This window comes from Ranitomeya imitator, chromosome 1, assembly GCF_032444005.1.
Source record: "Ranitomeya imitator isolate aRanImi1 chromosome 1, aRanImi1.pri, whole genome shotgun sequence".
NCBI classification, from domain to species: Eukaryota; Metazoa; Chordata; class Amphibia; order Anura; family Dendrobatidae; genus Ranitomeya; species Ranitomeya imitator.
The window spans coordinates 572,518,654-572,662,832 of record NC_091282.1 but is presented as its reverse complement, the minus strand read 5'-3'; the positions used below and the strand labels follow the sequence as shown (position 1 = coordinate 572,662,832).

At 45.2% G+C, this 144,179-nt stretch overlaps 1 protein-coding gene across 1 annotated transcript; it reads left to right on the top strand.

Annotated features, from left to right (window-relative positions):
* The first annotated feature begins 44,499 nt into the window (after nucleotides 1–44,499).
* Nucleotides 44,500–128,406, top strand: C2CD4C (C2 calcium dependent domain containing 4C). The gene is made up of 2 exons (XM_069767818.1): nucleotides 44,500–44,598; nucleotides 121,724–128,406. Exon 2 carries the CDS (start codon nucleotides 121,779–121,781, stop codon nucleotides 123,084–123,086), a length of 1,308 nt encoding a protein of 435 aa, XP_069623919.1. The 5' UTR covers nucleotides 44,500–44,598; nucleotides 121,724–121,778; the 3' UTR covers nucleotides 123,087–128,406.
* Nucleotides 128,407–144,179: the final 15,773 nt, after the last annotated feature.

Below are 144,179 nucleotides of genomic sequence, written 5' to 3'. Positions count from 1 at the left end.
ATTTGGAAATCACTGAGTTAACCATGAAGGATCACTTTAGATCCTCCCTCAACAAAGCTATAATGTAATTAAGCTTTGTCAACACCACTAGTGAAGAATAGCCATTCTTCCTCACAGCAGGTGGCTAGTCATATGTTGGCGCCCGAAAACGTGGGGCCCCAAACAGGAACACCTCTGCCCCCCGGAGGACAACAAGACAAAGGACCCTCAGACTGGACACAGGTACTGGAAAATTGGGACTGATCATCCCCCACAACAACCACGGTAAGTTGGCAGTTATACTGTCCAGACTGACCGTTTGGTGTGGTTTTCCTGTGTTTGTGCTGCAAAGAGGATCTGAGGTTTGTCCCCAATGGTGGGGAGATTTTTGGGTGGAATCATATAGAGGTGTAGTTCCGTTGGGAGCCCAGTGCTCGAACCGTACCTCATAAGGGACGGACACCCCGGATTGACCAGTGATGTAATTCTCTTTATAGTCAAAATATCCTGAATTCCTGATCACTGTTACGCTGGGTTCCCATTGCGTTATGGGACCGCGTTTAACGGACAGCGTTGCACGGCGAAATTAACGCCGTGCAACGCGTCCGTTAACGCGCCCATTGAAGGCAATGGGAGCGCGCTTCACTAGCGCGTGCCATGTTCGGCACGCGCTAGCGACGCGCCGGTGATTCCTGGCGCGCCGCGGACGCTGCTTGCAGCGTCCGAGGCGCGCCCGCGGTCCGTTCCCCGCTCTCGCAGATCGGGGATCTGCGAGAGCGGGGACGTTACCGCGACCCCGACCGCAGCCCCATAGAAAACATTGCGTTAGCGCAATCCGCTAGCGCTAGCGCTAAACGGATTGCACTAACGCAATGTGACCCTAGCCTTAGAATCAGGCGCGGTGAGGTGATCGAAGATGGGTAGGATGCGTAACTCAGGAATATATAGATATATATGTGTATTTCTAGAGGTATCCGGAGGGAAAGTTTGAAACGTCCTCCTCCTTTCGCTGAGTACCGCGTTTTTGGGTTGTCCCAGAGGGGGACAGGTAAACCTAGTGAGACAAACTAAAACGGCCGCTCTGGTATTGTGCACGACAAAGTAAGGATATTTAGCTCTAAAGTAGAATCAGTTTCTGTGGTAGAAAAAGAAGACTTTGAAGTTGTGTAATGAATCTGATATTGTTAGCCCAAAGACGGGGAAAGAACTCTGTCAGGAATGCAGGAAAATATTGAAAATATTCTCAATCATTGGTTTTTCTAAGGTGTTCTGGCATGTGAATTGTGTGATGAAGGTTTTGTAGAAATCAATTAAGTCTGAGAACTGCTGTATTCTGTTTCTGTGTAGATTTCCAAAATATCCGGTGGGAGGGGTAGGTCAAACAGCTGCGCTGTGTCTTTTTCTTTCTGTGTTGAGGAATGCTGTAAATTCTTATCTCTGTGTTTCTGGTATGGAGGGGGCACCTTGCTGCATTCTCTCTGAATTTTATGTCCTTGTTGTAGAACGCGCTGGGAGATCCGTGTTTAGTTTAAAACAACAATATTGTATTGAATTACAAAGAATTATTGTAAATTTAAAGTAAAATATGGTGTCTTATTTTAGAAGGAACTTGTATGATAGTTTGGTTATCAGTGTAATTGAAAGATTGGTAAAAGATTTATCTGCTTCAAGTTGAGTGGTTGATATATAGCAAATTAAGGATTAACAGAGAAAGTGAATTCGGATTTGTTTTTGTTACGTTGAAAAAGGAAAGTTGTCTATTACTATGACAAAAACTGGATGTTTGTGGTATAAGAAGGAACTGAGAAAGTGACTGAGATTAATGTGTTGGGAAAGCAAACAATTAAAAAATTGGGACAGGGGGGCTCCCTGCTAGATAATATGGTCCCTACCCAGGAAATTAAGCCTCTACTCCCGACTGTAAGCCCTATGCCCCTTAACCCCAAGGCACCAATATATCCTGGACTGCCGAGAAGTTCTATGGGCGTCTTATGGTAGTGTTTAAAGATCTGGGGTTTTCACTGTATAATAAAGTCCATTCACACCTTTTTGCAGTAGCTTTGACGTCCGAGCCTTAAATCTGAATTGAAAGAGGCAATAGTGTCAGTCAGACCCGATATTGAGACTTCCACTCCGGATGATGCATTAAAAGTAGAACAGGAAAAAAAAAAAAAAAAAGGTTTTCAGAACTTAACCCACTCTGCATCAACAGGGAAGGCAAAGGTTAAACCAGTAGCCACAGAGATTTCTGCTCCAATCTCAGCCCTCCCCCTCCCCAGTTACAAGGACGCAGCTGGTTCCTTATCAGTGGCCCAGACTTTAGCTCCTGCCCTCCCACCTTACACAAATCCAGTCCCATCCTCCAATATCCATTTTAACCCTATGTCTGGGAATCTCCCTCCCAAGCCTAGCCATGTTAATTCTCAGATCAAGAGCTTGTTTTAATTAGAGTAGATGGCAGACCCAATAAACATACTCTCACAAAACCCTTCCCTGTGGGACCTTTCCCTGAAGTTACTGCTCAGTTCGTAATCTCTCCCTCATGTCCGGTAAATTTACTGGGGGCAGATTTATTATCACAGTTCCGCTCCAGAATATAATTCCAAGATGATGGTCAGATGGTATTTACGTTATATAACCCCTAAGCAGATGAACATAATGAGATGTGTATCCTACACGCCCTTTCCCAATCAGTTTGCAATAAATATGGGCGAGTGTCTTTTACCCTGGCAGTTAGAATATCCTTATGTCACGCTGCTTCATTATGTGGATGATCTTTTGTTGTGTGCACGGACAGAGCGGGAAGCCATTGTTGCCACTGTTAGTCTCCTCAAGTATCTGGCAGATCTGAACTGTCGGGTTTCGGCCTCGAAACTTCGGTTCTGCCTTGGTCAAGTGATATTTTTGGGTCACTGTCTCCTTCAGGGTGCCAGACACCTCACAGAAGAAAAAAAAAAAAAATAGCCGTCAGCTCCCTTCCATTCCTAAAAGATGAGACTGAACTCCAGCGTTTTCTTGGACTATGTACTTATTGTGTCAGTGGATACCGGACGCATCCCGTATAATGCAGCCTCTCTACAAAGCCCTGAAAGACGGTTCAAGGTATGATGAGTTTGGCAGATTCCACACAGGATACGCTGTTACTACGGAAGACACTGTAGTGCACGGAGCTGCACTCCCTCCCTCCCTGTCAGGACAAGAAGCAGAACTTCAGGATCTGTCTACTGCATGTGTTCTGGCCAAAGACAGGCGGGCTAATATATACACGGACTCACAGTATGCATTTGGTATTGCTCATGATTTCGGAGCTCTATGGGCCAATCGAGGGTTTATTACTACCGCCGGGACTCCAGTGAAGAATGCTGAAGCTGTTAAAACCCTCATGGACTCAATCAAATTACCTACCCAGGTGGCTATTATCAAAGTTAAGGAGCACGGTCCTAGGAACAGTCCACAGACTGTTGGTAACACCTTTGCGGATATGCAAGCCAAAGCTGCTGCTCTCCTACCCGTTGAACAGACCATACCAGCTATGGTGACCACACGCTCTCAGCGTAAACAGTTACAAGAAACACTGACTCTACAGGAACCTGATGATCTATGCCAGACTGAGGTTTTCTGTCGGACCCCGCGAGACCGTTTAATCACGATGCAGAGAATGTCCCCAAAGGAAGAAGTGACGCAGTGGAAGGCTGATGGAGCATGTATGGACATGGTCTCTGGAAAAAGGACCAACTTGTGTGTCTCCCTAAGCGGATGTACCCTGCTATTGCCATGTGGGCACATGGGCCCACACATCGAGGAAAAAACAGGCCCTAGCCCTGGTACAAAAATTCTACTTTACTCCAGGTATTTCTACAGTCCTGACAGCACTCAACCGTGCATGTAATATCTGTCTGCAATCCCGGTCAACTTCAACGTGTACGCCCGAAGCACCTTGCTAAGCCCGACTATCCTTTCCAAAGGCTCCAGGTGGACCATATCACGTTGCCTAAGTCTGGAAGGTATGAATATTGTCTGGTGGTTGTCGACATGTTCTCCAATTGGCCGGAAGCATTCCCCGTTACCAATATGACTGCAAAAGACCACAGCAAAGAAACTGGTGATGGAAGTTATATGCAGATATGGTGTTCCAGAAGTTGTTGAAAGTGACCAAGGCCCGGCCTTTTCTTTTCATGTGTATCAGGAGGTTCTGACAATGCTTGGATCCACTGTAGCCCTCCATACTCCGTACCATACACAATCTAGTGGGAAAATTGAGAGGCTGAACGGCACACTGAAGGGACAATTGACCAAAATGATGCAGGAGACTACGGCTCCATGGCCAGAGCTCCTACCCATTGTACTGTACCATATTCGTACTACCCCTAAGGCAAAACATGGCCTGTCCCCTAATGAGATATTGTTTGGTGCTAGGTCCTCAGTTGCAAATTTCCAGTCTCAGTAGTTGTCAGGAGAAACTGACCGTGCTGTTCAATATGTTATTCAGCTTCGTAAAAATCTTGCTAACACCCATGTTTTAGTTTTTTTCTTCCCTCCCAGATTAAGCAGAAACCGACACTTGTCACAACTTGAAGCCTGGTGATTTTGTGGTCGTGAAAAGGCTATGTCAGAAAACACGGACTAGAACCCTTGTATGATGGTCCCTACCAAGTCCTCCTCATTACTCCTATGTCAGTAAAGCTGGAAGGCCGACGTGGATCCATGCATCCTGGTCAAGCAGACTAGTAGCAAACAAGGGGACATAATGTTTTGGTTTTTCGTATTTCCATATGATAATATTGATAACCGAATGGGACAGCCTAAATTCCCCAACATCCTTGAATAATAAGTTTGTACAATATCATGAAAGATTAGTAGTACAGATGGGTATAGCCAATAAAATTGTCAGTTCTATTTTCATTTACCCTATGATTACACAAATATGGGATAAATTGCTTAGGGCCACAGATTATCTAGCTTATCAAATTTGGGGATATATTGGATATACTTAATACTACTGTCGCTGTCCAAAACCAACTTATCATAGTCACTAATCAACATACTGTAGTACTGGACTACTTAACAGCAGCACAGGGTGGTATGTGTCAGATTATTGGACCCGCTTGCTGTCATTATATAGATCCCAATAGTACAATAAAGTTAAAGTTAGAGGACATTCAATGACTTAGAGATCAATATGATAAAGACAAAGACCATAATAAGGACAGTTGGTGGGCAGATATCTTCTCCTTTTTAATCCAGCCAATTGGTTTGAGGGACTTTGGGGGCTGGATAGCTAGAATCTTGCAAAGTTTGTTACACATCGCTGCCTTTATCCTTGTTATGTATGTAATACTAAAACTTGTTCTTTGGTGTATTTCTGTATTAGGAAATTCTGCACTAAGACAACTAATGATGAAACCAAAAGCGTTGCCACCCCTGCTCTTCTCTACACCGATTTCATAAAGTTACCTGATGAAGATGTTGAAGCCAAGCGCATGGCTATCTTCAAAAGATCCCAACCACTGTTATCAATAATTGTTATTCGTAAATTCTAGTATACAGGGGGGACGGGTACGCCGCAACAGCCATGGCTGGTAACATGGCACCAGTTATGTGAAGACCAGTACCCCTCGAGCTTATAGCTTGGGATAGTACCTCTGATGCTGGACATTAGTTAACAAAATTTATCTAGGGGGGAATGTGAAGGAACATATTAAGGATTCTCCATTTTGTGCTTTTCGACTCCATTTTGTTGTTTTGAATATAAATTTTGTTAGTAGGCTAAAATTTACAGCTGTTATGAGACCTTGATGAGACCTTGATTGTTGCAACCTGGGCAGAACATGAGACTGAGGGTGTATTGTTCTACGAGACTTTGACGTACAGACTGTTCCTGCATTCTTATAGGTTAAGAACCGTGAACGTGTTCTTATACTGATTGGTTGAAGTATAATTTCTAAGACTATGAAAAGTCAGACAATAAACGGGGGGGCCCAGAGATCTGCTTGATCCTCCCCAAACAGAGATATTCATCTCCCTCTGGTCATTTTCAGTTGCCGGCAACACCCTGTAGATTAATTTGGAAATCACTGAGTTAACCGTGAAGGATCACTTTAGATCCTCCCTCAACAAAGCTATAATGTAATTAAGCTTTGTCAACACCACTAGTGAAGAATAGCCATTCTTCCTCACAGCAGGTGGCTAGTCATATGTACATACTAGATAGACTAAGCGGAGCCGACCAGTCTAGAATCTTCTGGTGGACCCAACCATTGAATAGAAGGTGTGACCCCTACCCCCCTTCATGGGCGGATCCCAGGAGCTCAGTCAATCCATTCTTATTTTTGAGATCAGATGTGAGTTGATCCTTAAAGGAGAAGGAGTGGGGATTCTTAGCTGAGGCAAGACCCCTTAGCTGAGGCAAGACCCCACGCCCATCTGTGACTGCGGAAGCGAACGGGGCGAGACTTGAGCTGAGGACATATCTCGTCGTTCGTAAGATTGTTTTGGGATCCCATGTGTTATGACCCCAATGGCGAGGGTCTCAGAGGAACGTGGAAGTCTGCAAGATACAAAAATCCAGCTCATAGGGCAGTGGTAACTGGGTTGACCATATATCTACTCCTAACGCCAACACTAGAAGTAGCCGGGGGTCATACCTACGTTGATCCTAGATGACTCGCGCCAGCCGGAGAATCTAAATACCCCTAGTAGAGGAAAACAAAGACCTCTCTTGCCTCCAGAGAAAGGGACCCCAAAGCAGGATAGAAGCCCCCCACAAATAATAACGGTGAGGTAAGAGGAAATGACAAACACAGAAATGAACCAGGTTTAGCACAGAGAGGCCCGCTAACTAATAGCAGAATATAGAAAGGTAACTTATATGGTCAACAAAAAACCCTATCAAAAATCCACACTGGAAATTCAAGAACCCCCGAACCGTCTAACGGTCCGGGGGGAGAACACCAGCGCCCTAGAGCTTCCAGCAAAAGTCAGGATACAGATTAGGAACAAGCTGGACAAAAATACAAAACCAAAAACAAATAGCAAAAAGCAAAGTAAATGACTTAGCTGAATAACCGGACCAGGATCAGTAGACAAGAGCACAGCAGATTAGCTCTGATAACTACGTTGCCAGGCATAGAACTGAGTGTCCAGGGAGCTTATAAAGCAACGCCCCTAACTAACGACCCAGGTGCGGATAAAAGGAAAGACAGAAAAACCAGAGTCAAAAAACTAGTAACCACTAGAGGGAGCCAAAAAGCAAATTCACAACAGTACCCCCCCCTTAGTGAGGGGTCACCGAACCCTCACCACGACCACCAGGGCGATCAGGATGAGCGGCATGAAAGGCACGAACTAAATCGGCCGCATGAACATCAGAGGCGACCACCCAGGAATTATCCTCCTGACCATAGCCCTTCCACTTGACCAGGTACTGAAGTCTTCGCCTGGAGAGGCGAGAATCCAAGATCTTCTCCACCACGTACTCCAACTCGCCCTCAACCAACACCGGAGCAGGAGGCTCAGCAGAAGGAACTACAGGCACAACGTACCGCCGCAACAAGGACCTATGAAATACATTGTGAATAGCAAACGACACAGGAAGATCCAGACGAAAAGATACAGGATTAAGGATTTCCAATATCTTGTAAGGACCAATAAAACGAGGTTTAAATTTGGGAGAGGAGACCTTCATAGGAACAAAGCGGGAAGAAAGCCACACCAAATCCCCAACGCGTAGTCGGGGACCCACACCGCGGCGGCGGTTGGCAAAGCGCTGAGCCCTCTCCTGTGACAACTTCAAGTTGTCCACCACATGATTCCAGATCCGCTGCAACCTATCCACCACAGAATCCACCCCAGGACAGTCAGAAGACTCCACATGACCTGAAGAAAAGCGAGGATGGAAACCAGAGTTGCAGAAAAAAGGCGAAACCAAGGTGGCGGAACTAGCCCGATTATTAAGGGCAAACTCAGCCAACGGCAAGAATGTCACCCAATCGTCCTGATCAGCAGAGACAAAACACCTCAAATAAGCCTCCAAAGTCTGATTGGTTCGCTCCGTCTGTCCATTAGTCTGAGGATGGAAAGCAGAGGAAAACGACAAATCAATGCCCATCCTACTACAAAAGGATCGCCAGAACCTGGAAACGAACTGGGATCCTCTATCTGACACAATATTCTCAGGGATGCCGTGCAAACGAACCACGTTCTGGAAAAACACAGGAACCAGATCGGAAGAGGAAGGCAGCTTAGGCAAAGGAACCAAATGGACCATCTTGGAGAAGCGATCACATATCACCCAGATAACAGACATGCCCTGAGATAGCGGAAGATCAGAAATGAAATCCATGGAGATATGTGTCCAAGGTCTCTTCGGGACAGGCAAGGGCAAGAGCAACCCGCTGGCACGAGAACAGCAAGGCTTAGCTCTAGCACAAGTCCCACAGGACTGCACAAATGACCGCACATCCCTTGACAAAGAAGGCCACCAAAAGGACCTGGCCACCAGATCTCTGGTGCCAAAAATTCCCGGGTGACCTGCCAACACCGAGGAATGAACCTCGGAAATGACTCTGCTGGTCCACTTATCCGGAACAAACAGTCTGTCAGGTGGACAAGACTCAGGCCTATCAGCTTGAAATCTCTGCAACACACGTCGCAGATCCGGAGAAATAGCTGATAAGATAACTCCATCCTTAAGAATACCAACAGGATCAGCGACTCCAGGAGCATCAGGCACAAAGCTCCTAGAAAGAGCATCGGCCTTCACATTCTTTGAACCTGGTAAATACGAGACAACAAAATCAAAGCGGGAGAAAAACAATGACCAGCGGGCCTGTCTCGGATTAAGGCGTTTAGCAGACTCGAGATACATCAGATTTTTGTGATCAGTCAAGACCACCACACGATGCTTAGCACCCTCGAGCCAATGACGCCACTCCTCAAATGCCCACTTCATGGCCAACAACTCCCGATTGCCCACATCATAATTTCGCTCGGCAGGCGAAAACTTCCTAGAGAAAAAGGCACAAGGTTTCATAACAGAGCAACCAGGGCCTCTCTGTGACAAAACGGCCCCTGCTCCAATCTCCGAAGCATCCACCTCAACCTGAAAGGGAAGTGAGACATCGGGCTGGCACAAAACAGGCGCCGAAGTAAACCGGCGTTTCAACTCCTGGAAAGCCTCCACGGCAGCAGGAGCCCAGTTAGCTACATCGGAGCCCTTCTTGGTCATATCCGTCAAAGGTTTCACAACGCTAGAAAAATTAGCGATAAAACGACGGTAGAAGTTAGCGAAACCCAAGAACTTCTGAAGACTCTTAACTGACGAGGGCTGAGTCCAATCAAGAATAGCTCGGACCTTGACCGGGTCCATCTCCACAGCAGAAGGGGAAAAAATAAACCCCAAAAAGGGAACCTTCTGTACACCAAAGAGACACTTTGAGCCTTTGACAAACAAAGAATTTTCACGCAAAATTTTAAAGACCAACCTGACCTGCTCCACATGCGAGTCCCAATCATCAGAAAAAACCAAAATATCATCCAGATAAACGATCAAAAATTTATCCAGATACTTCCGGAAAATGTCATGCATAAAGGACTGAAAAACTGAAGGCGCATTGGAGAGCCCAAAAGGCATCACCAAGTACTCAAAATGACCTTCGGGCGTATTGAATGCGGTTTTCCATTCATCACCTTGCTTAATGCGCACAAGGTTGTACGCACCACGAAGGTCTATCTTGGTGAACCACTTGGCACCTTTAATTCGGGCAAACAAGTCAGACAACAGCGGCAGAGGATACTGAAATTTGACAGTGATCTTATTTAAAAGCCGATAATCAATACAAGGCCTCAAAGATCCGTCCTTTTTAGCCACAAAAAAGAATCCTGCACCAAGAGGGGAAGAAGACGGACGAATATGTCCTTTCTCCAAAGACTCCTTGATATACGAACGCATAGCGGTATGTTCAGGTACCGACAGATTAAAGAGTCTTCCCTTAGGAAATTTACTGCCTGGAATCAAATCTATAGCACAGTCACAGTCCCTATGAGGAGGCAATGCACTGGACCTGGACTCGCTAAAGACATCCTGATAATCAGACAAATACTCCGGAACTTCCGAAGGCGTAGAAGAAGCAATAGACACAGGCAGGATATCCCCATGAATACCACGACAGCCCCAACTAGAAACTGACATAGCCTTCCAGTCCAGGACGGGATTATGGGTCTGTAACCATGGCAGCCCTAAAACAACCAAATCATGCATTTTATGTAAAACAAGAAAACGTATCACCTCGCGGTGTTCAGGAGTCATGCACATGGTAACCTGTGTCCAATACTGCGGTTTATTTGCTGCCAATGGCGTAGCATCAATACCCCTAAGAGGAATAGGATTTTCTAATGGTTCAAGAGTAAAACCACAGCGCTTAGCAAATGACAGATCCATAAGACTCAGGGCAGCACCTGAATCTACAAACGCCATGACAGGATAAGACGACAGTGAGCAAATCAAAGTTACAGACAGAATAAATTTAGGTTGCAAATTACCAGCGGTGACCGGACCAACAACCTTAGCTATACGTTTAGAGCATGCTGAGATAACATGTGTAGAATCACCACAGTAGTAGCACAAGCCATTCCGGCGTCTATGAATTTTCCGCTCATTTCTGGTCAGGATTCTATCACATTGCATTAAATCAGGTGTCTGTTCAGACAACACCATGAGGGAATTTGCGGTCTTGCGCTCCCGCAATCGCCGGTCAATTTGAATAGCCAGTGCCATAGCATCATTCAGACCTGTGGGAATGGGAAAACCCACCATAACATCTTTAATGGCATCAGAAAGACCATTTCTAAAATTAGCGGCCAGTGCACACTCGTTCCAATGTGTCAGCACGGACCATTTCCGAAATTTTTGGCAATACACTTCAGCCTCGTCCTGCCCCTGAGACATAGCCAGCAGGGCCTTTTCTGCCTGAATCTCAAGATTGGGTTCCTCATAAAGTAAACCGAGCGCCAGAAAAAACGCATCAATATCAGCCAATGCCGGATCTCCTGGCGCCAGCGAAAAAGCCCAATCTTGAGGGTCACCCCGTAAGAACGAAATAACAATTTTTACTTGCTGAGCGGAGTCTCCAGATGAACAGGGTCTCAGGGACAAAAACAATTTACAATTATTCTTGAAATTCCTAAACTTAAACCTGTCTCCGGAAAACAGTTCAGGAATCGGTATCTTAGGTTCTGACCCAGGACTTCTGATAACATAATCTTGTATGCCCTGCACACGAGTAGCCAGCTGGTCCACACTTGTAATCAAGGTCTGGACATTCATGTCTGCAGCAAGCATAAGCCACTCTGAGGTAAAGGGGATGAAGAAAAAAAAAAAAAAAAAAAAAAAAAAAAAAAAATGAGAGAGGAGAAAAAAAAAAACTCAGAATCTTCTTTCTTATAATCCCTCTTTTGCAATGCATTAAACATTTAATATAGGCCTGGCAAACTGTTATGACCCCAATGGCGAGGGTCTCAGAGGAACGTGGAAGTCTGCAAGATACAAAAATCCAGCTCATAGGGCAGTGGTAACTGGGTTGACCATATATCTACTCCTAACGCCAACACTAGAAGTAGCCGGGGGTCATACCTACGTTGATCCTAGATGACTCGCGCCAGCCGGAGAATCTAAATACCCCTAGTAGAGGAAAACAAAGACCTCTCTTGCCTCCAGAGAAAGGGACCCCAAAGCAGGATAGAAGCCCCCCACAAATAATAACGGTGAGGTAAGAGGAAATGACAAACACAGAAATGAACCAGGTTTAGCACAGAGAGGCCCGCTAACTAATAGCAGAATATAGAAAGGTAACTTATATGGTCAACAAAAAACCCTATCAAAAATCCACACTGGAAATTCAAGAACCCCCGAACCGTCTAACGGTCCGGGGGGAGAACACCAGCGCCCTAGAGCTTCCAGCAAAAGTCAGGATACAGATTAGGAACAAGCTGGACAAAAATACAAAACCAAAAACAAATAGCAAAAAGCAAAGTAAATGACTTAGCTGAATAACCGGACCAGGATCAGTAGACAAGAGCACAGCAGATTAGCTCTGATAACTACGTTGCCAGGCATAGAACTGAGTGTCCAGGGAGCTTATAAAGCAACGCCCCTAACTAACGACCCAGGTGCGGATAAAAGGAAAGACAGAAAAACCAGAGTCAAAAAACTAGTAACCACTAGAGGGAGCCAAAAAGCAAATTCACAACACCCATGGACTCGTGTGGACTATTACTTTGTTAGCTGGCACAAGGATTATCGGGAGGTGCCCCCGAATCTGTTCCGTTGGACTAATTGTGGACTCTGTAGATCTACCTGCATGTGTTGTTCCAGCGTTCTTGATAATAAATCTGTTGAATCATCCCTCGGCCTGTTGTCTCTTCTTGCTCTGCCGTACACCCCGTCACACTGTGCTTCCAAAATCTCTCTCTGTAACTCAGAGGAGACTTCAGCCACAACCACTCCAGGTTGAAGAATGGAGGAAGGAGGTTCTGGAGGGGACACAGAATCAAAACTTCGGGATAAGGCATCCGCCTTTACATTTTTAGACCCTGGTCGGAACGTAATGGTAAAATGAAACATAAAAGTGGCCACCGAGCCTGCCTGGGGGTTAATCTCTTAGCAGACTCGATATAGGCCAATTTTTATGATCAGTGATGACCGTAACGGGATGAACAGCCCCCTCCAAAAAATGTCTCCATTGTTCGAAGACCAATTTAGGCTTCTTTCACACTAGCGTTGGAATCTCCCCGTCGCAATGCGTCGGGGAGAGATTCCGACGCTAGCGTTTGCTGCATTGCACAATGGGTGCAGCGGATGCATTTTTCCAGCGCATCGGGTGCCCCATTGTAAGGTGCGGGGAGGTGGGGGCGTAGTTCCGGCCGCGCATGCGCGGTCGGAAAAAGCGGTCCGTCAGGAGAGAAAAACGTTACATGTAGCGTTTTTTGCTCCCGACGGTCCACAAAAGCACAAAGCATCCGTCGCTCGACGGATGCGACGTGTGGCAATCCGTCGCAAATGCGTCGTCAATGCAAGTCTATGGGGAAAAAACGCATCCTGCAAGCACTTTTGCAGGATGCGTTTTTTTTTGCAAAATGACGCATTGTGATGGATTGCAGAAAAAGCTAGTGTGAAAGTAGCCTTAATTGCCAACAATTCCCTCTTGCCGACATCATAATTTCTCTCAGCCCAAGAGAATTTTTTAGAGAAAAAGGCACAGGGTTTAAGGTTAGTAAGGGTGGACGGGCCCTGAGACAACACTGCCCCCACCCCCACCTCCGATGCGTCAACCTCTACAATAAAAGGTCTCGACAGATCGGGTTGTATCAACACGGGGGCAGAAACAAAACATTTCTTCAGTGTCTGGAAGGAATTTTTTGCGGCCTCGGACCAATTTTTTACCTCTGCCCCTTTTAGTGTGAGGTCAGTTAAGGGTTTCACAACCTGCGAAAACCCTTTAATGAACTTCCTATAATAGTTAGCGAAGCCCACAAATCGCTGCAACCCCTTCAGGTCATGAGGTTCCACCCAATCAGAAATGACCTGAACCTTCCCCGGTTCCATGCAGAACCCATCCGCAGATACAATTAATCCCAGAAAAGATAGTTCTTGCATATAGAATGAACACTTCTCCAGTTTTGCGTAAAAATGGTTCTCCCTGAGTCTCACAAGAACTGTCTGGAGATGGTGTAAGTGAGACTGACTGTTCTCTGAGTATATCAAGATGTCATCAAGGTAAATGACAACATAGCGCCCAATCAGGTCAGAAAAAACAACATTAATAAAATTCTGGAACACAGCAGGGGCATTAGTGAGACCAAAAGGCATAACCAAATTTTCAAATAAGCCCTCGGTAGTCAGAAAAGCCGTTTTCCATTCATCTCCCTCTCGAATTCTTATCAGGTTATAAGCCCCTCGTATGTCAAGCTTAGAAAACCATTTGGCCCAGTGAGTTGATTACATAAATCAGGAATCAGAGAAAGAGGATACGTGCTTTTCACAGTGATCTTATTCAGTTCCCGAAAGTTGAGGCACGGTCGCAAACCACCATCTTTTTTCTTCACAAAGAAAAACCTGGCTGCGACGGATGAAACAGAAGGCTGAATATGCCCCTTACGGAGACTCTGAGTGATGTACTCTTTCATGGCTTGGCGCTCGGGCCCAGACAAATTGTATAAACGAGCCTTGGGTAATTTGGCTCCTGGGATTAAATTAATAGCACAATCACCGGGTCGATGTGGTGGAAGCGCCTCAGCCTCACTTTCGGAAAACACGTCTTCGAAGTCTTTCAGGTACTCCGGAATACCCTCCAGACCGACAGACGACACAGATACAGACTTTATAGGGTTAACAAAAAGTCCCCGGTTACAACACGGACCATTACCCTTACATCGCCATTGAGTAATCTCCCCTGCCGCCCAATCAATGGCAGGATTGTGGCGTTGCAGCCAGGGCATTCCCAGAACCAGTCCTGCAGGCAGATTATTCAATGCAAAACAACTTAATTGCTCCATGTGAGTGGAACCCACTTTCAGAGAAAAAACATCAGTTTTGAAACAAATTCCATCCCGGGAAGAGGGGACGAATCAACAACCACAATTTTAACAGGGTTTTTCAACCTAACTGTCTCTGTCTTATTATGAGTCACAACTTGGGCATCAATCAAATTAACGGAAGAACCGCAGTCAACAAAGGCGGTGGTTGTTGTGAATTCTGTTGTCGGGCTCCCTCCTGTGGTCATGAATGGTACTTCGGCTGGTTCTGTTCATGGACTTCCTCTGGTGGGTGTTTCTGAGTTTCCTTCCACAGGTGACGAGGTAAATTCGTTAGCTGGCTGCTCTATTTAACTCCACTTAGATCTTTGCTCCATGCCACCTGTCAATGTTCCAGTATTGGTCTAGTTCTCTCCTGGATCGTTCTTGTGACCTGTCTTCCCAGCAGAAGCTAAGTTCCAGCTTGTATTTCTTTGGTTTGCTATTTTTCTGTCCAGCTTGCTATTTTTATTGTTGTCTTGCTTGCTGGAAGCTCTGGGACGCAGAGTGTTGTGAATTCTGTGGTCAAGCTCCCTCCTGTGGTCATGAGTGGTACTTCGGCTGGTTCTGTCCTTGAGCTTCCTTTGGTGGATGTGAGTGGGGCTGCGGCTTCTGAGTTTCCTTCCTCAGGTGACGAGGTTAAGTCGTTAGGTGCCGCTCTATTTAACTCCACCTAGTTCTTTGTTCCTGGCCTCCAGTCAATGTTCCAGTATTGGTCTTGCTCTCTCCTGGATCGTTCTTGTGGCCTGTCTGCCCTGCATAAGCTCAGTTTTGCTGGTGTTACTTTTGTTTGCTATTTTTCCTGTCCAGCTTGCTATATTGATTTTTCTTGCTTGCTGGAAGCTCTGAGACGCAGAGGGAGCACCTCCGTACCGTTAGTCGGTGCGGAGGGTCTTTTTGCGCCCTCTGCGTGGTTGTTTGTAGGTTTTTGTGCTGACCGCAAAGCTATCTTTCCTATCCTCGGTCTGTTCAGTAAGTCGGGCCTCACTTTGCTAAAATCTATTTCATCTCTGTGTTTGTATTTTCATCTTTACTCACAGTCATTATGTGTGGGGGGCTGCCTTTTCCTTTGGGGAATTTCTCTGAGGCAAGGTAGGCTGATTTTTCTATCTTCAGGGCTAGCTAGTTTCTCAGGCTGTGCCCGAGGCGCCTAGGTCTGGTCAGGAGCGCTCCACGGCTACCTCTAGTGTGGTATGATAGGATTGCGGTCAGCAGAGTTCCCACGTCTCAGAGCTCGTCCTATGTTAATGGTAACTATCAGGTCACTTTGTGTGCTCTTAACCATTAGGTCCATTGTGGTTCTGAATCACCAGTTCATAACAGTACTGGAGGCCCAAAGTACTAATGCTTCTCAATAGAGGGGAAAGAGAAGTTCTGAGACCCTTTTTTTTTTCTTTGCACTGTGTTTTGTCTTTCTTTTCCCCTTTACATCAGGGTGGTTCAGAACACAGGTGTAGACATGGACATTCAAGGTCTGTCCTCTTTGATGGATAATCTCGCTATAAGTGTACAGAACATTCAAGATTTAGTGGTTCAGAATCCTATGTTAGAACCTAAAATTCCTATTCCTGAGTTATTTTCTGGAGATAGAGCTAAGTTTCTGAATTTTAAAAATAATTGTAAACTATTTCTGGCTTTGAAACCCCGCTCCTCTGGTGACCCAGTTCAAGTAAAGATCATTATTTCTTTATTACGTGGCGACCCTCAAGACTGGGCATTTTCCCTTGCGCCAGGAAATCCTGCATTATGTGATACTGATGCGTTTTTTCTGGCGCTCGGGTTGCTTTATGATGAACCTAATTCAGTGGATCAGGCAGAGAAAATCTTGCTGGCTCTGTGTCAGGGTCAGGATGAGGTAGAGATATATTGTCAGAAGTTTAGGAAGTGGTCTGTGCTCACTCAATGGAATGAATGTGCTCTGGCAGCAATTTTCAGAAAGGGTCTCTCTGAAGCCCTTAAGGATGTCATGGTGGGATTTCCTATGCCTGCTGGTCTGAATGAGTCTATGTCTTTGGCCATTCAGATCGATCGACGCTTACGTGAGCGTAAAACTCTGCACCATTTGGCGGTATTATCAGAGCATAAACCTGAGCCTATGCAATGTGATAGGACTTTGACCAGAGCTGAACGGCAAGAACACAGATGTCGGAATGGGCTGTGTTTTTACTGTGGTGATTCCACTCATGCTATCTCCGATTGTCCTAAGCGCACTAAGCGTTTCGCTAGGTCTGCCACCATTGGTACGGTACAGTCGAAATTTCTTTTGTCCGTTACTTTGATCTGCTCGTTGTCATCCTATTCTGTCATGGCATTTGTGGATTCAGGCGCTGCCCTGAATTTGATGGACTTGGAGTTTGCTAGGCGCTGTGGGTTTTTCTTGGAGCCCTTGCAGCATCCTATTCCATTGAGAGGAATTGATGCTACGCCTTTGGCCAAGAATAAGCCTCAGTATTGGACCCAAATGACCATGTGCATGGCTCCTGCGCATCAGGAGGATATTCGCTTTTTGGTGTTGCAGAATCTGCATGATGTGGTCGTGTTGGGGTTGCCATGGCTACAAGTCCATAACCCAGTATTGAATTGGAAATCTATGTCTGTGTCCAGCTGGGGTTGTCAGGGGGTACATGGTGATGTTCCATTTCAGTCTATTTCATCATCCACCCCTTCTGAGGTCCCAGAGTTCTTGTCAGATTACCGGGATGTATTTGATGAGCCCAAGTCCAGTGCCCTACCTCCGCATAGGGATTGCGATTGTGCTATCGATTTGATTCCTGGTAATAAGTTTCCTAAGGGTCGACTGTTTAATTTGTCTGTACCTGAGCACGCCGCTATGCGGAGTTACGTACAGGAATCCTTGGAGAAGGGTCATATTCGCCCGTCGTCGTCGCCATTGGGGGCAGGGTTCTTTTTTGTGGCCAAGAAGGATGGTTCGCTGAGACCTTGTATTGATTACCGCCTTCTAAATAAAATCACAGTCAAATTTCAGTACCCCTTGCCGCTGCTGTCTGATTTGTTTGCTCGGATTAAGGGGGCTAGTTGGTTCACCAAGATAGATCTTCGTGGTGCGTATAATCTTGTGCGTATTAAAAAGGGCGATGAATGGAAAACAGCATTTAATACGCCCGAGGGCGATTTTGAGTACCTGGTTATGCCATTCGGGCTTTCTAATGCTCCATCAGTATTTCAGTCCTTTATGCATGACATCTTCTGAGAGTACCTGGATAAATTCCTGATTGTATACTTGGATGATATTTTGGTCTTCTTGGATGATTGGGAGTCTCACGTGAAGCAGGTTAGAATGGTGTTTCAGGTCCTGCGTGCAAATTCTTTGTTTGTGAAGGGGTCAAAGTGTCTCTTTGGTGTTCAGAAGGTTTCATTTTTGGGTTTCATTTTTTCCCCTTCTACTATCGAGATGGACCCTGTTAAAGTTCAGGCCATTTATGATTGGACTCAGCCGACATCTCTGAAGAGTCTGCAAAAGTTCCTGGGCTTTGCTAATTTTTATCGTCGCTTCATCAATAAGTTTTCCAGTATTGCTAAACCGTTGACTGATTTAACCAAGGAGGGTGCTGATGTTGTCAATTGGTCTTCTGCTGCTGTGGAAGCTTTTCAAGAGTTGAAGCGTCGTTTTTCTTCGGCCCCTGTGTTGTGCCAGCCAGATGTTTCGCTCTCGTTCCAGGTCGAGGTTGATGCTTCTGAGATTGGAGCAGGGGCTGTTTTGTCGCAAAGAAGTTCTGATGGCTCGGTGATGAAACCATGTGCCTTCTTTTCCAGGAAGTTTTCGCCTGCTGAGCGTAATTATGATGTTGGCAATCGAGAGTTGCTGGCCATGAAGTGGGCATTTGAGGAGTGGCGTCATTGGCTTGAAGGAGCTAAGCATCGCGTGGTGGTCTTGACTGATCACAAGAACTTGACTTATCTCGAGTCTGCCAAACGGTTGAATCCTAGACAGGCTCGTTGGTCGCTGTTTTTCTCCCGTTTTGACTTTGTGGTTTCGTACCTTCCGGGCACTAAAAATGTGAAGGCGGATGCCCTGTCTAGGAGTTTTGTGCCCGACTCTACGGGTTTGCCTGAGCCGGCGGGTATTCTCAAGGAGGGGGTGATTTTGTCTGCCATCTCCCCTGATTTGCGGCGGGTGCTGCAAACATTTCAGGCTGATAGACCTGACCGTTGCCCAACGGAGAAACTGTTTGTCCCTGATAAATGGACGAGTAGAGTTATCTCTGAGGTTCATTGTTCGGTGTTCGCTGGTCATCCTGGAATCTTTGGTACCAGAGATTTGGTGGCTAGATCCTTTTGGTGGCCGTCTCTGTCGCGGGATGTGCGTTCGTTTGTGCAGTCCTGTGAGATTTGTGCTCGGGCTAAGCCCTGCTGTTCTCGTGCCAGTGGGTTGCTTTTGCCCTTGCCGGTCCCGAAGAGGCCCTGGACGCATATTTCTATGGATTTTATTTCGGATCTCCCCATCTCTCAAAAGATGTCGGTCATTTGGGTGGTTTGTGATCGCTTTTCTAAGATGGTCCATTTGGTACCTTTGTCTAAATTGCCTTCCTCCTCTGTTTTGGTACCATTATTTTTCCAGCATGTGGTTCGTTTACATGGTATCCCGGAGAACATCGTTTCTGACAGAGGTTCCCAGTTTGTTTCGAGGTTTTGGCGATCCTTTTGTGCAAGGATGGGCATTGATTTGTCTTTTTCCTCGGCTTTCCATCCTCAGACAAATGGCCAAACCGAACGAACTAATCAAACTTTGGAAACATATGCTTTGTTTCTGCTGATCAGGATGATTGGGTGTCCTTTTTGCCGTTGGCTGAGTTCGCCCTTAATAATCGGGCCAGCTCGGCTACTTTGGTTTCGCCGTTTTTCTGCAATTCTGGTTTCCATCCTCGTTTCTCTTCAGGGCAGGTTGAGTCTTCGGACTGTCCTGGTGTAGATACTGTGGTGGATAGGTTGCAGCAGATTTGGACTCATGTGGTGGACAATTTGACATTGTCCCAGGAGAAGGCTCAACGTTTCGCTAACCGCCGGCGCTGTGTGGGTCCCCGACTTCGTGTTGGGGATTTGGTTTGGTTGTCGTCTCGTTATGTTCCTATGAAGGTTTCCTCTCCTAAGTTTAAGCCTCGTTTCATTGGTCCATATAAGGTTTCTGAGGTTATCAATCCTGTGTCATTTCGTTTGGCCCTTCCTGCTTCTTTTGCCATCCATAATGTGTTCCATAGGTCGTTATTGCGGAGATACGTGGCGCCTGTGGTTCCATCCGTTGATCCTCCTGCCCCGGTGTTGGTTGAGGGGGAGTTGGAGTATGTGGTGGAGAAGATTTTGGATTCTCGTGTTTTGAGACGGAAACTCCAGTACCTGATCGAGTGGAAGGGTTATGTTCAGGAAGATAATTCCTGGGTTTTTGCCTCTGATGTTCATGCTGCCGATCTGGTTCGTGCCTTTCATTTGGCTCATCCTGGTCTGCCTGGGGGCTCTGGTGAGGGTTCGGTGACCCCTCCTCAAGGGGGGGGGGTACTGTTGTGAATTCTGTTGTCGGGCTCCCTCCTGTGGTCATGAATGGTACTTCGGCTGGTTCTGTTCATGGACTTCCTCTGGTGGGTGTTTCTGAGTTTCCTTCCACAGGTGACGAGGTAAATTCGTTAGCTGGCTGCTCTATTTAACTCCACTTAGATCTTTGCTCCATGCCACCTGTCAATGTTCCAGTATTGGTCTAGTTCTCTCCTGGATCGTTCTTGTGACCTGTCTTCCCAGCAGAAGCTAAGTTCCAGCTTGTATTTCTTTGGTTTGCTATTTTTCTGTCCAGCTTGCTATTTTTATTGTTGTCTTGCTTGCTGGAAGCTCTGGGACGCAGAGGGAGCGCCTCCGCACCGTGAGTCGGTGCGGAGAGTCTTTTTGCGCCCTCTGCGTGGTCTTTTTGTAGGTTTTTGTGCTGACCGCAAAGTAACCTTTCCTATCCTCGGTCTGTTCAGTAAGTCGGGCCTCACTTTGCTAAATCTATTTCATCTCTGTGTTTGTATTTTCATCTTTACTCACAGTCATTATATGTGGGGGGCTGCCTTTTCCTTTGGGGAATTTCTCTGAGGCAAGGTAGGCTTTATTTTTCTTTCTTCAGGGCTAGCTAGTTCCTTAGGCTGTGCCAAGTTGCATAGGGAGCGTTAGGCGCAATCCACGGCTATTTCTAGTGTGTTTGATAGGATTAGGGATTGCGGTCAGCAGAGTTCCCACGTCCCAGAGCTCGTCCTTTATTATCAGTAACTATCAGGTCATTCCGTGTGCTCTTAACCACCAGGTCCATTATTGTCCTGACCACCAGGTCATAACAGGTGGTCACCACAGGACCGTCAGCAAGCTCCAATTTCACCTGGAGCACAAGTTTTGTAAGTGAGAAAAAATGTACCTAGGAGTCTTGGCAACCTCCTAGATTGTTGCCCAGACTCAGTCATTTCTCAGATGGTTTCACAGAAGGGCAGGATGGACAGTTCCTTTTCCAATGTCCAGAGGCTCCACAGTAAAAACACAGTAAATTGTCTCTGCGGCGTCTTCTCTCACTTTCAGAGACCGAGACTGCCCCAATCTCCATGGGCTCAGATACAGGTGCAGAGTCACATAACTTAGAGAACAAGGATGTCTCCTGTTGCATCATTCCTCTAGCATGGAGTCTCCGGTCCATTTGAACTGCCTGCATCATAGCGTCCTCCAGAGTATCAGGAGGAGGATGAAGTGCTAGAGCGTCCTTCAGATGGTCAGACAGACCCATGCAGAACAACCACCTCAGGGCTGCATCGTTCCGAGAAACTTCAGCTGCCCAGCGCCTAAACTCAGAGCAGAACCATTCAGCGGAGTGCTTCCCATGTGTCACACTCATTACCATATCTTCTGCCAGACGCACTCTATCAGGCTCATCATAAATGTGCCCTAGAGACTCAAAAAACAGGTTCACAGACATGCGTTCAGTAGCAGAGGAAGAGAGTGAGAAGGCCGTGCCTGTGGGGACCCCCTTAATAAAGACATAACTACCCCCACCCTCTGCCTTTCATTTCCAGAGGCCCGGGGACGTAACTCAAAAAACAAATTACATCCCTCCTTAAAGACCCTGAGCAATTTTTTATCCCCAGAAAAAGTGTCGGGTAATTTTACCGGCGGTTCAGGGTCCGCTAAGGATACTTCAGAGGGACCCCCCTCCCGGGACCGAAATGGAGCAGACACCTGTACAGCACCTGCCACATCTCTCTGCACATGTTGGGGCGGGTGGACCAGGGCTTGCTGTTCCACAGACAGCTTCTGCAAAAGCTGAGAAAGCTCATTAACCTGTGCTGTGAGATCCTGTACCGGGTCCATGGCATACAAACACCACCCCCAAACCAGGGAGAAAACTATCAGGTCAGCTATAATGTCACGATATCCGGGTATAAATGCTGCAGGGGAAACTGCACCCAGCAGCAATGGAGCTGAACCAGAAACCGGGTAACTTACATGAATACCAACAGGACCTTTCACATGAGACAGGGTGACCAGGTAAAGCAGAAGGACCTACGATTATGTGACAGAGTGGGAGGCAGTCAGGGGGCGGAGCCAAACTCTGGGGAAACAGAGAAGGAACAAGCATAAAAGAATAGTGAAACAAGCCGAGATCAAAGCCAGGAGATTACAAGGTACCAACAGGGAGAGTCAGAGAATAGTCAGGAGCCAAGCCAGGGGTCAGTAATCCAGGAAAGCGAATAAAGCAGGTAACAGCAAGACAAAAGCAAGCCAGCACACACACCAGGGATTCAAGCTTGAGGAGGATAATTTGCATATTCCAGGTGCCTTCTGGGAAAAGCGAAGAGTCTCCCTCAGCTAGAAGATCGTTGGGTACAGCCGGGACCAGCTGCTCGGAAAGCATCACCAAACCAGGGATTCAAGCTCGAGGAGGATAATTTGCATTTTCCAGGTGCCTTCTGGGAAAAGCGAAGAGTCTCCCTCAGCTAGAAGATCGTTGGGTACAGCCGGGACCAGCTGCTTGGAAAGCATCACCAAACCAAATTTTTGCCTGTAGGACATTATTGCAAGAAAGCTTGGCTGAGTAGATTACACAAGAAGGAAAACACACAGCAAGTCAGCAGGATCTAGGAGCAACATGGCAGATGTGACAACCTACATGGTGAGCTGCAGCATGTGCTACATGTTCACAGATCGACCAGAAGAGGAAACGAATTTCACCTGTCAGAAGTGTAGACTAGTGGCCCTTTTAGAAGAAAATGTGCGGGGTCTGGAAGAAATAATAGCAACTTTGAAACTCATCAAAAAGAATGAAGACTTCCTAGACAGAACAGAAGCATCTCTACTGGTCACAGAAGGTGAAAAAAGTGTCAGAGAACCTCCAAAAGCAGATGAGTGGAAGCATGTGACCAAAAGAAGCAAGAAGACCATGGAGAAATCACCAACCACACAACTGAAGAACCGATATCAAATCTTTGTAGAGGATGAAGATGGCACACCTAAGGATGAAGCAATACCAGCAAGCAAAAAAGAAAAGGGCACACAGCAGCAAGTGACAGCAAAAAGTACAGCCAAGACAGCAAAAAGTACAGCCAAGAAGCAACGAAGAGTGGTGGCGGTGGGAGACTCACTACTGAGAGGCACAGAAGCAGCCATCTGCAGACCGGACATAACCGCAAGAGAAGTATGCTGCCTTCCAGGTGCGATGATCAAGGATGTGACCGATAGGATACCAAAGCTCTTCAGCTCCAAGGACGTCCACCCATTTCTTCTGATACATGTTGGCACCAATGACATGGCAAGGAAGGACCTACCGACAATCTGCAAGGACTTTGAAGAGTTGGGGAAGAAAGTAAAGGAACTGGATGCACAGGTAGTTTTTTCTTCTATCCTTCCAGTAGACGGGCATGGCACCAGGAGATGGAACAGGATCCTTGATGCGAACAACTGGCTAAGACAATGGTGCAGACAACAAGGATTCGGATTCCTGGACCACGGTGTGAATTACTTGTACGATGGACTCCTCGCCAGAGACGGACTACACCTCAACAAACCTGGGAAACACACATTCGCCAGAACACTCGCTACACTCATCAGGAGGGCGTTAAACTAGAAGAAGAGGGGACGGGAAGAAAAACATTAGACTCGAACAAAGAAGACCCAGGAAAACATACTCAGAAGGGAGGTAAGAACATTTCTAAAACAATCCACAGCGAGGAGATTGGAACAAAACAAAATCCTCTAAACTGCATGCTCGCAAACGCCAGAAGCCTGACAAACAAGATGGAAGAACTAGAAGCAGAAATATCTACAGGTAACTTTGACATAGTGGGAATAACCGAGACATGGTTAGATGAAAGCTATGACTGGGCAGTTAACTTACAGGGTTACAGTCTGTTTAGAAAGGATCGTAAAAAATCGGAGAGGAGGAGGGGTTTGTCTCTATGTAAAGTCTTGTCTAAAGTCCACTTTAAGGGAGGATATTAGCGAAGGGAATGAGGATGTCGAGTCCATATGGGTTGAAATTCATGGAGGGAAAAATGGTAACAAAATTCTCATTGGGGTCTGTTACAAACCCCCAAATAGAACAGAAACCATGGAAAGTCTACTTCTAAAGCAGTTAGATGAAGCTGCAACCCATAATGAGGTCCTGGTTATGGGGGACTTTAACTAACCGAATATTAACTGGGAAACAGAAACCTGTGAAACCCATAAAGGCAACAGGTTTCTGCTAATAACCAAGAAAAATTATCTTTCACAATTGGTGCAGAATCCAACTAGAGGGGCAGCACTTTTAGACCTAATACTCAGGACTGCCACTAGAAATTTCGGGGCCCCATACTGGCAAAATTTTCGGGGCCCCCTTGAAACTCCGCCCAGGCTCCACCCCAGCCCCGCCTCCAGGCTCCACCCCACGAACTGTCCACAGTCCCACCACTCTCTCTTGGAAAATCTCCACTTCTCACCTATCACACATTGACAGTTCCCATCACCAGATCACACATATAGCCGGCAGCTTTTGTTTTGGCCAAAAGATTTTTTAAGCCGCCACCACAACAAGGTAGACACTTTTGGCCGGGCCCTACTCTACTGTAACCTACTAAATATTTGTTAAAATATGCAATACAATTTAGGTATATTTTTATTTATTTTTCAATTTTTAAAATGACCTATAATACTACATACAAGGAACAAATACCACAGCACTATGACCAGATGACATATTACCACCACAGTGATCGAATAATATAAAATACAAGGAACAAATACCGCTACACCATGACCAGACCACATATTACCTCCACATCATGACCAGACCACATATTACCAACAATGACTGAATACTACAATACTGATCAGTAATACAAAAAAAACCCACAATACTATCACCATCAGTGCCATTATGCACAGGAGATCTGTAATTAGTAAGCAGTGTCTGTGTACAGGTAATACAGTGATCACTGGTGACATTACACACAGGAGCTCTGTATATAATGTATAGATAATACAGTGATCACTGGTGACATTGTACACAGGACCTCTGTATATAGTATACAGTGTATAGTGTAAGTGTATAGGTAACACTGACTCACCAGTGACGTCTCTAGGTGAAGTCCTTCATCTTTCATCCAGCACAGACCGCCATCACTTTATCCAGCCAGGACTCGTCTCTGCAGGAAATAAAACAGTTATCTCGAGTTCCGCTTGTAGAACACATTACTTAATTTTCCCAACTTCTACATTACACCACATGAAGAAGGCAACATAGTATCACTCTACACAGTAACAGGACCGCCCCCCCATTTAAAACAGTATACTCAAAAAATAAAATAAATACATCACTGCAATAATAATATCCCTTAATTAGCCCCTATGGTAATATTCGCCATCCTGGCCACCGTGTGTCTCATTTCAGGCACCAGCCATATGTTCTCTCATCCTGCCCTCATGAGTATCCATTCTACCCCATATGATCTCCCCATCCTGCCCCATCTGTCTCCATCGTATCCATCCTGCCCCATCTGTTTCCAATCCTGCACCATCTCTGTCCAGCACTCTGCCCCATCTCTGTCCAGCACTCTGCCCCATCTCTGTCCAGCACTCTGCCCCATCTCTGTCCAGCACTCTGCCCCATCTCTGTCCAGCACTCTGCCCCATCTCTGTCCAGCACTCTGCCCCATCTCTGTCCAGCACTCTGCCCCATCTCTGTCCAGCACTCTGCCCAGCACTCTGCCCCATCTCTGTCCAGCACTCTGCCCCATCTCTGTCCAGCACTCTGCCCCATCTCTGTCCAGCACTCTGCCCAGCACTCTGCCCCATCTCTGTCCAGCACTCTGCCCCATCTCTGTCCAGCACTCTGCCCCATCTCTGTCCAGCACTCTGCCCCATCTCTGTCCAGCACTCTGCCCCATCTCTGTCCAGCACTCTGCCCCATCTCTGTCCAGCACTCTGCCCCGTGTCCAGCTTTCTGCCCCCCATGTGTCCAGCTTTCTGCCCCCCATGTGTCCAGCTTTCTGCCCCCCCCCGTGTCCAGCTTTCTGCCCCCCCCCCGTGTCCAGCTTTCTGCCCCCCCGTGTCCAGCTTTCTGCCCCCCCCGTGTCCAGCTTTACTGCCCCCTCTGTGTCCAGCTTTACTGCCCCCTCTGTGTCCAGATTTACTGCCCCCTGTGTCCAGATTTACTGCCCCCTCTGTGTCCAGATTTACTGCCCCCTCTGTGTCCAGATTTACTGCCCCCTCTGTGTCCAGATTTACTGCCCCCTCTGTGTCCAGATTTACTGCCCCCTCTGTGTCCAGATTTACTGCCCCGTGTCCAGCTTTACTGCCCCCTGTGTCCAGCTTTACTGCCCCCTGTGTCCAGCTTTACTGCCCCCTCTGTGTCCAGCCTTCTGCCCCCCCTGTGTCCAGCTTTACTGCCCCCCTGTGTCCAGCCTTCTGCCCCCCGTGTCCAGCTTTACTGCCCTTCTGTGTCCAGCGGCCTTCTGCCCCCCCCCCCGTGTCCAGCTTTACTGCCCCCGTGTCCAGCGGCCTTCTGCCCCTTCTGTGTCCAGCTGCCTTCTGCCCCCTCTGTGTCCAGCTGCCTTCTGCCCCCGTGTCCAGCTGCCTTCTGCCCCCTCTGTGTCCAGCTGCCTTCTGCCCCCTCTGTGTCCAGCTGCCTTCTGCCCCCTCTGTGTCCAGCTGCCTTCTGCCCCCTCTGTGTCCAGCTGCCTTCTGCCCCCTGTGTCCAGCTGCCTTCTGCCCCCTGTGTCCAGCTGCCTTCTGCCCCCTGTGTCCAGCTGCCTTCTGCCCCCCTGTGTCCAGCTGCCTTCTGCCCCCCCTGTGTCCAGCTGCCTTCTGCCCCCCTGTGTCCAGCTGCCTTCTGCCCCCTCTGTGTCCAGCTGCCTTCTGCCCCCCTGTGTCCAGCTGCCTTCTGCCCCCTCTGTGTCCAGCTTTACTGCCCCCCCGTGTCCAGCGGCCTTCTGCCCCCGTGTCCAGCTGCCTTGTGCCCCCTCTGTGTCCAGCTGCCTTCTGCCCCCTCTGTGTCCAGCTTTACTGCCCCCCTGTGTCCAGCGGCCTTCTGCCCCCCTGTGTCCAGAGGCCTTCTGCCCCCGTGTCCAGCGACCTTCTGCCCCCTCTGTGTCCAGCTGCCTTCTGCCCCCTCTGTGTCCAGCTGCCTTCTGCCCCCTCTGTGTCCAGCTGCCTTCTGCCCCCCTGTGTCCAGCTGCCTTCTGCCCCCTCTGTGTCCAGCTGCCTTCTGCCCCCCTGTGTCCAGCTGCCTTCTGCCCCCTCTGTGTCCAGCTGCCTTCTGCCCCCCTGTGTCCAGCTTTACTTCCCCCCTGTGTCCAGCTGCCTTCTGCCCCCTCTGTGTCCAGCTGCCTTCTGCCCCCTCTGTGTCCAGCTGCCTTCTGCCCCCTCTGTGTCCAGCTGCCTTCTGCCCCCTCTGTGTCCAGCTGCCTTCTGCCCCCCTGTGTCCAGCTGCCTTCTGCCCCCTCTGTGTCCAGCTGCCTTCTGCCCCCCTGTGTCCAGCTGCCTTCTGCCCCCCTGTGTCCAGCTTTACTTCCCCCCTGTGTCCAGCTGCCTTCTGCCCCCTCTGTGTCCAGCTGCCTTCTGCCCCCCTGTGTCCAGCTGCCTTCTGCCCCCCTGTGTCCAGCTGCCTTCTGCCCCCTCTGTGTCCAGCTGCCTTCTGCCCCCTCTGTGTCCAGCTGCCTTCTGCCCCCTCTGTGTCCAGCTGCCTTCTGCCCCCGTGTCCAGCTGCCTTCTGCCCCCTCTGTGTCCAGCTGCCTTCTGCCCCCCTGTGTCCAGCTTTACTTCCCCCCTGTGTCCAGCTGCCTTCTGCCCCCTCTGTGTCCAGCTGCCTTCTGCCCCCTCTGTGTCCAGCTGCCTTCTGCCCCCTCTGTGTCCAGCTGCCTTCTGCCCCCTCTGTGTCCAGCTGCCTTCTGCCCCCCTGTGTCCAGCTGCCTTCTGCCCCCTCTGTGTCCAGCTGCCTTCTGCCCCCCTGTGTCCAGCTGCCTTCTGCCCCCCTGTGTCCAGCTTTACTTCCCCCCTGTGTCCAGCTGCCTTCTGCCCCCTCTGTGTCCAGCTGCCTTCTGCCCCCCTGTGTCCAGCTGCCTTCTGCCCCCCTGTGTCCAGCTGCCTTTTGCCCCCTCTGTGTCCAGCTGCCTTCTGCCCCCCTGTGTCCAGCTGCCTTCTGCCCCCTCTGTGTCCAGCTGCCTTCTGCCCCCCTGTGTCCAGCTGCCTTCTGCCCCCCTGTGTCCAGCTTTACTTCCCCCTGTGTCCAGCTGCCTTCTGCCCCCTCTGTGTCCAGCTGCCTTCTGCCCCCCTGTGTCCAGCTGCCTTCTGCCCCCCTGTGTCCAGCTGCCTTCTGCCCCCTCTGTGTCCAGCTGCCTTCTGCCCCCCCTGTGTCCAGCTGCCTTCTGCCCCCTCTGTGTCCAGCTGCCTTCTGCCCCCCTGTGTCCAGCTGCCTTCTGCCCCCTCTGTGTCCAGCTGCCTTCTGCCCCCTCTGTGTCCAGCTGCCTTCTGCCCCCTCTGTGTCCAGCTGCCTTCTGCCCCCGTGTCCAGCTGCCTTCTGCCCCCTCTGTGTCCAGCTGCCTTCTGCCCCCTGTGTCCAGCTTTACTGCCCCCCTGTGTCCAGCTGCCTTCTGCCCCCTCTGTGTCCAGCTGCCTTCTGCCCCCTCTGTGTCCAGCTGCCTTCTGCCCCCCTGTGTCCAGCTGCCTTCTGCCCCCTCTGTGTCCAGCTGCCTTCTGCCCCCTCTGTGTCCAGCTGCCTTCTGCCCCCCTGTGTCCAGCTGCCTTCTGCCCCCTCTGTGTCCAGCTGCCTTCTGCCCCCGTGTCCAGCTGCCTTCTGCCCCCCTGTGTCCAGCTGCCTTCTGCCCCCTCTGTGTCCAGCCTTCTGCCCAAACCCCCCCCCCGATCGCCGCTCTCCGCTCTCCGCTCTCCGCTCTTAATAGAAAAAAAAAAAAGTTCTACTTACCTGCCGCGCTCCTCTCTCCACGCAGCTGCACTGTGCACTCGCCGGCGACTGACAATGACGTCAGACGCCGGCGACCTGCACGCTGCGGCTGGCGGCTGTTAACTATTGACGTGCGGGCGCGGGCCCGCATGTCAATAGCGTACAGCTGCAGCGCCGGCCGCCGCTAAGGGCCCGGTTCAGCCTGCGGCTGCCGGTAGGGGCCCGGTGAGCAGGTAAGAGGGGGCCCGATGCGGGCCCCCTCTGCTCACCGGGCCCCTTACGCCAGTCACGGCTGTAATGCCCTGATGGCGGCCCTGCTAATACTATCTAATAGACCTGACAGAATAACAAATCTGCAGGTGGTCGGGCATCTAGGAAATAGCGACCACAATATTGTAGAGTTTCATCTGTCTTTCAATAGGGGGACTTGTCAGGGAGTCACAAAAACACTGAACTTTAGGAAGGCAAGGTTTGACCAGCTTAGAGATGCCCTTAATCTGGTAGACTGGGACAATATCCTCAGAAATAAGAATACAGATAATAAATGGAAAATTTTTAAGAACATCCTAAATAGGCACTGTAAGCGGTTTATACCTTGTGGGAATAAAAGGACTAGAAATAGGAAAAACCCAATGTGGCTAAACAAAGAAGTAAGACAGGCAATTAACAGTAAAAAGAAAGCATTTGCACTACTAAAGCAGGATGGCACCATTGACGCTCTAAAAATCTATAGGGAGAAAAATACTTTATCTAAAAAACTAATTAAAGCTGCCAAAAAGGAAACAGAGAAGCACATTGCTAAGGAGAGTAAAACTAATCCCAAACTGTTCTTCAACTATATCAATAGTAAAAGAATAAAAACTGAAAATGTAGGCCCCTTAAAAAATAGTGAGGAAAGAATGGTTGTAGATGACGAGGAAAAAGCTAACATATTAAACACCTTCTTCTCCACGGTATTCACGGTGGAAAATGAAATGCTAGGTGAAATCCCAAGAAACAATGAAAACCCTATATTGAGGGTCACCAATCTAACCCAAGAAGAGGTGCGAAACCGGCTAAATAAGATTAAAATAGATAAATCTCCGGGTCCGGATGGCATACACCCACGAGTACTAAGAGAACTAAGTAATGTAATAGATAAACCATTATTTCTTATTTTTAGGGACTCTATAGCGACAGGGTCTGTTCCGCAGGACTGGCGCATAGCAAATGTGGTGCCAATATTCAAAAAGGGCTCTAAAAGTGAACCTGGAAATTATAGGCCAGTAAGTCTAACCTCTATTGTTGGTAAAATATTTGAAGGGTTTCTGAGGGATGTTATTCTGGATTATCTCAATGAGAATAACTGTTTAACTCCATATCAGCATGGGTTTATGAGAAATCGCTCCTGTCAAACCAATCTAATCAGTTTTTATGAAGAGGTAAGCTATAGGCTGGACCACGGTGAGTCATTGGACGTGGTATATCTCAATTTTTCCAAAGCGTTTGATACCGTGCCGCACAAGAGGTTGGTACACAAAATGAGAATGCTTGGTCTGGGGGAAAATGTGTGTAAATGGGTTAGTAACTGGCTTAGTGATAGAAAGCAGAGGGTGGTTATAAATGGTATAGTCTCTAATTGGGTCGCTGTGACCAGTGGGGTACCGCAGGGGTCGGTATTGGGACCTGTTCTCTTCAACATATTCATTAATGATCTGGTAGAAGGTTTACACAGTAAAATATCGATATTTGCAGATGATACAAAACTATGTAAAGCAGTTAATACAAGAGAAGATAGTATTCTGCTACAGATGGATCTGGATAAGTTGGAAACTTGGGCTGAAAGGTGGCAGATGAGGTTTAACAATGATAAATGTAAGGTTATACACATGGGAAGAAGGAATTAATATCACCATTACACACTGAACGGGAAACCACTGGGTAAATCTGACAGGGAGAAGGACTTGGGGATCCTAGAGTTAATGATAAACTTACCTGGAGCAGCCAGTGCCAGGCAGCAGCTGCCAAGGCAAACAGGATCATGGGGTGCATTAAAAGAGGTCTGGATACACACGATGAGAGCATTATACTGCCTCTGTACAAATCCCTAGTTAGACCGCACATGGAGTACTGTGTCCAGTTTTGGGCACCGGTGCTCAGGAAGAATATAATGGAACTAGAGAGAGTACAAAGGAGGGCAACAAAATTAATAAAGGGGATGGGAGAACTACAATACCCAGATAGATTAGCGAAATTAGGATTATTTAGTCTAGAAAAAAGATGACTGAGGGGCGATCTAATAGCCATGAATAAGTATATAAGGGGACAATACAAATATCTCGCTGAGGATCTGTTTATACCAAGGAAGGTGACGGGCACAAGGGGGCATTCTTTGCATGTGGAGGAGAGAAGGTTTTTCCACCAACATAGAAGAGGATTCTTTACTGTTAGGGCAGTGAGAATCTGGAATTGCTTGCCTGAGGAGGTGGTGATGGCGAACTCAGTCGAGGGGTTCAAGAGAGGCCTGGATGTCTTCCTGGAGCAGAACAATATTGTATCATACAATTATTAGGTTCTGTAGAAGGACGTAGATCAGAGGATTTATTATGATGGAATATAGGCTGAACTGGATGGACAAATGTCTTTTTTCGGCCTTACTATGTTACAGAAGTCAAGCATACAGACTGCAGAAAACCTATAGCTGACAAGGATACCAGGTTAGGAGCGAGTATAAATAGCCCTCCCATCTTGAAAGAGAGGCTAAGAACATTAATCCTTGAGAGTACAAGACATAACCTTTCTAACCATGACACATATATTTCGCCTACACGGTATGCCGGACAAAATTGTCAGTGACCAGGGTCTCCAGTTTGCGTCTCGGTTCTGGAGAGAGCTTTGTCATCTACTCAGCATTGAGTTGAATCTCTCTTCAGCATATCATCCCGAGACGAATGGCTTGGTAAAGAGGGCCAACCACACCCTGGTCACATATCTGCGACATTTTGTCTCAGCTAGGCAGGATGACTGGGCATCCTTGCTACCGTGGGCGGAAACAACGCCGTAGCCGACTCCACTGGTCAGACCCAATTCCTCCTTAATTACGGCCAGCATCCACGGGTTCCTGTGCCTATGCCGTACTTGCTGCAGCTATAAAATGTTCGCATGACCACACGGCCATGCGCTAGTGTACACTTGAAATCGTGTGTGTGTTGATGTGTGAAAGTCGCTCATTAATCATCCCCTCCCTTGTGTATGACTGCTCGTGTAAGGTGGATGTTTGCTATCTAGCGCCCGACAGAGCCATCAGTACCAAACACACGATACAGCGTCAATTGCTGTGACCGCCAGTGCAGCGCCGTACGCTATTAGAGTGCTTTCCTATCCCAAGTCTGGGTGGTTAGTGGCGTCCGCCAAAGCGGCACAGCACACTCTTGTGCATTTAAAATTATATTTTCGGTTACTCTGACACCCCAGTTGTGGTGTCGAGCGCAAGTGGTCTGAACGTACTCTAATCCTGTGTCTTGGGATAGAGTCCTGAGTCTCTTTGCTTGCGCTCTTGGTGCGGTACCGAGGCCCTGTGATGCAGCACGGTTTGCTTCCTTCACACAGGGTGAAGTTAACCCGTGTGTGTATCCACATTGTACCGCCATATAGTCCATCATTACTCAGCAGCAGGTTCCATCTCTGCACGGTGGACCCCGGGCTGCGAACACACCTTATAACATCTCTCTTATAATTTGGTGTGTTCCGCTAGCCCTAACACCATGTGCCTGTATTACCTCCCTACAACGCCTTGGCATGCTCCTGATGAGGTGGCAGATGGTCTCCTGAGGGATCTCCTCCCAGACCTGGGCTAAAGCATCCGCCAACTCCTGGACAGTCTGTGGTGCAACGTGATGTCCCAGATATGTTCAATCGGATTCAGGTCTTGGGAATGGGCGGACCAGTCCATAGCTTCAATGCCTTCATCTTGCAGGAACTGCAGACACACTGCAGCCACATGAGGTCTGGCATTGTCCTGCATTAGGAGGAACCAAGGGACAACCGCACCAGCATATGGTCTCACAAGGGGTCTGAAGATCTCATCTCGGTACCTAATGGCAGACAGGCTACCTCTGGAAAGCACATGGAGGGCTGTGCAGCCCTCCAAAGATATACCGCCCCACACTAGTACTGACCCACTGCCAAACCGGTCATGCTGAAGGATGTTGCAGGCAGCAGATTGCTCTCCACTGCGTCTCCAGACTCTGTCACGTCTGTCACATGTGCTCAGTGTGAAGAGCACAGAGCGCCAGTGGCGAATTTGCCATTCCTGTGGCAAATGCCAAGCGTCCTGCATGATGTTGTGCTGTGAGCACAACCCCCATCTGTGGATGTCGATCACTCAGACCATCCTCGTGCAGTCGGTTTCTAACCATTTGTGCAGACACATGCACAATTGTGGCCTGCTGGAGGTCATTTTGCAGGGCTCTGGCAGTGCTCCTCCTGTTTCTCCTTGCAAAAAGGCTAAGGTAGCGGTCCTGCTGCTGGGTTGTTCCCCTCCTACGGCCCCCTCCATGTCTCTTGGTGTACTAGCCTGTATCCTGGTAGCACCTCTAGCCTCTGGACACTACGCTGACAGACTAAGCAAACCTTCTTGCCACAGCTCGCATTGATGTGCCATCCTGGATGAGCTGCAATACCTGAGCCACTTATGTGGGTTGTAGAGTTCGTCTCATGCTACCACGAGTGTGAAAGCCCAACCAACATTCAATAGTGACCAAAACATCAGCCAGAAAGCATTGGTACTGACTGAGATGTGGCCTGTGGTACCCACCTGCAGAACCACTACTTTATTAAGTGTGTCTTGATAATTGAAAATAATTTCCATCTGTTGTCTATTCCATTTGCATAACAGCATGTGAAATTGATTGTCAAACAGTGTTGCATCTTAAGTGGACAGTTTGATTTCACAGAAGTCTGATTTACTTGGAGTTATATTCTGTTGTTTAAGTGTTCCCTTTATTTTTTGGAGCAGTGTATAACAATTTATCTTTTAAAAGAAATACTGGTCATAATACTTGATATAATCAAACTAAGAAATTAAAGGCAATATGCCACATTGTGCATACAGATAATGGCAGCATGGTGGTTCAATGGTTAACACTCTTACATTTCAGCTTTGGGGTCCTGAAATCAAATCCCACAAGTATAACAGCGCAGCTTCTGCCTCCTGAGGACGAGTCACTTGAGTATCTGAAGCAAAGCGTTATCAAAAAGGAAGGAGTCAAAAGAAAAGCGGTTACAAATTATGGTTAAAGAAGGATAAAAACATTTTAATTCTAGGGGTTGTCCACAACTTGGACACCCCTTCTCATTCCTCATGTTGGGCTCCGTTAAAATAAAAACACCTCTGCAGTTCCAGCGATGGCGGCACTCGCGTTATCAGGCTAATGTGAGGTTGCTAGGTCACGTGAGCAATTTGCCCAATCAGTACTGGCGTTACTGTCCCCGCTTTCAGACAAATCGTGCATCAGGAAGAAGTCAGAGAGCCGCCTCAGCTCTCAGATCCTAGTGATTACTTATACTGTACATCTGAAGGCAGGGACAGCGATGCCAGTACTGATTGGGCAGAGGGCTCACGTGACATAACAACCTCACATGAGCCTGGGAATGCGAGTGCTGACAACGCTGGAACGTTGCTGACAGTGGAGGTTAATATAGGTCTGACAGCAGGTAATAGCAGGTGTACACAACGGATTTGCATCTGCCGTGCCCCCATGGGCAATGGGGTACTCGGTACCGGGTCCTTCAGTTCCCTCAGCGAGGATGTCACGGTGGCCCGACCCGGACTGTGGCCCTATGAGAGGCACACAAATAAAAGGGAGAGTTCGTAGATAACGGTAGTGTTCGTGGCGCCACCTGTGGTATTCGGTCAGGGTGAGCGACGCTGCTTAGGGGTCCGCTGGGGTGATGGAATAGCAGCTAGATGGTATACCTTCCCACAGGTGAAGTATTTCCGCAGGGCTTCCCAGAAGTGTAGATGTTGATGGTGGATGGTGCAAGGCGCGGTGAATAACGAGGACACAATGGGTGCAGTCTCTTTACCTTTACTGAAGGCTTCAGCATCCACAGTCCAGAGTGCCGGATGACAGGGTAGGCAGAGTCCGGCCGGTCTGATGGCAATTCCAGAGTCCCCTTATCCAGGTGGAAATCAGTAGCCTTCCCCTAGCACACAGTAACGTAGTAGGTCCCTACTTGCATTAGCTACAATAAGGTCCTCACTCTTGTTACTTCTCTCTCTCTGTCCCCCAGATGGATAGGACATAACCCGTATGACGGTGGTGGCCTGAGGCTATTTTATAGGGACAATAGTGTCGCCCCTCATCCGCGTTGCTACCTTGTCTGCTTAGGTGTTTAGGTCGGACAGCCAACTTGGAATCGACTGCCCTGCCTGTCTCTGAAGTAAAGCATAGAGTCTATTACTCCCTCGGTGTTCCGGCTACTGGATCTGCGCTTCAGGTGGAGGCAGCCTGCTTCTAGCTGGTCTCTCACTGATGTTTTACTCATGTTGCTATGACTTATGCGCTCACTCACTACGGCACAATTCCTTTCGTGTCCTTCTTTAGGAGGCTGCCGCATGGGTTGCAGGCGCAGCTCCGTGTCCTTCTTTCCTTCTGAGCCGCTGATGTTCTTTCACTTTTTCCTCTGTCTGCCTGACAGGAATTCCCTGGGCCGAGCCCAGTCTGCTTCTCTCCTTCTCCTTCCAACTCCTGACTCTGACTGACAAACTTCCTAACCAACCCACCAGTTTTACCCTTTGTGAGGAGTGGCCTAGTACATAGAACCCTTAGCTCCCCCTGGTGGACAGGCGTGTGAAGTGTGTGTGTGGCTGTGATACCTGGCAGGGTGAACTCCTTGAGTCCAACAGATGTAACATCGCTCCCCCTGGTGGAAGAATGACATTACTGCAACGACCAGGACTCTGGGGCGCTGCACATTCAACATGTCTGACAGCAGGTAATAGCAGGTGTACACATCGGATTTCCATCCAACATGTCTGCCAGCAGGTAAATGAAGGTGTATACATTGGATCTCCATCCAACATGTCTGCCAGTAGGTAATAGCAGGTGTACACATCGGATCTCCATCCAACACGTCTGACAGCAGATAATAGCAGGTGTACACATCGGATCTCCATCCAACATGTCTGACAGCAGGTAAGAGCAGGTGTACACATCGGATCTCCATCCAACATGTCTGCCAGCAGGTAATAGCAGGTGTACACATCGGATCTCCATCCAACATGTCTGCCAGCAGGTAACAGCAGGTGTAACATAGTAACATAGTAACATAGTTAGTAACATAGTTAGTAAGGCCGAAAAAAGACATTTGTCCATCCAGTTCAGCCTATATTCCATCATAATAAATCCCCAGATCTACATCCTTCTACAGAACCTAATAATTGTATGATACAATATTGTTCTGCTCCAGGAAGACATCCAGGCCTCTCTTGAACCCCTCGACTGAGTTCGCCATCACCACCTCCTCAGGCAAGCAATTCCCGATTCTCACTGCCCTAACAGTAAAGAATCCTCTTCTATGTTGGTGGAAAAACCTTCTCTCCTCCAGACGCAAAGAATGCCCCCTTGTGCCCGTCACCTTCCTTAGTATAAACAGATCCTCAGCGAGAAATTTGTATTGTCCCCTTATATACTTATACATGGTTATTAGATCGCCCCTCAGTCGTCTTTTTTCTAGACTAAATAATCCTAATTTCGCTAATCTATCTGGGTATTGTAGTTCTCCCATCCCCTTTATTAATTTTGTTGCCCTCCTTTGTACTCTCTCTAGTTCCATTATATCCTTCCTGAGCACCGGCGCCCAAAACTGGACACAGTACTCCATGTGCGGTCTAACTAGGGATTTGTACAGAGGCAGTATGATGCTCTCATCATGTGTATCCAGACCTCTTTTAATGCACCCCATGATCCTGTTTGCCTTGGCAGCTGCTGCCTGGCACTGGCTGCTCCAGGTAAGTTTATCATTAACTAGGATCCACAAGTCCTTCTCCCTGTCAGATTTACCCAGTGGTTTCCCATTCAGTATGTAATGGTGATATTGATTCCTTCTTCCCATGTGTATAACCTTACATTTATCATTGTTAAACCTCATCTGCCACCTTTCAGCCCAAGTTTCCAACTTATCCAGATCCATCTGTAGCAGAATACTATCTTCTCTTGTATTAACTGCTTTACATAGTTTTGTATCATCTGCAAATATCGATATTTTACTGTGTAAACCTTCTACCAGATCATTAATGAATATGTTAAAGAGAACAGGTCCCAATACTGACCCCTGCGGTACCCCACTGGTCACAGCGACCCAGTTAGAGACTATACCATTTATAACCACCCTCTGCTTTCTATCACTTAGCCAGTTTCTAACCCATTTACACACATTTTCCCCCAGACCAAGCATTCTCATTTTGTGTACCAACCTCTTGTGCGGCACGGTATCAAACGCTTTGGAAAAATCGAGATATACCACGTCCAATGACTCACCGTGGTCCAGCCTATAGCTTACCTCTTCATAAAAACTGATTAGATTGGTTTGACAGGAGCGATTTCTCATAAACCCATGCTGATATGGAGTTAAACAGTTATTCTCATTGAGATAATCCAGAATAACATCCCTCAGAAACCCTTCAAATATTTTACCAACAATAGAGGTTAGACTTACTGGCCTATAATTTCCAGGTTCACTTTTAGAGCCCTTTTTGAATATTGGCACCACATTTGCTATGCGCCAGTCCTGCGGAACAGAACCTGTCGCTATAGAGTCCGTAAAAATAAGAAATAATGGTTTATCTATTACATTACTTAGTTCTCTTAGTACTCGTGGGTGTATGCCATCCGGACCCGGAGATTTATCTATTTTAATCTTATTTAGCCGATTTCGCACCTCTTCTTGGGTTAGATTGGTGACCCTTAATATAGGGTTTTCATTGTTTCTTGGGATTTCACCTAGCATTTCATTTTCCACCGTGAATACCGTGGAGAAGAAGGTGTTTAATATATTAGCTTTTTCCTCGTCATCTACAATCATTCTTTCCTCACTATTTTTTAAGGGGCCTACATTTTCAGTTTTTATTCTTTTACTATTGATATAGTTGAAGAACAGTTTGGGATTAGTTTTACTCTCCTTAGCAATGTGCTTCTCTGTTTCCTTTTTGGCAGCTTTAATTAGTTTTTTAGATAAAGTATTTTTCTCCCTATAGTTTTTTAGAGCTTCAATGGTGCCATCCTGCTTTAGTAGTGCAACATGTCTGACAGCAGATAATAGCAGGTGTACACATCGGATCTCCATCCAACATGTCTGCCAGCAGGTAAGAGCAGGTGTACACATCGGATCTCCATCCAACATGTCTGCCAGCAGGTAATAGAAGGTGTACACATCGGATCTCCATCCAACATGTCTGCCAGCAGGTAATAGAAGGTGTACACATCGGATCTCCATCCAACATGTCTGCCAGCAGGTAATAGAAGGTGTACACATCGGATCTCCATCCAACATGTCTGCCAGCAGGTAATAGAAGGTGTACACATCGGATCTCCATCCAACATGTCTGCCAGCAGGTAATAGAAGGTGTACACATCGGATCTCCATCCAACATGTCTGCCAGCAGGTAATAGAAGGTGTACACATCGGATCTCCATCCAACATGTCTGCCAGCAGGTAATAGAAGGTGTACACATTGGAACTTCATCCAACATGTCTGCCAGCAGGTGAGAGCAGGTGTACACATCGGATCTCCATCCAACATGTCTGACAGCAGGTAAGAGCAGGTGTACACATCGGATCTCCATCCAACATGTCTGACAGCAGGTAAGAGCAGGTGTACACATCGGATCTCCATCCAACATGTCTGACAGCAGGTAATAGCAGGTGTACACATCGGATCTCCATCCAACATGTCTGCCAGCAGGTAATAGCAGGTGTACACATCGGATCTCCATCAAACATGTCTGCCAGCAGGTAATAGCAGGTGTACACATCGGATCTCCATCCAACATGTCTGCCAGCAGGTAATAGCAGGTGTACACATCGGATCTCCATCCAACATGTCTGACAGCAGGTAAGAGCAGGTGTACACATCGGATCTCCATCCAACATGTCTGCCAGCAGGTAAGAGCAGGTGTACACATCGGATCTCCATCCAACATGTCTGCCAGCAGGTAAGAGCAGGTGTACACATCGGATCTCCATCCAACATGTCTGCCAGCAGGTAAGAGCAGGTGTACACATCGGATCTCCATCCAACATGTCTGCCAGCAGGTAATAGCAGGTGTACACATCGGATCTCCATCCAACATGTCTGCCAGCAGGTAATAGCAGGTGTACACATCGGATCTCCATCCAACATGTCTGCCAGCAGGTAATAGCAGGTGTACACATCGGATCTCCATCCAACATGTCTGCCAGCAGGTAAGAGCAGGTGTACACATCGGATCTCCATCCAACATGTCTGCCAGCAGGTAATAGCAGGTGTACACATCGGATCTCCATCCAACATGTCTGCCAGCAGGTAAGAGCAGGTGTACACATCGGATCTCCATCCAACATGTCTGCCAGCAGGTAATAGCAGGTGTACACATCGGATCTCCATCCAACATGTCTGCCAGCAGGTAATAGCAGGTGTACACATCGGATCTCCATCCAACATGTCTGCCAGCAGGTAATAGAAGGTGTACACATCGGATCTCCATCCAACATGTCTGCCAGCAGGTAAGAGCAGGTGTACACATCGGATCTCCATCCAACATGTCTGCCAGCAGGTAATAGAAGGTGTACACATTGGAACTTCATCCAACATGTCTGCCAGCAGGTGAGAGCAGGTGTACACATCGGATCTCCATCCAACATGTCTGACAGCAGGTAAGAGCAGGTGTACACATCGGATCTCCATCCAACATGTCTGACAGCAGGTAATAGCAGGTGTACACATCGGATCTCCATCCAACATGTCTGCCAGCAGGTAATAGCAGGTGTACACATCGGATCTCCATCAAACATGTCTGCCAGCAGGTAATAGCAGGTGTACACATCGGATCTCCATCCAACATGTCTGCCAGCAGGTAATAGCAGGTGTACACATCGGATCTCCATCCAACATGTCTGACAGCAGGTAAGAGCAGGTGTACACATCGGATCTCCATCCAACATGTCTGCCAGCAGGTAAGAGCAGGTGTACACATCGGATCTCCATCCAACATGTCTGCCAGCAGGTAATAGCAGGTGTACACATTGGATCTCCATCCAACATGTCTGCCAGCAGGTAATAGCAGGTGTACACATCGGATCTCCATCCAACATGTCTGCCAGCAGGTAATAGCAGGTGTACACATCGGATCTCCATCCAACATGTCTGCCAGCAGGTAAGAGCAGGTGTACACATCGGATCTCCATCCAACATGTCTGCCAGCAGGTAATAGCAGGTGTACACATCGGATCTCCATCCAACATGTCTGCCAGCAGGTAATAGCAGGTGTACACATCGGATCTCCATCCAACATGTCTGCCAGCAGGTAAGAGCAGGTGTACACATCGGATCTCCATCCAACATGTCTGCCAGCAGGTAATAGCAGGTGTACACATCGGATCTCCATCCAACATGTCTGCCAGCAGGTAAGAGCAGGTGTACACATCGGATCTCCATCCAACATGTCTGCCAGCAGGTAAGAGCAGGTGTACACATCGGATCTCCATCCAACATGTCTGCCAGCAGGTAAGAGCAGGTGTACACATCGGATCTCCATCCAACATGTCTGCCAGCAGGTAAGAGCAGGTGTACACATCGGATCTCCATCCAACATGTCTGCCAGCAGGTAATAGCAGGTGTACACATCGGATCTCCATCCAACATGTCTGCCAGCAGGTAAGAGCAGGTGTACACATCGGATCTCCATCCAACATGTCTGCCAGCAGGTAAGAGCAGGTGTACACATCGGATCTCCATCCAACATGTCTGCCAGCAGGTAATAGCAGGTGTACACATCGGATCTCCATCCAACATGTCTGCCAGCAGGTAATAGAAGGTGTACACATCGGATCTCCATCCAACATGTCTGCCAGCAGGTAATAGAAGGTGTACACATCGGATCTCCATCCAACATGTCTGCCAGCAGGTAAGAGCAGGTGTACACATCGGATCTCCATCCAACATGTCTGCCAGCAGGTAATAGAAGGTGTACACATTGGAACTTCATCCAACATGTCTGCCAGCAGGTGAGAGCAGGTGTACACATCGGATCTCCATCCAACATGTCTGACAGCAGGTAAGAGCAGGTGTACACATCGGATCTCCATCCAACATGTCTGACAGCAGGTAATAGCAGGTGTACACATCGGATCTCCATCCAACATGTCTGCCAGCAGGTAAGAGCAGGTGTACACATCGGATCTCCATCAAACATGTCTGCCAGCAGGTAATAGCAGGTGTACACATCGGATCTCCATCCAACATGTCTGCCAGCAGGTAATAGCAGGTGTACACATCGGATCTCCATCCAACATGTCTGACAGCAGGTAAGAGCAGGTGTACACATCGGATCTCCATCCAACATGTCTGCCAGCAGGTAAGAGCAGGTGTACACATCGGATCTCCATCCAACATGTCTGCCAGCAGGTAATAGCAGGTGTACACATCGGATCTCCATCCAACATGTCTGCCAGCAGGTAATAGCAGGTGTACATATCGGATCTCCATCCAACATGTCTGCCAGCAGGTAAGAGCAGGTGTACACATCGGATCTCCATCCAACATGTCTGCCAGCAGGTAATAGCAGGTGTACACATCGGATCTCCATCCAACATGTCTGCCAGCAGGTAATAGCAGGTGTACACATCGGATCTCCATCCAACATGTCTGCCAGCAGGTAAGAGCAGGTGTACACATCGGATCTCCATCCAACATGTCTGCCAGCAGGTAAGAGCAGGTGTACACATCGGATCTCCATCCAACATGTCTGACAGCAGGTAAGAGCAGGTGTACACATCGGATCTCCATCCAACATGTCTGCCAGCAGGTAATAGCAGGTGTACACATTGGATCTCCATCCAACATGTCTGCCAGCAGGTAATAGCAGGTGTACACATCGGATCTCCATCCAACATGTCTGCCAGCAGGTAAGAGCAGGTGTACACATCGGATCTCCATCCAACATGTCTGCCAGCAGGTAATAGCAGGTGTACACATCGGATCTCCATCCAACATGTCTGCCAGCAGGTAAGAGCAGGTGTACACATCGGATCTCCATCCAACATGTCTGCCAGCAGGTAAGAGCAGGTGTACACATCGGATCTCCATCCAACATGTCTGACAGCAGGTAAGAGCAGGTGTACACATCGGATCTCCATCCAACATGTCTGCCAGCAGGTAATAGCAGGTGTACACATCGGATCTCCATCCAACATGTCTGCCAGCAGGTAATAGCAGGTGTACACATCGGATCTCCATCCAACATGTCTGCCAGCAGGTAATAGCAGGTGTACACATCGGATCTCCATCCAACATGTCTGCCAGCAGGTAATAGCAGGTGTACACATCGAATCTCCATCCAACATGTCTGACAGCAGGTAAGAGCAGGTGTACACATCGAATCTCCATCCAACATGTCTGCCAGCAGGTAAGAGCAGGTGTACACATCGGATCTCCATCCAACATGTCTGCCAGCAGGTAATAGCAGGTGTACACATCGGATCTCCATCCAACATGTCTGCCAGCAGGTAATAGCAGGTGTACACATCGGATCTCCATCCAACATGTCTGCCAGCAGGTAATAGCAGGTGTACACATCGGATCTCCATCCAACATGTCTGCCAGCAGGTAAGAGCAGGTGTACACATCGGATCTCCATCCAACATGTCTGCCAGCAGGTAATAGCAGGTGTACACATCGGATCTCCATCCAACATGTCTGCCAGCAGGTAAGAGCAGGTGTACACATCGGATCTCCATCCAACATGTCTGCCAGCAGGTAATAGCAGGTGTACACATCGGATCTCCATCCAACATGTCTGCCAGCAGGTAAGAGCAGGTGTACACATCGGATCTCCATCCAACATGTCTGCCAGCAGGTAAGAGCAGGTGTACACATCGGATCTCCATCCAACATGTCTGCCAGCAGGTAAGAGCAGGTGTACACATCGGATCTCCATCCAACATGTCTGACAGCAGGTAAGAGCAGGTGTACACATCGGATCTCCACCCAACATGTCTGCCAGCAGGTAAGAGCAGGTGTACACATCGGATCTCCATCCAACATGTCTGCCAGCAGGTAATAGCAGGTGTACACATCGGATCTCCACCCAACATGTCTGCCAGCAGGTAAGAGCAGGTGTACACATCGGATCTCCATCCAACATGTCTGCCAGCAGGTAATAGCAGGTGTACACATCGGATCTCCATCCAACATGTCTGCCAGCAGGTAATAGCAGGTGTACACATCGGATCTCCACCCAACATGTCTGCCAGCAGGTAAGAGCAGGTGTACACATCGGATCTCCATCCAACATGTCTGCCAGCAGGTAATAGCAGGTGTACACATCGGATCTCCACCCAACATGTCTGCCAGCAGGTAAGAGCAGGTGTACACATCGGATCTCCATCCAACATGTCTGCCAGCAGGTAAGAGCAGGTGTACACATCGGATCTCCATCCAACATGTCTGCCAGCAGGTAAGAGCAGGTGTACACATCGGATCTCCATCCAACATGTCTGACAGCAGGTAAGAGCAGGTGTACACATCGGATCTCCACCCAACATGTCTGCCAGCAGGTAAGAGCAGGTGTACACATCGGATCTCCATCCAACATGTCTGCCAGCAGGTAATAGCAGGTGTACACATCGGATCTCCACCCAACATGTCTGCCAGCAGGTAAGAGCAGGTGTACACATCGGATCTCCATCCAACATGTCTGCCAGCAGGTAATAGCAGGTGTACACATCGGATCTCCATCCAACATGTCTGCCAGCAGGTAATAGCAGGTGTACACATCGGATCTCCACCCAACATGTCTGCCAGCAGGTAAGAGCAGGTGTACACATCGGATCTCCATCCAACATGTCTGCCAGCAGGTAATAGCAGGTGTACACATCGGATCTCCACCCAACATGTCTGCCAGCAGGTAAGAGCAGGTGTACACATCGGATCTCCATCCAACATGTCTGCCAGCAGGTAAGAGCAGGTGTACACATCGGATCTCCATCCAACATGTCTGACAGCAGGTAAGAGCAGGTGTACACATCGGATCTCCATCCAACATGTCTGCCAGCAGGTAAGAGCAGGTGTACACATCGGATCTCCATCCAGCCTCCTACACACATGGATTCAGCTCCCTATAGCCTAGTATCAGACCCTGACTGCACAGACGGGCACACTATGGGCACCCTTGCTGCTCCCCAGGGAGGCTAGGTGAGGCTGGCTGGGTGCCTCCCAGAGCGGGGAGGTGTGAGAGGAGGGATACATATGGTTGGCTGGCAGGGCTGCGAGCTGTGTATATAACAGCAGAGTCCCGGCCACTTCCGAGCAGACACACACAGTCCATAGATGCAGGCACAGAGCGCCCGGCTTACCAGGAGCTGCTGCTGAGCCTCGGCATACTGCACAACAGCCGGAGCAGGACCTACAGGTGGGTCACAAAGCACAGCACCCACTCTGGTGCCCTGTGCTCCTAGCTGGGCAATCCCTGGCTTCCATGACTTCCTAATATTCCTGACTTTGCCAGGCAGCTGGGGCTTGTGCCTGCCAGGCTACCACTGGTGGGGGGATGACAGTGTCATTGTGCAGCAGTCACCTTCCATCATCTTCTTCATCTATTTGCCTGTTGTAGCTTGTGCTGCCTCTCTGCCACATACTATTCCCATGACAGTGATCACAGTGAAGCAGAGCTGGGTTTATTTGCCACAACTCATCACAGTAACATTGTGCTTCCTGGGGATTTACATAGGACTGCAGCTAGACCTACTGCTTTCTTATAGTCCATTTACTCTTAGTTTCCCCTGTAAAACCGTAATGCTAGTTTGTATATTCCTTTTATGAGGTATTATTTATATTAGTTCTGATTATCCGCAATTATTGTGTGAGAATATGAAGAATATGACAATGCAGTGTGAAAGAGTTAAGGGAGAAACGCAGTTCTGCTCCATCTATAATCAGATCATTGACAGCAGCCAAGGAGAAAATGCTGGAGCAACATTGATTCAAGTTTTCCATTGTGTATTAGTGAGCTTGGGTTGACAAGCCATTATTAGCCCTCCTAATGGCTGGGCTTGTGACCTGTGAATGGCAGGTGGGCACCATAAAGGGCTGACAGGTGGGAGGCAGAAGAGACCTGATGCCATTTACCGGTGGCAGCCTGTGCTAGATATATATTATTATTTATTATTATTATTATTTTATTCTATTGAAGGCAACCATGGCCAATATTTGTTTATGGCCCCTTATCTGTATTGTAGTTGTATCTAAGCCCTACGCGCAGTTCATCGCCCAACAGCTGCCCATAGACCTAATAATTCTTCCTCCATTAGAGGAGCCACAGGGAAAACATGTAATAATATATTCCTGGAATAATTTTTTTCTTTGATTTACACTAAATCTTTATGTTTGCCACAAATGGGAGATTTTTTTTTTTACCAATTCGGTTGTTATTGTAGATTGGTTTGTTTCCAAAGATCTATCACTTAAAATAATCTTTATAGTTTGCTACAATACTATGCCAGTGTAAATACTTGCTATCCATCTTTCAGATTGTAATCTGGATGTTTTGGATTATTCTCGGATGATGGGTAAAACATTTTAATAATAATTGTGAATAACGCTTAATAGGGTTTACAAAGCGAGATCTGCAAAAATGTTACTAACGAATTGAGTCTGAAAATGCTTAAAATTTGCCTCATTGCATTAAAATAACTCAGTTATAAAGGCAGAGGGGAAAAATAGGCTGCAAGAGCAAACCTAAAAGGAATGAAATTATGCAGACGTTTACAAACAAACAAAAAAGATGATAAATGTCATACTGTGAAAATGGGAAAAGTATGAGAGGCTCAGAAAAGCATTGAAGAGCTGCATCTGGCACTTATAATGTTCTAAAGATAAAGATTCTTATAAGTCTCCTTTATGGACACAGCTGTATGTGCTTGTGACACCTAACGTTCCTGTATGGCCATATTACACAATATAAAGACATAGGGTACTGTTTTATCATGACTCATGAGAGGTTTAACTTAAAGGGATGCTCCAGCATCTAAAATGTATTTTCTAACTATCTATCTTTGCCCCCTAACCACTTTTGCAATTTGCTTTATTACAGAACACCCTACACTTTTCATAACTAGGTAAATGTCTTTTTTTTTTACTGTACTTCTGTGAGGTTTCATTTGAGAAGAGTCTCAAACATAATGTCATGGGAGGCTGGGGATGCAGCCATTCCCTGCAGAGTCCATCACCCCTCCTGGAACAGGACATCACAGGGGGCAACAATGCAGTTACTAGTTTCTTGCATCACCGCCCCCTTTGAAGATGTCCTGAGTGATAGAAGCTGTGGAAGAGGTGAGTGCAGCGCCAGCATTCTGCCTCAACCGCTGCCTCCGCCATAAATTGTAACTGAAAGAAAACATTGTCAGTGTTGGTGACAGAAGTAACTGACACCAGCGCCGCCCCACAGCTTCTACCACCGCCCTCAAATGAATCATCATCAGGGGGCAGGGCTGGTGTCACTCACACAGGTTCTATCACCAGCTGCTGATGACGATTCATTTGGGCCATGGTATCTTAAGGTTTCCATACACATTATATTGTCTGCCGAACATGTCAGTATTTGTGGGTTCAAATGATATTTGTCTAATGTGTATGAGAGCCGTAAGATATCATGGCCCAAATGCAATTGTTACCTCTGCATTCCCTTATGGATATCTACCACGATGTTTCTACTTTGTGCTGTGATGTAGAATAAAGGCCCCAAAATATCAGATAAAAGTCAACTGAACGCGCTAAGTTCGTTGGGTTGATGTCAAAGATAAACAATGAGCAGTTTCATTTATCTTCTGGAAGATAAGCTGCTTACACGACTTGTCTGGATGTTGCCTTCTCCACCCTCCTCATTGAGAGCACATGAACGTTTAAGCAAACCAAACATTCATGTGTATTGGGGAGAGGTAGTTGTTGACCAAAGAAGTGTTCGCCGAACAGCAGTTTTCTTCACAACCCAAAACCATAGGACCTTGTCCAGGGAGTTTCAAGGAGCAAATATTCTCCAGTACGGTGATGGAAATAATTATTTGATCCCTTGATGATTTTGTAAGTTTGCCCATTGACAAAGACGTGAGCAGTCTATCATTTTAAAGGTAGGTTAATTTTAACATTGAGAGATAGAATATCAAATATAAAATCCAGAAAATCACATTGTATAAATTTGTTTGCAGTGAGAAATAAGTATTTGATCCACTACCAACCACTAGGAGTTTTGGCTCCTACAGACTAGTTAGACGCTTCTAATCTACTCGTTACCTGCATTAAAGACAGCTGTCTTACATAATCACCTTTATAAAAGACTCCTGTCCATAGACTCAATTAATCAGTCAGACTCTAACTTCTACAACATGGGCATGACTTTCTAAGGATGTTAGGGACAAGATCATAGACCTGCACAAAGCTGGAATGGGCTACAAAACCATAAGTAAGATGCTGGGTGAGAAGGAGACAACTGTTGGTGCAATAGTAAGAAGAAATACAAAATGACTGTCAATCAACATCGATCTGGGACACCATGCAAAATCTCATCTCGTGGGGTATCCTTGAACATGAGGAAGTTGAGAGATCAGCCTAAAACTACACAGGGGGAACTTGCTAATGATCTCAAGGCAGCTGAGACCACAGTCACCAAGAAAACCATTGGTAACACATTATTCTGTAAAGGTTTAAAATCCTGCAGTGCCTGCAAGGTCCCCTTGCTGAAGAAGACACATGTGCAGGCCCGTCTAAAGGTACCGTCACATTTAGCGATGCTGCAGCGATCTAGACAACGATGTCGATCGCTGCAGCGTCGCTGTGTGGTCGCTGGAGAGCTGTCACACAGACAGCTCTCCAGCGACCAACTATGCGAAGTCCCCTGGTAACCAGGGTAAATATCGGGTTACTAAGCGCAGGGCTGCGCTTAGTAACCCAATGTTTACCCTGGTTACCAGTGCTAATGTAAAAAAAAAACAAACACTACATACTTACATTCCGGTGTCTGTCCCCCGTCACTGTGCTTTCCTGCACTGACTGTGAGCGCCGGCTGGCCGTAAAGCACAGCGGTGACGTCACCGCTGTAATCTGCTTTACGGCTGGCTGGCGCTGACAGTGCAGGGAAGCAGAACGCCGAGGGACGCGACAGACACAGGAATGTAAGTATGAAGTGTTTTTTTTTTTACATTTACACTGGTAACCAGGGTAAACATCGGGTTACTAAGTGTGGCCCTGCGCTTAGTAACCCGATGTTTACCCTGGTTACCAGTGAAGACATCGCTGAATCGGCGTCACACACGCCGATTCAGCGATGTCTGCGGGAGATCCAGTGACGAAATAAAGTTCTGGACTTTCTGCTCCGACCAACGATGTCACAGCAGGATTCAGATCGCTGCTGCGTGTCAAACACAACAATATCGCTATCCAGGACGCTGCAACGTCATGGATCGCTAGCGATATCGTTGTGAAGTTGGTCAGTGTGAAGGTACCTTAAGTTTTTCCAGTGAACACCTGGATGATTCTGAGAGTGATTGGGAGAAGGAGCTGTGGTCAGATGAGACAAAAATTGAGGTTTTTGGCATTAACTCAACTCACCATGTTTGGAGGAAGAGAAATGCTGCATATGACCCAAAGAACGCTGTCCTCACTGTCAAGCATGGAGGTGGAAACATTATGTTTTGGGGTTGTTTCTCTGCTAAGGGCACAGGACTACTACACCGCATCAATGGGGGAATGGATGGAGCCATGTACCGTAAAATCCTGAATGACAACCTACTCCTCTCGGCTAGGACATTAAAAATGGGGCGTGATTGGGTCTTCCAGCAAGACAATGACCCAAAACATATAGCCAAGGCAACAAAGGAGTGGCTCAAAAAGAAGCTCATTAGGGTAATGGAGTGGCCTAGCCAGTCTCCAGACCTTAATCCCATAGAAAACTTATGGAGGGAGTTGAAGCCCCGAGATGCCAAGCGACAGCCTTAAAATCTTAATGATGTAAAGTTGATCTGCAAAGAGGAGCTGACCAATATTCCTTCTGACATGTGCGCAAACCTCATCATTTACTACAAAAAACGTCTGACTGCTGTGCTTGAAAACAATGGTTTTTCCACCAAGTGTTAAGACTTGTTGGCCAGAGGGATCAAATACTTATTTCTCACTGCAAAATGCAAATACATTTACAGGTGCATCTCATAAAATTAGAATATCATCAAAAAGTTAATTTATTTCAGTTCATCAATACAAAAAGTGAAACTTGTATATTATATCGAGTGTATTATGTGTATGTGTATTATATAGTCATTACAAAAAGAGTGATCTATTTCAAATGTATATTTCTGTTAATGTTGATGATTATGGCTTCCAGCCAATGAAAACCCAAAAGTCATTATCTCAGCAAATTAGAATACTTTATAACACCAGCTTGAAAAAAAAAGATTTTTAAATCCGTAATGTTGGACTACTGAAATGTATGTACAGTAAATGCACTCAGTACTTGGTCAGGGCTCCTTTGGAATCAATTACTGCATCGATGCTGCATGGCATGGAGGCGATCAGTCTGTGGCACTGCTAAGGTGTTATGGAAGCCCAGGTTGTTTTGATAGCCTTCAGCTCGTTTGCATTGTTGGGTCTGGTGTCTCTCCTCTTCCTCTTGACAATACCCCACAGATTCTCTATGGGGTTAAAGGAACTCTGTCACCTGAATTTGGCGGGACTGGTTTTGGGTCATATGGGCGGAGCTTTCGGGTGTTTGATTCACCCTTTCCTTACCTGCTGGCTGCATGCTGGCTGCAATATTGGATTGAAGTTCATTCTCTGTCCTCCGTAGTACACGCCTGCGCAAGGCAAGATTACTTTGCGCAGGTGTGTACTATGGAGGACAGAGAATGAACTTCAATCCAATATTGCAGCCAGCATGCAGCCAGCGGGTAAGGAAAGGGTGAATCAAACACCCGTAAACTCCGCCCATATGACCCAAAACCAGTCCCGCCAAATTCAGGTGACAGGTTCCCTTTAAGGTCAGAGGAGTTTGTTGGCCAATCAAGCACAGTGATAGTGTTGTTTTTAAACCAGGTATTGGTACTTTTGGCAGTGTGGTCAGGGCCAAGTCCTGCTGGAGAATGAAATTTCCATGTCCAAAAGCTTGTCGGCAGATAGAAGCATGAAGTGCTCTAAAATTTCCTGATAGACTGTTGCGCTGACTTTGGCCTTGATAAAACACAGTGGACCTGCAACAGCAGATGACATGGCTCCTGAAACTATCATTGATTGTGGATACTTCACACTAGACCTTGGAAATCAAGGTCCCAGAGTCTGGAGGAATAATGGAGAGACAGACAATCCAAGCTGCTTTAGGTCAAGTGTGAGGTTTCCACAATCAGTGATGGTTTGGGGAGCCATGTCATTTGCTGGTGTAGGTCCACTGTGTTTATCAAGACCAAAGTCAGCGCAGCCATCTACCAGGAAATTTTGGAGCACTTCATTCCCTCTGCCGACAAGCTTTTTGGACATGGAAATTTCATTCTCCAGCAGTACTTGGCACCTGTCCACACTGCCAAAAGTACCAATACCTGGTTTAAAAACAACACCATCACTGTGCTTGATTGGCCAGCAAACTCGCCTAACAGTAAGCCCATAGATAATCTATGGGGCATTGTAAAGAGGAAGTTGAGACACCAGACCCAACAATGCAGAGGAACGGAAGACTGCTATCAAAGCAACCTGGGCTTCCATAACACTTCAGCAGTGCCATAGGCTGAACGCCTCCATTCCATGCCCTATTGATGCAGTAATTGATGCCAAAGGAGCCCCAACCAAGTATTAAGTACAATTATTGAATATACATTTCAGTAGGCCAAAATTTCGGATTTTAAAATCATTTTTTCAAGCTGGTGTTATAAAGTATTCTAATTTTCTGAGATAATGACTTTTGGCTTTTCATTGGCTGTAAGCCATAATCATCAACTTTAACAGAAATAAACACTTGAAATAGATCACTCTGTGTGTAATGACTCTATATAATATGAGTTTCACTTTACGTGTTGAATTGAAACAAATTAACTTTTTGATCATATTCTAATTTTGTGAGATGCATCTGTATATACTGTATTTTTCGGACTATAAGACGCACTTTTTTTCACCCTAAATTTGGGGGGGGGGGGAAATGGGGGTGTGTCTTATAATGCAGATATAGCTTACTGGAACTGTTGCTTCGGGCCATGATGAAGGGGTGTCCGGTGGTGCTTTGGGGTTGTCCGGCAGTGCTGCGGTGGGTTTTGCTGACATTATGTGAAAGGCCAGAGCCCCTGCAGTACCATGGTTTCTTATGTGGTGGGCTTTGGGAAAATGGCTGCCAGGGGGCGGCGCAGGTGGATATCTCAGCACTAAGATCTCCGGAGATGAGCGCCGAGAGCTCATCTCCCGAAATCTTGGTGCCGAGATATCCATCTGTGCATGTGCCGCCCTCCAGCAGCCATTTTCCCAGAGTCCACCAAATAGGAAACCATGGAACTGTGGGGACTCTGGCCTTTCACAAAATGTCGGCAGATCCTCCGCAGCATCGCCAGACACTCCTGCAGCACCATGCTGCACATCCGAACACCCCCTCATCCCAGCCTGCGGCTTGCCTCATCGCCCCACTCCTGCCTCCGCCAGCAGCAACCTTGGGACCCCGCTTCACCACAGCCACCACCCCGGTAAGCAGTAAGACGCATGGATTATAAGAAGCACCACCATTTTATTAAAAAAAAATAAAAATTTCCCATTTTTCTCCTCAAAATTTGGGGTGCATCTTAAAATCCGAAGCTTCATATAATCTGCAAAATACGGTAATTTATACAATTTGATTTTCTGGATTATATTTTTAATATTCTATCTCTTAATGTTAAAATTAACCTACCCTTAAAATTATAGACTGTTTATGTTTTGTCAGTGGGCAAACTTACAAAATCAACAAGGGATCAAATAATTAATTCCTTCACTGTATGTACTAAACTGCCACAGTTTTTGAACATATTAGAACCAATACAATTTTCCATGCTTTATAAATGGACATATATGAGAAGATTTTTTAATGGCCAAGAGTTGGTCACAGCTTGATTACTAAAGCACGCTGTGGGCCAAAACACTGCTTAGCTGATAGCAATCTTACTTCGAGTCAACCTTTGCCTGCTGCTTATCTCCCTGTAAATATGAAAGATTTGGCAATTGGCATTCCAACTGCAGGATCTTTCTCTTCCCCCAACATTATCTGTCAGGGGAAAAAGTCAGGTGGACCGCAAGTTAAGGGGGTATTCAATCAACTTTTACCTTAAACTAACCAATCAATGTTGCAGGCAACAGGGTATTCTCTTAAATAGTGATTTCCATCTTTCGGCAATCCCATAGAGAAGGAATGGAGCCGTGGTGCATATGTTCAGCCACTGCCCCATTCAGATGGGGAGACCCATTCTTGGGGTCCCATTGGTCTAACTCTTATCAATCAGCATGTTATCACCCATTCTATAGATAGGTGATGCCTTCTAAAGTGTAGCATCGGTGTCCCTGCACTCTGCTCCTCTTTCCTCACTCACCGCCGCAACCCCTGTCTTCCTCCTGCTACCTTGGCGGTGGCTGCCTGGGAAACACGCACTGTGCTTGGGGTACGCTACCTCCCTCTTAAAGAGGCCGAGCGTGCCATCCCAAAGTGCTCCCAGCCAATAGCTGGGGAACACTTACTATTTAAGGCACCCACTCCAGCATGAAGGTGCCTGAGCAATGTGGTTAGTCTGTCCTTGGCACGCTTGCTAGTTGTCAGGTTCTCTACTACCTACCAGTCAGTCTACCTGTCCAGTACCTGTCTGCCAATACTTGCATGCCTATCTATATTTCAGTGATACCAGCCCGCACCTGCCAGTGCTCTTCTGTATACCAGACGATTCGCTCTGCACCTGCCAATGGTTATTCCTGACAGTTCATTCCGAACCTGCCAGTGCTTTCTGTATAACAACAGTACCTGTCAGCATCCTTGGGCCCTGTTTTCCTGGCGTGCCTTGCTGTATTAGCTGTACACTCCTACTGGGCCGTTCCAGCTTCTTGTCCCCTGGGGGGCAGCTGCCGTGCATTCGTTTTCTGTCCTAGAGTAGCACCTGGTGTTGATCGGGACCTATATATAACCCCACCATCAGGGACTCTAGTGAAAACTCAGGTGCTTACCCAGTCACACCCCTCCAAGTTGTCCTCGGACCACAGTACAGTGGTTCCACCCTCCTCGTTACATAAAGATGGCAAAAAATGATGCCAGAAATAGGCTCCTGAAAAAAAAAATCCTGTACCTAGCAGCAATTTGACTGAAAGTAAGAACAGGCTACTGGAAAAACCTACAATTACCAACATACATATTGTCAACCACTGCCAGCTGTGACTTCCAAATAAAAACAAGACACTTCATATAAAATAATAATAAAAATGAAAGAACAAAAATATAGAGACAAACAAAACACTTTATTGCGGACCTTTCACTGGATTTTTTTTTTATGCCGAGTACTTCATCTATTGATTCTGGAACCCTTCAATAAGCTGGGCATATACCACAGAATTTTCTGTGGGAATTACTTTTCTCCTCTGAGAATTGCCAACCAAAAAATGGTCATGTCATAGAGGGGACAAGTAAACTCCTACTGAGAAGGTCACAGCTGCAGTCAGGCTCAGCTTCTTTTACTGAGACAAGGTTTGTCTCATATGAACACGCTGAGAACGCTGCATTTGCCTTGATTTGTTTGGCCAATATCATAGAATCATAGAATGTTAGAGTTGGAAGGGACCTCCAGGGTCATCATGTCCAACCCCCTGCTCAATGCAGGATTCACTAAACCATTTGAGACAGATGTTTGTCGAACCTATTTGAAGTCTTCCATTGAAGGAGAATTCACCAACTCTTGTAGCATCCTGTTCTACTCATTTATCACATTCACTGTCAACATTTTTTTCTAATACTATTCTGTATCTTCTCCTTTTCAGTTTCATTCAATTGCTTCTCGTGTTTCTGTGAGGTGGCCAGGGCGGTAGTCATGGTGAGGGGCTGCTGTACTGGCATCCTGCAAATGAAATAGAATGTCCTGTCTGTTGTGTGGTGTGGGAGTATTACACAACTCACGTTTGCGTTTGCTGATCCCATAATTTCTTCTCTGGACGATATCACACATTCGGGAAGTGGTAACAGGTTCGCTTTAAACTAAAAAATCAAGTGAATGGTTCTCTTTTACATGGACTTGTGTTTTACAATATGGATGACCCTTCAACCATTAACTACACTGAACAAAAATATAAACGCAACACATTCGTTTTTGCTCCCATTTTTCATGAACTGAACTCAAATATCGAAGACTTTGGATATACTGCTAAATTCTCTGAAGTGCCTTTGGAGATGGCTTATGGTAGAGTAATGAACATTCAATTAACAGACAGCAGATCTGGTGGACATTCCTGCAGTCAGTATGCCAATCGCACGCTCTCTCAAAACTTCTGTGGCATTATGCTGTGTTATAAAACTGCAAATTTTATCGTGGCCAGCCACCTGTGCAATAATCATGTTGTCTAATCAGCAGCTTGATATGCCATACCTGTCAGATGGATGGATTTTCTTGGCAAAGGAAAAGAGCTCACTAACAGATTTAGACAAATTTGTTAACAATGAGAGAAAAATGCATTTTGTGTAGATACAACCCCTGGCAAAAGTTATGGAATCACTGGCCTTGGAGGATGTTCATTCAGTTGTTTAATTTTGTAGAAAAAAGCAGATCACAGACATGGCACAAAACTAAAGTCATTTCAAATGGCAACTTTCTGGCTTTATTAAGAAATACTAAAAAAGATCAAGAACAAAAAATGTGGCAGTCAATAATGGTTTCCATTTTTTTTGAACCAAGCATAGGGGAAAAATTATGGAACTGCTGTGATCCTGCTGGGTCTTGTGTTATGTGGTTAGGTATGTGCTGAAACATGGTCTGCTCATACGACAGCTGCTGGGCAGGGAGGGGTGAGCAAAAGTGTAAGGCCGGAGTCACACTACAGCGAGATACGGCAAAGTCTCGCAGGTTAAAAACAAGCTCTGGCACCGGAACTAAAGAGCGAAGCGTGCAGCTCCATGTATTGCTATGCGGCCGCACGCTCCACTCTGGAGTTCCGGCGCCAGAGCTTGGTTTTAACCTGCGAGACCCGGCCGTATCTCACTGTGTGTGATCCCGGCCTAACACAGATATTACAGCATGGGATCACAGCTGATTCTTTTTCTGAAGCAAAACATCTCGCATCTCGAATAATTAGCGATCCCCTCCTGTAATGTCTGTATACTGCCTGGCATCCTCCCCTGCCCAGGAGATGTGGTATGATCAGACCATGTTCCTGCAGACACAGCCATTACACAGCACACAGCAGGGGCACATGCATAAGATTATCTCAGCACAGGAGCTTTTTTTTAAAACCTATCTAATTGTGGAATTTTTCATTATTCCAAGATCTATTGATTTAAAATGTTGATCAAAATTAACTTTGTGGGAAAACCCCCTTTAAAAAGAAGGCATATGAAGGTGAGAATATTATGGAGTACTTTACCTCTTACTAATACTAGCCATCTCAGGGGCAAGTTGTGGCACAAGGGATTAGAATAAAAACTGGTGGGCCCCTTCTGTCTTTCTCTCCTTGCTCAGAATATTGTCCTTTAAACTTTTTAAATATGAAATTAGTGTATTATTAGTTAAATAAAATTATGAAAATTGTCCTAAAACAAAATAAAAGATAAGTTTGTATCCAGGATACCAAATCTAAAGAAAATGCTTTGCGATCTATTACTTTTTTAACAGCATTCCCATTTCTATTTCTAATATAAAATGTTACAACAGAAGAAAACTGCAAAAACAAAAATAAAGCAAATGTACTGTATTAGAGCAACATCCAGTGGATTATGACTAGAGATGGGGAAACCATTTTTGCTTGAAAGAGACACTAATCCTAAAGTCTGTTGTCTACATTTGTTGGGTAGGTGAATGAGATCTACTGTTACCAGTGAATAGTGGTTTCAGGTTGGAGAGAATCCAATTGTAGGGTTCTGCTATGTGATTCCTCATGTACTGTAATTCCAGAAAAGAATATCTGACATAGGGATAGCTGAGGTCACTATATACGTGAGGATAGATTTGTACAACCACAATGATACAGCAAGTCGTTAACGCTCAAGAGACATGCCTGTATGTGTAGCAATAAGGTTTGTTGAAACCTTGATAGTTTCTAACATCGCTTTTTTTTTTTTTTGCTCCTCTCTTTCAGACTTGCCTTCTAGTGATGAGCAAGTGTGCTCGTTACTCGAGTTTTCCGAGCATTCTCGGGTGATCTCCGAGTATCTTGGGTGTGCTCATAGAATGTGTTTGTGTCCCTGCAGCTGCAAGATTTGCGGCTGCTAGATAGCCTGAATACATGTGGGAATTCCCTAGCAAACAGGCAATCCGTGCATGTGCTCAGGTTGTCTAACATCCGCAAATCATGCAGCTGCGGAGACACAAACATTCTATGAGCACACCCAAGATACTCGGAGATCACCCGAGAATGCTCGGAAAACTTGAGTAACGAGCACACTCGCTCATCACTATTGCTTACTAATGACCGGCACATGCCTGTTTACACACGGCAATGTAAGCCTATTTTTAGACCAAAAAAAGTGTAATTACCAGCAAGCAAACCAATTCTTGCCTATAGCACAGCTACAGCAAGTGTTTACACTGAAAATAATTGCTAACTTTTCCACGATTTTGTCATCAATTTTTTAGTTAGCAATGCATCTATTGTCAACCATTTAGGACTCTTTGGCCCCAATTTATTAAGACTAGTATTTTGTACACCAGTCCTAATGAGGGGCATTCAGGAATAAAAAAAACCTTTTTCATTAAGAGGCGTACCCCACTTAATGAATTTGGCACATCTTATTCCTCGTGCCCCTCACCAGAAAGTAACATCAGTGACTGAAGTAACATTTCTGGCATTAAGTAGACAGTAACTTTTAATGAATTTTTCTTGAGATGGGTTTTGCCAAAAGTTGCAACATTCTTAAGCAACTTTGTGTGGTGCAAACCTTTTACTAAACCTTAAGATGTGTTACTCCAGAATTTAGTCAAAAACCTTCGTGAATATGGGCCTTGGATTTTATGTTTAATTTTTAGTCAATATGACAATGCTTTACATGAAAACCATCCCATTTAAATTTTCCTCACATGTCTTCAGTACTGAGAACCTACATTAACCACTTCACGGCATGTGCCGTACATGTATGGTGCATGTTGGTTCTCCCCTTTTGATGTGGGCTCTGGCGCTGAGCGTGCATCTTTTCTTGCACATGTCAGCTGATTTAATTAGCTCACATGTGCCCCTAACAGCCACAGGTGGAATCATAATCCACCCATGGCTGTTAACATGTTAAATACTGCTGTTAATCTCTGATAGCGGCATTTAACATGCTTGCGCCATGAGCGTGTCACAAACCATGCCCGTGTCACATTACCGGGGGTCGCCGATGGGTTAGCATGACAACCTGAGGTCTGCAGGAAATCCCTGTGGTTGTCAGAGCCGGATAGCTATGAGCGCTGCCTCGTGATCAGCTCTCATAGCAAGTAAGTATTTCTGCTGCACAGAGCAGGGCTGCAGGACAAGCAATCGGATGATTGTAGCTTCCAATGGAGACTACTGAAACTGGTAAAAAGCAAATAAAAATGTTTTTAGAAATATTAAATATATATATATATATGTGTCAAAACTCCAGAATTAAGTTTTTTTGGTCGACGCAACATTGTATTAAAATGCAGTAACAGGCGACCAAAAGATCATATGTGCACCAAAATGGTATCAATACAAACATCAGCTCGGCGCGCAAAAAACCCTCTCACCTAGCTCCAGACTTCATCAGTTTTTGCATTTAGTGAATATGGTAAAAAAAACAAACAAAACAAATCAAAACAAAAAAAAATTGTGGAATTGCACTTTTTTTTGCAATTTCACCACACTTGGAATTTTTTTTCTGTTTTCCAGCACATTATATGGTAAAATCAATTGTGTCGTTCAAAAGTACAACTCGTCCCGCAAAAAACAAGCCCTCACATGGCTGTATTGATGGAAAAATAAAAGTTACGGCTCTGGGAAGAAGGGGAGCAAAAAAGACATGGAAAAAAAAATGGAAAATGTTCCGGGGTGAAGAGGTTAGGATTAGATATATAAGCATTTACTCTTAGCAGCTCCACTAAGGCTATATTCACACTAATGTTTTGACATTTTGTTTGTTGCATTTTTATAATAAACAAATTAATGTAAAAAAAGGATCCATTGCATAACTGGTACAAATGGAAGCAGAGAAACCTCACTGGCTATTATGGGTCCATCTAGGTTCCGCTGTTTTTAGAAAGGAAGAAAAAGAACCAGTTGCATGAAGGAACACAAGACAGACCCCGTACTAATCAATGCAGGGCCGGCTCCATGTTTTTGAGGGCCCCGGGCGAAAGAGTCTCAGTGGGCCCCCCTTTAACACATACCCCGATTCATGATCGCATATAAACACAGCCATGTAGTATATAACACTGCCCACATAGTATATAGCAGCCATGTAGTATATAGCAGCCCAAGTAGCATATAGCAGCCCACGTAGTATATAGCAGCGCAGCCCACATAGTATATAGCAGCGCCACTCACTCATGCACTGGTAGGACTAGGAGCTCCTCCTGAATCTGCCTCATAACTTCAGCAGCACGGCAGCCAGCCAGGGGCGGAGATCAGAGCAGAGAACGTGCACTCTCCCCCCACAAACAATGTCACGCTGGCTGCCTTCTCTTAACCCCTATGTGTGCCTGCCTGGCTGCACTCACTGAGTGATAAGATGCTTGTGTCAGAGCTGGCACATAGGGGTTAAGAGAACGCAGCCAGCAGTGACTTTGTAGGCGGAGAGAGCATGTTATCTCCTGCTCTGCTCTCCCAGCTGTATCTATGACAGCATGAGTGGGCCCCCCTCTCTCCCCAGGGCCCCGGCATTTGGGGAGCTGACGCCGGCCCTGATCCTTTTTGCATCAGTTGCCTAATGCATCTTTTTTTTTTTCATTTCCTAGAAATGGAACAGACAAATAGAATGTGAAAACTGTTACAAGAGTAGTGTAAGCACAGCCTTAGGCCGGGATCACACACAGCGAGATACGGCCGAGTCTCGCAGGTTAAACACAAGCTCTGGCACCGGCACTCCGGAGCGGAGCGTGCAGCCGCATAGCAACACATGGAGCCAAATGCTCCGCTCCGGAGTGCCGGTGCCAGAGCTTGTGTTTAACCTGCGAGACTCGGTTGTATCTCGCTGTAGTGACTCTGGCCTTAGGCCGGGTACACATTGCGTTAGCAGCAGCCCGTTCAGCACATACGCTAACGGGCTGCTGCTAACGCAAGTGCCGACGATATATCGCGCTAGCGCAGATAGAGCATCTGCTAGCTCCATCTGTGCTAGCAGTGGCGGACCCGGAAACGCTGCAGCCCGCGTCTTGGAGTCCGTCACTCAATGACGGCACATCCCTAGCGTACACCCATTGTGGGCGTGCGCTAGCGATGCGTCTGACATTGCAGTCAATGGCAGCCGTAACGGACTATGTTACACCGCGTTTATGCCGCGGTGTAACGTAGTCCGTCTAACGGACACCATTAACGCAATGTGAACCCAGCCTTAGTCGCACTTGCAACTGCTGCCATTCATTTTTCTTAGGTTTAGATTGCATATAGAGTAGTGTGTACGATAAAGTGCGAGAGAGAACAGTTTGAGACACCAGTTCATTTGCTTTTTTTACTGACTCACTATTTACGGCAGGGGTATAATTCATGTTCACAGAGAGACTTGTGAAGCACAATAGTACAAGGTCTGCACACTTGACAGATTTCTAGGTATGTTGCATTGTATCCATTGTTTGCTGCAACCTGCAGATCATTACTGTACATTTCATGTTGGAAAGTGCGGTTTGTAAGTAGAGGCAAATCGGCAAGTCTGATCTATATAACCTCATGAAACAAGTGCTAAAGTGGTGTCAGATTTGATTTATTAGACAAGCAGTCTCACCCATGCTCCGCCAATTTTGGTGAATGTTATAAGCAACTGGCAGTTGCACAAACATTTTTACATTTGCTGTAGGGATGCACAAATCCGAGCAAGAAAATTTGGAGTCCGTTACTGAACCCCGACAACAGACTTTTTATTGTAAATCCGGTTTCCTGTTCGTATTCGGCAGTCTAATAAAGCTCATTGAAAGGCGGCAGTGTAGCTAATTAACGTGCTTTCAGACTGTGGGCACTTAAGGAGCCATCACAGCCATGACAAGTAGCTATCTTTAGTGTAGGGATGGGACACAGCTGGACTGAGGGACAGATTCTGACTGCGCTGTGCGTACTCTGCACCCCTCACCTGTGGCAGTACTGTCCTTTAACCCCTTTCTGCCAGCTGACGGAATAGTACGTCAGCTGGCAGATCCCCTGCTTTGAGGTGGGCTCCGGCGGTGAGCCCACCTCAAAGCCGCGACATGTCAGCTGTTTTGTACAGCTGACATGAGCGCGAGCGGAATCGCGATCCGCCCACGCCCATTCACTAGTTAAATGCCGCCGTCAAGCACTGACAGCGGCATTTAACTAGCGTGCGCGGCCGGAAGTGCTCGCACCGCTGACCCCCGTCACATGATCGGGGGCCAGCGGTGCATTGCCATAACAACCAGAGGTCTCCTTGAGACCTCTATGGTTGTTGATGGCCGATTGCTTTGAGTGCCACCCTGTGGTCGGCGTTCAAAGTACACCTGCATTTCTGCTACATAGAGGTGATCTGTACTTCACCTCTATGTAGCAGAGGCGATCGTGTAGTGCAGAGGTCCCCAATGTTTCTGACCTTGAGAGCCACATTCAGCTCTGAGAGAGGGTCGTGAGCCATATCCAGCCTTGAGAGAGGGTCGCGAGCCACATTCAGCTCCCGCCCCCCTCAGACAATGGTAACCAAACAAAAAACAAGTGTGAGATTGCACTTTTTTTGCAATTTCATCACACTTGGAATTTTTTTTCCCGTTTTCTGTTACATGGCATGGTAAAACCAATGGTATTGCTCAAAAGTACATCTCGTCCCGCAAAAAATAAGCCCTCACATGGCCATATTGACAGAAAAATAAAAAAGTTATGGCTCTGGGAAGGAGGGGAGCGAAAAACGAAAATGAAAAAACGGAAAAAGCTCCGGGGGTGAAGGGGTTAAGCTGCTGTGTGTACTCTGCACCCCTCACCTGTGGCAGTACTGTCCTTTAAGCTGCTTTGTGTACTCGGCAGCCATATTTGTGGGAGTACTGTCCTTTAAGCTGCTTTGTGTACTCGGCAGCCATATTTGTGGGAGTACTGTCCTTTAAGATGCTGTTTAATTTTCTAGTAGTCTGAGAAACAAATTGGCATCAACTGTCTCGTTGCCATTCCTATGCCCAAAAAATAATTTTTCTGGACTAGTGTGTTTTTTAGTAGTCTGGGAAACATACAGCACCACCATGTAATAGCATACATATTTGCAGGAGCCATCATTACAACAACATGGTAGAAGAGTACGTGTCCACACGTCTCCACATACTAACAGATGGGTCTGTCCCATTTTACTTCTGGGTCTCCAAAGTAGGTTACTTTCACACTGGCGTTTTTTTTAATACGTCGCAATGCGTCGTTTAGGGGAAAAAACGCATCCTGCAAAGTTGTTTGCAGGATGCGTTTTTGCCCCATAGAGTTACATTACCGACGCATTGCGACGTATTGACACACGTCGCAACCATCTTGCGACGGTTGCACCGTGTTGTGGAGGACCGCCGGGAGCAAAAAACGTTAAATGTAAAGTTTTTTGCAGCCGACAGACCGCTTTTTCCGACCGCGCATGTGCGACCGTAACTCCGCCCCCACCTCCCCGCACCTCACAATGGGGCAGTGGATGCGCCGGAGAAATGCATCCGCTGCACCCGTTGTGCGGCACAACAAACGCTAGCGTCGGAATCTCGGCCCGACGCAATGCGACGGGCCGAATCCGACACTAGTGTGAAAGTAGCCTTAGACACATGGCTTGAGCCTGGGCCGTATTTAGAGTTTGTGCTGCCCCAGGCACTTTTAGTGCTGCCTCCCCCATTGGTATGACTTAGGGCTCATACTCACATGCAAGAAACTCGGATGAGTGTCACATGTCAATACCCGGCACTGAGATCGGAGCCTGTGGCCGCATAGCAGTACACACTCCGCTCCTGAGTGCCAGGTATTGATGTGCGACATTCATCCATGTTTCTCACATGCGAGTATGAACCCTAATGCAGACACTGTCGGCAGTGACTTAGGCTACTTTCACATTAGGGATTTTTGCCATTCGCCACACACATACTTGCAGCCACACACACACACACACACATATACAGCTACACACACACAGCTCCGCACACACATACTGTATATATACAGCTCCGCACACATACACACACACACACACATATATACAGCTCTGCACACACATATATACAGCTCCGCACACACACATATATACAGCTCCGCACACACACATATATACAGCTCCGCACACACACATATATACAGCTCCGCACACACACATATATACAGCTCCGCACACACATATATACAGCTCCGCACACACACATATATACAGCTCCGCACGCACACATATATACAGCTCCGCACACACACACATATGTATACAGCTCTGCACACACACATATATACAGCTCCGCACACACCCACACACAGCTCCGCTCACACACATACAGCTCTGCACATACATACGCACATACAGCGCCGCCACACATATAGCTCTACACACACTCATACAGCTCCACTCACTCACAGCTCCGCACACACAGCTCTGCGCACACTCACACATACCTCACCGCCGCCCACACACACACAGTTCTGCACACACACACATCTCCACACACATACAGCTCTGCTGCCCACACGCACACACACACACACACACACACACACACACACACACACACACATACATACAGCCCCACACACATACCGCTCCGCACACACACACACAGCACCACACACACATACATACAGCTCCACGCACGCACACACACACCAGCACTGGCAGTGTTTGCTCCCAGGACCCAGAGAGTGAGTGGGGGTGTATTATACTCCACCCCGACCACTCACTCTCTGGGTCCGTCTGCCGGGAGCAAAGATCGAACATTAGGGCTGCTGACTGTGTTTTCATGGCTCCTCCAGCCTCAGGCACTACAGGCACAAAGGAGGCTCAGGAATGTGAGGGAAGGGAAGGGGTGAGGACTGTGAGGTGAGTCACAGACAGAGCCATGCAGCAGGCAGCGCTCGGGCAGGAGCAAGGAGGGAGATCATTAGACAGAGACAGTGTACACTACTCTGCATGTACTGCTCTACTGTCTGCGAGTCTTCCAGGCCAGCAATGTGAATTCAGGACATGACCCAGGGTCAGGACACAGGGCACCTGTTGTGAATTCTGTGGTCGAGCTCCCTCCTGTGGTCACAAGTGGTACTTCGGCTGATTCTGTCTATGGGCTTCCGTTGGTGGATGTGAATGGTACTGCGGCTTCTGAGTTTCCTTCCTCAGGTGATGAGGTTAGGTCGTTAGGTGCTGCTCTATTTAACTCCACCTAGTGCTTTGATCCTGGCCTCCAGTCAATGTTCTAGTATTGGTCTTGCTTCCTCCTGGATCGTTCCTGTGGCCTGTCTGCTCAGCATAAGCTAAGTTCTGCTTGTGTTACTTTGGTTTGCTATATTTTCTGTCCAGCTTGCTATATTGGTTTTTCTTGCTTGCTGGAAGCTCTGAGACGCAGAGGGAGCACCTCCGTACCATTAGTCGGTGCGGAGGGTCTTTTTGCCCCTCTGCGTGGTTGTTTGTAGGTTTTTGTGTTGACCGCAAAGCTATCTTTCCTATCCTCGGTCTATTCAGTAAGTCGGGCCTCACTTTGCTAAATCTATTTCATCTCTGTGTTTGTATTTTCATCTTAACTCACAGTCATTATATGTGGGGGGCTGCCTTTTCCTTTGGGGAATTTCTCTGAGGCAAGGTAGGCTTATTTTTCTGTCTTCAGGCCTAGCTAGTTTCTCAGGCTGTGCCGAGTTGCATAGGGAGCGTTAGGCGCAATCCACGGCTACCTCTAGTGTGGTATGATAGGATTAGGGATTGCGGTCAGCAGAGTTCCCACGTCTCAGAGCTCGTCCTATGTTTTTTGGTTATTGTCAGGTCACTTGGTGTGCTCTGAACTTCAAGGTCCATTGTGGTTCTGAATTACCTATTCATAACAGTACTGGAGGCCCAAAGTACTATGCTTCTCAATAGAGGGAAAAAAGAAGTTCTGAGACCATTTTTTTTTCTTTGCACTGTGTTTTGCCTTTTTTTTCCCCTAGACATTTGGGTGGTTCAGGACACAGGTGTAGTGATGGACATTAAAGGTCTGTCTTCATGTGTGGATCATCTCACTGCAAGAGTACAAAATATTCAAGACTTTGTGGCTCAGAATTCTTTGTTAGAACCAAGAATTCCTATTCCTGATTTGTTTTCTGGAGATAGAGCTAAATTTCTGAGTTTCAAAAATAATTGCAAACTGTTTCTGGCGTTGAAACCTCGTTCCTCTGGTGACCCAGTTCAACAAGTTAAGATCATTATTTCTTTATTACGTGGCGACCCTCAAGACTGGGCATTTTCCCTTGCGCCAGGAGATCCTGCATTATGTAATATTGATGCGTTTTTTCTGGCGCTCGGATTACTGTACGATGAACCTAATTCAGTGGATCAGGCAGAGAAAAATTTGCTGGCTCTGTGTCAGGGTCAGGATGAGATAGAGATTTATTGTCAGAAGTTTAGAAAGTGGTCCGTGCTCACTCAATGGAATGAATGTGCGCTGGCAGCTATTTTCAGAAAGGGTCTCTCTGAAGTCCTTAAGGATGTCATGGTGGGATTTCCTATGCCTGCTGGTCTGAATGAGTCTATGTCTTTGGCCATTCAGATCGGTCGACGCTTGCGTGAGCGTAAATCTGTGCACCATTTGGCGGTATTATCTGAGCATAAACCTGAGCCTATGCAGTGCGATAGGACTTTGACCAGAGCTGAAAGGCAGGAACACAGACGTCAGAATGGGCTGTGTTTCTACTGTGGTGATTCCACTCATGCTATCTCCGATTGTCCTAAGCGCACTAAGCGGTTCGCTAAGTCTGCCACCATTGGTACGGTACAGTCGAAATTTCTTTTGTCCGTTACTTTGATCTGCTCTTTGTCTTCCTATTCTGTCATGGCATTTGTGGATTCAGGCGCTGCCCTGAATTTGATGGACTTGGAGTTTGCTAGGCGCTGTGGATTTGTCTTGGAGCCCTTGCAGTGTCTTATTCCATTGAGAGGAATTGATGCTACGCCTTTGGCCAAGAATAAGCCTCAGTGTTGGACCCAGCTGACCATGTGCATGGCTCCTGCGCATCGGGAGGTTATTCGCTTTCTGGTGTTGCATAATCTGCATGATCTGGTCGTGTTGGGGTTGCCATGGCTACAAGTCCATAACCCAGTATTAGATTGGAAATCAATGTCTGTGTCCAGCTGGGGTTGTCAGGGGGTACATGGTGATGTTCCATTTCTGTCTATTTCATCATCCACCCCTTCTGAGGTCCCAGAGTTCTTGACTGATTACCGGGATGTATTCGATGAGCCCAAGTCCAATGCCCTACCTCCTCATAGGGATTGTGATTGTGCTATCGAGTTGATTCCTGGTAGTAAGTTTCCTAAGGGTCGACTGTTTAATTTATCTGTACCTGAGCACACCGCTATGCGGAGTTACGTAAAAGAATCTTTGGAGAAGGGTCATATTCGCCCGTCGTCATCGCCATTGGGAGCAGGGTTTTTTTTTGTGGCCAAGAAGGATGGTTCGCTGAGACCTTGTATTGATTACCGCCTTCTAAATAAAATCACGGTCAAATTTCAGTACCCCTTGCCGCTGCTATCTGATTTGTTTGCTCGGATTAAGGAGGCTAGTTGGTTCACCAAGATAGATCTTCGTGGTGCATATAATCTTGTGCGTATTAAACGGGGCGATGAATGGAAAACTGCATTTAATACGCCCGAGGGCCATTTTGAGTACCTAGTTATGCCATTCGGACTTGCCAATGCTCCATCAGTATTTCAGTCCTTTATGCATGACATCTTTCGAGAGTACCTGGATAAATTCCTGATTGTATACTTGGATGATATTTTGGTCTTCTCGGATGATTGGGAGTCTCATGTGAAGCAGGTCAGAATGGTGTTCCAGGTCCTGCGTGCTAATTCTTTGTTTGTGAAGGGATCAAAGTGTCTCTTTGGTGTTCAGAAGGTTTCATTTTTGGGGTTCATTTTTTCCCCTTCTACTATCGAGATGGACCCTGTTAAGGTCCAGGCCATTTATGATTGGACTCAGCCGACATCTCTGAAGAGTTTGCAAAAGTTCCTTGGCTTTGCTAATTTTTATCGTCGCTTCATCTGTAATTTCTCTAGTATTGCTAAACCATTGACCGATTTGACCAAGAAGGGTGCTGATGTGGTCAATTGGTCTTCTGCTGCTGTGGAAGCTTTTCAAGAGTTAAAGCGTCGTTTTTCTTCTGCCCCTGTGTTGTGTCAGCCAGATGTTTCGCTTCCGTTCCAGGTCGAGGTTGATGCTTCTGAAATTGGAGCGGGGGCTGTTTTGTCGCAAAGAGGTTCTGATTGCTCGGTGATGAAGCCATGCGCCTTCTTTTCCAGGAAGTTTTCGCCTGCTGAGCGAAATTATGATGTTGGCAATCGAGAGTTGCTGGCCATGAAGTGGGCATTCGAGGAGTGGTGTCATTGGCTTGAAGGAGCTAAGCATCGCATGGTGGTCTTGACTGATCACAAGAACTTAACTTATCTCGAGTCTGCCAAATGGTTGAATCCTAGACAGGCTCGTTGGTCGCTGTTTTTCTCCCGTTTTGACTTTGTGGTTTCGTATCTTCCGGGCTCTAAAAATGTGAAGGGGGATGCCCTGTCTAGGAGTTTTGTGCCCGACTCTCCGGGTTTGCCTGAGCCGGCGGGTATTCTCAAAGAGGGAGTAATTGTGTCTGCCATCTCCCCTGATTTGCGGCGGGTGCTGCAAAAATTTAAGGCTAATAAACCTGATCGTTGCCCAGCGGAGAAACTGTTTGTTCCTGATAGGTGGACGAATAAAGTTATCTCTGAGGTTCATTGTTCGGTGTTGGCTGGTCATCCTGGAATCTTTGGTACCAGAGATTTAGTGGCTAGATCCTTTTGGTGGCCGTCTCTGTCGCGGGATGTGCGTTCTTTTGTGCAGTCCTGTGGGATTTGTGCTCGGGCTAAGCCCTGCTGTTCTCGTGCCAGTGGGTTGCTTTTGCCCTTGCCGGTCCCGAAGAGGCCTTGGACACATATCTCTATGGATTTTATTTCTGATCTCCCCGTCTCTCAAAAAATGTCGGTTATTTGGGTAGTTTGTGATCGCTTCTCTAAGATGATCCATTTGGTACCCTTGTCTAAATTACCTTCCTCCTCTGATTTGGTGCCATTGTTCTTCCAGCATGTGGTTCGTTTACATGGCATTCCAGAGAATATCGTTTCTGACAGAGGTTCCCAGTTTGTTTCGAGGTTTTGGCGAGCCTTTTGTGCTAGGATGGACATTGATTTGTCTTTTTCCTCGGCTTTCCATCCTCAGACAAATGGCCAAACTGAACGAACCAATCAGACCTTGGAAACATATCTGAGATGTTTTGTTTCTGCTGATCAGGATGATTGGGTGTCCGTTTTGCCGTTGGCTGAGTTCGCCCTTAATAATCGAGCCAGCTCGGCTACCTTGGTTTCGCCGTTTTTCTGCAATTCTGGGTTCCATCCTCGTTTATGTTCAGGGCAGGTTGAGTCTTCGGACTGTCCCCCCCCCGCTTGTTCCTGCCCTAGGCAAATGCCCTCAAGTGCTTAGTGGCAAAAACGGCCCTGGCCTGAGCTCACCCTTTATGCTTTGGAGGTGCTGGCCTGTCCTGCTGCAAGTGTCATGTTGCAACGTTTGTTTAGCACAGAGGGGAATGTGATCACAAATGGTCACATCTGCCTGTCAACATCCAAAGTGAACCAGGCGTGAATCCCACAGACCCTGGCCATACCTTTGGATGACTAGACAACTATGCCAGCCGTACCCAGCCAGTGTTCAACTCTATTTGATATTGGTTTCATTTGCGATCCTCCTCCCCAAATAAAAACACCCAAAATCTGTGTTGAATATCTCCTCCTCCACTTGGACCTGTTCCTCCTGCTTCAAGATTCTTATTTTTTATTTCTGCTCTGCTTACCTTACAGACAGAATGCAGCTGTAGTGAGGGAAAGTGTTATCTTTTTCATTTGTGCAGTTTGAAAAAAAACACTGTAGTTTGCACCAGTGTCTGTGATAGTGCCATGCGTAACCAAAAGTTTTAATAATCTTCTGCTGTGTCCAGCGTCAGACTGGAGCACCTTGGGCCCACCAGAGAAAATCATTCTTGGGGCCCACTATGTAGCTACATAGAAATAAATGCAAGACCACCAATTGTGTGGTAAAACGCGCTAATATCAGGGTATAATATAAGGTAGTACACATCTTAATTATGTAGCAGGGGTTGGGGTAGCCCCCCTCATAGAATATAAAGTAGCCAACTCATAGAATATAAAGTAGCCCTCTCATAGGGTACAATGTAGCCTCCTCACAGAATATAATGCAGCTCTCATATAGTATAATGCAGCTCCTCATAAAATATAATGCAGCCTCCATAGAATATAATGCAACCAGCCTCAGAGTATAATGCAACCCCATCAAAAGGTATAATCCAGCCCTCCACAGAATATAATGTAGCCCCCTCATAGTGTATAATGCATCCCCCTTCATATAGTATAATACAGCCCTCCAGAATATAATGTAGCCCCCTCAGAGTGTAATGCAGCCCCTCCATAGATTATGCAGCCCCCTTCATATAGTATAATGCAGCCTCCCATAGGGAATAATGCTGCAACCCTCATAGGGTCCAATGCAGCTCCCCATAGGGTATAATGCTGCCCCATAGGGTATAATGCAGCTCCCCCAATAGGGAATAATGCTACACCGCTCATAGGGTACAATGCAGTTCCCCATAGGGTGTAATACTGCCCCATAGGGTATAATATAGCTCCCCCATAAGGAATAATCCCTCATAGGCAATAATGCTGCCCCCTCATAGGGAATAATGTTCCTCGCTCCCACTCTGCACACAGCAGGTACGCGATGATGTGATGTCATTGGGCACCCGCTGTGTGTCAGAGGCGAGGGGAATGATGGGAGAGGGATTTTCATCTGACGCTCTCTCCTCCATTAACGCACGCTGGGGGCGGCGCTGGTCACGGGTTCCTCTGGCTTACTGCCCCATAGCGGCCGCAAGGACTGGGGGCCCCTGAGGGAGTGGGGGCAGGGGCCTGGTCTGCGGACACTGATAGTGGGCAGTGTTAGCTGCTGCATGCAGCAAACACTGCCCGCTATTATAGTGAAATTAAGTCACTCCTCTCCACACCCATGGGGGCGTGCGGAAGCGTGAATATTCATTTCACTTTAGCAGCGGGGACAGGCTTAGCCTTCCTGTAACCCGCTGCTGCTCCGCTGGCACCTGGGCCCCATAGCAGCTGCATGGTGTGCTGCTATTAGCGAAACCCCACTGGCTGGGGACCCCTGGAGCAGCGGGGGCCCTAGGCAGCTGCTGGCCCTGTATGCCAGCAGGTGTCAGGGCTGTGTCGGTGGGAGTTATGTGCTTCTAAACATATTTTTCTACTCTTATGCATACATGGCTGTGATAGTACTGTGTGTATACATTCTTTAACTGATATCTGTGGGAGTACTGTGCCGTTAAGTCGTTGTGTGCTCTGCAACCCTACTTGTGGGGGTGCTGTGTCCCTTTGTCGGGTGTGAAATTTGGAATTAGCTTTCTCAGGGAAATGTGAAAACATGCTGTGTGGTTGAAATTTAGTGGAGTCTTATTGGGGGCATTGTTCCCCATGTTCTGAGGCTGACCTATTTAATAGTCTTATGTGGAGGTGTTGTGCACTATGCTCTGTGGGTGACACTTGAATCAGCTTCTGTGGAGGTACTGTGCCCCTTGGTCTTTGGGTGAAGCTTGTAAGCTGCTTCTGTGGGTATTCATTTACTTCCTATTTTACCATGATTGCTAGGATGAAATAACCAATTTAAGTAATTTCCCAAATCCATATTTGGTTGCAGGGCAATTGTCCTGCTCTAAAGCCCACTTTTCTTCTTTTTGCAGTCCCATAACCCTGACTATAACCATTTTACTGCACTGAATTTGGGGTCTGATGTCTGGGAACAAGCTCAAGTCAAAGTCCGGATGAAACCGGCGAGTTCCCTCATCACTTATTTGTAGGTGTTTTACACCCAAGAACTGGCAACAAAAACCTTCTTGAATTGGGTCCCTATAACTTTATAATCTTGTTTGTTTAGACAAAAGTATGTATTCAGGAATGGTCCAGGAAAAAGTTAAACGGGTATTCTGAACTTTGGGAGTTATCCCTCATAAATGGGATGGGGTATAACCTCCTGATCACTGGGTGCCAGTCCAGAGATGTGGGGCTCTAAACCGAGTGTCAATGGAGCCAGTTGATCATGTGCTTTATTAAAAATGAATTAAATGACAGTGAGCATGATTGACCGCTGCTGCGTTCACATTGGCCCTTCAGAGCCCTCACGTCTCAGAGGGGATCCAAGCAAAGCATACCCAAATACTAGCTGGTGACTGACTCATGCAGATTAAGATGTATTACATATTTATTATAATACATAGCTGACTGTAGAAACAAGCTCTGTTCAACCTGTTTTGTCACCTCTATCTCCACACAGATTGTTAGCTTGCAAGTAGGGCTCTCATTCCTCTTTTTTGAATTCTTGAATATTGTGGTGTTCTGTAATGTCTATTACTGTTTGTACATGTACCCTCTGAATTATCCATTTATATTATTTCTAGAGCATAGAAGGAGCCTCGGTGGCTGTCTGAAGGTTTTGCTTGTATGTAATAATAGACTTTAGTTATCTTGTGGTTGTAAAAGGATGGTTGTTTTGTATGTTAGACGCATATTACATGAATCATTTTGCATCCCCATAGGTTTCAGCGGATGTCACCTTCTTTTCTGGATATATGTATAAAATAGACTCAATGTGCATTTAAATTGTGGCAGAGTAGTGTATGTGGAGCACAATAAACTAGCAGCAGATGTGGTTTCTCTTCCAGAATAAACTGTCAATCAGACATGTTAAGCACACTGAAATTTATAAATTTATGAGCATTAGAGAAACCTATTCTGCCACTGGAAAGATTCAACAATGGAGAGGTGACAGTCCTGTGCTAGAAATGGGATGAGCCTTGGCTCAGCCACATAATTATTTAGGGTCTCTTCTGTGGGACTTTAAGCTTTATTATTATTATTATTACTAGATTGTGGCCCGATTCTAACGCATCGGGTATTCTAGAATATGCATGTGCCCGTAGTATATGGACAATGATGATTCCAGAATTCGCGGCAGATTGTGCCCGTCGCTGATTGGTCGAGGCAACCTTTATGACATCATCGTCGCCATGGCAACCATTATGACATCTACGTCGATACTGTGCCCGTCGCTGAATCAGAAACGTGGGATTTCTACGTCCTTTATGACATCATTATGACATCATCGTCGCTGTGCCCGTTGCTGATTGGTCGAGGCCTGGCGGCCTTGACCAATCAGAGACGTGGGATTTCCAGGACAGACAGACAGACAGAAAAACCCTTAGACAATTATATATATAGATTATTCATTTATATAGCACCATTAATTCCATGGTGCTGTACATGAGAAAGGGGTTACATACAGGGTTATAGATATCGTTTACAGTAAACAAGTTTACAGTGACAGACTGGTATAGAGGGGAGAGGACCCTGTCCTTGCGGACTTGCATTCTATGGGATTTAGAACTTCAAAAAAATCCTTTTTAAATGCAATAATTAGATTTTTCTTTTTATTACAGCAAATTTGTGAGTGACTGCTATGTCTTTTAATTGTCACGTGAGAATCTAGATTCCAATGAAGAGCCACTAGTTTATAAATAGATAAAAAGATTATTCTTGTGCTGTGTTAGCAGAGGTTTTCTCTGCAGAATTGGGCGTGAAATATTTTAACTATTGTTATACGTGAAGATGAATATTATGTTTGCAAAGGGAAGTGCCCCGGAATATATTTATTGTGGTAGATCGGCTCATTCGGCTGTACACAGAGACACAGGAACACTGTGCTTTAAGAACTTCCTTTGGTTTATTATGGACAGCATAAACCAAGATGTAGTAAAACAAATACACCCTCTGGGCAAAAGAGGAAAACAAAACAGTGTTAGCAGAAAGCACAGTCCTTCTGAGAGCAGGGTTCCTCCCTCTCACTGCTAGCAAAACACACAGTTCAGGTTGGTTCTGGCACAACCTCTCTGGAGTTTTCCTCTCCAGAATGGCCGTACTGGGCCCCTGGCCCTTGAGGGAGGCCAACATGACGGGGTAACGTGGGAATGTTAGGAGCCTTCAGGTTAATGGGGCAATGCGGGGTTAAATTCGGGTTAAGCCAGATTTTGAAAAGAAAGGGATTGTGTTAGCCTGAGAAGGGGGGGCGGGGCTGGATGATGAGAGGTGGGACTCAACGATTGGACGCCGAAAAGCCCGCCATTCCTTGGAGGTAGCCGTTATAGTTACCTCATTCTTAGAAAGCGGACAAAGCTCTCAACAAATGGCGAGCAGGGAGGTTGAAGACCTGCTGCAAAGCTTGCGCGATGCAGCAGGCACTCAGGGCACAGCCTGGCTACAGCAGTCTGTACACAACCTTCTAGGGGGAGTGGTGACGGGATCTGCCCAGGTCCCCGTGGAGCGACGCCGGCCATGGAGGTCCCGGCCTCCGGCACGCCTGAGCCCCAAGGTCACCCCCCGGGCCCGGCGCCGAATTAGGAGCCCCTCCAGGGACCCTCCGGCTGTTGGTGTGAGCAACGGGCCAGCGCAGGCCCGCGGCAGAGCCGGGAGGAAACCTGCAGCACGGCGGGGCCTGCGACAGGGGGAGGTGTCGGCCTCCCCTTCGTCTGAGAGCTCGCACAGGGGATCTGGAGCTGGAACGGCGGGCACCGCCAATCCAGGTGAGCCTGCTCTGCGGGGAGTGTTGAGGGGACCCAGGAGACGGGGGCCCTATCAGCAGGCCTCTCGGCAGGGAGCAGATAGCGGGCTGCGTCAAGCCGGCTCAGTTAGCAGTGCTCTGCAGGTGACGGAGCAGGGAGCGGCAGAGCGTGGCGCAGCTGCACAGGTTGGATGTAGTTGTGGTGCAGGGGTCTGGCAGTCCCAATTCACCCTCCGTTGCTAGCAATGATTTCCAGCATGGGCAGCACTATGCTGGCCTAGACACAAATGCACAGGCTGTTCCAGCGACAAGAGCTTCACCTCGATTGGGGGGGGGGGGGGGGTACCGCAGGACGATGGTCGACAGCCCGAAGTAACAGAAGATCTGCGCAGAGGGAATTTGGAAGAAAACCAACATCGTCAGGCTTCAGGATCTGCGGCTGCCGGGGCCACAACACTCAGGCAGCTAGGTGAGAGCAATCAGATTTTCTCTTACACTCCTATGTTAACTTCCTCTGTGAATAGTGGCAGGGGTTTGTTTACAGGGGGAGTTGGCGGGGGCTTGGGTTTAATCATGCACAGGCTTAGAGACGCTTTGGGGGTCTAGGATAGCCCAAGTAGGGGCGCCATCGTCTGCGGCATGGGTTGGAATGCCAGTGAGAAATCAGTTTCTCGGGGTCCACTAGGCAGCAGTGTGTGTTCTAGGGATGGGCTGACAGATGTTTCTTGGAATGATAATGTGATGTCGGGAGTTAATTCACCGTCGGTTAATGCGTCGGAGGCGGAGAAGGAAAAGGAGGCTGCAATTCGCTTAGATGATACGGCACGGGGTGAAGTGTATGTATGTTTTGAAGGCCCAATGGGGGCGCATCTAAAAAACAAGATGAGGGAAAAAATATGGAGAGGGGAGTACGTCGAAATATTTCCTTTACTCTCTTTGGAGCGCTTTAATTTAAATAGATTACGTAAAGACGAGTCTAAAAAAGAAGATTAGGAAGAGGAGATACCGTTTGATTCCCAGGACTTTTTCAAACTGGCTCCAGGCGTTTGCCATTTTGGCTAGCGTTATTGGCGAGAAGGCCCCAGAAAATTTTTAAGGCCTGTTTTGTTATATGGACGCTATAGGGGAAGCTTATCGGGTTTACGGGGATTTCGGCAGCGAAAGGCGATCAGGCCTAACATCCGTTGGGACCACAAAGACATAGCCTTATGGATGAGGGTGATGGTCCCATCTCGGTTGGGGTGTGGTACCCAGTCCTTTCAGGGGAGCTCTGGGGGTTCAAGACAGTCGGGACACTCAGCGGCGATGCAGAGAGGGCTGTGTTTTGCATTTAATGAAGGGTTGTGCAGATTTGGTACGAAATGCCAGTTCAAACACGAGTGTGCGTTATGTGGGGGCACACATGGATCAGCAAAATGTTTTAAGGGAAACAGACAAAGAGGGGAGCATGGAGTTGAAAAAAGGAGTGACCCCAATTCGTCTGGAAGAGATGGTACTTTCTAAATAGATACCCTGATGCGGAGGCGGCTGCCTTTTTGGAAAGGGGTTTTAGGGAAGGTTTTCGGATCCCATTTGTTGAATCTGCAGCATGTTTGTCCAAAAAGAATTTGAAATCGGCATTACAATTTCCCGAGGTAGTCTCAGACAAGTTACAGAAGGAGGTCACCCTAGGTAAGTTGGCGGGTCCATTCCCGTCAGGTCCCATGCCTAATTTGAGGGTCTCCCCATTAGGGGTAGTGCCGAAGAAGGAACCTAATAAATTCAGGCTCATACATCACTTGTCCTTTCCAAAAGGGTCATCAGTAAATGACTGTATTGATCTGCAATTGTGCTCTGTGATTTATACATCATTCGATACAGCAATGGATTGGGTCTACTTATGTGGTGAGGGTGCAAAATTGGCAAAAACAGACATTGAAGCGGCGTTTAGGCTTCTGACTGTTCATCCCGATAGTATGCATCTGTTGGGTTGTTACTAGGAAGGAGGATTTTTTGTTGACCGCTGTCTTCCCATGGGTTGTTCTTTGTCTTGCGCCAATTTTGAAACTTTCAGCACATTTTTGGAATGGGTGGTCAAGGATATGTCAGGTTTGGAATCATGTATTTATTATCTGGATGATTTCCTATTTATAGGTTCTGCGCAATCTACTGATTGTTCATTGTTATTGCATATGATGGAGAGAGTGGCAAAACGTTTTCGGGGTTCCGTTAGCTGCGGACAAGACCATGGGTCCAGTCACTGTTTTTGAGTTTCGTCGGTATCAAAATTGATACCATTGAAATGGTTTGTAGATTGCCCGATGACAAGGTTATCGAGTTGCGTGAGGAAGTGGTGATTGCACCCAGAGCAAAAAATCTAAGGCTGCGTGAAGTACAATCCTTACTAGGCAAATTGAATTTCGCCTGCCGGATCATGCCGATGGGCCGGGCTTTCTGTCGTAGGCTCTTTGGCGACTGTAGGCATCAGTTCGCCTGTTCATTTTATCAGATTATAGAGAGAATTGCGTGATGATCTGGCAGTCTGGGTGGAATTTTTGCAGAATTATAGCGGAAAATCTATCTGGATCGATCCGGTAGTGAATGCCGAGACATTAGGATTGTTTTTCACCGTAGTAAACGATCAAGGTTTTGGTTTGTTTTTCCAAGGAAGTTGGTTGTTGGCTGAGTGGCCAGTTTTTTTAAGAGAGCTGGGTTGGTTGTCCAATCGAGTATTGCTGCATCTGTTTCCAATTGTTGTCACCTCATATGTGTGGGGCGCCAGGGTGCAAAACAAAAAGATCCGTTTTCCATGTGTGGCCGAAGGGGCGGCAGTTGCTTTAAATTCCTTTTTGGCAGCTTCTCCGGCTGTGGTCAAGGTGTTACAACGCCTGGTGTTCTTGGGGTTATCTTGCAATCTGTGGATCGTGGCTGAGGTTAGGCCGATGGCACTTAACCCTGTCGTTGTTGCTCTTTCTCCTCTCCAGGGGGATCGTTTTCGAGAACTAATTCCTCAAGTGTATTCGGAAGGCCTAGAATGTACAGCGGAATTGTGGAATCTTCCTGGCGAACCGTAGATCATTTGTTTTCAAATTCTCTGTCGGCCAGGTCATGGAGGCAATATGAGCAAGCATGGGGTATTTGGGAGGAATGGATCATGTCGTTGGGTGAAGGTTTGCAGGATGAGAGCAGATTGCTGTTGTTGATCGGTCATTATAAAGAGGCTGGTTGGTCCGTGTCAAAACTAAATTAATTAATGGCAGGTTTGGCATTTGGTTTTAAAGCAAGAGGCCTCAGAAACGTGACAAAATCCTTTTTAGTGACTCAGACACTAAAAGGGTGGAGAAAAGGTTGGTCGGTAATGGACAAGAGATTTCTTACGAGGTGTTACTAATTTTGGGCGAGCAGTTGTCAACGGTGTGTTCATCACGTTGGGAGGTAGATCTTTTTAGGGCGGCGTTCGCACTGGCCTTTTTCTGAGCTTTTCGTCTTGGGGAGTTGGTTAGCCCTTCCAAAATTAAAAAAGTAGGCTTATTGAGAGATGAAGTATAATAATGATGTATATAATGATAGAGTAGTGGTATTTCTGCGTTCCTCCAAAAGAGATGTGCTAGGAAAAGGTTGTAAAGTGGTTCTGATTAGGGTAGCAGGTTCTGTTATGTGTCCGGTTTTATGTGTAAAGAATTTTGTGGATCGTGGCGGGTCTTTGTCTAACCCCTTATTGGTTCATGAAGATGGCTCTTTTTTATCTCGTTTCCAGTTCATTGCGGTATTTAGACAATGTTTGGTGTCAGGCGGAATTTCGCCAGTAGATTACAGTGGTCTTTCATTCAGGATCGGCGCGGCGACAGAGGCGGCCAGAAGGGGACTAGGGGAAGATGTGGTGAAGAGAATTGGGCGGTGGGAGTCAGTGAGATTTAGATCATACATTCGCCCGAGTCTAGCTTGATGATGGTTTGTATTTCAGTTGTTGTCATTTAATGTTTTATTATCTGTTGCAGGCTGCGAGCATCGGCTTGTTTGGATTATGGGCCATTCTTTCGTTTTTTGGGCGGCATTGTGAGCAGCGTTTCGGCCTGAAGGGCGGCAGCTGGGGTTCCCGCGAGAAACAGCAACACTACGTTGGATTGGAAAGCGCGGGATGGTTTGGAATCAGTTTTTACCTGAGTTTCATCAGTTTGTGCGGTTAGATAGGGCTCCGGATGTAGTGGTAATTCATTTAGGAGGGAATGAGTTAGGCAAAAGGCCCTGTAGGGAATTGATAAAGGATGCCAAATTTGACATGCTGAGCTTTGGTCATTTTTTCCAAAGGTTCTAGTCATTTGGTCTGACATTATCCCTAGAAAAGTGTGGCGAGGGGCGCGTTCTATTGACGGGACAAATAATGCAAGAATGAAAGTGAATAGAGCAGTATCTCGCTTTATGGTGCGGAATGGGGCCATGGTAGTGCGTCATGTAAATTTGGAATCGGGTCAAGGTGAATACTGGAGATCGGATGGCATGCACTTGAATGCGATAGGCACCGACCTGTGGTGTCTGGTCGTTCAGGATGGTATCGAAACTGGTGTGAAAAAATGAAGGGACATAAATGTTTGATGGGTCAGAACTAGAGTTGAGCGACTTTTACTTTTTAGGAATCGAGTCAGGTTTCACGAAACCCGACTTCCTCAAGTCGGGTCGGGTGAAATCGGCCAATTATTGCGAAACGTCGGGAGCCGACCGAAACACAAAACCCAATGCAAGTCAATGGGGAATCAAAGTCGACAGTGAGTGGAGGACAGGAAAACACCTACAGTGCCCATTTTAATGCCAAAAACATCAATTCTTATTTCTTAAGCTTGTCTGTTATGATACGGTGGTCTAGGAGCAACATGGAACGAGCTCTGAAGGAAGTGGTAACTGTATTGACCGCAGTCCCTAAGCTCAACACAACACTAGAAGTAGCCGTGGAATGCTCCTAACTCTCCCTAGGCATCTCGTCACAGCCTAAGAACTGACTACCCCTAAAGAAAGAAGCAGGAAAGCTATCTTGCCTCAGAGAAAATCCCCAAAGGATAGATAGCCCCCCACATATAATGACTGTGAGAGGGGAGGGAGAAGACATACACAGAATGAAACCAGGATGAGCACAGGAGGCCAGTCTAGCTAAATAGATAGGACAGGATGGAATACTGTGCGGTCAGTATAAAACACTACAAAAATCCACACAGAGTTTACAAAAAATCTCCACACCTGACTAAAGGTGTGGAGGGCAAATCTGCCTCCCAGAGCTTCCAGCAAGACAGAATTAATTCACACTGATAAGCTGGACAAACATAGAAATCACAGAATGGATAAGTCCGCAATCTATGGACAGAAAAGAGTAAGCAAAAACTTAGCTTTGCTGAACTGGTCAGGATAACAGGGAACTCCAAAGAGATGTGAATCCAACCAGGAACCATTTACAAGTGGCACTGGCTGAAGAAAGAGCCAGGCCTAAATAGCCGAGCAGAAGAGACGATAAGTGGAGGCAGCTGATGACAGCTAACTCCAAGGAGCAGCCATACCACTAGAAACCACAAGAGGGAGCCCAAGAGCAGAACTCACAAAAGTGCCACTTACAACCACCGGAGGGAGCCCAAGAGCGGAATTCACAACAGTACCCCTTCCTTGAGGAGGGGTCACCAAACCCTCACCAGAGCCCCCAGGCCGATCAGGACGAGCCAAGGGAAAAGCACGAACCAAATCGGTGGCATGGACATCGGAGGCAACAACCCAAGAATTATCCTCCTGGCCATAACCCTTCCACTTGACAAGATACTGAAGCCTCCGCCTCAAAAAACGAGAATCCAAAATCTTCTCAACCTCATATTCCAACTCTCCCTCAACCAACACCGGGGCAGGAGGGTCAACCGAGGGAACAACGTGCACCACATATCTCCGCAACAAGGATCTATGGAAAACATTATGAATGGCAAAAGAGGCTGGAAGAGTCAAATGAAAAGATACCGGATTAATAATTTCAGAAATTTTATAAGGACCAATAAACCAAGGCTAAAACTTAGGAGAGGAAACCTTCATAGGAACATGACTAGAAGACAACCAAACCAAATCCCCCACACGAAGCCGGGGACCAACACACCGACGGCGGTTAGCAAAACGTTGAGCCCTTTCCTGAGACAACGTCAAATTGTCCACCACATGAGTCCAAATCTGCTGCAGCCTGTCCACCACAGAATCAACACCAGGACAATCAGAAGGCTCAACCTGCCCAGAAGAAAAACGAGGATGAAAACCAAAATTACAAAAGAAAGGTGAAACCAAAGTAGCCGAACTAGCCCGATTATTAAGGGCAAACTCGGCCAACGGCAAGAAAAACACCCAATCATCCTGATCAGCAGACACAAAGCATCTCAAATAGGTCTCCAAGGTCTCATTAGTTTGCTCAGTTTGGCCATTAGTCTGAGGATGAAACGCCGAAGAAAAAGACAAATCAATGCCCATCCTAGCACAAAAGGCCCGCCAAAATCTAGAGACAAACTGAGAACCTCTGTCAGACACAATATTCTCCGGAATGCCATGCAAACGAACCACATGCTGAAAAAATAATGGAACCAGATCTGAGGAGGAAGGCAACTTAGGCAAAGGTACCAGATGGACCATTTTAGAGAACCGGTCACAAACAACCCAGATAACAGACATCTTCTGGGAAACAGGAAGATCCAAAATAAAATCCATGGAAATATGCGTCCAGGGCCTCTCAGGGACTGGCAAAGGCAAAAGCAACCCACTAGCGCGGGAACAGCAAGGCTTGGCCCGGGCGCAAGTCCCACAGGACTGCACAAAAGCACGCACATCGCGCGACAAGGAAGGCCAACAAAAGGACCTAGCAACCAAATCTCTGGTACCAAAAATCCCAGGATGCCCAGCCAACACTGAACAGTGAACCTCAGAAATTACCTTACTTGTCCATCTATCAGGAACAAACAGCTTCCCCACTGGACAGTGGTCAGGCCTATCAGCCTGAAATTCCTGAAGCACCCGCTGCAAATCAGGGGAGATAGCAGAAAGAATCACCCCCTCCTTAAGAATGCCAACCGGCTCAAGGACTCCAGGAGAATCAGGCGAAAAACTCCTAGAGAGGGCATCGGCCTTAACATTCTTAGATCCCGGAAGATACGAGACCACAAAATCAAAACGGGAGAAAAACAGGGACCATCGAGCCTGTCTAGGATTCAGCCGTTTGGCAGACTCAAGGTAAATCAGATTCTTATGATCGGTCAGGACCACAACACGGTGTTTAGCTCCCTCAAGCCAATGTCGCCACTCCTCAAACGCCCACTTCATAGCCAACAACTCCCGATTGCCGACATCATAATTGCGTTCCGCAGGCGAAAACTTTCTGGAAAAAAAAGCACACAGTTTCATCAAAGATCCATCAGACTCCCTCTGAGACAAAACGGCCCCTGAACCAATCTCAGAAGCGTCGACCTCAACCTGAAAAGGAAGAGAAACATCCGGCTGACGCAACACAGGGGCAGAAGTAAATTGGCGTTTAAGCTCCTGAAAGGCCTCAACAGCCTCAGAGGACCAATTCGTCACATCAGCGCCTTTCTTCGTCAAATCAGTAAGGGGCTTAACCACACTGGAAAAGTTGGCAATGAAATGGCGATAGAAATTAGCAAAACCCAAAAAAGAGACCTTCTGAACTCCGTATAGGCACTTAGACCCCTTCACAAACAAAGCATTATCACGAAGGATCTGGAACACCATTATGACCTGATTCACATGAGACTCCCAATCATCGGAAAAAATCAAAATATCATCCAAATATACGACCATGAATTTATCAAGATAATTGCGGAAAATATCATGCATGAAAGACTGGAACACAGATGGAGCATTAGAGAGCCCAAATGGCATCACAAGGTACTCAAAATGGCCTTCGGGCGTATTAAATGCAGTTTTCCATTCGTCACCCTGTTTAATACGAACAAGATTATATGCCCCTCGGAGGTCAATCTTAGTAAACCAACTAGCCCCCTTAATCTGAGCAAACAAATCAGTAAGCAAAGGCAAGGGGTATTGGAATTTGACCGTGATCTTATTAAGAAGACGATCATCAATACAGGGTCTTAAGGAGCCATCCTTCTTGACAACAAAAAAGAAACCCGCTCCCAATGGTGACGAAGGGGGCCGAATATGCCCCTTCTCCAAAGACTCCTTAACATAGCTCCGCATGGCGGCATGCTCTGGCACAGACAGATTGAAAAGTCGGCCCTTAGGGAACTTGCAACCAGGAATCAAGTTAATAGCACAATCACAGTCCCTGTGCGGAGGAAGGGAACTGGACTTGGGCTCATCAAATACATCCTGGAAATCCGACAAAAACTCAGGGACCTCAGAAGAGGGGGAAGAGGAAATTGACATCAAAGGAACGTCACTATGTACCCCTTGACAACCCCAACTAGTCACCGACATAGTTTTCCAATCCAGCACCGGATTATGTTCCTGTAACCTCGGAAATCCCAGTACAACAACATCATGCAGGTTATGCAACACCAGAAAACGGCAATCTTCCTGATGTGCAGGAGCCATGTACATAGTCATCTGTGTCCAGTACTGAGGTTTATCCTTGGCCAAGGGTGTAGCATCAATACCCTCAAAGGAATAGGGCTCTGCAAAGGCTGCAAGGAAAAACCACAGCGCCTGGCGAATTCTAAGTCCATTAAGTTCAGGGCAGCGCTTGAATCCACAAATGCCATGACTGAAAAGGACGACAATGAGCAAATCAGGGTCACAGATAAGAGAAATTTAGGCTGTATAGTACTAATGGTAACAGACCTAGCGACTCTCTTAGTACGCTTAGGGCAATCAGAGATAACATGAGCCGAATCACCACAGTAAAAACACAGCCTATTCTGACGTCTGAATTCCTGCCGTTCTATTCTAGTCAAAATCCTATCACATTGCATAGGTTCAGGACTTTGCCCAGAGGATACTGCCATATGGTGCACAGCTTTGCGCTCGCGCAGACGCCGATCAATCTGAATAGCTAGAGACATAGATTCACTCAAACCGGCAGGCGTAGGAAAGCCCACCATAACATCTTTAAGGGTTTCAGAAAGACCTTTTCTGAAAATAGCAGCCAGAGCCTCTTCATTCCATTTAGTGAGCACAGACCATTTTCTAAATTTCTGGCAGTATAACTCTGCCGCTTCCTGACCTTGACACAAGGCCAACAGGGTTTTTTCTGCATGATCCACAGAATTAGGTTCGTCATACAATAATCCGAGAGCTTGAAAAAATGCATCTACATTCAATAATGCCGGATCCCCTGTTTCAAGAGAAAAAGCCCAGTCTTGAGGGTCACCACGCAGCAAGGATATGATGATTTTTACTTGCTGAATAGGATCACCAGAAGAACGAGGTTTCAAAGCAAAAAACAATTTGCAGTTATTTTTAAAGTTCAAAAACTTGGATCTGTCCACAAAAAACAAATCAGGAGTTGGAATTCTAGGCTCTAAAGCCGGAGTCTGGACAACATAGTCCTGGATACTCTGTACTCTTGCAGCAAGTTGATCCACACGAGAAAACAAACCCTGAACATCCATGCCAAAGCATATATCCTGAACCACCCAGATATCAAGAGGAAAAAAAAGACAAACCAGAGCACAGAAAAAAAAATGGTTCAGAACTTTCTTTTCCTTCTTTTGAGATGCATTTAATTTATTTTTGGCCACTTGTACTGTTATGATACGGTGGTCTAGGAGCAACATGGAACGAGCTCTGAAGGAAGTGGTAAACTGTACTGACCGCAGTCCCTAAGCTCAACACAACACTAGAAGTAGCCGTGGAATGCTCCTAACTCTCCCTAGGCATCTCGTCACAGCCTAAGAGCTAACTACCCCTAAAGAAAGCAGGAAAGCTATCTTGCCTCAGAGAAAATCCCCAAAGGATAGATTAGCCCCTCCCCAAATAATAACTGAGTGGAGAGGGAAAAGACATACACAGAATGAAACCAGGATGAGCACAGGAGGCCAGTCTAACTAAATAGATAGGACAGGATGGAATACTGTGCGGTCAGTATAAAACACTACAAAAATCCACGCAGAGTTTACAAAAAATCTCCACACCTGACTAAAGGTGTGGAGGGCAAATCTGCCTCCCAGAGCTTCCAGCAAGACAGAATTAATTCACACTGATAAGCTGGACAAACATAGAAAGCACAGAATGGATAAGTCCACAATCTATGGACAGAAAAGGGCAAGCAAAAACTTAGCTTTGCTGAACTGGTCAGGATAACCGGGAACTCCAAAGAGATGTGAATCCAACCAGGAACCATTTACAAGTGGCACTGGCTGAAGAAAGAGCCAGGCCTAAATAGCCGAGCAGAAGAGACGATAAGTGGAGGCAGCTGATGACAGCTAACTCCAAGGAGCAGCCATACCACTAGAAAACACAAGAGGAAGCCCAAGAGCAGAACTCACAAAAGTGCTACTTACAACCACCGGAGGGAGCCCAAGAGCGGAATTCACAACACTTGTCAATCTTAATTTACTTTATAGTAATAGGCATTGAAAACAGGGGGTCATTTGGCTAAAGTTATGGGGGGTAGGGCTGGCTCAAGATTTTCGTGGGCCCAGGAAACGCGGAATACGTCAAGGTGGTGGAGCAGGGAGAGGTAAGTATTTCAACTTTGCAAGTGCTGTGATCCTGAGCAAGCAGGGGGGGCCCACTCGTTGGCACTGGCACAGGTGTTATGATCCGGTGACCTTGGAGCTGCATGAGAACTTTCACTGGAGAAAGTGGCCACTATACTGACCGCAAACGTGAACTTAACACCGCAACTAGAAGTAGCCGTGAAGTGTACCTAACACACCTAGACACCTCGTCACAGCCGGAGGACTAAATACCCCTAAAGATGGAAATCGGAATACTGTCTTGCCTCAGAGAAAATCCCCAAAGGATAGACAGCCCCCACAAATATTGGCGGTGAGTCGGAGAGGAAAAAACATACACAGGCAGAAAAAACAGGATTTAGCACAGGAGGCCACTCTAGCTAGATAGGACAGGATAGGACAGAGTTCTGTGCGTTCAGTATTAAAACCCTTCAAAAAATCCACAGCAGAATATACAAAAAACTTCCTACATCTAACTAAAGATGTAGGAGCGTATATCTGCAACTCCACTGAAACCAACCAGACTGAGAAAACACAGACACAGTCTAATCAGGACAAAAGAAAAAACAAACGAACAGTACTGAAAATAAGCACACTGCATGTGTGCCACAGGAAAAGAAACAGACACTTATCTTTGCTGAACTGGCAGATAAGCAGGAGAGGCCAGTCAGAGATCCAACACTTCCAGAGAAACATTGACAACTGGCAAGGGCTAAAGGATCCTGCACACCTAAATATCCCAGTCAGAATTGTAATTATCCGATACACCTGGCCAGGACTGCGAGTCAGAGACAACTGCATTCCAACCAACAACCACTGGAGGGAACCCAAGAGCAGAATTCACAAAACACAGGGCCCCTCATAGTACGGCGGTGTGCTTGACGGCGGGTGGCGCCTCATACTGCCAGAGACACTTTTGCGTACTATGAGGGGCCCTGTGCCAGTGACGTCACCAACTAGTCTGCCCCACCTGATGAAGGAACCTGCACTTTCATCTGCACCTTCCTCTTTGTCCCCGTGTAAGGTGGTATAGTATGCGGGAAGGGGAACCTGACTTTCAGCAGGGTTAGATTCAGGCTGTGTAGAGTGCATGGGGAATGTAGTGGTCTGGGTCAATGTACCAGCAGACTCATCTAGCAGTGGCTGGGCAATGGGCAGGATGAGGAAGAAACACAGATATAGGCCCAAATAATAAAGTAGGCTAAATGCAGTTCAAAATTGGTAACAGGACTAAACAGGCGGCATTGCTTTGTTCAGTGGAGGACAACTGTAATGAGTGGCAGACATAGTTGGTAGGCCCAAATAATAAAGTGGGCTAAATGTCTGCCAAAAAATAGTTCATAAATAAACAGGTGGCATAGCTAGGTACTGGGGTGGGCTCCTCTGCTGAGTAGCAGACAGTGGTAGTAGGCGCAAAGTAGTAACTGGTCTAAATGGAGGCCAGGGCCCCTGTATATTTTAACTATCATCTATCATTTCAACAAATTTGTATTGGCAGTGCTATTGAAGGATTTAACAGCACAGACTACACAGTGGTGGAGCAGGGAGAGGTAAGTATTGCAAGTGGTAGAGCACTGTTCGAGCTGGGGGGGAACACTCTCTCGTGGGTGACGGTACTGGCACAGGGTTCCTCATATTACGACGGTGTCTGACGTTGGTTGTGCACCACCACCGTCAGAGACACTTCATTGTACTATGAGGGACCCTGTGCCAGTGCTGTCGCCCAAGAGTGGGAGCACCCACCTGTCCAGGCAAACGGGACTCGCACGGGTGCTTGCGCCAGGTGGTGACCACGGCCCTGTGGGGGGAGTCAGCCCATTTAGGGAGGTATAAAAATGGCCTATGGTAGACATTCAGCAGCTGCAAATGGCGGAATTGGAGAAGTCAGTAAGAGGAGGCCAAAAGCAAGACATTTTTCAGGCAAGATACGTGTCAGCAGGAGAAGGTGGGCACAATAATTTGAAATCCACAATTGGTTCATTTTAATGAAGGTTAGATCATCAACATTCTGGGTAGCCAGACGTGTCCTTTTTTCGGTCTGCATTGAACCAGCAGCACTGAAGACTGATAGCACACTAGAAGCAGGGCAAGCGAGCTCCTGTAATGCATATTCTGCCAATTCAGGCCAGGTGTCTATTTTAGATGCCCAGTAATCAAAGGGGAATGACCTGTGAGGGACAACATCGATAAGGGAGGAAAAGTAGTTTGTAACCATACTGGACAAATGCTGTCTCCTCTCACTTTGAATTGATGCAGCAGTACCTGTCGTGTCAGCGGTTATTGTGAAATCACTCCACAACCTGGTCATAAAACCCCTCTGTCCAACGCCACTTTGGATTTGTGCACCTCTAACACCTCTGCCATGTTGCCCCCTACAGCTTGTGTGAGAACCATCACCGCCGCTGTGTGCTTGGAATGCCTGAACCAAACGGTCTACAAGAGTTGCTTGTTTGATAGCCAATATTAGGCACAGTGTATATAACAACGCAATCTAAGTGGCAGAAAGTGGCTGGCTGATATACGACAAACTAACAGGAAAGAAGTATATCCACTTTGTGAGAATTTGAATCTCACTTTTTGGGGGGGAGACTGAACCAAAACTCAGGCCCAGTGTATAAAGCAACAAAATGTAAGTGGCTGGAAGATATATGAAAAAATACAAGGACTGTAGTACAATTTCAATCCTCCCTAAAATGATCTCAGGAAAAGTATGGCAGCAATAAAAAGGACTGCTGCACACAAAAGTGTGGACAAATAAACAAGATAACTGTGCAGAAAGGAGCAACAGGATTTTTGCTTTTAAAAAAGCAGTTGGTTTGCACAGTGGCATGCAAACAGCAATGCAGCTATCAGGGAGCCTTATAAGGCAGCCTAATAAGCTACAGAGCTGATGCACAAAAATATAACCTCCACTGTCCCTGCAAACAAATGGTGGTGTTGGACAGTGGAAATCGCTACAGCACAAGCAGTTTTGGGGCTTAATCTTCCCTCCCTAACTATATCCCTTCTGATGAAGCTGCGGCAACCTCTCCCTATGCTACGATCGGCAGAAGTAAGATGGTTGTCGGCGTGCACGCCCCTTTATAGCCCCTGTGATGCCGCAGAAAGCAAGCCAATCAATGTCATACCCTTCTCTAAGATGGTGGGGACCGAGACCTATGTCATCACGCTGCCCACACTCTGCGTCCTCCTTCATTGGCTGAAAAATGGCGCTGAAAGCATCATACGAAACGCGACTTTGGCGCGAAGATCGCTGACCTCATGGCCGATCCCACACCAGGGTCGGGTTTCATGAAACCAGACTTTGCCGAAAGTCGGTGATTTTTGAATTTGTCCGATCCGTTTCACTCAACCCTAGTCAGAACATTTATGTTTGTGGCAGGGGACGGAGGTCCTCGAAGTTGGTGAAAAGTGGGACTGGCGGATTGTGGGGGGGATCTCTAGTGGTCCTGGACTCCCCATAAATGGATTTGAGTGGATGTGTTAGATCATCCCGTGGAAGGGATAATTAATGGGCTTGATAATCGATTGGTTTGGCTGGGTTTGGTCACTATCTGCCCCCGAGCTTTTGCGTAGCGGCTGGGGGTAAGACTAAACCTGGATGCCAAGGTTAAACATTTTGGCATTGATGTTGTGTTACTTTGAGGCTTCGAGGACCACCCCTCCTCGGGGGGGATATTGTTAAAATGTTTGTAATTTTATGTTTAATAAAAAGGCTACTGTGGCCATTTAATCCAAAATTCAGTATCGTGTCAGTTATTTGGGTTTTATTATGATGGTTAAGTTTTGATAAGTCGGGTGTATCCTTATTAAAGTGAAATGAGGAGGGTATTTCTAGGTCTGTGGTAAGGCTGTCATGAGTCACGTGTACCCCTCACGTCAAGACACAGAACACTGCTGACTTTGGAGGCCAGCTACTTAAGCCCAGACCACGCAATGGGGTGGCGATAAGGTGAATATCCTCCCACCCGCTCTATGAATGTTCACATAAGTCAGCTCATTATACAAACTGTAAGGAAAATAAATATAAAAGTTCCTCATTATTCAAATTAGCTGTGACCCCTCACCACACTTAGTGTGCTGAAGTAGGGTTGAGCGAAACGGGTCGGTCATTTTCATAAGTCGCCGACTTTTGGCAAAGTTGGGTTTCATGAAACCCAACCCGATCCCTGTGTGGGGTCGGCCATGCGGTACGCGACTTTCGCGCCAAAGTCGCGTTTCAATGACGCGAAAAGCGCCATTTCTCAGCCAATGAAGGTGGACGCAGAGTGTGGGCAGCGTGATGACATAGGTCTCAGTCCCCACCATCTTAGAGAAGGGCATTACAGTGATTGGCTTGCTTTCTGCGGCGTCACAGGGGCTATAAAGGGGCGTGACCACCATCTTACTGCTGCTGATCTGAGCATAGGGAGAGGTTGCTGCCGCTTCGTCAGAAGCAGGGATAGCGTTAGGCAGGGTGCATTAACCCTCAAACCGCTTGTGCTGTAGCGATTTCCACTGTCCAACACCACCTTTTGTTTGCAGGGACAGTGGAGGCTACATTTTTTTCCCCTCAGCGCTGTAGCTCATTGGGCTGCCCTAGAAGGCTCCCTGATAGCTGCATTGCTGTTAGTACGCCGCTGTGCAAACCAACTGCTTTTTTCAATGCACAAATCCTGTTGCTCCTTCCTTTCTGCACAGCTGTCTTGTTTGTTTGTCCACACTTTTGACTTTTTTGTGCAGCAGTCCACTCCTTGTTATTGCTGCCTGCCATACTTTGCTGAGATTACTGCAGGGAGATAGTAATTGTAGGACAGTCCCTTTTTTTTTTTGTTTCGTTATATCTCTTTAAGCCACTTTCTGCCACAGAAAATATACTCTAATACAGTGGCCCAGATTTATTCACTAGTCTCCCTGAAGAAAAAAAAAAAAAAGGGTGCAGATTAAAACTGGCAAATCTGCATCAGTGGCAGTCCTGTGTGTGGCATCTGTGTCTCATTTTCTGGTACAGAAAACATACAGTCTAAGAGTGGGCCTGATTTCTTGCCAATTCTCCCATAAATAAAAAAAAATAGTGGGAGATTAAGATTGGCAATTTTGCCTCAGTGCCAGTGCTGTGTGTGGCATCTGTCTCTAATTTTGTGCCACATTAAACCTAGCGTGTAATACTGGGCCAGATTTCTTTTAAATTCTCCCTGAAAAAAAAAAATAGTGGGAGATTAAGATTGGCAATTCTGCCTCATTGCCAGTGCTGTGTGTGGCATCTGTCTCTAATTTTGTGCCACAGAACATATACTGTATAAGAGTGGACCACATTTCTTCAATATTCTCTCAGAAAAAATAAAAAGGGGGAGATTTTTATTGGTAGTGTCTGCATCAGCGTCAGTCCTGTTAGTGGCATATCTGTCTGCCACTGAAGCTGTGTACTGTTATACATTGGGCCTGATTTTCCCTGCAGTCTCACCCACCTATAAAGGGATATATAAATCCAACAGAAGTTTGAGTTCACCTTGTAACTGGTTTTACAGTAACAAATACCATTAGTTGGGTTACGTTTTTCAAACAATGAGGAAGTCTGGTGGAAGAGGTCGTGGACGTGGGCGGTCATTGCCAGCTGGTAATGATGGTAGTGGTGGTGGAGCATCAGGTGGTCGTGGGAAAAGCAATATAGCACCTAAGTCTCGAGTTGTGGAGCCAGGTTCGTCGTCTGGCTACACAAGGCCTCGCGCGCTCCCTTTTCTGGGAGTAGGAAAACCGCTTTTAAAGCCGGAGCATCAAGAACAAGTTTTGTCTTTCCTTGCTGACTCAGCCTCTAGCTCTTTCGCCTCCTCTTCTGAAACTGCTAAATGTAAAAGCAGCGCGCCGTTAGTGGATGTTCACGGTCAGGGACAAGTCGCTTCCTTGTCTTCTTCACCAAGAACAACAGAGAAGGATGCGTCAGACGACACAACGGGTTACTCCATGGAGCTCTTTACACATACCGTTCCTGGGTTAGAAAGTGAAACAGTTAACAGACCATGCCCATTACAAGTTGAATCGGACATGGAGTGCACAGATGCACAGCCACAGCCAGATTACTATGCTGTTCCTTTGACTCAGAGCAGAACATTGCCCTCGCAGAATCAGACCCTGATGAGACTATGGTGCACCATCACGAACGCTATACCACAGGCTTACACGGTGACACAGACGAAGTTGCACACGAGATAGAAGAGGAGGTCATAGATGAACCAGTTTTTGACCCCGATTGGCAGCCATTGGGGGAACAGGGTGCAGGCGGCAGTAGCTCTGAAGCGGAGGAGGAGGAGCCGCAGCAGGCATCAACATCGCAACAGGTTCCATCAGCCGGGCCTGTGTCTGGCCAAAAATGCATGGCAAAACCAAAACCAGTTGTAGGACAGCGTGGCCATCCAGTTAAAGAAGCTCAGTCTGCAATGCCTGAAAAGGTATCAGATAGTAGAAAGAGTGCAGTCTGGCATTTTTTTAAACAACATCCAAATGATCAGCGCAAAGTCATCTGTCAAAAATGTTCAACTACCTTAAGCAGAGGTCAGAATCTTAAAAGTCTAAATACAAGTTGCATGCGTAGACATTTAACCACCATGCATTTGCAAGCCTGGACTAACTACCAAACATCCCTTAAGGTTGTAGCACCCTCGGCCAATGAAGCTAGTCCGCAACGCTACATCCCTTCCCTCACTGTAAGCCCACCATTTCCCGCACCACCTGCAGTAAATGTGCAGGTTTCGTCGCCAGGCCAAAGCAGTCAGGGAATCACTAGGTTCGTGGTAGGAAACACTGCATGTAGGGCACCAGCAAGAATACCATCTCCAACCCTCTCTCAGTCTGCCATGTCCACCGGCACCCCCGCTAGTTCCACCATCTGCAGCTCTCCAGTCCAGCTCACCCTACATGAGACTCTCGTTAGGAAAAGGAAGTACTCATCCTCGCATCCGCGTACACAAGGTTTGAATGCCCACATTGCTAGACTAATCTCATTAGAGATGATGCCCTACCGGTGAGTTGAAAGCGAAGCTTTCAAAGCCCTCATGGACTACGCTGTACCACGCTACGAGCTACCCAGTCGACACTTCTTTTCGAGAAAAGCCATCCCAGCCCTCCACCAGCATGTAAAAGACCGCATCGTCCATGCACTCAGGCAATCTGTGAGTACAAAGGTACACCTGACAACAGATGCATGGACCAGTAGGCAAGGCCAGGGACGTTACGTGTCCATCACGGCACACTGTGTTAATGTGGTGGATGCAGGGTCCACCGGGGACAGCAATATTGGGACAGTTCTGCCTAGCCCACGGTCTAGGAAACAGTTGGCTGTAGGCGTTCGCCCCCCCTCCTCCTCCTCCTCATCCTCCTGCAGAAGCGAGAGCTTGTCCACAGACCGCAGTCACACAACCACTCCATCCACAGCTGCCACTGTTGCACACGAGGTGTCCCATCATGGGACAGCTAGTGGCAAGAGTCAGCAGGCTGTATTGGCAATGAAGTGTTTGGGCGACAACAGACACACCGCGGAAGTACTGGCCGAGTACTTGCAGCAAGAATCTCAGTCATGGCTGGGCAGTGTACATCTTGAGGCAGGCAAGGTAGTCGGTGATAACGGAAGGCATTTTATGGCTGCCATAGCCCTTTCACAACTGAAACACATTCCTTGCCTGGCTCACACCTTAAACCTGGTGGTGCAGTGCTTCCTGAAAAGTTATCCGGGGTTACCCGACCTGCTCCTCAAAGTGCGCAGACTTTGCACGCATATCCGCTGTTCGCCCGTACACTCCAGCTGTATGCAGAACCATCAGCGGTCTTTGAACCTTCCCCAGCATCGCCTAATCATCGACGTTGTAACAAGGTGGAACTCCACACTGCACATGCTTCAGAGACTGTGCGAACAGAGGCGTGCTGTTATGTATTTGTGGGAGGATACACATACACGGGCAGGCAGTTGGATGGTAGACATGGAGTTGTCAGGTGTGCAGTGGTTGAAGGTACAAGACATGTGTCAAGTCCTTCAGTGTTTTGAGGAATGCACACGGCTGGTTAGTGCAGACAATGCCATAATAAGCATGAGCATTCCCCTAATGCGTCTGCTGATGCAAAGTTTGACGCACATAAAGGAGCAGGCGTCTGCAGCCGGGGAAGAGGAAAGCCTTGATGACAGTCAGCCATTGTCTGGTCAGGGCAATCTACAGGACGAGGTAGCGGGCGAAGAGGAGGACGACTAGGAGGATGATGGGGATGAGTATTTTTTGAATGAGGAAGCTTCTCTGGGGCAATAGAAACTGGTGGCGTTGCAAGGCCGGGTTCAGGTTTTTTGAGGGAGACAAGTGACGTAGATTTGCCTGAAACTGCCCCTCAACCCAGCACAATCGCAGATTTTCAACTGGAACTTTGGCCCACATGGCGGATTATGCCTTACATATCCTCAAAAGGGACCCACGCATTATTAAAATGATGACCGATGATGATTACTGGTTGGCCTGCCTCCTTGATCCTCGTTATAAAGGCAAATTGCAAAATATCATGCCACATGATAACCTCGAACAAATATTAGCAACCAAACAAGCAACTCTGGTAGACCGTTTGATTCAGGCATTCCCAGCACACAGCGCCGGTGATGGTTCTCACACGAGCTGCAGGGGGCAACAGGGCAGAGGTGTTAGAGGTGCACAAATCAGAAGTGGCGTTTGACAGAGGGGTTTTCTGACCAGGTTGTGGAGTGATTTCGCAATGACCGCAGACACAACAGGTACTGCAGCATCAATTCAAAGTGACAGGAGACATTTGTCCAGTATGGTTACTAACTATTTTTCATCCCTTATCGATGTTCTCCCTCAACCGTCATTCCCATTTGATTACTGGCATCCAAAATAGACACCTGGCCTGAATTGGCAGAATATGCATTGCAGGAGCTTGCTTGCCCAGCAGCTAGTGTGCTATCAGAATGAGTATTCAGTGCTGCTGGTTCAATATTGACTGAAAAAAGGACTCGTCTGGCTACCCAAAATGTTGATGATCTAACCTTCATTAAAATGAACCACTCATGGATTTCGAATTATTTTGCCCCACCTTTCCCGGCTGACACCTAGCTTTCCTATAAAAAGGTCTTGCTTGTGGACTGGTCTTACTGACTGTTCCAATATCTTAATTTGCAGCAGCTGTTTGTCCAGTATACAACATGTTTACACCTCCCTAAATGGGCTAACTCCCCCCATGGGGCCGTGGTCTCGCCACTTGGCGCAAGCACCCGTGAGAGTGCTGTTTGTCTGAAGAGGTGGGTGTGCCCGCTTTTGGTCAACGGCACTACCACTGGGTCCCTCATAGTACAATAAAGTGTCTCTGGCGGTGGTGGTGCGCAACCAATGTCAGACACACCGTTGTAACATGAGGGGCCCTGGGCCTGTACCGCCGGCCACAAGAGAGTTTCCCCCCCCCAGCTCAAACACTGTTCTACCACTTGCAAAATTATCTCTCACAGCTCCACCAATGTTTAGTCTATGCGCTGACATCCTTCAATGCCTGGCACTGACAATACCAATTTGTTGACATGTGTGATGATAGGTAAAATAGTCAGGGTCAGTGTCCTATATTGACACCAGTAAATACTTAGCGCCAAATTACTATGTCTGAAACTCAGCAGAGGAGCCCATCCCTGTACCTAAGTATGCCACCCTTTTGTTTTTTGGTTTTGTTGTTTTGCGAGACATTAACATCTATTTATTTTTTGGGAGTACTAACTGTGTCAGACACTCCTTCCAATCGTCCTCCGCTGACCACACCAATGCTGCCTGTGTACCCCTGCAAGATAATTCAAACTGCTTTGAGCCTATTTTTTAAAATTTTAGGCCTACTAAGTCTGTCTGCGGTCCGTCCTTCCATTTGTCCTCCACTAAGCACAACAATGCCAACCGTGTACCCATGTAACTTTTTTTCAATCTGCAGTGAGCCTACTTTGTGGTGTAAGGCCTACTAGCAGTGTCTGTCTGCACCACTTAATACAGCTGTCCTCCTCTTAAAAAAAAAAAAAAAAAGGCTGCTTTTCAGCTTGTCAGAATTATAAAACTGCATTGGGGCCACAAGTTTTGTTGTGGTCTACAAACTGAGTCTTCCGCTCCAAGGTGTTCTCTCTGTTGCCTCTCCCTCGCTTCTATCTTGAAGCTCTTGTTAAGTAGTTGTTGAAACAACACTGCATTAGGCCTACAAGTTGGGTCTTGGTTGTAGAGACGGTGTCTGCCGCTCCAAGGTGTTCTCCAGGTTGCCTCTCCCTAGCTTCTATTTTGAAGCTCTCGTTAAGTAGTTGTTGAAACAACACTGCATTAGGCCTACAAGTTGGGTCTTGGTTGTAGAGACGGTGTCTGCCGCTCCAAGCTGTTCTCCTCGTTGCCTTTCCTGAGCTTCAATCTTCAGGCTCTTGTTAAATAGTTTTTTAATCGAACAACTGCAGTGGGGCTACTAGTTTGGTTGGGGCCTACTAACTGTGTATGCCGCTCCGTGCTGTTCTCCTGGTTTCCTGTCCTGAAATTCCATTTTCAGGCTCTCGTTAAGTAGTTGTTGAAACAACACTGCATTAGGCCTACAAGTTGGGTCTTGGTTGTAGAGACGGTGTCTTCCACTCCAAGGTGTTCTCCAGGTGCCTCTCCCTAGCTACTATCTTGAAGCTCTTGTTAAGTAGTTGTTGAAACACTGCATTAGGCCTACAAGTTGGGTCTGGGTTCTACAAAATGTGTCTTCCGCTCCAAGGTGTTCTCCAGGTTGCCTTTCCCTAGCATCTATCTTCAGGCTCTCGTTAAATTGTTTTTAATATAACACTGCATTTGGCCTACGTGTTTTGTTGGCCCTACTAACGGTGTCTGCCGCTCCTTGATGTTCTCCTACACTGAACAAACCAGTGCCGCCTGTTTACTTCTGTTACCAATTTGGAAATGCATTTAGCCTACTTACTGATTTGGGCCTACTCACTGTGTCTCATTACAGTTGTACTCCACTGAACAAAGTAATGCCCCCTGGTTAGTCCTGTTACCAATTTTGAACTGCATTTAGCCCACTTTATTATTTGGGCCTATATCTGTGTTTCCTCCTCATCCTGCCCATTGCCCAGCCAGTGATAGATGAGTCTGCTGGTACATTGACTCAGAACGCTACATTCCCCGTGCACGCTACATAGCAAGATTGTGACCCTGCTGAAAGTCAGGTTCCCCGCATACCATACCACCTTACACGGGGACAAAGAGAAAGGTGCAGATGAAAGTGCAGGTTCCTTCATCAGGTGGGGGGGAATACTCGTTGGCGACGTCACTGGCACAGGGCCCCTCATAGTACGCAAAAGTGTCGCTGCCGGTGGGAGGCGCCCCCGCCGTGCAAACACACCGCCGTACTTTGAGGGGCCCTGTGCCAGTGCCAATGCCAACGAGTGGGCCCCCCCTGCTTGCTCAGGATCACAGCACTTGCAAAGTTTAAATACTTACCTCTCCCTGCTCCAGTGCCGTGACGTGGTCCAGATTTCCTGGGCCCACTAAATACTTGAACCAGCCCTACCCCCCACAACTTTAGCCAAATGACCCCCAATTTCCAATGCCTTACTATTATTATAAGGTAAATTAAAATTGACAAGCTTCAGTAACAAGAATGGATGTTTTTGCCATTAAAATGGGCACTGTAGGTGTTTTCCTGGCCTCCACTCACTGCCGTCTATGCTCCCCCATTGACTTGCATTGGGTTTCGTGTTTCGGTCGATCCCCGACTTTTCGCGATAATCGGCCGATTTCACTCGACTTGACTTTTGAGATAGTCGGGTTTTGCGAAACCCGACTCGACCCTAAAAAACTAAAAGCCGCTCAACCCTATGCTGAAGGAAAAAAACTGGGTTTTATATCAATGATGCCATTAGAAACATATCTCCCCTCCAGTCCCCTCCAGCACCTTACCAGCGTCTTTGTCACTATATATATATATATATATATATATATATATATATATATATATATATATATATAGTGACTATATATATATATAGACTTCCACCCGGTATATGCTCCCACGTCTACCCATGGGTAATGCCCCTCTGTTGCCCTTTGCCCCCTAAACTGTATATGTTTGTGGGGGAACAATCACTTTCTCACACAGGACCCTATAGGCTTTGATTTTTGTTTCCCTTAATAATAAAGACCTTCATTTGAAAACTGCATTTTCTGGTTACTTTTGTCTACAATTTAAATTTGTTTGAGATGAAACATTTAAGTGTGACAGGCATGCAAAATAATAGGAAATCAGGAATGGGGCAAACACTTTCACACAACTGTATATACCCCATATTGTTCCCCTTATAATAATGCCCCCCATGTCTCCATATGCGTAGATATGCTTGAAATCAACGTTTTGGAGTAATTTATAACTTTTAATAAAAATAATAATACATATATAACCTAAAGTGCAAGTCGCCAAGACAGACCAGACAAATATAGTGGTACACACAAAAAAACACACTAGTCTATGACATACCTTTGGGACCCTCAGTCCTCTTTTCAAATGGCAGATTAACAGTTGTTGATATCCTATGGTACTGAGTTTCCCCACGGGCTAGGGGTACTCGGTACCGGGTCCTGCGGTTCACAGAGGGATGTCACGGTGGCTGCAACCCGGTCTGTGGCCCTGGGCACACATGTAAAAGGGAAAAGTCTTTAAAAGGATAACATTTATGTTCGTGACGCCACCTGTGGTATTCGGTCAGAGTAACCGACGCTGCTTTAAGGGATCCGCTGGGGTGATGTTATGTGTTGTGAATTCTGTTGTCAAGCTCCCTCCTGTGGTCGTGAATGGTACTTCGGCTGGTTCTGTCCATGGGCTTCCTCTGGTGGTTGTGAGTGGGGCTGCGGCTTCTGAGTTTCCTTCCACAGGTGACGAGGTTAATTCGTTAGCTGGCTGCTCTATTTAACTCCACTTAGACCTTTACTCCATGCCACCTGTCAATGTTCCAGTATTGGTCTTGTTCACTCCTGGATCGTTCTTGTGACCTGTCTTCCCAGCAGAAGCTAAGTTACTGCTTGTTTTTCTGTTTGCTGTTTTTCTGTCCAGCTTGCTATTTTGATTTTTGTCTTGCTTGCTGGAAGCTCTGGGACGCAGAGGGAGCACCTCCGCACCGTGAGTCAGTGCGGAGGGTCTTTTTGCGCCCTCTGCGTGGTCTTTTTGTAGTTTTTTGTGCTGACTGCAAAGTTGCCTTTCCTATCCTCAGTCTGTTCAGTAAGTCGGGCCTCACTTTGCTAAATCTATTTCATCTCTGTGTTTGTAATTTTCATCTTTACTCACAGTCATTATATGTGGGGGGCTGCCTTTTCCTTTGGGGAATTTCTCTGAGGCAAGGTAGGCTTATTTTTCTATCTTCAGGGCTAGCTAGTTTCTTAGGCTGTGACGAGTTGCATAGGGAGCGTTAGGAGCAATCCACGGCTATTTCTAGTGTGTGTGATAGGATTAGGGATTGCGGTCAGCAGAGTTTCCACGTCTCAGAGCTCGTCCTATATGAGTAATAACTATCAGGTCATTCCGTGTGCTCTTAACCACCAGGTCCATTATTGTCCTAACCACCAGGTCATAACAGTTATGGCAGCTAGATGGTATAATTTCCCACAGGTAAAGTATATCCCCAGGGCTCCCAGTGTGTAGATGGTGGTATGGTGAGAGGTGCAGAGAAAAACGAGGACACAGGATTGCAGTCTCTTTACCTTGTTTACTGTTGGTTTCAGCAGCCACAGTCCAGAGCACCAGACCACAGGGCAGGCAGAGCAGTCCGGCCGGTTCGGAGGCAAGTCCAGAGTCCCCTTACCCACGTCGAAAGTAGAAGCCTTCTTTGCGCTTTAGTGATGTATTACCTTACTGCTAAGCTTCACATAAGGTCCTCACAGATGTTATCTCTCTCTCTCTGTCCCCCGGATAGGACATAACCCTTATGACTGGTGACTTGAGCCTGTTTATAGGGTTTCTTAGATGATCCGGCTCTGTGGGGTGTCACCGTGCCTCCTGGGTGTGCGTGCAGACAGGTAACGTGCAATTAGCTGTCCTGCCGGTCTCTGATGTAAGGCATGGAGGTCCTCACAACCTCGGTGTTCCGGCTACCAGTGTTTCTACGCCTCAGAAGGAGGCAGCCTGCTCGGGGCTGGTCCCCTTCTGGTATCCTCTCCTGTGCTTCCTCCCCTGCATGCTCTCTGCAATCATTTCTGCTTTCTGAATGTCTCTTTCCGGGAGCTGCAGCTCTGGGGGCATGCACAGCTCCGTAAACTCTGTGTCCTCCTCAGACGGATGTTTGGAACTAACTAACTTTCCCTACAGACTACCAGTTATATATAATGGAGTCACCTAGTAAATGGGATCAAAAGCTCCCCCTGGTGGCCTCGAGTATGAATGTGTTGCATGTTTGTGGTACCTGGTTACAGTTATCCTTTCTTGCCTCCGAACGTAGCATCACTCTCTCCGGGAAGAAAGCAATGCCACTGGGACGACCAGTACCCTGGGGCGCCACACTAGCAATACATTATTATAACGGTACACAGCTCCACTTTCAGAAGTGTGTGGAGATAATCAACCAGATTGTGTATAAATTCCACAATCGCAAAAACTACAATACTGCAGGTTATACAGACTAGCTTAAATAGGTCATTTTTCTATGTCCAACTCAAATCCATGCACCAATTTTATACATTTGCATATAGATATGTTAGGTTGAACAATTAATAAAATGTTCTCTCTAGTTGCCTACTCCTGGCCTAATGGATATTGATCAGGTGCGCACCAAAGAAATAACATATGACAACACACAGTCAGATGTAAACTCTCCTTGATCAATCTATGGCTCAGCTCCAAGGGGCTTTATTTAGTCAGGACACAGATTTATATAACCCCTGTAAGGGGGGCTCGGTTAGCTTTAAAATGGTAGTGATCGGATGCATTCCATTGGTTAGCAAGTCCATGGGCAGATCCATGAGGTCATCAGGGTGGGTGGGTCCATGAGGTCATCAAGGTGGGCGTCACTGTGGGTGGATCCATGAGGTCATCAGGGTGGGCGTTATCTTGGATATCAGCACATGGTATGCTGATACAGGAAATGGCAGCCATCTTTAGGGTCTCACTTTGATCTGAGAAAGCTTAAGTAAGGTTAAACAATACACGTTATGGGTCACTTCTCTCAACCTCTTATGTCTTGAGGTTAATTAAGTATTTGATCTTATGGCTCTCCTCATTTGATCTTATGGCTCTCCTCAACAGATATATTGCAGGTGTTGCCACGTAAACAACCTGCATACCGCTAAACGGACCTTTATTTCATGGTGTGTCTCACATCAGTCTCATAGGTCATCATGCACCATATTCATGTATAAGAGCTGCAATATAATATAGGCAAATCCTGAGGAGGTCTTGTATTCGGAGGTGTTATATACTACACACTAATCATTCCCATTAACACACAGTGATTGGCATTCCTATAGCAGACCCTTCCTGTCATAGGTTTAGGGGTCAGTACGACATATTGGTGAGTCATATAAACAGGAGAGGTCTCACCTGATTCAGAGGGAGTAATTTGATGGCTGTGTTCCTCTTTCCAGGCTCAGTAGTGGACACTCTCCCCCATACTTCCGACGCTTTTCATCAATGCTCATCAAGTAAGTACTTTAGGGCCAATGCCACCATGTTGCCAGTTAGGTTGCTGTCATATGTGGACAACTTGACACTGTTGGAGCGCCTGCCAGGGCCGTGGGCATATTTGATACCGGGCTGATTCTTAAAGGGATGTGTCACGGCAGCAGTATCCCAGTCCCTGGCCGTGGGTGTCCAATGGAAAATGATGATTAAAGGGGAGGAAAGTTTAAGGAGATTGTTCGGGACGCCACCCGTGGTGTTTGGCAATGGATGGCCGATGCTACGGTTCAGGTCCACTGGGGCAGTGGGTGACACAGCAGAGTTGGTACAGCTCTCCACGGGTAGAGCTAGGCCCCAGGGCACAGATGGTGTTAAATGTGGTGGTCATAGTGCAGGGGAGGTGACGCAGTAATTCAGAGGACACAGCAGGGTGCAGTTTCCACAGTTTACTCACAGTTTGAAGTGCAGGCCGCGGCACTAGTTACAGATGATAATGGAAGCCTGGAAGCAATATAGGATTCACTAAGCCAGATGGGAATGATGCCTCCTTACTACACTGTCCTCTGAGGTCCTTGTGGCCTAAAGCTATGCTCAGTCCTCTGTTCCTTATGGTTCTATATGGCAGGCAGCTTGAGCCAGTTGCAGGTGTCGTTCCGATATGGCGGCTCAGGTCTGCTGCTGTGCCTCCGGGTGTCTGCTGGGCCAGGAGACCTGTAATCCCCTTCTATCCAGATTTAGCTGCTGGGACTCTTGTACCCGTCTGCCACGGACTACTGCGTCCGGCTTCTAGTGCTGTACTCTGGTCACAGCTCCACTCCCCAGGTTCTCTTTAACTTCTTCCTCTGTTCAATCAGACTATCTCTCCTCAGTTCCAGACACTGACTGACTGACCCCTCCTCTAGGCCAGAACTCATAGAGAAGCTATATTATATTTTTTTTGCCCTAGCACATCTGGTATACAGATTCTGGCATCTTACCTATGCGCATACGTCATGAGCGCTTGCGTTCCACTGAGGACCTTGCGGTGCATACACCAGAAGTACTGCAGCTCATATACAGGATATCCGTTGGATGTTTGCAGTCCAAAAACTGGAAGTACTAGTAACTGCGAACCGAAAGTACTATTCTGTTTGAAGCTAAGGCGTGATTACAAGGAAGTACAGCATCAACTTGCCCACATGACGGCAACGCATCTGGAAACATGGTCGCATTGGCCCTAAAGTACTCCCCTGATGAGCATTGACGAAACGCATCAGGAGGATGGGCAAGTGTCCACTACTGAGCCTGGAAAGAGGAACACAGTAACTATCAAATTACTCCCTCTGAATCGAGTGAGACCTCTCCTGTTTATATGACTCGCCAATATGTCGTACTGACCCTTAAACCTATGACAGGATCGGGTCAGCTATAGGTGTGCTGATCACTGTGTGTTAATGGGAATGATTAGTGTGTAGTGTATATAACACCTCCCAATACAAGTGAGACCTCCCCAGGATTTGCCTATATTATATTGCAGCCTTATACTGTACATGAATATCTTACATGATGACCCATGAGATTGATGTGGTACATACCATGAAATAAATGTATGATTAGTGTCAGGCAAGTTGTTTGCATGGCAAGCCACTTTCTTCTGCAACACCTGCAATATATCTATATGCAAACGTATAAAACCAGAGGAAGACTGCAGTAAGGCTGACTCGGGTACAAACGGCAACTCTTTTCCACTGGCGTCATCATCTGAATGGGAGTCACCACCACCCAATCAGTCATCCTAGAACCAGCAGTCCCCACTTAAACAGGTCATATTTTCTGGTATGGCTGCCCCCGCCATCCTGACTTCAGCTTGTAGAGCGCTGTCGTTCCCCTGTGTCAGTGTTTCTGACAGCACAACATTGTACTTAACTCCAGCGGTTGCTACTGGCAATGACATGTCAGTTACCCCCGAAGTCTGTGTCACATCCCCAACATGGTGAACCCTCCAGTTGCTTTCTAACCGGGTGTCAGCTCCACAGGTTTTATCTACCACATCACTAACAGTCATATTGTGGCACACGTCAGGTGATATCCTGTCCGTAAGTTGAGGTCGTTCACCATTTTCCTTGGTCATGCCTAACTTAGGACTGTCAACTATAGGGGGCGCATTCTCCACATTCTTACCACCTATACATATTACACTTTTCCTTTTACCCACCAGTCCCATAGGGCTTCCAAGTCCCGCTCTATTACCATAGTGTACAGTAAGTCCGAGACTTTGGCATGATTTTGGACGCAAAAAAAAGCAACTTGCTGCGTCCTCTGCGCCCTGACGCTTGCGGCAAAAATGACGCATGCGTCACAAAACGCAATACAACGCATGTCCATGCGCCCCCATGTTAAATATAGGGGCGCATGACGCATGCGTCGCTATGCGTCGCCGAACCTGCGCCCGACGCAACGCAAATGTGATCGTAGCCTAATATTGCATGCCCCACTTTTCAGTTTTTGAATTTCCACAAAAATTTAAAATAACCAATAAACTTCGTTCAACTTCACAATTGTGTTCCACTTGTTGTTTCTTCACCAAAAATTTACATTTGACTTATTTATGTTTTGAAGCATGATATGTGGGAAAAGGTTGAAAAGTTCCAGGGAGCCAAATACTTTCGCAAGGAGATATATACACCGTGTGCAGAATTATTAGGCAAGTTGTATTTTAGAGGATTATTTTTATTATTGATCAACAACTATGTTCTCAATCAACCCAAAAGATTCATAAATATCAAAGCTTAATATTTTTGGAAGTTGGAGTAGGGTTTTTTTTTAGATTTGGCTATCTTAGGAGGATATCTGTTTGTGCAGGTAACTATTACTGTGCCAAATTATTAGGCAACTTAATGAAAACCAAATATATTCCCATCTCACTTGACATGCAAAAACAAACCCCCCCAAAATTAGAGACCAATATAGCCACCTTTCTTTATATGACACTCAGAAGCCTCCCATCCATAGATTCTGTCAGTTGCTTGATCTGTTTATGATCAACATTGCATGCCGCAGCCACCACAGCCTCCCAGACACTTTTCCGAGAGGTGTACTGTTTTCCCTCCCTGTAGATCTCACATTTTATGAGGGACCACAGGTTCTCTATGGGGTTGAGATCAGGTGAACAAGGGGACCATGTCATTATTTTTTCATCTTTGAGACCTTTACTGGCCAGCCACGCTGTGGAGTAGTTGGAGGCTTGTGATGGAGCATTTTCCTGCATGAAAATCATGTTTTTATTGAACGATACCGACTTCTTCCTATACCACTGCTTGAAGAAGTTGTCTTCCAGAAACTGGCCATAGGTCTGGGAGTTGAGCTTCACTCCATCCTCAACCCGAAGAGTCCCACAAGTTCATCTTTGATGATACAAGCCCATACCAGTACCCCACCTCCATCTTGCTGACGTCTCGGTCGGAGTGGAGCTCTCTGTCCTTTACTGATCCATCCTCTGGCTCATCCAGAGTCACTCTCATTTCATGAGTCAATGAAACATTTGAAAAGTCAGTCTTAAGATATTTCTTGGTCCAGTCTTGACATTTTATGTTATGTTTCTTGTTCAAAGGTGGTCGTTTTCCAGCCTTCCTTACCTTGGCCATGTCCCTGAGTATTGCACATCTTTTGCTTTTTGTTACTCCAGTAACGTTGCAGCTCTGAAATATGGCAACACTCGTGGCAAATAGCATCTTGGCAGCTTCACACTTGATTTTCCTCAATTCTTGGGCAGTTATTTTGCCCTCTTTTGCCCAACACGCTACTTAAGACCCTGTTTGCTATTTGCCATGAAACGCTTGATTGTTCAGTGATCCCGCTTCAAAAGTTAGGCAATTTCAAGACTGCTGCATCCCTCTGCAAGACATCTCACAATTTTGGACTTTCCAGAGCCCGTCAAATCTCTCTTCTGACCCATTTTGCCAAAGGAAAGGAAGTTGCCTAATAATTAAGCACACCTTACATAGGGTTTTAATGTCATTAGACAACACCCCTCCTCATTACAGAGATGCACATCACCTGACTTACTTAATTGGTAGTTGGCTCTCAAGCCTGAACAGCATGGAGTAGAACAACATGTATAAAAAGGATCGTAATCAAAATACAACTTGCCTAATAATTCTGCACACAGTATATGTATGTATTTGTATATTAGTACAGACCAAAAGTTTGGACACACCTTCTCATTTAAAGATTTTTCTGTATTTTCATGACTATGAAAATTGTACATTTGCACTGAAGGCATCAAAACTATTAATTAACACATGTGGAATTATATACTTAACAAAAAAGTGTGAAACAACTGAAATTATGTCTTAGGCCGGGTTCACACTGCGTTAGCAGTAGCCCGTTCAGCACATACGCTAACGGGCTGTTGTTAGCGCAAGTGCCGACGTTCACATCGCGCTAGCGCAGATAGAGCATCTGCTAGCTCTATCTGCGCTAGCAGTGACGGACCCGGAAACGCTGCAGCCCGCGTCTCCGGGTCCGTCACTAAATGACGGCACATTCCTAGCGCAAGCCCATTGTGGGCGTGCGCTAGCGATGCATCCGACATTGGAGTCAATGGTGGCCTTAACGGACTACGTTACACCGCGTTTATGCCGCGGTATAACGTAGTCCGTCTAACGGACTGCCAGGATGCAGTGTGAACCCGGCCTTGTATTCTAGGTTCTTCAAAGTAGCCACCTTTTGATTTGATGATTGCTTTGCACACTCTTGGCGTTCTCTTGATGAGCTTCAAGAGGTAGTCACCGGGAATGGTTTTCACTTCACATGTGTGCCCTGTCAGGTTTCATAAGTGGGATTTCTTGCCTTATAAATGGGCTTGGGACCATCAGTTGTGTTGTGCAGAAGTCTGGTGCATACACAGCTGATGGTCCTACTGAATAGACTGTTAGAATTTGTATTATGGCAAGAAAAAAGCAGCTAAGTAAAGAAAAACGAGTGGCCGTCATTACTTTAAGAAATGAAGGTAAGTCAGTCTGAAAAATTGGGCAAACTTTGAAAAGTGAAGTTGCAAAGACCATCAAGCGCTACAAAGAAACTGGCTCACATAAGGACCGCCCCAGGAAAGGAAGACCAAGAGTCTCCTCTGCTTCTGAGAATAAGTTTATCTGAGTCACCAGCCTCAGAAATCGCAGGTTAACAGCAGCTCAGATTAGAGACCAGGTCAATGCCACACAGAGTTCTAGCAGCAGACACATCTCTACAACAAATGTTAGGCTATGTGCACACTTTGCAGATTCCACTGCGGATTTTTCCGCAGCGGAATTGCAAAATCCGCAGTGAAAACCCATCGCGGTTTTTACTGCGGATTTATCGTGGTTTTTACTGCGTTTTCTTCTGCGGATTTTCAACTGCAGTTTTCTATTGGAGCAGCTGAAAATCCGCAGAAAAGAAGTGACATGCTGCGGAATGTAATCCGCAGCGTTTCCGCGCGGATTTTTCTGCAGCATGTGCACAGCGTTTTTTGTTTCCCATAGGTTTACATTGAAATGTAAACTCATGGGAAACTGCTGCGGATCCGCAGCGGTCAAATCCGCTGCGGATCCGCAGCAAAATCCGCAAAGTGTGAATATAGCCTTAAGAGGAGACTTTGTGCAGCAGGCCTTCATGGTAAAATAGCTGCTAGGAAACCACTCCTAAGGACAGGCAACAAACAGAAGAGACTTGTTTGGGCTGAATAACACAATGAATGGACATTAGACCAGTGGAAATCTGTGCTTTGGTCTGATGAGTCCAAATTTTAGATCTTTGGTTCCAACCACCACGTCTTCATGCGACGCAGAAGAGGTGAACGGATGGACTCTACATGCCTGGTTCCCACCGTGAAGCATGGACCAGGAGGTGTGGGGGTACTTTGCTGGTGACACTGTTGGGGATTTATTACAAACTGAAGGCATACTGAACCAGCATGGCTACCACAGCATCTTGCAACCGCATGCTATTCCATCCGGTTTGCGTTTAGTTGGACCATCATTTATTTTCAACAGGACAATGACCCCAAACACACCTCCAGGCTGTGTAAGGGCTATTTGACCAAGAAGGAGAGTGATGGGGTGCTACACCAGATGACCTGGCCTCCAGTCACCAGACCTGAATCCAGTCGAAATGGTTTGGGTGAGCTGGACCGCAGAGTGAAGGCAAAAGGGCAAAAAAGTGCTAAGCATCTCTGGGAACTTCTTCAAGATTGTTGGAAGACCGTTCCCGGTGACTACCTCTTGAAGCTCATCAAGAGAATGACAAGAGTGTGCAAACTGTCCACTTAGGAAGCAATACTGTTTGACAATCAATTTCACATGTTATTGTGCAATTGGAATAGGCAATTGGAATAGGAGTTTGGAAAAACGAAGACTAAGGGGTGATCTTATTTTAATGTATAAATATATGAGGGGACAGTACAAAGACCTTTCTGATGATCTTTTTAATCATAGACCTGAGACAGGGACAAGAGGGCATCCTGTACGTCTGGAGGAAAGAAGGTTTAAGCATAATAACAGACGCGGATTTTTTACTGTAAGAGCAGTGAGACTATGGAACTCTCTGCCGTATGATGTTGTAATGAGTGATTCGTTACGTAAATTTAAGAGGGGACTGGATACCTTTCTGGAAAAGTATAATGTTACAGGATATATACACTAGATTCCTTGATAGGGTGTTGATACAGAGAATTAGTCTGATTGCCGTATGTGGAGTCGGGTAGGAATTTTTTTCCCCAATGTAGAGCTTACTCTTTGCCACATGTTTTTTTTTGCCTTCCTCTGGATCAACATGTTAGGGCATGTTAGGTTAGGCTATGGGTTGAACTAGATGGACTTAAAGTCTTCCTTCAACCTTAATAACTATGTAACTATGTAACAGATTGAAATTATTGGCAATTATTAAGACACACTCAATAAAGGAGTGGTTCTACAGGTGGGGACCTGTTATAATACGGTGGTCTAGGAGCAACATGGAACGAGCTCTGAAGGAAGTGGTAACTGTAATGACCGCAGTCCCTAAGCTCAACACGACACTAGAAGTAGCCGTGGAAAGCTCCTAACTCTCCCTAGGCATCTCGTCACAGCCTAAGAGCTAACTACCCCTAAAGAAAGCAGGAAAGCTATCTTGCCTCAGAGAAAATCCCCAAAGGATAGATTAGCCCCTCCCCAAATAATGACTGAGTGGAGAGGGAAAAGACATACACAGAATGAAACCAGGATGAGCACAGGAGGCCAGTCTAACTAAATAGATAGGACAGGATGGAATACTGTGCGGTCAGTATAAAACACTACAAAAATCCACGCAGAGTTTACAAAAAATCTCCACACCTGACTAAAGGTGTGGAGGGCAAATCTGCCTCCCAGAGCTTCCAGCAAGACAGAATTAATTCACACTGATAAGCTGGACAAACATAGACAGCACAGAATGGATAAGGCCACAATCTATGGACAGAAAAGGGCAAGCAAAGACTTAGCTTAGCTGAATTGGTCAGGATAACAGGGAACTCCAAAGAGATGTGAATCCAACCAGGAACCATTTACAAGTGGCACTGGCTGAAGAAAGAGCCAGGCCTAAATAGCCGAGCAGAAGAGACGATAAGTGGAGGCAGCTGATGACAGCTAACTCCAAGGAGCAGCCATACCACTAGAAACCACAAGAGGGAGCCCCAGAGCAGAACTCACAAAAGTGCCACTTACAACCACCGGAGGGAGCCCAAGAGCGGAATTCACAACAGGGACCACAGACCACATCTCAGTACCAATGCTTTTTGGCTGATGTTTTGGTCACTTTTGAATGTTGGTTGTGCTTTCACACTCGTGGTAGCATGAGAAGGGCTCTGCAACCCACACAAGTGGCTCAGGTAGTGCAGCTCATCGAGGATGGCGCATCAATGCAGGCTGTGGCAAGGAGGTTTGCTTTGTCTGTCAGCGTGGTGTCCGGAAGCGCTACCAGGAGACAGGCCAGTACACCAGGAGACGTGGAGGGGGCCATATGAGGGCAACAACCCAGCAGCAGGACCGTATATGTATATAATTGCAAAAAGTGACAGCAGCACAGAAAAACAAATTCAGAGTGCAATGCCCCTCAGGCATGTACCAAACCTTATAAAAAGAGTCCAAAAAGTCAGAGGCAGAACACCATTGCAAATAAATTTCAAAAAGTGTTCAGGTTTTAATAGCCCATCATGGCAACGTTTCGGCTCATAAAGAGACCATTGGGCGGTCCGATCAGTGGTTGACAGTTATGACTGTATACATGCTTAGATAGCTATCAGTCACTGGTAGGACCGCCCACTGGGCCAAAAGTCACAGAAAGTGAAAAGGTTTGAATGATTAAAATGCAGATTATACTGGATCTTTTCTCAAAAAATTATATATTAAACTATTCAGCTCTCCCTGCCCTATGGCATTGTGCCTGCAGATTGGACTGCATTCTCATGGTGACAGGTTCCCTTTACGGCCCCAATACAAATTAGACAAATGTCCCACCCACCATCAGGTGAAAGCATATCATTAATTGTGAACAAGTGAAAACCAAATACATGCATTACAAAAAATATTGTTAAAAACAGATAAATAAAAACAAATCACAAAAACACAGCCATGTCGAGTTTGTCATTAAAGCCTAATGGACCTTGAGCATGAGTCCGAATAATCCATCTAGCCTCCTTTCCTAATAATAATTTATTGAGGTCACCTCCTTGTGCAGGCATTTTAACAGTTTCAATCTCTGCATACCGCAAGACTTCAGGCTTGCCTGCATGTTTTTTCCTTATGTTCAATTAATCTAGGGATCCCTTTACCTGAGGTGATGGAATTAAAATGCTCACGGAAACGTACGAATAAGGGATGAATAGTCTTTCCAATATAATGAAAACTGCATGGTCAAAAAACAACGTATACAGTCTGGTGTTCTTTTTTTTTTTTTTCCCCAGAAAACAAGTTACATAATCCGGGAACCCCCGTCCTCCCATACACGTCATTAACAAAAAAATACGGAGTTCTTTTTTTATTTTTAATACAAATGCACATAGATACAACATATACTGTATGTTATAAACATAGATGTGCTTGTTTTAAGATGTATCAGTTTCCATTAGTTTTACCAAAAATCAGTATTTATTATAATACTAGATTGTGGCCCGATTCTAACGCATCGGGTATTCTAGAATATGTATGTCCCTGTAATATATGGACAATGATGATTCCAGAATTCGCGGCAGACTGTGCCCGTCGCTGATTGGTCGAGGCAACCTTTATGACATCATCGTCGCCATGGCAACCATTATGACATCATCGTCGCTGTGTCCGTTGCTGATTGGTCGAGGCCTGGCGGCCTCGACCAATCAGAGACGCGGGATGTCTACGTCCTTTATGACATCATCGTCGCTGTGCCCGTCGCTGATTGGTCGAGGCCTGGCGGCCTCGACCAATCAGAGACGCGGGATTTCTACGTCGATGCTGTGCCGGTCTCTGATTGGTCGAGGCCTGGCGGCCTCGACCAATCAGAGAGCCGGGATTTCCAGGACAGACAGACAGACAGACAGAAAGACAGACAGGCAGACGGAAAAACCCTTAGACAATTATATATATAGATAAAAACATGCAGCTATTAAAGATTACAAAATGTGGGGTGAAATATGTTAGAGTTAGGCCGGCCTCACACTAGCGAGTTTTACGGACGTATGAGAGGTGCAGAAAATGCGGATTGCATACGGTACAATGATTCTCTATGGCCCAGCTCCTATCTGCCGTATTTTACTGATCCGTATTATATGGTGTTCTACGGCCGTAGAAAATCGCAGCATGCTGCGTTTGTCACCGTATTGCGCAAAAAATCACCAATGAAAGTCTATGGGGGACAGAAAAATACGGATTACACACGGACCAGCAGTGTGACTTGCGAGAAATACGCAGCGGTGTTCTATAGAAAAGCCGGTAATTCAGTGCGGTGTACAGTAAAATCACACTGACAGGTTAGAATAGAATAGCTAAGATAAATGTCTACACATAGTATAGGGGCATATATATATAGTGAGACACATACAGTGGGGCAAAAAAGTATTTAGTCAGTCAGCAATAGTGCAAGTTCCACCACTTAAAAAGATGAGAGGCGTCTGTAATTTACATCATAGTTAGACCTCAACTATGGGAGACAAACTGAGAAAAAAAAAATCCAGAAAATCACATTGTCTGTTTTTTTTAACATTTTATTTGCATATTATGGTGGAAAATAAGTATTTGGTCAGAAACAAAATTTCATCTCAATACTTTGTAATATATCCTTTGTTGGCAATGACAGAGGTCAAACGTTTTCTGTAAGTCTTCACAAGGTTGCCACACACTGTTGTTGGTATGTTGGCCCATTCCTCCATGCAGATCTCCTCTAGAGCAGTGATGTTTTTGGCTTTTCGCTTGGCAACACGGACTTTCAACTCCCTCCAAAGGTTTTCTATAGGGTTGAGATCTGGAGACTGGATAGGCCACTCCAGGACCTTGAAATGCTTCTTACGAAGCCACTCCTTCATTGCCCTGGCGGTGTGCTTTGGATCATTGTCATGTTGAAAGACCCAGCCACGTTTCATCTTCAATGCCCTTGCTGATGGAAGGAGGTTTGCACTCAAAATCTCACGATACATGGTCCCATTCATTCTTGCATGTACCCGGATCAGTCGTCCTGGCCCCTTTGCAGAGAAACAGCCCCAAAGCATGATGTTTCCACCACCATGCTTTACAGTAGGTATGGTGTTTGATGGATGCAACTCAGTATTCTTTTTCCTCCAAACACGACAAGTTGTGTTTCTACCAAACAGTTCCAGTTTGGTTTCATCAGACCATAGGACATTCTCCCAAAACTCCTCTGGATCATCCAAATGCTCTCTAGCAAACTTCAGACGGGCCCGGACATGTACTGGCTTAAGCAGTGGGACACGTCTGGCACTGCAGGATCTGAGTCCATGGTGGCATAGTGTGTTACTTATGGTAGGCCTTGTTACATTGGTCCCAGCTCTCTGCAGTTCATTCACTAGGTCCCCCCGCGTGGTTCTGGGATTTTTGCTCACCGTTCTTGTGATCATTCTGACCCCACGGGGTGGGATTTTGCGTGGAGCCCCAGATCGAGGGAGATTATCAGTGGTCTTGTATGTCTTCCATTTTCTAATTATTGCTCCCACTGTTGATTTCTTCACTCCAAGCTGGTTGGCTATTGCAGATTCAGTCTTCCCAGCCTGGTGCAGGGCTACAATTTTGTTTCTGGTGTCCTTTGACAGCTCTTTGGTCTTCACCATAGTGGAGTTTGGAGTCAGACTGTTTGAGGGTGTGCACAGGTGTCTTTTTATACTGATAACAAGTTTAAACAGGTGCCATTACTACAGGTAATGAGTGGAGGAAAGAGGAGACTCTTAAAGAAGAAGTTACAGGTCTGTGAGAGCCAGAAATCTTGATTGTTTGTTTCTGACCAAATACTTATTTTCCACCATAATATGCAAATAAAATGATAAAAAAACAGACAATGTGATTTTCTGGATTTTTTTTTCTCAGTTTGTCTCCCATAGTTGAGGTCTACCTATGATGTAAATTACAGACGCCTCTCATCTTTTTAAGTGGTGGAACTTGCACTATTGCTGACTGACTAAATACTTTTTTGCCCCACTGTATATGTATATATATTAATATTTCATACAGCGCTAGATAGGAGAAAAGCCGGTAATTCAATTGCCGACATGATATGAGACATGGTTTACATACAGTAAACAAGCTCATATCCCTTTTTTTTTGCATATTCCACACTACTAATGTTAGTAGTGTATATGTGCAAAATTTGGGCGCTTTAGCTATTAAATTAAAGGGTTAAATTGCGGAAAAAATTGGCGTGGGCTCCCGCGCAATTTTCTCCGCCAGAATGGTAAAGCCAGTGACTGAGGGCAGATATTAATAGCCTGGAGAGGGTCCATGGTTATTGGCCCCCTTCCCTGGCTAAAAACATCTGCCCCCAGCCACCCCAGAAAAGGCACATCTGGAAGATGCGCCTATTCTGGCACTTGGCCACTCTCTTCCCATTACCGTGTAGCGGTGGGATATGGGGTAATGAAGGGTTAATGTCACCTTGCTATTGTAAGGTGACATTAAGCTAGATTAATAATGGAGAGGCGTCAATTATGACACCTATCCATTATTAATCCAATAATATGAAATGGTTAAAAAAACACACATTATTACAAAGTATTTTAATGAAATAAATACACAGGTTGTTGTAATATTTTATTATACTGGTAATCCACCTGAAGACCCTTGTCACCTGAAACAAATGTAAACAAAACAAACAACAATATTCCATACCTTCCGACGATCAGTCTCGTCCCACGCTCAAAATCCATCTGAAAGGGTTAACTAATTTTACAAGCAGAAGCCTGCTAATGCAGCTGCCCCTGCCTTTAAAAACCCGTGGAATGAATGGAATATAGGTGAATGACCTGTAGTTACCTCAAGTTGCGGTGATGCGCCCTCTGCTGGATGTCCTCATATGAACTTGAGCCTGGGAACATTTCAGAATATTTTTCTTCCAGATGTGCCTTTTCTGCGGTGGCTGGGGGAGATGTTTTTAGCCGGGGGGGCTAATAACCACGGACCCTCTCCAGGCTATTAATATCTTCCCTCGGTCACTGGCTTTACCACTCTGGCGGTGAAAATTGCGTGGGAGCCCACGCCAATTTTTTCCGCAATTTAACCCTTTAATAGCTAGAGCGACCAAATTTTGCACATACACACTACTAACATACTAATGTTACTAGTGTGGAATATGCAAAAAAAAAAAAAGGGATATGAGATGGTTTACTGTATGTAAACCATGTCTCATATCATGTCGGGTATGAGAAGGAGATAGGAAAAGCTGGCAATGGAATTACTGGCTTTTAAGCTATCTAGCGCTATATGATATATATATATATATATATATATATATATATATATATATATATATATATATATATTTGTATATGTGTGTGTCTCACTGAAAATCTCACAGTATGGATGCCATACGGATTACATACGGAGGATGCCATGCGCAAAATACGCTGACACACCCTGCCTACGGATGACATGCGGATCACTATTTTGGGGACTTTTTCGCGTATTACAGCCGTAAATAACGGACCGTATTTTCATACGCTGAGTGTGACGCCGGCCTAAGGCCTAAGTCTTGGAGAAGTTGTCCATATCAATGAATTTCTGTGACTAGTGCCAGCCCTTTTAAGATTTACCAGTATTTATCAGAGACAGCGTAGATCTTTGAAGATGTTGTACTTATTCTCAATATATTTTTTTTATTTTTATTACGGTCACATAAGAATACTAGTATAATTGCACCTCCTTTGACTTAAATGCGTTTTCCACTACCTGTATATCCCTTTTAAAGGTAGTCACCCTTGTAAAATGAAAGCACCATATACTCCCCTCATGCATTTGCAGTGTACCAGTGATGTCGGCTTTGGATCAGTAGCTGCTATTGGGCTGCTGGGCTCTCTGCTGAATTGTAGAAGGGCTCTTGTGCCACAAACATGTCTCGTGAACCCGAGGACTCCCGAAGCCGACATCGTTGGAGCAGCACCAGTGCAGGAGATGAGCATATGGTGTTTTGTCTTATAAGGGGGACTACTTAATTTAAATTTAGGTTATCCAGAAAGTGTCCAACTTCTTCAAAGCCTGCTAGACTAGCAGTGACATAGTTGCTTAGCCATGCACTATGCAGCAATGCCAATAATTTATGTTCACCAATAGTGACAGTAATGACAATTATGGTAACATGGCCAAGCATCAAAAATTATCTCTCATATTCTTTTTGTCTTCTCTGAACAAACTGTTACAATAATTTATCTGTGTAGATAAGCATTTAACCCCTTCAGTCTTGTTTTTTGTGCTTTCGTTTTTTTCCTCCCCTTCTAAGCGCCATCATTTTTTTTTAATTTTTCTATCAACAAAGCCATATAAGGGCTTGAATTGTATGGGATATGTTGAAGATTTGCATGACACCATTAATTTTAACATACAATGCTGTTCTGTCCTCACTAGCTGAGGCAGGCTCATACGTAGCTATACAGTCAGCTAAACCGCTATACCGGGGTCCAATAAGGAGACTGTGATTGAGTCTGTGCTTTATTAAACGTAGTAGTATATTGATGCGGTGAAACTGTGAACAATGATATACATAGAATCAGTGCATGGCCTAGAACAGATACATAATACACATGATATACATTATGCATAACATTTAGAAAGCTAGTGACTAAACTGGGAGTACAACTGGTTAAACTAAGCTAATATAGAGCAGGAATATCTATATGAAGCATAAAGACATACCGGCAATGCAATCGCAAGGGGGATGAAGTGAAGCGTCTTTCCTTGAAGGCAAACTGAAGAAAGTGAAAGGAAAAATGGAGGGAAATGGAGGCTGAGCTACCATAATGCATTGCAAAGGAGGAGGAGAATCAGACATGGATAATACAAAAACAAGATTGAACTGCCAACATAACTCTGACCGCTAGAGGGAGCCAAAGCATCACAGATGAATAAAGGCATGAATATATCAATACTGTATACTGAGGAAACTGCAATTATGCAAGCAAATAATCAGGGTAACAATATTAGATGGCGGAGACAGAACAAATGCATTGGCAAATGGTAAAAAATAGTCCAAATGCAGTGAAGCTATTAAAAACAAAAAAAAAACAAAAAACCACAATTCGATCATTGCTTTATGTAATATACTGCGTTCCTTGTGCTGTAGAAATGATGTAATATGATTCCACAGATCAGTACAATCAGAGCAATATCAAACTTTTTAAAAATAAAGTTGCAAAAGAATGAAGTTTGTTAAAAAAAAAAAAAGTTTGGTATGCGCCACTTTCAGAGACCTGTAATGTTTTCAATTTTACCTCAATAGAGCTGTGTGAGGGCTTGCTTTTTTTAACGTGGTGATTTTTTTTCTTTTCTTTTTTTAACCATTTGGGTTTTGTTTACAGTGTTTTATTCCCCGCTCATTGCATTTTTTGAGTTGCCATGGGCAAAAAATGCAATAAGAAAAGTGCAATTCTGGGTTTACGTTTTTTTTCTCCTTATAGCTTTTGCTGCATGAAAATTTTGATAGATTGGACTTTTATGGATGCAAGACCACAAAAACATTATTTATTTTTTTTACTTTATTTTCCTAGACCCTTTGAGAAATTTGAATTTGAGATTCTGATCACTTGTTTTATATACTGCAACATCATACTATTGCAGTATATAGGGACAACCAATAGTTAAAGGGCACCGAAGAATCAGGAAGGACGCTGGTATGGTCACTTAAAGTGAACCTGTCTCCCCCCAGCCATCTTGTGCAGCACTAATGCTGCATTCTGACAAGGTGGCTCTTTTAGTTTGGGTCCCTAGCACTGCTGCAATAATCACTTTCGTGAAGAAAGAAGATCCAGCTCCAGGAGTAAAAAATACCAAAAATGTATTTAAACATGTTAAAGTTTGGAAAACTTCAGCATGAAGTCTAAGAGCACTGTTTGTGCTTGAAACGCGTCCAGCGGCTAAATGGTAGCTTCCATCCAAATGATGTATTTGATCGCTTGTCAGCAGTTTTCCAAATTTTAACATGTTTAAATAAATTTGTGGTATTTTTTCACTCCTGGAGCTGGATCTTTTTTCTTCACGTATACTGATGCATCTTACCTTGGCAAGTAGGTCTGGCAAGTCAGGCTATGCCTTTAAAAAATGCTGTACAACCAAGTTCAGCACGTGGGCCATGCATGGAACATGTGCCAGCTTACTGAGCTTTAAAGTCGCCACCAAGTTATACCTATTATTGCACATAATCAGATCAGGTGGGAGTTTCAGCTGGGAGAGCCACTGATCAGTCTGGTCTTTTATCCCTTTCAACTGCTCTGCATTGTGAGCTTTATCGCCTAAACAGATGAGCTTCAGCAGAACAGGCTGCCGCTTCACCAAGGCAATGCTGCAGAGCTCCCAACTGGGGAGTTATGGGGAGGCTAGTTCGGGTTAGGATGATGAGGAGAGACAGGAACTGGAATACGAGAAGACTGAAACCCTGATGGAAGTTGGGCCCACTATTCTTGGTGTGGGTAAGGGGTGTGGTGTCCCAGCCTCAGACTCTGTCCCAGACTCCACCAGGTTCACTAAGTGTGCCGTCAGGGAAATGTAGTGTCCCTGTCCACAATAACTTGTCCATGTGTCTGTGGTTTGATGGACTTTCCCTGTGACTGCATTGGCCACAGCATGGTTGATGTTGTGTAACACGTGATTATGTAACACGGGGACGGTATACTGGGAAAAATAGTGGCGGCTGGGAATCGAGTACAGTGGGTCTACCACCGCCAAGAGGTCACACAAAGACTCAGTTCCCACAATCCGAAACAGCAACATTTTCAGGGCTAGCAATCTGGCAATGTGGGTGTTTAGCATTTGGACCTGTGGGTGGATATTTCTGCTTCCTGTGAAATGTCTGTGGCAGGGATAAGTGAATGCTTGGACAATGAACTGGACATGGTTTCTGACTGTTGTTTTTGTGCAACTGCTGGTTGTGGGCAGGAGGCATCAGCGCCTGTTTCCTGGAAAGCAGATTGGGAAGGGGCAGTGGTTTCACCCTCACACAGATTTTGTACGTAGGCGTTCTGCCCACCTATTGGGGTGCTTGACTGCCATGTGCTTCTGCTCAGGTTGGCAGTGTTCTTGCCGCTCCTCAGCTTGCTATGGCAGATGCTGCAAGTTACAGTTGTTTTGTCTGAAGGACTTTAATAAAAACCTGCCATACAGGGGAACAACGTTCTCTTGGCCTGTGATCTAGTGGGGGAGCTCTGTGGAACAGTTGACCACATTCTCCCTCTGGTCAAACCACTACCTCTTCTTGCCTGTTTTCATACTATGGATCCATCCCTCTCTGCACTGCTGTGCTCGCTTTGCGAGCCACCGTGCCAGGTTGGTCAGTGACCTTATCGACCATATTGTTTTCCAATTTATCAATCTGATCCGCCTTCTGAGTTGCGATTTTAGGCTGACCTGCTTGCAGCTGTGCGTCATGATTATCCTCCACCTCTTCAGACATGAATTGACCTTCCCCAATGTGGCTTTCTTCTGGCTGTGGGTATTCAAATGTTTGTGCATCACTGCACTCCACCTCCTCATGACCTTTTTTAATTATGCACTGTGAGAGTCCAGAATTATTGCAAGGAAACGTAAACAATTCCTCAGAGTGACCAGCATTGGTGTCATATGTCTCCTGAGACTCTTGATGGTGGGAGGAAGGAGGACCAGTTTGAGGTTTGTGAGGCCCAGCCTCTTGGCTACTGAGACTGGACCGTGTGGAAGACTTGGTGGTGCTGCTTGTCAACACACTGGAGCCTTTGTCTGCCATCCAACCCACAACATCCTTGCACTTGTTTGGGTTCGACAGGGGTGTAGAGTGCAGATCAAATTTTGGAAGCTAGAACGAGATAACATGACCTGTCACATGGCCTTGTCGGGCACCACCACATCCATGTTCCCGTTCCTTCATGTCACCCTTTCTCATATTGAATGCATTGTGAAAAATAAAGCCAGGACACTTTTTTTCCTAAGTACCCTCACACTGAGGTGTTATGTATAAATTCCCTGTATCTAGCACTGTGTGGGTAATTTTTTTAGCCATCAGCTTTATTACACGCAGCAAATAGTGACGTTTGCGTACCTCTACAGGTTTTGTACCAGTCGCATAACTGCTAGATAAATATTAGTTATTTCAGCAATAGGTGAGGAATATAATTTAACCTTTAAAAAAGATGTTCAGTATATGCTGGTATGCAGGAATATATACCAGTGTATGCTGGTACTGATTAATATGATTTGGCCCTAAAAAGAGCTATTTTGTATATTCTGGTACAAAATATGAAACCCTGCCTCTCTCCCTAATCCCAGTTTCTGTTCCAACACTGTACAACACAATGTAAACTAGCAGAAATCTGCAGCAGGTACTTGCAATGATAACACCCAGGTGCCTGCCTTTCCCTCTCCCACATATTAAATCTCTCCCTACTTTATCTCTCCCTAACAGAGAACTAATCTTCCCTCTCTGTAGATCTTAAAAGAGCTCTTTGTAATCCCAAACTCTCCCTATACCCTGCTTTCACTCTCCCTACAGTCACACTACTCTCACACTATGCTGTTTCCACCAGTAATGTTTTTCCAAACCAAACTTTTTGACTATATGTGGGGCATCACAGCACTGTTTAAAGAACCAGGAAGCATATGTCTAATTGAACTGTAAAAGACCTGTTTGTGTCAAATGACCTAGGGCAATAAATAATCCAATTTACAGCAGTACACTTCTTAACTCCTTATAGTACATCAGCAAAATCACAAATGTCTTGGCGGGCTGATTGTTAGTACATTTGGGCTAACTACTATGTGTTTTTGAATGTCACACTCTTTATTTATATATATATATATATATATATATATATATATATATATATATATATATATATATATATATATATATATATATAATGAATTCATTTTCCAGTGAAAACATATTAAAATATGATGGCTCAATGAATAGCATTGTTATTCTGTAGAGCTGGAGTCCTTGGTTCTTATCCCACCCAGGACAACATCTGCAAGGAATTTGTATGTATGTCCGTGTTTGTGTGGGTTTTCTTCTGGGGACTCCGATTTCTTCCCACACTCCATAGACATACTGATAGGGAATTTAGATTGTGAGCCCCAATGGGGACAGTGATGATATTGTCAGTCAAATAATGCACAGACGACACGTGGTTTGGTTATACCCTTGGGTTAGTAAATAAAAACAAAAATTGGGCTACGGGGTGGTCTCAGTCATGGCAATCCATTTCTATATACCCTGTTAGTGCAAAAGTGTGCTCCACTTGGCACTTAGCTGTCAAGTTGGAGAGCATGGGTATTATTAACCCCTTATCACTAAAGCCTATTTTAACCTCCTGACAGAGCCCCATAATTTGGAATCTGACATGAACCACTTAAGGTTAAGTTCCCATGATTACATAAGTTTTTGATGAGTATTTGACACTGCATATTTTCGCTGAACATAACACGCAGTGTTTTTTATGCAACCTAAACTGACCTGTGGCGCGTGTTTGAAATCCACAACTCGTCAATTTCCCTTGTGGGTATGCTATGTGGCTTTAATTGCATTAGATGTAGGAAATCCGCAGGTAAATATATATATGCGTTTTTAGTGCATTCCGCTACATTTTGATTCATGAATTCAGCTAAAGGTATGACAATTTTATACCTTAAGCGTGAGCCAAAATTACTGTTTGTTCACTAAAAATGTTGCTTTTGCCTCATTTTATCAAGGGTAACAGGAAAAAATGGATATCTTAATTTTCACCCAATATCTCCTGAATGTGTCCTGAACACTTACCAGATTCAGGAGAAATTGAGTAGCAAATTGTGGCATCTGCCAGCGCCTCAGCATGGTTTACCTCCCCCCACTATGTGAGCACGCCAGCTTACTCACCCGGCCCCAGCAGCATCCCTGGAAGCTGTCTTCTCCTCCTCTGTGCGCTCCGCACTGTGGTCCAGGGGCGCGGCAAGTATGCGCATATGCGTGCACCCCTGCTCTTAAAGGGGCAGAGTGCGCCTAAATTAAAATGCCCCATCTTTCACCTGGGGGGCATTTCGTTAAAGTCCTTCCCTGCAAGTTATATTCCAGCCAATAGCTGGGAGGCATCTTGTATAAAAGGCACTCTCACCAATAGGGAGGTACCTGAGCAACCCCTATAATTTCTTAGTGGTATTGATGTGTGCAACTGTATGTTGCCTGGTCCTGTCTTTTTTAAACTTATTCCTGTATCCTGTGTTCCCTTCGGTGGTATCCCAATCCCGAAACCGCATCTGCGGTACCTATGTCTGTTCTCCAAGTCCTATTGCGGCCAGCTCCAAAACTATTTCTTGGTATCTACAAGTGTGAACAAGAACCTATGTTCAATATTCAAGTTGTCCGTACAGTCTCAGTCTCTGTTACCTGCTAATCAGTGAACTTGGTCACATCTTCTCGTGTCAGCAAACCTGACCTTGGGATCGGCAGCTGGCTGCAGCACTGCTGCCTGCCTAGGAGTGGTACCTGGTGGCTACCTGCAGCTCAAGTCTGACTCCACCATCAAGAGCTCCAGCGAATACCAGGTAGCTACTTAGCTATACCCCTTCCTAGGCAGGCCCTGTGGCACAGTGAGTCTACGAACATGACACAAATTTCCTTGGAAACCACATCCATCAAGAAATTCATCTGTGGGTGTTGTGAGCATTTCTACTCCATAGATGCTTCACAGATTTTTTTAATGTTACTATGTGGAAACAAAAAATATTTTTGTTCCCCCTAAACAATCCATTATCCCAATTTTTTTATTTTCTCAAGGGATATTAGGGATTAAGGAGACAATGGATCACACTATTTATAATGAACTTTTCTCCTTAAGGTAGCAATACACAATACCCAACATTTAGTTGGAAACTACTGTTTGGGCATATGGAAGGTGTTGGAATGGAAGCAAAGTTATTTGGCTTTTGCTGCACAATTTGGGAGGAATAGTTTGTAGGTGCCACATGTGGAGCCCCGAGGTGCCAGAACATCAACAAAAAAATGACCACGCTGTGCGAAAATAATTGACATTTGTTACAATAATAAGTAGATTTAGTTTAACATTTTAATTTTTGCCAAGAAGAAAATAAGTACCCAATACATTAGGGTAAGAAAAAGAGCAGTATTTGTCTTTTGGGGCACAGATTTTCCTGGAGTAGCATGCAGGTTCCATATGCAGACATCCTCAAAAAGTGATTTTGCAAATTACACTCAGGAATTTGATTTATTGTTATAGTGACTGTTTTGACTCCACATGCATTTTCCAGCAATTAGCGCGCAAGTGGATGTTGCATGAAAATGTTGAGTGAAAATTGCAAATATGTCATTTTAGCACCCAATTCATAGTGCCCAGTACCCCATATTGTTAAATGTCTTGTCCAAGACTTAACAATTCATGATCTTTCTCAATGTGAGATTGGTGTCAGTACGACACAAACAATGAGCTGAAAATTGCTGAGGCAGCAGCCAGAACTAAGTGATGTACAGGTGGAACACAATGAACCCTCACTGAATATCGTATTGATGATCAATCCAATGAATAGATCACAAATCGTTAAGTCCTGGAGAACTTCTCATTTGATCGGGTTCCATGTAGCAGTGCCATATTTATAGATGTTAACAGTGGTTGGACAAGATGCAAGGCTCGTGGGTCCTCTAACTCACGTCTGTCACTTCATCACGGGCATCTGAAATCTATGTCAGTTAGGGACAAGTATGCAAGCTTGGCACAAGCTTCTGTATGGAATTTTTGCATTTTCTTTTGCAATTCTTTTTGTGAAGGGAGGAATAATTTATTATTAAAAGAAAAAGAAAATTTACCAAAATACTGTGACTGTCTACTACACAAAGTGTGTACTTTGACATCAATTATTATTTTGCACATCTATTTTATATCTGTACTGTACATGCCACACCAATACATTACCCTGTTACAAGATCTGGCATTTTGGAAGGGCACCTACCTAACATTTCTTATTTTGTCATTTTTGAGGACATGATTGAACTTTGTTTAAAGAAAAAATGTAGACACTTAACGGTGCATGCCTGTTTTTGCACACCTGTTTTACTAGTCTAATTTGACACCCATACACACCACACCTATACTGTAGCATGCTGCCACATTAAGCTTTCAGTTTTTGTATGTGTACCTAGATAGTATTTCTTGTTACAACCTTTTTGGCTAGGGTTGAAAAGATTGTTCAAAGTTAATTATAGTGATATACATCATCTATGGTGAAAAAAAAAGTGGCAAAGGATGGGGTAATGTAAAAAGAAAAATCCGATACATGGAGCAAAGGTAAAAATATAGATAATTATCTCAAGTGACAGGTCTTCTTTAAGATCAGTACTAAGTAGAATAAGCTTGTTCTGACAATAAATTAATGTTCTCCTTCTTTATTAAATAAACCACTTTTTTTTTTTTTTGCAGGCAGTTTAGCCTGTATCCAGTGACAACACAAATTTCACTCCATATAAGAAACAGAATGTGGCTGCTGGAGAGGATCCGAGGCACAGTGGATCATAGCAGTGGTCGACAGGCAGGAGAATCTGGTGACAAGCAGTCAAAAGGTGGATCATACAGCAATGTTCTGACTCCAGACAAGATTCCTGACTTTTTCATCCCACCAAAACTCAGCAGTATACCAGCAGAAGGTGGAGCTGAAGGTGCTTCAGCAGGTGAAGGAGTACAGTCCAAACCTAATATAGGCACTTCTGCATCTGAGCAAAACTTGTCAGGAAGACGTCCACAACGTAGCCCTCGTCTACCAACCAAAACTACTTCAGAGAGCAGAAACCTTGTAAAAGCTGCTAACCGGCACATCATTCAGATTGAAAGTGCAGATGAGTGGGCTTCAGAGGAAGATTTGGGTACAAATGCAGACCCACAATCTCAAACTGCAATGTCTCTTCCATATGTTCCAAAGGCCCAGACATCATATGGTTTTGTGACTCTGATGGAAAGTCCACATACCCGACGTAAGGAGTCTCTTTTTCACACTGACCAGGGCTCTCTTTCTCCATGTCCATCACAGTCTAGTTCACCTAGTTCTCAGAGAAGGAGTGGAACAGAGGGAGGATCCCAGTTAAACACTTCAGATTTTGGAATGTCTTTGATGAATCCATACCGGTATTTTAGTGGTGGTGAAAGTGATACCTGCTCCTCAGCTGAGTCATCACCATTCAGTTCACCTTTACTTTCACGCTCAGTCTCTCTGCTGAAAATATTCACACCAGACACACAGTCAAAACTCATTAAGCTCAAACACTCAGTAGCTAGAAACAGTTCACTATCTACAGATGAGTGCAGTTCTGCTGATACTAGCCCCAGCATGCCCAGAAGAAGAGTAAGAGGTGCCAAAGGAGCAGGCATAGGTTCTGGCCACCAAGGTGTGCTACCTTTGGACCTTCTACAGAAGGAACACAATGTGGGACTCAGTAAAGGAGGCAGTATGAGACTATCAGCAGAGTATGACCCATCTAATGCCCGTCTCCGAGTACGGTTAATCGCAGCGGAGCATCTCTTCGACAAGCTCTGTGATCTGAAGGGAGTAAACTGTTGCGTGGTTCTCTATCTGAATCCTGGTAAAGTTCACCGCCAGAGAAGCACTATTATCAAGAATAGTCGAAACCCAGTGTTCAATGAAGACTTTTTCTTTGATGGATTGGTGGCCGGAAGTGCTAAAAAGATGTCACTTAAACTAAAAGTGCTGAACAAGGGAAGCAGCCTTAAAAGAGACACTCTTCTTGGAGAAAAAGAGATCCCACTGACCTCACTTTTGCCTTTTCTTTGAGAATGGAGCTGCAACGGTGGCGTGCATGGTGTGTGAGAGAGCTGCTTGTGCTCTGCAGTGGAGAATGGTTACCAGATGAATTACTGTCCTGTGTATGATGGAGCAACACCCTACAGAGCACTGCCCTAGAACGCAGACGGTAGTACTTCCATGTCTACAAAACGTGCACGCCATCATTCAAAAAATGGCATAGCGTTAAGCTTCCACCTTCAAGCTTTAGGAACCTTCAAGTTTTGACAAATCAAACCTGCATAAGACAGAGTCTTAAAAAAAAAGTAAGCTCAGATGATGAAGAAACATTAATAACATACCTACAGAGCACTCTGCAATGCCCCAGGTTCCAGAAATCAAAGCCTGCAGACACGTACTGCTGGTGCAAAGGAGTCTTTGCATTTAGAATACATTCTCATGGGCAAAACCTGGCGATTATCTTTTAGACAAAGGAGCACATTAAATGTAACCTGTTGTTACAGCTGCCATATGTACACATATTAAAGGCATGTGTTGTATGGCTGCATGAATTCTGATTTGTTCTGTGTGCTTGCATAGCAACAGTAGGCATACACTACATGTACTTTATATGAATCCAGTTTCAACTGAATAAATTGGCAGCCTAGCCTCTGGTTATATAATATTAGTTATTTTTATATTTTGTATCTTAGCAGTAGCTAACATGCAGGAACAGAAACTTCAAGGCATCATCATTTAGCCAGAGTCGGACAGGCACCCGCCAATGTATCACACCACAGCCGACAGGACCTCTTGCAGCTTGTCACTTTGGACCTATAGAAAGGCAGCTCTCTGGCCACTGACTTGATTTTTGTGTATTCTGGCATATATAATGCAGAATAATATAGTATTATTGGATAATGATTCTTTCATACTAATATTAGATGCTTCCAAACATTCTCCAGGTATATGATGTACTTTTCACCATCTGGATAGACAGAAGACCCAGCAATCTTCCTTTAAGCAATGTGTTCATACCTTTTGCATAGACGACATCCATTTCCTTAGCACTCCCACACAGAAAACAATGTTTGATCTGACGTGTTCTTTCTGTTTCACACCTAGAATATAAGAAGATGCAGCGTGAGTATTTACATCATACACACCCATTGTGCAGATGGTAAATTCAAAAGGCCAAACATTCCCATATGGGGAAATGAATGTGAAATGAGACTCATGAAAAATGATTAGCTCAAATAGCAGTACAATCGTTAACTCATTTTTAATAAACTAAGGATCTAAAGTTCTTGTTTGAAAATGTGCCAGTGACTAGATAAAAACTTGGCCAGCTGTGGTCATGTACAAACATGGAAAAATGGAAGTTCCTATTTCCTGTTTTTACCCCTTGTCTTATCCCTTTTTTTTATAGAACCGTACTAGATGACCTATGACTAGCTATAATTTTTGTACTGCTATATCAATCTAGTCTAGTTAGTCAGCTAGTCATGGTCAATGCAATAGAGGGGTGATGAGGAACACACCCACTTGACTAAAACGACTTGATCTCCATAACGTAGTAATAAAGAAAATCTAGACCAGATTTGGGAGAACTGCCGCATTTACACCAGGTAAACAAAAATTACATATTTATGGCAACTGACAGTTCTTCTTTAAAGTGATTTTCAGTTTTCATAGTTCAATGGACCGAAGACTTGAATTATAGGAAAAAAGAATACAACCTTACTTACAGCTGTTACGTCAATGCCACTTCTCTGCGGCTTCCCCACTGGTCTTTCTTAACATGGCTGCAATAGTGAGATCATGTCAGCAGCAAGTGACCTCTGAAGCCAGTCGCTAGGCTCAGGGATGATGTCTGGGTAAACCGCGTGAGACCACTGAGCCCAGTGATTGGCTGCAGCAGTCACGTCATGTAAACATGTCATCACCTCTTATGACTTTTCAATTAACACCAGAGGAAGCAGCGAACAAGAGGCACTGGAGCAGCTGTGATAGTGGAAAACCCCTTTAATAAAGTTCCACATTGCGGTAATTTGCAGAAGGATGAAAATGTTATATGGACTATATTCAAGTGTATTCGATGACTGAGATTATTGAATTTACAGGGCTTTTAATGTGCCATTTGATAGTGTTTGAAGCCAAAACTACAGTAGTAGTGAATTAATGAAAAACAGATGAATTAGAGCTGTTAATCTCCTCCTAAAAAAAAAAAAGTCCTTGAAGCACCACTCCAGCTGTATTTTTTTAAGAGCCAGAGTGGCGCCTTAAATCTAAGCCCCCTGCTCCGGTCATATACTTATCCTCCGTCATCTTCATAGTTTTTTCAGTGTTTGATCCCCTGCACCATCTTCTGACAGGAGCTTCTGACTGACCAGAAGTGAGAAGCTACTTCACAAGCTCTCAATACAAGTGTATGAGAGCCAGGACAAGTCTCTTATAGACTCGTATTGAAAAGTGACATCCGTGCATCTCCATGAAACACTGGACCTGTGAGTGGGTCCCTTTTCGCCAGAAACCGACACTGTAAATGGATGAAGGAGGTGACAGGTGAGGGCGTACCGGGAGCAGGCAACTTACATTTAAAGCACCACTCCAGCAATGCAATAAAAAAAATGCTGGGGTGGTGCTGTAAAAACTGATTCAAGAAGCTGCTTTAAAAAAGCATATGGAAAAGTACCCTTAGGGCAAAATTATATATTTTTTATTCTTTCATTATCAAAAACAGATGAAAGCAAGGAACTTTTTATTAGTATAGTGGAAGATAATAGTCATTGTGGGTTTTTGGAACTCATTTTCTAATCCCCTAGTTTGAACTTGCAGACTTTTTTCTCTCTCTTTATAGTAGTATTGAAGGCAGTGTGTTATCAGAAAATGATATATTGCTTAAAATTTAATATTGCTTGTAGTTTTTTTACAAGTTTAGATTTTCTTATTTTTCATATAAATATCTATGCTAAAAGAATCAGATAAGGTTTAATATTCACACTGGACACTATGTTTAAGGCCGGTGTCACACTTGCAACTGCAGGGTGAGAAACACGCGCAAGTCTCTCGCCTCAATACCCGCACTGCCGCCGGCACCCAGGACCGGAGTGTGCGGCTGCATGTTTTTCTATGCAGCTGAATGATGCGGTCCGAACCGCCGGAGGCAGTGCGGGTATTGATTCAAAAGACTCACGTGAGTTTCACATTGCATTTGCAAGTGTGACACCGGCCTAATTCTTATGGTAACTCCTACTACCTGTCCTCCAGTCTCATTATCATCACAGGCAGGATTATAATAAAAGGTAACAGCTCCGTATAAAGTAGATAACAGGGTCCTCTATTCACAATAGGGGATGATCACAGCTCACCTCCTCCTCATTCCTTCACAATGACCTCTGCCAAGAAAAGAGCATAACATCCTTGTATAAAAGCAGTAGAGTCATAGCCATCAGTTGTTTATGTTCAAGTGACTGCTGATAACCATTCGAAGTATGCATCTAATATTAGGCCTAGTTGTAAAATGTATACAAGTTCTGATTTTTGGGGAGGAAATATAGTTCAATGATTTAAATTAAGACTCATTTTCTTATGCTACATTCCCTACTCTTTCAATTAGCTAAACACAGGAAAGTTTACTTCTATGAATTATTAGAGCAGTAAACTACTCACATGAGTATTACCTATCATGATGGTGGCAAGGTAGAATTTTTTTTGAATAACGTACACATTGTACACAGATCAGGCATGGTGGTACACAGACTGGCCAATGGGTCCACAAAGCAGACATTTATTCCATTCATGTGTCTCCATCTGGTACCAACTTAATACAGCATATATTTTACAAGATCTGATTTAAACAAATTTGGGGTTTGACATTAGGGTTTTAGAGAAGCATTCCCATCTGTATATTTTTAAAAAAATGTATATGTTCAAGTGAGAGTGTTACTATACTGCTCTTTCCGGTGTTCAGCACCATTCTATCCTCTTGTCAGTGATGTCACCGCAATTGCGACTAGCTGGTTCACTGTATTCTCTGTGTGTAACAAGGTGGCATGGGGTGGTAGTCATGGCCGAGTTTACTAAGACACAGTCAGTGAGCACCCTGGCCCCTTGCACACAGACAAGTGAGGTCCTAGTCCTGTAGTACAGTCAGTTATCTCCATCATACGTGTACTCCAGCTGCTGGGGATGAGCTCGCAGGAAAACACAGACCACAGTTCTGTTCCAATGAAAAAACTTTACTATAACAATGCAATGCTTCCTGCTTTTTCCCTGCAGCTTTGTGAGATGGCACAGTCTTCACAGTTCCCATCCAGGCCAGGAACCATAAAATTCTTTCTGGGGTTGGTCCTCAACACCAGGACCCATCCACACTGCCCAACAGTCCATGTTAGCTAGTGTCCCTCTTGACCGGGGAACCCTCTGCTCCTGGCAGTAGAACGTGTCCTGCCTCGGGCAAGCCTGCCCAGGCTCTGCTGAAAGAACAGGAAATTCTTCTCCTGTAAGCCTGATTTATCAGCCTCATTTTTAACTCCTTCTTTCCCTGAACTAACTTTATACAAATGCAGTCACATAACATTCACAGTACATTACACATAAAACATACATGAATCATTACACATAAAACTTGAGGGAACCATTGAGGTGCCACATGGGCTCAGTGTGTAGGAGTGAGGAGGCAACTGAGTTTCCCCGCCACCTCCTTACATGTGAGCCGGAATTCTCATTTACAGTGGAATTCTAGGAGCCTTTTCCTGATGCTCCACAGGCTTACATTATAAAAGCCACTTCCAAGTCAGGCAGTGCGCAGTGCAACTCAGTGTCTGCAGAGCAGTGACATCACTAAGAATAGGAGCAGAACAATGCTGGACACCGGAGAAAGAGGTGGTAGGTAAATATTTCAACACACTACATTACATGCACATATACACACATTTAAGAAAAAAATATGTAGATGGGAGTGCTTCTTTAACAAATTCCCATAAAAGAAAGAGCCTCACGGTATATGCCTCCCGTCATTCACAAAATATGATTTATATACATTGGTTTTATATACATATATAGTTCTGATCTAATCCCACTATATTGCACTCTGTAATAATGCCACATTTTTCCACCCTAGAAGATAAAAAAGGTGGACACTTTTGTTGTGTGGCGGTACTCAGGAGGCTAATAATATTGTTTTGGAGCTGATGGGGGTATTGTTAACACACTCTTTCTACTCAGTAACAGTAATAATTCCAACCTTTTTTTGTGCCTTCGCACAAGAAAAGTTCCCATTGTTGTGTTCAGTAATGAAAAACAGCTTGGTCCTGCCTGCTTGCCCAGGGCTACCTGCTCTGTCATAGGTTTCAACTATAGCAATTCCAAGAAAAAGAAAAAACAGAAATGCCGCGCTTCTACGGGTCTCAATGCCGACAGGAATTGGAAAAGCACCCTTTATTTCCCACATCAACAAGGGAACTCCCATTAGATGGCAACATGAAAATGAACACCCACCCACCACAGAAGTGAGGTACTAAAGTGAATAAATACAATAATTAACAATCTTATAGACAAAAACTACATTAAACATAACAATGAACATGAAAACAAGTTACTCCAAACATTTTGAATATAATGCTATCATCTAAACTTTGATATATGTCCAGGAACTAAGACATTAACTATTTAAGAAAATGGGTTTTTGTTTTTTTTCCCTACAGAGAAACTGCCATGTCAATCTTTTCATTTAAGCCTAATGGACCCATTACATTTGCACGTAAAATCCATTTACTTCCTCTTCTTAAGAAGGACTTATGCAAATCTCCTCCCCGTTGCGGAAATGACACTTGTTCTAAACCCGCAAATTTTAATACTTGAGTGTTGCTATCATTAATTTGAGTATAATATTCATTTTAGGAGTAATGGATTTCCTTTAGAACAGAATAGGCTGTATTCTACAATACCGCCATGTTTTATTGACCCTCATAGCAGTGCTAATTCTGTTATACGAATAGAGGTGCAATGTTCTTTTACCTGAGTGCCCCCCTCTTTGGACCCCACAGACGCAGAGCTGCTAAGGCTACAGTTACACCAATAGATACTAGCAGAAAGATTACTATTTTTATGGACTGTGTGATAATTTACAAACAACCCAAAAACCACACAATTTGGTTGCATACTATATTCTTTCCGTTGACTCCTTGCCAGCTGATGTGTTTTGAAACTATATCTCGAGATCTATAAAAGCTTGGCAAATTCAAGGGCGTTGACCAAGGTTTCGTATGTTTCCAACAAGATAGTGATAACCAAGGGTGTAACTACAACAGGTACAGGGGTTGCAATCGCATCCTAAAAGTCCCTTTGGCCTATAGAAAAAGACTATTGCTATTAAAGATATAAATATTTGGTGGCCCCGTTGGAACTTTCGCATCGGGGCCCATGAGTTTCAAGTTACGCCACTGGGGATAACCTTTGCCTTGCACTCCCTGTAGGAATGGTTACCCTCCATCTCTTAATGTTCTAGTAAATATCAGTATTCTTCACAGGCTACTTAACAATTCTACTAGGGAGTCATACATTGATTACAGGATGAATATGTTTTGTGAGAGATGGCAGTATGCCATGGGGCTGTCACACTTGATAATTAGGCATTCCCTTATTACACAATGAATCATGTTGTCTACCTTCTGAAAACTATGACTGTGCCCAGAAGCTGTATTTGTGATAACAGCTGCTATCAACAGTCACTCTAGTAAATACCGATGAGCAAATCTCTTAAAATCACTCCAGACTTCCTCTCCACATATCTGCAGCCCAATCAATGTCCAGACCAACAGATGGCTTAATACAGATTTTGCATAGACCGAACATATTGAAATTCCTAAAATGATGCAATCTACATTCAGTGGCATTGTTAGACGCTTAAAAAAATCTTCAAGTAAATGATAGTAGTTTAAATAGAACTAGAATGCTGTGTAAGCTATGGGCAGCATGAGGTAGAGCTGAAGAAGCTGAGCAGATTCATTAAAGTTGGTGGCAATTTATTTGCACATCCCATTCCACCAACAACAACAATGGTCTGTGGGTGCCACGTGTGAGCAGGAGTATGCGCTTTACCTGCTTGCTTCCATGGCTCTTTTAATTAATTGGCCTGGTGTGATCTTATCACTGCAGTGTGACACATATGTGATGTAGCGCCAGGCCAGCTAATCAGCAGAAGAGTTGTGGATGTCGGTAGGTAAGAGGCGGTATTCCCGCTTCTGTGAAGTGGCCACAGACCACTCACTATCGTGGCAGATGGAATGGAACGTGCAAATTGATTCACTCCTACTCTAAGATATACTGTACACGTTTGTGGGAAAACATTTAGTATAATATGTTTTGTTCATTGAAATACCTGCTTAATAAACAAAAAAAATTTCAGCTTGATTGGGACTTTGGCTAAATATTGCAAAAAAAAAATAAATAAATGTGAACACAGGGAGCTATCCCATCCATTAATAACATTGGGAGAAAGGAAGAAATTTAAAAATTATACTTGTCCATCTTCACCAAATATGTTAGTCTTTATTTTGGCCTGGAAATATTCTTTGGTAGAGGAGAGGAGAAAGTTATGCATTTTCAAAATATTAATTTTCCCATAAACTGGTTCAAGCCCTCTCTGTCTCGTAAAGAAATGTGGTTTTACATTTTTCCAATTTGTATATGCCTCGCTGTGTCCAAATGATCATTGTTGCATGTTTTAAACTGCTTGTGGGTTTCTGGCACTTTTTTACATGTGAACATGACCAAATTAGCTATTTTTGCATTCAGTTTGTAATGTTTAGATTTTGATATTTCACATTCGAACCCAATGTCTCAGGCCTGAGAAAAATGGATCCAGCAAGGATTGTAATAACTGACACATAGACCAAAAATAAGTTAAGAACACTGACAAAAGCATAGAGCGTTCTTCACATATGAGGAAAACCCTTATGTGCGAAACCTACCTTAAATGTTTGTGGGGGTAACGAGGTGAATAATACGGTGTTTTGATGCAAATCAGACTCCTCATTTTCAGAGGTTTATTGTATCTGTTTGAAAAGAATCTGTCAGAGGTTTTCGCTGATGGAGGTTTTTAAACACTCTGCACATGTTGAATAAGGTGAATAAGAAAGTAAACCATGGTTGTCATGAATCAAGGCCTGGCTTCATGATTGCTGCCAGGTACATTTAGTCTCTGAAATCCCCTTCAGAGAAAACATAGTTTGAAGAACCAGGAGAGACAAGACTACCCCTTCTCCCAGCTGTGTGTACATAAGGAGAGACATGTCAGTCACCGGGCAGAAGCCTGCCAGAGGCAGCACTGGCCTAGTCTCTTCTCTCCCTGTGTTCACGACCAGATCTTTAAACTGTCTTCTCTCTGAAATGGTGGAGCGTCTCAGAAATAATCATGCCTGGCTGCAACTGTGGTTTGGGCAGCATGAATTGAATGCCAGTTTCCCTTTATTCCTGCAGGCGCAACTTCTGCAAGTGCTTCCTGGCGTTTCTTTCCCAGGAGTGCTCTCCATTCTCAACAGTACAGGATCCAAAACCCTTTTACTGAACTTTTTTGTAATGTGCTCCTGGTTGGAGGCTAGCCAACATTTAGGAGCAGACAGGAGCGTGTTGTGGATGAGGGAAAATTACAGGAGTAGTAGATTCCCAGAAAACACTTGAGAACGGCATGTGCACGTATTCAACTTCTCCTTCTCACTCATGCTGCTGATGAAAAGGTACATAAAGGTCTAGTTACGTCTACATGTCTCTAATCTAGAGCTGTCAGCAGCTTTACGGAATCCAGACTATTGCCTCCCTTTATTTGTCTACGTGCAGGATAGAAAATCTGGAGCGCATGTAGTTTGGTTCTGTAGCTAAGTAAAGACTCCATTTTGTTTAATGTAGAAAATGAATAGTTAGATATGGGTAGAATAGGCTTGTGTAAATGAAGTCTAAGGCCTCAATTCCTCATTTCTAGGTTTTTTAAAGTCGCTTTTCTTTATTGTCTTGTGGTATTTGTTGCTGCTTATTTCAGCAAATTCTTCAAAATGGTGTATGCAAGTTCATGAATTCTGCACAACGTAAAACATGTCTATTTTTGTCTGTATCCTTTTGATGACTTTTTATTGCAAAAAAAAGCTTCACGTTTTGAAAAATGGCTCAAATGCTTGCATTGAATTATCTGCCATATGTATACTCATACCAGGGTGGGGCTGGAGTGCTTTTGTGACTTTTCAAAAAGTAGAAAAAAAAGAATCAGGCAAAAACATTTGGAAAGCCTAAAGTGCAAACACTTACACAGGCAAACACATCTAAAATACATTGTAGAAACGGCGCACGTGGAAAGATGAAAATGGTACAACTAAAAAAGGTGCAAAACACGCAACAAAAAACAGGTACAAATGCAATAATAAATCACTCCCTATGTGAGTGTAATCCGTCTACCCATTTTTTATCTAAGGGTATAGCAGATGGATGCATTCCTTATCTTTGGATAGTCCCAATTTTCAAATACATTCACTAATCATAGATTAAAAGTTCAGTGCCCCTATTTTAAATGGTTTATTTTTGTATGAATATTTGTAATGCAATCTGTGTGTTGCTAGCAGTTATTATTGACATGCGTCTTGAATACCCATTGATAGCCTAGCAATACTTTGTAATCTGATTACGGACACTTAGAAATGGATCTGTATATAAATTATGTTACGCATTTGCATTAATGTTTCTAAATTTTCCTGTGTTTACATGAATTTTCTTTTGGACTATTATTCAGAGCAGATAATCTTGTTAGCCTGTGATCTTCTCCACTGCTGTGGGACAATATGTAACACACGTGTGCACATACAGCCATGATTCTTTAGTTCTGAGGGAAGACTAAGGCAATTGCTTCCAAATGTCTACTAAGATGACATCTCCTGCCATCAGTGACGCTCAATGTACTGTATGGGAACCAGATTGTTGGAATTGTCTGCAGTCAATATAATTATGTCCCTTTTAAATCAAAAGAAGGATTGGATGGTGATTAAAGGGAGATGTAAACATTTCCTATAGAAGTAATAAGTAATGTTTCTACTCTTTCTAGTCTCCTTCAATCATTAAAAATGGTGTTTCTGTATTATGTAAAGTATTTTAGTTATATTATTTCTGTATAATGTAAAGTATTCTTGATTGCAAATATTCTGCAATTCCCAGATGGACCTTTATTTCCTTTTTGTTATAAAGTACAGGCCTAGATCCTTCCATCTGCTTCCTACTCCTTCCTAACTTATTCAATATACATTAGCCGAATTGAAGGCAGCAGGACTACAGGATCAGACTACACAGGGTCATTTGTAGTCTGTAACCATGGAGATACATACATCTAAATAGGAACTGTTCCCACAAAACAACAGGGTATTTTAGATTAAGAATATTTATAAATTTGCTACATTTTTCCATTCTATTTTATACTTTATTAGGATTCGGAGTATCAAAAAATGGTGGAAATCCTGCCGTACGCCTTTAAGACATAATCATGGTGTATTGTAATATCTCATATAATTGTGTATAACACTTTGCTAGAAACTAAATAATTAGGTTTCACTCTGAGAACTAAGTAGTGGCATATTACACATCCTAGAAGCCCACACAATATTCTGCCAGATGTGGTTTCTGGATCCTTTGTGAAGATGTGCAGCGTTACAAAGCACTATCATGTCATTGTACGCCGCATACAAATAAGCCTATATAGATAATGTGGATTCGATCAAGCAGCAAAGGTCACAACATAAATCATTCTTTGTACAGTAGAACATAACCTCGATTGGGGCCTGTGACACATATCGAGGGATGAGATTGTGATTCTCCAGCAAATCACTTTCTGCAGCCCAGAAACGTGTAGATATACAGTATTTTAGTGCCATTGGTCAAATTTTTGTTGTAACCTTCCATTTTAAAGTGTTTCTTTGTGCACTGCGCTGTATCTTCACTTTCTAATGAATTGTATAGCAAATCTAGTGAAATCTTGTTACATGTGTTATGAACATACTGGATTTATCAGTCCATTTACTTGAATGATTACTTTTGTGTTTATTATATATCACTCCTTTCATTGTATCGCGGAACAATGTGGTGCATGTCCCTGCTGTTCCAGACATGTGATGGTGATTTATTTTGGTAGCTTGATTCACCCAATGTAATATATATATGAAGCATGTACAACTGTGGTTTGTAAATGATATCACCGGCCTATTTCTGAATGCCCTATAGTAAATAATAGAGAACACATTTCCTGAAAAAACAAAATGTGCTGGTATTAAAGGCTTGTTCCCATCTCAGCAGGGAAACGGTCCTGAATGACTTATCTGTGCTGTTTCTATAACTCTTGTACAAATGAATTGGAGTTACCTAACTCATCAACTCCCCACTGTTCCTGTAGCTTCACCTCAAGTGGCCGGTGCCTGCATGTAGTTATTCCTAGCTCTGTCATAGGAATAACCTTTCACAATGGGTTCCCAATGCTCTCCTTAGATGTGGCTAGGCCCAAATAATAATGATGGTTTTTATGCATAATGTACACTTGGTCCTAGAGGGCAGTTTGTGTGGTGCCATTTTATATATTCTGCCCTAGGAGTGATGCTACTAAAGGAAGGACACTCTGTAGAACACATTCCATTCTTATTGTATATGAAATTAAGACCTGTAGGGATGCAGTGGAATCCAAGTGTACTATATTACCACTCTCTAGAACGCCGAGGTTATGCCCAGCAGGACACTCATGTGGATGATCCCTTTTAATAGCGGTTATAGAATTGGAATCTTCTTGTCATAATGTTCTTCATATTAACATACTCAGATAAAGAAAATCTATCAGCAGGATTTAACCCCCCCTCAGCACTATTTACATGTGCATGCTTTACCTTTATAAGTCCAGCAATACCTTTACATGGCCGGTCTGTTCCTCTATTACTGAGAAATCAGTGTTTGAATTGATATGCAAATAAATCTGTAGATCTGAAGCCTCTGGCACACCAGCTCTATTCCCATGCTGTGTGGTGTGACTTGAGGCAAAGTAACGTCAGTCAAGCAGGAGGAGGCGGCGTTGGATGGTGGATAGAGCTGGAGTGACAAAGGCTTCAGATCTACAGCCTCATTTACACATCAATTCAAAGGCTGATTTCTCAGTAGTGGAGGAACAGAGCAGTCATGTAAATGTGTTGCTGGACTTGTCTTTGAAAAAGCTATATGTGCATATAAATGTCTTTTTGAGGGAAGGGGTAAACTTCTACTAACAGATTCCCTTAAGACACCTTACATCCATTTCAAGTTAAATAGATATGTTATTCTGGGTTTTCACACTATAGATCAATAATACTGTACTTATAATGATTATTACTACTGGATAACCATTTATGTGTTTACTTGCCAAAACAAATGAGTAATAAGGAATTCTGAAAACATGACTGCAGATAATATAACTGTGTTGGAACCAAAGTCACCCTTAAATATGCACTTACTGTAAAATGCACGCTGCATTAAATAAAAGGAGTGTAACAATTATGTAGCAATACAAATGAATGATAAATGAATAAATTAGGAGAGCCTATGAAGTGTACACTGTGGAAAATAAGTATTTGATACACTGCCGATTTTGCAAGTTTTCCCACTTACAAAGAATAGAGAGGTCTGTCATTTTTATCATAGGTACACTTCAACTATGAGAGCCAGAATCTTAAAAAAAATTGCATGGTATGATTTTACATAATTCATTTGTATTTTATTGCATGAAGTAAATATTTGATACAATAGAAAAACAGAACTTAATATTTGGTACAGAAACCTTTGTTTGCAATTGCAGAGCTCAGATGTTTCCTGTAGTTCTTGACCAAGTTTGCACACACTACAGCAGAAATTTTGGCCCACTCCTCCATACAGATCTCCAGATCTTTTAGGTTTTAGGGCTGTCATTTAAGCTCCCTCCAAAGACTTTCTATTTGGTTCAGGTCTGGAGACTGGCTAGGCCGCTCAGGGACCTTGAAATGCTTCTTACAGAGCCACTCCTTAGATGCCCTGGCTGTGTGTTTCTGGTCATTGTCATGCTGGAAAACCGAGCCACCACCCATCTTCAATGCTCTGAGGGAACGAGGTTGTTCATCAAAATCTCCCCATCCATCCTCCCCTCAATACACTGTAGTCGTTCTGCCCCCTTTGCAGAAAAGCACCCCTAAAGTATGATGTTTTCACCACCATGCTTCACGGTTGGGATGGTGTTACTGAGGTTGTACTCATCCTTATTTTTCCTCCAAACACAGTGATTGGAGTTGATAACAAAAAGTTTTATATTGCTCTCATCTGACCACATAATCTTTTCCCATGCCTCCTCTGGATCATCCAGATCGTCATTGGCGACCTTCAAACGGGTCTACACAAGGGAGCTTTCAGGATTTGAATCTAGACTATGACTGCTTAGTGAGTTACGCTAATGTTTGAGACTGGGGTCCTAGCTTCCTTACCTCACCAAGCTGGTTGCCTATTGTCCTGTAGACTTTCCCAGTCTTGTGCAGGTCTACAGTTTAGTCCCTGGTGTCCTAAGACAGATCTTTGGTCTGGGCTGTTATGGAGAGGTTGAAGTGTGATAGATTGACTGTGGTGTGGACAGGTTTCTTTTGTGCAGGTAATGAGTTCAAACAAGTGCAATTAATATAAGTAATTAGTGCAGAGTACGAGGGCTTTTTTAAAAAAAAAAACTTGCAAGTCTGTGACAGACAGAATTCTTGCTGTTTGGTAGGTGATCAAATGCTTATTTCATGCAATAAAATGCAATTATTTAGAAATCATACAATGTTATTTTCTATTTTGTTATTTTTAGATTCTGTCTCACAATGAAGTGTACCTATGATAAAAATTACAGACCTCTAAATTCTCTGTAGGTGGGAAAACTTGCAAAATCAGCAGTGTATCAAACACTTATTTTCCTCACTGTAAGTGAATTCTGTTAAAACATAGTTAGGTTATGTGCACATGATATTTTTTTCAGGCGGATTCTGAATGAGAGTTGGTGCAAAAAGATTTCATTTTTCACAGTAATATTAAAACAACACTGATCTGCACTAGTGATGAGCGAGACTGCTCATTACTCAAGATTTCCGGGCATGCTCTGGTGTTCTCCAAGTATCTTGGGCATGCTTGGAGATTATGTTTCTATCCCCGCAGCTGCATGATTTGCGGCTGCTAGACAGCCTACATACATATGGTGATTCCCTAACAAACAGGCAATCCCTGCATGTGTTCAGGTTGTCTATCAGCCACAATACATGCAGCTGCAGGGACACAAGCATAATATACGAGCATGCCCAAGATACTTGGAGAACGCTCGAGCATGCTTGGAAAGCTCAAGTAATGAGCACACTCGCTCATCACTACTCTGCACATATTGATTTTTTTACTACCTCTTCTAACCACATCAGAGTTTGGAAACTGTGAAATGGTTAAATGAAGTAACCTGTTTACTTCTCTCTATAGTTCAAAATACTGATAATAGCTACCAGTGACAGAGCCACCACAAAGAACAACGGCAAAGCAAGTGAAGCCTAGTATAAGGGTGTGCTCACATCTGCGGTTAAACTTGGTTTGTGCAATGTGAGAAAACCTTGCATTGCACTCGTTACAATGCTAGTCAATCAGGCAGTGCACATTTGGAATTAGGGTGAGGAAAAATTTGCATCAGCAAGGTGACTGGAGTTCATAGCCGATGAACTCTGGTCACCAAACTGACGTTACAACTCACTGCATGACATCAGGTGGAAAGAGCATGAGGCTAATGGATATGCCATTTCTGGGGCGGCTGAGGAGTGATGTTGTTAATCTGGGAGGGGGGCCAATATTCATGGCCCCTATCAGCCCGTAGCTGTCTACATATTTGCTCTCTAATAAAAATAGTGGTAACACTATGTTATTTTTTTGGGGGGGAAAACCCCTTGTTAATAACCAGTAAAGGCTAAGTAGACAGCTGTGAGCTGATATTAATAGCCTGGGAAGCTCCATGTTTATTACCCACGTCCAAGACTATAAACATCATCTATCTATTTATGTCTGTATGTAAGATTGTTTTATTAGTTAGAAACATGTTAAAATGCATTGCATACATGTCATACAGATGCTTGGTGAGGGATAAGGCTGGAGTTAAACTACTGTACAACATAGCTGAGTGCTATGCGATAAAACTTTGCATAGCACTCGGCCCAGTGTAATTCTATTGTGGAGCTCAGATCTGCGATTATTTTCTCATGCCGAATCAGCTTTCGAGAACAATTGCAGCATGCTGCAATTGGCAGTGAAACTCGCCTCACTCGCACCCATGTAACTCTATGGGTGCGAGTGATACAGTGCACTGCACTTGTGTATTACCCGAGTGTGGTGCGATATACTCTGACACCAGTAGCAGAGGAAATGAAGAAATTAATTTCTCCGTCTCCTCTACAGCTTCGATCCTCTCTGTGCGAGAGCATGACACCCGGCTCCCGCTCGCAGCAGAGAAGGAGCCGAGGGTCATTAGCTCTCTCATGGGATGTGATGCGCTGGTCTGACTCCAGCCTAAAATGCACCCTCGCATGGCATATGAATGCTAAGTGAGACTAGGTGAGAAAAAACATGCATGCCACTGGCCTGCACTCTCCAACTTTTCTGGTTGACAATCGCAGGTACTTTATACACGCAGACGTGAGTGTACCCTAACTCAGTAGCTCCACTTGCAGAATAAAGAAAGACATTGTGTGCACACACCCTTATCCAGATTTTGTCCAGATTGTTAAAAAAAAAATCTACATTTGGAGTTTTATATGTGCTTTTTAAAAATTACAATTATATGGAGTTTTTTTTTCATTTTTAATATTAAAAGTCATGGATTTCATACATTATCAATTCCAAGACTCCTTTTTAAATCACACAATTTGTAATGTCATAATATTAAAAAAAAATAAAAAATACAATATAGTAAATGAAATACATAGTGACATGCCAGAAAAACTTGACAGGCTCACTGACAAACGTACTGTAAAAAAAATAACCCAGACACTGAAAAAATGCAATGTACAGGATGCATTGCAGCTAATGTTTTCCTACTGACTGTCACCAAAAATTTTAGAGTTTTCTCTGCAAAAAAGCCTCTAAATACCACTGAAGATGCAGTATTTTTTTATTTTAGAAAGCAATGTACTGTATGTGTGGGAAGCCGTATATGGTATAACCTTTTAGAACACTATGAAAAATGTCTCTGGCATAGTCTGCTTAAGGCTGGTTTCACACGTCAGTGGCTCCGGTACGTGAGGTGACAGTTTCCTCACATACCGGAGCCACTGACACACGTAGACACATTGAAATCAATGCATCTGTGCAGATGTCATTGATTTTTTGCGGACCGTGTCTCCGTGTGCCAAACACAGAGACATGTCAGTGTTCGTGGGAGTGCACGGATTACACGGACCCATTAAAGTCAATGGGCCCGTGTAAAACACGTACCGCACACGGACGTTGTCCGTGTGCAGTCCGTGTGCCGTGCAGGAGACAGCGCTACAGTAAGCGCTGTCCTCCCTACTGGTGCTGAAGCCCCATTCATATCTTCCCTGCAGCAGCGTTTGCTGTAGAGAAGATATGAATATTCCTTTTTTTGTTTGTTTCTCGTGTTTAAAATAAAGCTCCATGTCCCCACCGCCCTCCCACCCCCTGTGCGCCCGCCCGCTGTTCTTAAAATACTCACCCGCCTCCCTCGCTGGCTGGCGCTGCTTCCTGTCCTGGCCGCACCATCTACTGTATGAGCGGTCACGTGGGGCCGCCGATTACAGTCATGAATATGCGGCTCCACCTCCAATAGGGGTGGAGCCGCATATTCATTACTGTAAATGAGCGGCCCCACGTTACCGCTTTAGCGCTGTCTCTTGCATGGTGCGTGTGGTACCCAGTGGGCACACGGGCGGCACACGTGTGCCACACTGATGTGCCACAGAAACGCATGGGCACACGGACACGGATAATTCCAGTACCGATTTTTCCGGTACCGGAATTATCTGGATGTGTGAGACTGCCCTAAATTTAAGTTTGCAAACATAAGGCTAGGGCTACACGATGAATCACACTGAAGTCACAATGTTGCATTGTGACAATGCATCTAATAATTTTCTATGGTATCGCTCTACGACACTGTGACACAGACTTGCATATGTTTTCCAAACATGTTGGATTTTTTTGTCGCTGGCTACAAGTCACTTGCCATAGGCTTCGATGCAGGTCATAAGTAACTGCTACTTGGAAGAGACTTGACCATTTTTTACAGCAAAATCACAGCTCTAGAACAGATGTGCAGAAGCAGATCACAGGCAATTTGCACAGATGCTTTTGGTGGCACAACTTTTCTGAGAATTGCTATCAAATAACATGTCACAGTGTAGCCTCAGCCCTAGGCTTGTCTTATTAGGCCTCATTCTGTACATGTACAGTTGAAACCAGACTAAAAAAAATACACAGACATATAAACAGCTCCATTGACTTATGGGCATATATTCTATCCATGAAAAACAGATCACATACAGTTGAAACTAGAAGTTTACATACACTATATAAAAAGACATATATACTGTACATGTTTTTATCAATATCTAACATGAAATCAGAATAAACCTTTCCCACTTGAGGTGAATTAGGATTACCATAATTATTTGCGAAATTTCAGAATAATGATAGAGAATATTTTAAGACATTTTTATTACTTACTGCAAAGTCAAAAGTTTACATACATTTCATTAGTATTTGGTACCATTGCTCTTAAACTGAATGACTTGGGTCAAACATTTGTGATATCCCTCCACAAACTTCTCACAATAGTTGGTCAGAATTTGGGCCCATTCCTCCTGACAAAACTGGTGTATCTAATCCAGGTTTGTAGGTAGCCTTGCTCGTACCTGACCCTTCAGCTTTGCCCATAAATTTTCAATAGCATGGAGATCAGGGCTTTGTGATGGCCACTCTAAAACATTTATTTTGTTATCCTTAAGCCACTTTGCTATCATTTTAGTAGTATGCTTCTGATCATTGTCCATTTGGAAGACCCATTTCCGCCTAAGATTTATTTTCTTGGCTGATGTCTTGAGATGTTGCTTCAGTATTGCCACATAATTTTCTTTTCTCATGATGCCATATATTTTGTGAAGTGCACCAGTCCCTCCTGCAGCAAAACAATCCCACAACATGATGCTGCCTCCCCCATGTTTCACAGTTGGGATGGTGCTCTTAGGCTTCCAAGCTTCTCCCTTCCTCCGCTAAACGTAATGATGGTCATTATGCCCAAAAAGTACAATTTTAGTTTCATCAGACCACAGGACGTCTCCAAAAATTAAGGAGTTATGGCTTCTTCCTGGCAGAGTGGCCTCTCAGCCCATGTTGATACAGTACTCGTTTCACTGTGCATATTGGCAATGTCACCAGCTTCCGCCATCATCTTCAGAAGGTCTTTTGCTTTTGTCCTTGAGTTGATATGCATATGTCGGACCAAAGCACGTTCATCTCTGGGACACAGAACCTGTCTCCTTCCTGAGTGGTATGATGGCTGAACATTCCCATCTTGTTTGTGCAGATGAGCGAGGCACCTTCAGGTATCTTGAAATTGTAGAAAGGATGAGTCACACTTATGCAAGGCCACAATTCTCTTCCTGATATGTTGGCCGATTTCTTTAGACTTTCCCATGATGCTACACAAAGAAACTGTGTTTCAGGTGTGCATTAAGCTATATCCACAGATGTGTCTCTAATTAACTCAGATGTTACCAAAAAACTATCCGAAGATTCCAAACACATGACATCATCATATGGGCAGTCCAGGTGGTGTATTTCACTTTTGCTGATGATAACACTCAGGCAGAGGTAATATCCAAAGAGTCTAGTATTACAGGTATTAAACTATTTGGATTTTACCTCTGCCTTGAGTGTTATCAGCAGTGCAATTGAAATACACCACTGGCTTGCACATTCATTTTTCTGGTCTATCTCTGATCGGTGTCTTACGGTAACTGTATATATCTGTTTCATGTTGCTAGCTCACAACCGTACCAGGTGAGTGGTTCCACATCTTTTATTTATCTGTACCATTGGATAAGACCCTATTGCTTCTTATATCCTAGTTTTCTCTCCACAGAATTGTTTAAAGGCATAGTAATTAGTGATGAGCGAATATACTCGTTACTAGAGATTTCCCGAGCATGCTCGGGTGTCCTCCGAGTATTTTCTAGTGCTCAGAAATTTAGTTTTTATTGCCAAATGATTTACATCTCTTAGCTAGCATAAGTAAATATGGGGGTTGCCTGGTTGCTAGGGAATCCCCACATGTACTTATGCTGGCTAACAGATGTATATCATTCAGCTCCGGCAATAAAAAATAAATTTCCGAGCACTAAAAAATACTCGGAGGACACCAAAGTGTGCTCGAGAAATCTTGAGTAACGAGTATATTCGCTCATCACTAATAGTAATCTTAGTGTATGCAAACTTTTAACTTTGCAGTAAGTAATAAAAATGCCTTAAAATATTCTCTCTCATTATTCTGGCATTTGGCAAATATTAATAATTATGATGATCCTAATTGACGGGAAAGATTTATTCTGATTTCATATTGGATATTGAGAAAAACATGCAGATGTGTCTTTTTATATAGTGTATGTAAGTCAATGCATCTGTTTATATGTCCGTGTTTTTTTTAGATTGTGGGTCCATGCAAAATCATGGCGACATATTTATTTTTTACCAGCATCACAGATGAAAGTACCAATACAAGTCAATGTTTCTGAGAAAATTAACAGACAGCTGACGGATGGCATCAGTAAAATTCTGATGGATAGAAGATGCTTTGTAATTTCTTTCTTTTCCATACATGAAAATCACTGATGAAACCTTGATGGTAAAAACTGACCACACTGAACAAACACTGATGACCCTGGTACCATTTTTTTACTTATTTGAACAAACATAGATGTCTGAATGAGACCTAAGATAGAGACAACAGGGCCGATTCATCAAAGTGTTTTCTGGTTTAAAACACTTCGAAAAGTCAACAAATTTTTGCAAAAGGCTTAATTGTTATGCCAGTCAATGCCATCTCTACCCGTCAAATTCATCATAAATTATGTCAGATATGTTTCTCCAGTCCCTGACTCTCTAAATTAATTCAGTGCACCTTACACCACCAGTCCAACTAAAACCCTGCTGTAAGTTTCTTTATGTACTCCGAGGCATACAGAGTTACAGTGAGGTCCCATGCCACCACTATATGTGGGTCATACTTCTATACAACATGGATCTGTAATATGGCAGTGTGTGTAAGGCTTTAGACTCCTTTCCAACGTTGCCGCGTTGTGGGTCTTTGCCGCAAGTAAAACCACAGTATTACTGCAGTGATTTTGAAATAATAACAAGTGCTTTGCTGCAAAAAAAACGCAATACATCCGCAACATGCGAACTCAGCCTTAGTCACTTTCAGATTTAACAAATGAAACTTGCGTTTTTTTGGTTGCGTTTTTCGACACGTGCGTCGTTTCCGACGCTAGCGTCGGACGCAAGAAAATGCAACAAGTTGCATTTTTCGTGCGTTCGATTTTCGTCAAAAAACGACGCACGCGTCGCAAAACGCAGCGTTTTTGCGCGCGTTCTGCGCGCATTTTTTGTGCATCGTGCGTTGCATCGCCGACGCACCGGCGCGCAACGCTAATGTGAACGTAGCCTTATTGACTCCTTGTTAATGCACGAGCTTTTTGTCCTGATATAGTTTTGGTATCTAGATAGGCGGTTTATAACCTCTTTACACAGCTTCCCTCTATCAAATGGGGGTATACCTTCTTCCTAAAAAGCCAATGTCCTTTTTAAGTTTCATAAATTTGGGGGTTTGTATTATACAATATATATACATATCTATATTGAATGAATAAAAGTTGAAAAAATAATATCCAAAATGTGTTGTATGTTTATATATAATGAAAGGTTGCATTTTTTGTGTGCAATAAATAATATTTCTAAGAATGTATAACTGTGGTGCTTATTCATTTAGTGTAATCGGGTATTTCCTTATCACAATCAAATTGTCTTAATTTCCATGGAAAATAAATCACTAGTAGCCTGAGT

Excerpts from the sequence above, each read along its gene's own strand:
- C2CD4C (XM_069767818.1), top strand. The coding sequence starts at position 121,779 with ATGTGGCTGCTGGAGAGGATCCGAGGCACAGTGGATCATAGCAGTGGT.